At 36.0% G+C, this 134,961-nt stretch overlaps 1 protein-coding gene across 3 annotated transcripts; it reads left to right on the forward strand.

Moving 5' to 3' along the window:
* The first annotated feature begins 3,619 nt into the window (after positions 1-3,619).
* ABCA5 (ATP binding cassette subfamily A member 5) lies at positions 3,620-105,032 on the forward strand. Of its 3 annotated transcripts, XM_064369564.1 has the most exons (39): positions 3,620-3,694; positions 15,696-15,812; positions 16,828-17,032; positions 20,564-20,725; positions 21,757-21,845; positions 23,161-23,390; positions 25,289-25,430; positions 27,743-27,931; positions 29,401-29,548; positions 33,413-33,581; positions 36,452-36,510; positions 45,040-45,150; positions 46,371-46,546; positions 47,101-47,220; positions 48,729-48,867; positions 50,575-50,665; positions 50,852-50,991; positions 52,749-52,868; positions 56,766-56,967; positions 60,093-60,262; positions 62,859-62,986; positions 63,406-63,543; positions 68,452-68,565; positions 71,078-71,248; positions 76,046-76,159; positions 76,543-76,677; positions 77,374-77,448; positions 78,320-78,411; positions 87,142-87,268; positions 87,568-87,685; positions 87,783-87,874; positions 88,887-89,062; positions 89,494-89,569; positions 89,699-89,793; positions 91,378-91,497; positions 92,615-92,764; positions 93,366-93,445; positions 95,363-95,418; positions 102,221-105,032. In XM_064369564.1, the coding sequence occupies exons 2-39, from the start codon at positions 15,711-15,713 to the stop codon at positions 102,326-102,328; spliced, it is 4,929 nt and encodes a 1,642-aa protein (XP_064225634.1). In that variant the 5' UTR covers positions 3,620-3,694; positions 15,696-15,710; the 3' UTR covers positions 102,329-105,032. The 3 variants fall into 3 exon arrangements, with proteins under 3 accessions (XP_064225634.1, XP_064225633.1, XP_064225635.1); XM_064369563.1 differs by lacking the exon at positions 3,620-3,694 and having other exon boundaries at positions 15,645-15,812; positions 102,221-103,038; XM_064369565.1 differs by lacking the exons at positions 3,620-3,694; positions 16,828-17,032 and having other exon boundaries at positions 15,755-15,812; positions 102,221-103,038.
* Positions 105,033-134,961: the final 29,929 nt, after the last annotated feature.

Genomic DNA, 134,961 nt, shown 5'->3' on the forward strand with positions numbered 1-134,961 from the left:
AGCTAGGCAACTTGTTAAATCTCAATCTACAACTCCCATGTATTCCCATCTGATTTATTTGTCTAAGAAATTTATTAATGAGATGTGGGGATTGGAGTTGCCACCATGACAACCCATCAGTATGGCTTGTTTCTCCTTCCTAGATACAGAAACTCATAAAGGAACATCTTCCCTGAACTACTTACTTAGTTCTGCGACCTGATAACTATGGAAATTTAGATTGAGATTATATGGCTAAATTGTTTACAAGGCACAAATAGTCTGATAAATAGCCTGTTCAAACAGACAGTAAAATATGTCATGGTCCACACATCAATCTGTAGCAATCCTTTTATTAATAGGTCTTATTTAGTATTCCCTTTGCTAAATTATTCTCACAACTGCATTGCCATCTGCATTAGTCTGTTCTCACACAGCCATAAGGACATACCTATGACTAGGTGATTTATAAAGAAAATAGTCTGACTCACAGTTTGGTTAGGGAAGCCTCAGAAAACTTAGAATCATGGTGGAAAGCACCTCTTCACAGGGCGGCAGAAGAGAGAATGAGTGCCGAGTGAAGAGCGGAGCCCCTTATAAAACCATTTGATCTTGTGAGAACTCACTATCATGAGAAAAACATGGGGAAATCTGTCCCCGGGATTCAGCTGTCTCCAACTGGTCCCACCTTTGACATATGGGGATTATTACAATTCAAGATGAGATTTGGTTGGTGACACAGAGCCAAACAATATCATCATTATAATTTTGTCGTTCATCCTATAAGAGGAATTTGATATCTCCCCTTTTTATAAGTTGGTAGATTTTGTTGAGTGAGTGGTGCCATTTTGTGGGGGAAATGAAAATATATGCATATTCTTGCTTATTACATGTGTTTTCCTATTGGTAGCATTAATAATATTTACTGTATACTACGATGCATAGGACTTGGAAATTTAAATTGATGTAAGAAAAAGCTTTTGGCTGGGTGAAGTGGCTCACGCCTGTAATCCCAGTACTTTTGGAGGCCAAGGACGGAGAATCACTTGAGCTTAGGAGCTTGAGACCAGCCTGGGCAACATGGCAAAACCCTGTCTCTACAAGAAGATGCAAAAACTAGTCTGCGTGGTGGCATGCACCTATAGTCCCAGGTACTTTGGTGGCTGAGGTGGAAGGATCACTTGGGCCTGGGAAGTAGAGGTTGCAGTGAGCTGTGATCACACCACTGCACTCCAACCTGGGTGACAGAGCAAAAACTTTGTCTCAAAAAAAGAAAGAAAGAAAAAGACAAGACAAGAAAAAGCTCTTAACCTCAGATTCTTTGCAATTTAATTGAAGAGATGGTACATAAATAAAATAATGTGAACAAGATGGTAGTATGTGTGCAGTTGGGAGGAGAGTGAGATCATTTTGTCTCGGGTGATAAGATTTTTAGAGAATTGGGTTTTGGTCATGTCATTTTGAAGCAAGAGTTTTAAAAGCATAAGCAGACAGAATGAATGACAGAGAACATTACAAGGGTAAGTAATGCAAGAAACAAATGCTTAGAATAGTAGTAGAAATGAGTAGGCTTCTGAAGTTATGGCAGGTTAAGGCTACTAGTGAGAAGTGTTGGGGTAAAAGTATGGTTCAGTAACATTTTAATCAAGTTTATCTTTAACCTATATTTCTTTCTTTCTTTCTTTTTTTTAATTTAAATACGGAGTTTCACCATGTTGGTCAGGCTGGTCTTGAACTCCCGACCTCAGGTGACCTGGCCGCTTTGGCCTCCAAAGTGCTTGGATTACAGGCGTGAGCCACGATGCCCGGCCTGACCTATGTTTCTTAACTTGGCCCCAAATCCTAGGTCATTGAGAATTTGTAACTAAAACGTTCTAGATGTTTCAAAAAGAGAATATATCATTAATAGTTTTCATTACATGCTTTCTTTAGTTTTTTGGTGTAGCTTCTTGAACATTCTTACCTCCCTTTCTCCCACCCTCACTGCTAGATCTTTTAAGCCAAGGATCCCCAGTCCCCAGGCCACAGACTGCTACTGGGGTCTACAGCCTGATAGGAACCAGGCTGCACAGCAGGAGGTGAGCAGAGGGCAAGTGAGTGAAACTTTATCTGTATTTACAACTGCCCCCCATGGCTGGTATTATGGCCTGAGCTCCATCTCCTGTCAGATCAGCAATGGCATTAGATTGTCATAGGTGCAAGAACCCTATTGTGAACTGCACATGTGAGGGATCTAGGTTGTGCACTTCTTATGAAAATCTAATGCCTGATGATCTGTCACTATCTCCTATCACCCCCAGATGGGATTGTCTAGTTGCAAGAAAACAAGCTCAGAGCTCCCACTGAATCTACATTATGGTGAGTTGTATAATTATTTCATTACATATTACAATGTACTAATAATAGAAATAAAGTGCACAGTAAATATAATGTGCTTGAATCATCGCAAAACCATCCTCCCTCCCCTGGAAAAATTGTCTTCCATGAAACTGGTCCCTCCCTAGTGCTGAAAAGGTTGGGGTCCACTGTTTTAATCATCAAGGATTCTGACGGACCTCTTTGAATTTTCTATTTAATTCATATTCCATAAGATAAGTAAAACCTAATTCCTTGATTCTTTTTCCCCCTAAGAATTTAGAAAGCAGAGTGTATGTCGGGGAGATCTGGTTTAAAGTAAAAAAAAAAAAAAAAAAAAAAAAGTGATGTACACAGGATTGACAGAATTAAAAAAAAAAAAAAAGTCTGTGTGCAAAGGAATGTGATCATACAGAAATCTGGAGAAGAAAATATGTAATGTTAGTGTTAATACCTTTGGCCCCATTTAGGTCACTTTGAATGATGAAACTCGAAACACCCGATTATATTTTTAGCACAGTAAGTGCAGTATCCAGTCTCTCACAGATGATATGTCATGTGTCTTAGGCCGTTTGGAAAATTCAGGATCTGCCGCGTTCCCAGACTGAGATGAGGACACTCCGCGAACTACAAGCACCCTCAATGGGAGGACGTCCCAGGTCGGGGTGTGAGGGCGAATTCAGGGTTAGGGAGAGGAGGCAGGAGTTACGGAAAAGGGGCCACAGTATCCTAGCCGCTGCGGCGGGAGGGAGAGGGGCTGCGGAGGACTCAAAACGCGTTCAGAGAGGCCCATCCAAATGCCAGGAGACAGATGGCAAGGGTGCTTAACGGGGGACGTGACTGGGCGAGGCAGATGAGGAGAGAGGCCGTGGGCCAAGGTCACCCGCTAGGCGGCGCCAGGTTTACCACTGAGACCCGCGCCCGTGGATTTTGCCCGTACCTCAAGAAAGCGCATGGCGAGATCCTCGCAAATCCCAGGCGCGGAAGGCCCTGGGGAAGCGCCTCGAGGCCCGGCTCTAGTGGCTCAGGGACTACTGGCAGCCGCGCGCCACCTCTCGCCCCGCCCTCAGGCGCGCTCCTCTTCCCGGCGCGCTGCTTGCCTGCGTGCGTCGGGAGCGCGCCCGTGCGCGGAGCCGCGTTTTCCAGGAGCCCGGCCCTCAGGGGCGCTTGACTGGAGGCGAGGTGCGACTTCGGTGCCGCGAGCTTCACTCAGTGGCCGGCGCGCTGCCGGCTCTGCTTTAACCAGCGGCGCGCCGCTGCGCGCAGCCGCGTCCTCACACGGATCCCAGTTCCGTCACCCACACTGAGTCCACAGACTGAGCGCGTCCGGGCCTGACCGCGCTGCGGTTCGGGCCCTGAGGTGAGGAGGGCGTCGCGGGCAGCAGCGCTTGAGGCCACCCTGGGGCAGCCGTCCCTGAGGGAGTGAGGGGTCGAGGAGGGGCTGGCGAGCGAGGGGCGGCGGGGAGGGAAGGGGAGTCCGGCGTCTGAGGTGTGGGGTGAAACAGGCTCGGCAGCGGGCCGGAAGGGGAGTCCGGCGTCTGAGGTGTGGGGTGAAACAGGCTCGGCAGCGGGCCGAGGCGGCGAGCTGAGGGAAACAGACCTCGCTCAGCTCCCGGGAAGCGCGGGTTGCCAGCCTCGGGGGTGCGGTGGGAGCGCCGCTCAGGATGCGGGCGTGACGGGGTCGGGGTCCTGGGGCCGGGGGCGCTGCGAGGCTCCCCTGGGACCGGGTCCGGCCGTGGGACGTCGCGACACTGCCTTTGGCTGGACGCTGTCGTTCCACCCTCAGCAGCGTTAGGGAGAGAAGAAAAATATTGATGTAAATTTCCATCTGAACAGCTGGATGATGAGCCCTTGCTCTTCCTGTGGGCTTACGCGGGGATCTTTACCTTGTGTGTTAAAAGGGAGTTGAGAAGAAAATGTGCAGATCTCACGACACAGTTTGGGAGGGAAATTCCCTGATCCTAAAACGCAGATAGGAGCTCCAGGCACGGAAATATTTAAGTGGATCGAAGAGCTGGGCAGGCTCGAGACGGAAATAGCTGAAGGAGGGTTTCTCCTGGGCTCCTTAGGCTTCGACTTTACGTTTTGGAAATATGTCCGAAGATAATGAAGATAATAACCACGTTTACTTTCTACGAGGGCGTTCTGAAGGAATCTAAGAGGGGAAAAGTATTTGCTAGACTACAGCTTTGAGCCAAGCTCGGTGTTAGCTCTTTTAATTCTGACAGCAACCCTGTAGGGTTGGAGGGGTTATTCCAGTTGGGCAGATGTGGAGAATGGGCCTCAAAGAGGTTAAGTAACTTATTAAGGTCTCAACTAGTAAAAGGGTAGAGTTGGGATTCCAACCCAGTGATGCCAGACGCTAATTCTGGTGCTTTATCCACTAGATTTTGTGTTTGTCCGAAGAGCAATATTGTATGTGCTTTAGGGAAGACTCCATAGGAGGGAACATTATTAGGGTAGGTAGGGCTTTGGGTGTATTTGTGTTAATATCAAACTAAAGAGGCATTAATCTTTGAACATAGCTGTTTGAGTGTATTTCCTTTCAAACAGATTTAGTGTAGGGAAATCTTACATTCACTATAAGCAAATTTATTAGTACATTACATGTTTATCGTATGTCTTTTATTTGTGAAGAGACAGGGTTTTGGGATGGAGTGTGGTGGTGCGATCACAGCTCACTGCAGCCTTTAACGTCTCGGCTCAAGGAATCCTCCTAAGTAGCCGGGGCTGCATGCGGCATGTGCCACTGCGCCCAGCTAATTTTTTATTTGTTTTTCAGAGACGAGGTCTTGCTATATTGTCCAGGCTGATTTGTTGCATGCCTTTTACATTCCAGATACTATACTATATGACAAAAGTACCGATATGAATACAATTTATAATTTCTGTCCTCGAGTTTGGTTGAGAAGCTGATTGTTTAAAAGAATTTTATGATATTGTACTAAGTCGGTCTTTTCTAGTATGTGAATTAGTTGGATTAAAAATTGTTCTAAGGACAAGCTTTAGGAACCTATTATGTATAAGAAAATTTATTGGATGACTTGTCATCTGTGTACCATTGCATTGTTATTTTCTCCTTCAGCAGGAAACACTGCCATAAAATTTAGGTTAAATTATATTGACAACTAGGATTTTTCTCTTTCTTTATTCTTTCTTTCTTTTTTTCTTTTCTTTTCTTTTTTTTTGAGACAGGGTCTCGTTCTGTCACCCAGGCTGATGTACAGTAGCAGGATCTTGGCTCACTGCAGCCTCGACCTCCCAGGCTCAAGTGATCCTCTCACCTCAGCCTCCCAAGTAGCTGAGACCAGTAGTTGCATGCCCCTACACCTGGCTAATTTGCTGTTATTGTTGTTGTTTTTGGTAGAGACAGTGTCTAACTATGTTGCCCAGGTTGATCTCAAACTCTTGGGCTCAAGCCACCCTCCTGCTGGGATTACAGACGTGAACCACTGCACCTGACTGCATTTTGTTTTATTATTGCATCACTTTCAGTAAAATTTAAAGCAATAGAGAAGATGAGAGCATTTATAATTTATCTCTTTTTAAGTTAAAAGGCATATTTTATAGTGCTTTTATTTTATTGATTGAGAAGCAAATGATGTAGCTACGCAGGACTTTATTTCATGTGCCTGAGATGTTCCTAGTCTCTCATTCCAAAAAAATCTTTGTTGAAAAGTATAGCTAATACTAGATTGTATTTAAGTTTTTGTGGTTCACAGTTGGAGTGAAATCAGTCTTCTGTTTAGGCTGAAATGGCACATTGTTGAAATGAATAACATTACTTCATGGTGGATTTTGGAAATTTATTTTAATTGCTTCAGTTTTCTCAGTAAAGTAGGATTCAAGGTCATAATCTGAGGGTGATCCTACAGATGGAAACTTTGAAGATTTGTGGATTGGGAGAGTGATGGACTAGTGAAATATGTGATTACTAGGAAATTAAACAATTACTCGTAGGTGTGAAAAGTGCAATGGAGGAAAGATATGAGTGCACAAATTAGGGTGTCTAATTTTGCATACCAGAAACTTCATAATGCATTCCCAATGCCTGCCTTTACCATGTTATCTAGAACATACATCAGCACCCCCGCTCCAGTTTACTTTGCCTTATGCCTCTGCCATATGGCAGGTTTCCCTGTTCTTTACAAAAGTCAGGCCCTTTTGTTTGGGAGTTTAGCTTTCTTTTCTTTCTGCCTGGAAATTCCATTCTACTCCTTTCTAAGCTCTTTCCCCCTTATCACATTATATTAAATTTTATCTCTCTGCAAAGTTAGTGATAGTATCTAACTTTTTTTTGCCTCATAATGTTGGATGTGTAGATCCTTTAGTAAATGTTAAGTGAATATGCCACTTTTCTCATTTTCCCTCTTCTTCATTTTTAAACTTTTTTTGTAAAGTGCCAGATAGTAAATATTTTAGGTTTTGCACATGGTATGGTCTCAATAACTTTACTGTTACAGCACATAAGCAGTCATAGATAATACATAAATGAATGAGCATGGCTGTATTCCAATAACACTGTATTTATAGACACTGAAATTTGAATTTCATATAATTTTTGCACATCACAAGATATTATTCTTTCTTTTTTTCAACCATTTATAAATGTAGACACAGTGTTAGCTCATGGGCTGTGCCCAACATTCTGAGGGTTGGATTTAGACCCCCACCTCTTTCATCATAGTTTGCACTCCTTGATCTTTAACGACTCTCAGGAAGCCTTGATAGAGGAATCTGTGGTAAGATGATATTGGTTATAATATTTCCATTGGTGGCAGAGAAACAAAGGTATATAAGGCAGTGTTTTTTTCATCAAGGATCTCATGGTCAAGTTCAAGATGAAAACATAAATAAATAATGGTGACAGGGTATAGTTACTGCAGTTACAATTATATTTACTGGGTATAGAGGTAGAACAAAGGAGTGATAATCAGCTCCATGTCAATGTTAATAATGACATTTAGGCAATATGATTAAACATTGAGTTTATTTGAGCATAAAATTTGAGGATGGTCACATAGGAGGATACAGACTCCTAAAGGGTGGGGTAAATGCAACAAAATAGAGAGGTTGGAGGGTCCTTTACATAGGCAAGGTCTGGGGATGCTTAGGTCTGGGCTACATCATTTTTCATACAAGGTTAGTACATAGAGCAATTCAATTAGTTATAGGCAGTGTTTCCTTTTTGGGGAAGGATATAACATTTCACATTAAGGATGTAATGGTCAAAGGGTTTTTTATCACGGTCAAGGGGACTTTTATCCCTGGCACCATCTGGCCTGAGCTAGGAACAAGAAAATAAGGAAGGAATTTCATATGTAACAAAAGGTCAGTAATTAAGAGGTCAAACCAGTTTCCAGAGTCAACCTTCCTCAGGGCTAAACAACGTTTAGAAGCCCCAAGTAGACAGACTATCCATTTTCTGTTATATTTGCTTAGGTGGATCAGAAGTAACCTCTAACAGTCATTTGTTGGAAGTAAGGAATGTATTTTCAGCTAGCCTTTCTGGAAATCTTTCAAGGATGCTAAGAAGGTGACTGACCACGTTTCTTATCAGGATGGCTCTAAACATCAGGATGACTCAACTTATTTATTTTATAGGATATAATCTAAATTCTTTCTCACAGAAATAAACATGGATATCTTTTTTAATTAGGTCTATATATGTAAAAATAATTTAAAAATTGTAAGGTTATTTTACCTACTACATAATAAATGGATTGTTTATTCCACAGATACTTAGTTCCTCCTCTGCTGTGCAATGAGTTGTTTTACTAACTAAAAATATTTGAAAGAGATAATGGTATCATTAGATAAGTGATGGAGTTTTTGAGGGGGGCAGGGGAAAGGGAGAGGCCTTCTAAACAAAGCACTGCTTTTAACAAAGGCAATAAGTATACTACCTTAGATTTAAAAAAAAATACTTTATAACTTTCAAATTTCTTATTTTAATTAAAACAAACTCATGCATCCTAAATAATTTTTCTCTAACAATTATTTCTAAAGGTTATGTACATTTTTATTACTTTTAGTGATGTGAAATATGTTCCATAGGACTTGGAATGTAGTAACCAGTACTTTTAAGTGAATTTTAAGTGAATTAAGAAGGGAATTTTTGATATTGAAATTTAGATTATGCAATTTCTGGTCTTTAAGTCAATTAATACATTAGAAAAAGAAGATTGGCTTTAGTGGGCTTTCAATTTTCTTGCAATTTATTGGATTTAGTATAAATTATTTTATTTCAGAAATTATTTATTTAGGAAAGTTAAATTTGATTAAATCTTTAGAGATGTTAGGTGTTTAAAACTTACCTAATTATTATTTAAAGCCCTACAACAAACTTAGCATGTTTCTCAGGTATGCTGTGGAACAATGGAAAATAACTTTAAAAAAATTTTTTTGATCCCTTATTTATCTTTGTGCCATTTTTCTTTAGCAGCTAAGAATTGGCTTTGCTAAAGAGTTTTTAAAGTATTTTATTGGTAAGATTTTGAGTTGGAACCAAATAAACTCTGCTTTAGTCTTGTATTAACTCAGCTGCTGAGTGAACTCCCAGATATTGTCTGTAGGATTGTTCCTACTTAGAGCCAATTAAACTTAAACAGTTAAACTTGGGGTAGGGCAAACAACTTTTTACTACCTTTTTCTCTTATTCTTCCAAAAAACATCACATAAAGCTGTAAAATTTTGGAATTTTAGTATAGAAAGAGAAAATGTATAGTTCCATGCTAAATATGGGGTTTCTTGTGTCCCAAGAAAAGGGTTTGACCTGATAAGTCAAACCTTTCATAGATATCCCCTTTCTGGTCATTCTTCTCTTGTAACTTTGCAGCCTTGTTTTCTGATATACACTTCTGTCAGGAACACCACTTTCATGTCACCTCTGCTGTGTGGATTTACACCTTTCTTTCAGGAAACCTCATTCTTTCATTCACAAGAGTTGCTCCCATCTCAAGTTACTAACCCTTTATTTTTGGGTGTTCTTCAATATAGAAAAATACTGCCTTCTCATATTCTTTCCTCATCCCAGTTTTCCCACCTAACTCCCTGTTCAGATAGTCAGTATTGTCTTTTGGCATTCCAGATCCTGCAAAAGAGTGGAGGATGGGGTGAAGAAAGGGGCCTTTGTGATTACCATATCAGTAAGAGTTATAGCCACATCTTTTTTATACTATCTTGTTCCTCTGTCTTCTCGCCAAAGGACAGGTATTCTCAGAGACAATGTGGTCTCAACACCTGAAAAGGAAGCAAAATATTTTCCCCAGCACCTCATCATTTGCAAAGAAGTTTTACATAATGTTTACATTATTTTGCAGACCAGTCCTTGCTTATTTACTACCCATATCCCTTTTCAAAATGGGCCTGCTTAGACAATGTGGACTGGGGGGGTTGGATGATGCAGCAGGCAAAGAGGAGGGTGAATAGGTACATTGTTGGCTCAGTTTACAAAGACCTATCGCTTTGAAGTTTCTGTTTTAAATCAACATTAAAGTTTAAAGGTTTATGAAGAATTAATGTTAAGAATGTTTCCTTCTTTTCAAACAGCTAAACCATATATTTCATCCGATGAAGAAACCCACCAATCAAATGGGTTTAAGAGGTTTATTTTGTTTGTTTCAATAACTTGAATAGATAGAAGCTCAAGATTATTGAAATTTAACATTTTCATATGATTAGACTAAAGCTTTTGAATATAAGAAACCTCAGATTGTTGAGGTTAGTCATAATGCTGATTCATCAGGATAATTTGATGATAGACTTTATACTTTCATCATTTTTTTCTCTTTGTCCTTTTGGTATTCATTCTGTAGGATTTCTTTGACTTGCTCTTCAGTTTAGCTCACTAATTTGTCTTTAAATGAAGTTCACCTCATCTATTGGGATTTTTATTTCTATCAGTTTGTTATTTCATATCTAAGTTTTGCAATCACTTCTTTCATAATTACCTTGCTCTTATTCCAAGAATATGATATTCTCTATTACTCTATTTTTTTGGGGGGGGCTCATCATCGATCTCTCTATTACTCTTTTGAGGATATTAGTTATACTTTTAAACACCACCACATGATCAACATGTATAATTGTTGCCATGTACAAGGCACAGAGGCAGGATTCATGTTTAGTTGGTTTGGTCTCAGAGGTCATATTCTTAACTACTATACTGCTTTAGGCTTTATCAGTTCTTGTGTTTGTTAATTTTGGTGACTTTGTAATATTGGTTAAGTTGCTTTTTATAAGAAATAGAACCTGATTCTGGTTAGCTTAAGTGAAAATGAAAATATATAGGGAAGATAATAGGGCATTTCATATACTCCAAAGAAGAAAAATCAAGTTTTGAGCACAGTAGGTGTAGTACATTAGAAGAAAGCTTCAGTAAGAATGTATAAACTTTCTTTCTTAAATGTTGCCATTCATGTAATTCAGTTTCCTTGACTTCCAGTCTCTGGGTCTCTTAGTTAATTTTGCCAGGAGAAATTTTACTGATACAGATTAAGAGTAGTAGTGTTGGTGGTGGTGGTGGTGGTGATGGTTTGTGTGTGTTGGAATGGTGTTTGGGGAGTTGGTTTAGTTTTGCTTTAAAAAATTCTGGTAAGAGGTGGAGTGGGTGGGGAGGTTCTTTAGACAAGGCCCTTAGAGACTCAACCTTGAGTTCAGGAAGCAGTTCTCAAAAAAGGATAAATTCTGTGAATCCATCTACCCTATGAGTCTGTTATATAAATATGAAGAGTTAAGCATCGAACATTCAAATTGGATTAATAATTTAGTAGCATTCATGAAATCAATATGTTTTGGCAGATAACGAGAATATTTATGCTGCATTAGGTTAGTATTTCTATGTTTATTTTGTAGCAAATAATTGTTGAATGAGTAGAGTTTCCTTTTTCCTTCCTCTCTTCCCCTTCCCCCCTCCCTCCCTCCCTCCCTTCCTTCCTTCCTTCCTCCTGATGATTATCAATTCTTTACTAAATGTGATATAACCTAGTTGAGACTGTTAGAATTTATTTATGTATATATTTATCTATTGACTATTACAGAAGTTTATTTAACAAAGAGTCTAATATGAAAATGTACATGAGCTAAGTTTTACATCATAGTAAAACAGGCCCTTTGGAGAGGGGGACATGGGTTTTTCTGCTGAACAGCCATTATTTATGCTTGTTCCAAGGCTTCTAACATGATGATACTGTTACTCCCATTACCACCATTCCAGTATTATTCTGTTGCCCACTAGTTGCCATCTCTACACATTATCACAAAATTCATAAAAGCAACGGACATGTCTGCCACCATTTAATTTTCAATGATAACTTCTTGCCCATAAATTTTTTCAACTCAGGAGGGTGAGCTTTGCTCATGGCATCTACTCCACAGGTTCACAGATGCCTTGGAATGGAATGCTGGAAGAATTTATGTTAATATATCTTCTATTCTTGACTGCTTTTGTTTTGCTATTTTTAATTTACTCCTTTAATATTTTTACAGTATGTCTAATTGTTTAATTACTTTTTTTACTATGTAATACATAAATAAAAACCATGAAGAAAATAAAAGTTGTCTTTAATTCACATTGCTAATTTAAAAAATTCTATCTAGTCTTCCTTCTGTGCATATAAAGAGGATGCTCATTTAAGCCAAACTTTACATATGTTTACTTTTTTGGAAAAGACAAAATTGCCTCTCAGAAATTGTGGGCTGGGTGCATTGGCTTATGCCTGTAATCCAGGCACTTTGAGAGGCCACGGTGGGTGGATCACCTGAGGTCAGGAGTTTGAGACCAGCCTGACCAATATGGTGAAACACCATCTCTACTAAAAATACAAAATTTGGCTGAGCATGGTGGCAGGTGCCTGTAATCCCAGTTACTCAGGAGGCTGAAGTAGGAGAATTGCTTGAACCCAGTAGGCAGAGGTTGCAAGGAGCTGAGACCGGGCCATTGCACTCCAGCCTAAGCAAAAGAGCAAGACTCCATTTCAAAAAAAAAAAAGAAAGAAAAAATTGTGAGTGTTCTTTATCTAGGTGTAGACAGTCTGCCAGTTTGGAACAGATGGTTCTTGTTTTGGAGGAGAGTTATATCAGTGGTCCCACTTGGTAGGTTTATTTAAAACAAGGCACACCAATTTCTCTGGAAGAAGGTTAACAGGATTTTTTATTGTTATTTTCCCCAAGCTACCTTCTCAATACTTCTTAGTATGCAGAGATCCTAGGTTACTGGGTTGAGCATATTTGAATAGGGGCAGTGGACATTGCAGTTGAGACTCTGACCACTTCTATTTTGAGTTCAGCTGGAATGAAACCTCTCTGAAGAATTGAGATAGCTCCAAAAGAGGTCCAAAGGCAGAAAGGATTTCAAGGATCTTCAAAGGGTAAATGTAGCCTGGAAGAGGCATACTGGTCCTGTGATGGGTACAATAATTTAGATCATTCAGTTTTATTTTTAAAAGTAGTTTATTAAGGTAAAATTTATTTCCATCACTCCAAAGTAAAACTCCTTACCTTGTAAACAGTTTCTCTCCATTCTTTACTTTCCCTAGCCTCTGATAATCACCAGTCGGCATTCTGTCTCTACATTTATCTTTTCTGGAAGTTTCATATAAATGGAATCATATAATATTTGACCTTTTTAATCTGACTTTCACTTGGCATAATGTTTTGGAGGTTCATTCAAATTGTAGCATATAGCAGTACTTCATTTCTTTCTTTTTGAGATGGAGTCTTGCCCTGATGCTAAGGCTGGAGTGCAGTGGTGTGATCTCGGCTCACTGCAACCTTTGCCTTCTGGCTTTAAGCAATTCTGCCTCAGCCTCCTGGTAGTTGAGATTACAGGAATGTGCCACCACACCCAGCTAATTTTTTTTTGTTTTTTTGTTTTTTTTTTTTCAGTAGAGATGGGGTTTTGCCATATTGGCCAGGCTGGTCTCAAACTCCTGACCTCAAGTGATCCGCCTGCCTCAGCCTCCCAAAGTGCTAGTATTACAGGCATGAACCACTGCACTTGGCCACTTCATTACTTTTTATGGCTGAATAATATTTGTATATATATGCCACAATTTGTTCATTCATCTGTTGATAAGTATTTGGGCTGTTTCTTTCTGCTATTCTTAATAGTGCTACTGTGAACATGTGTGAACATGTACTCAATTGAGTCCTTATGTTCATTTCTTTTGGCTGTATACCTAGGAGTGGAATTGTGAGGTCATATGGTAATTCTATGTTTAACTTTTTGAGGAACTGCCAAACTGTTTTTCTAAGCATCTGAACCTTGTGCTTTCCTACCAGCAATGTGAATATAGTGCAGTTTCTCCACAGTTTCTTATGAGAAGTCTGCCCTCATTCAAATCATTATTATTATTATTCTCCGTAGGTAATACATCATTGTTCTCTGACTGCTTTCAACATTTTTTAATGTCTTAATTTTCAGCGGATTAATTATAATGTGTATGGGCATGGATTTTCTTTGTTTTTGGGGCTTCACTAACCTTGAAACTTTTGTGTTTATATCTCTTGCTAAATTGAAAATTTGCAGCCACTAAGTGTTTAATTTTTTTCCCATTTTTTTAGCATTAGCACTCTTTCTCCTCTCCTTTTATGAGTCTGATAATATGAAAGTTTTCTTTTTTTTTTTGAGACAGGGTCTCACTTTGTCACTCAGGCTGGAGTGCTGTATTGCAATCTTGGCTCATTGCAAGCTCCTCCTCCTGGGTTCAAACAATTCTCCTGCCTCCCCAGTAGCTGAGATTCCAGGTGCCTACCACCATACCCAGCTAATTTTTGTATTTTTAGTAGAGATGGGGTTTGACCGTGTTGGCCAGGCTGGTCCTGAACTCCTGACCTCAGGTGATCTGCCCATCTTGGCCTCCCAACATGTTGGGATTATAGGCAAGAGCCAGTATGCCCGGCCTGTCTCACAGTTTTCTGAAGCACTGTTAATCTTTTAAAAATCTTTTTTCTCTCTGTTGTTAGATTGGATAATGTTTACTGAGAATCTTCAGGTTTACTGATTCTTTTTCTGTTGTATGCATTCTGCTTTTGAGCTACTCCATGAGTTTTATTCATTTATTATTGTGTTTTCTGTTTTAAAGTTTCCATTTGTATTTATTTCTTACTGTGTTTTTCTGTTCTAAAATTCCATTTGGTTCTGCTTTATGTCTTGTTTCTTTGCTAAAATTTTCTATTTTTCAATGCTTTCAAAATACTTTTGATTGTTCACTGAATCCTTTTTAAAATAGCTGCTTTAGAAGTTTTATCAGATAATTTCAAAGTCTGCGTTATTTCAGCAGTGGTATCTTTTGATTTTATTTTCATAGTAGAGTTGCTATTTTTTACATGTTTCATTTACCAAGTAATTTTGGATTGTATGAGACTTCGAGTTTTGTTTTAATACTTACGGAAAATACTGATATTTTCTTTTAGCAGAATGTCAACCAGATTAGGTTCAGGTCATAAGTTTCTACCCACTTTCTTTGAACTGTAGTTGTCATTCTAGTTTATTTTTCAAAAGCTTTTGCAGTACCTTTTTGGTTTGTCTTGTGTGTGCTTCACAGTGAATTGTCTGGATTTGGACAGTGGTCTTTCTGTTAGTTGAGTTTTTCAAGTCTTTGTCACACTAATGGGATTGGATTTATGTATGTCCAGGTTGAGAGTTATTTCAGGAATTACAAACAACTTTTTAGGGTGCTTTCCTGAGCTCTCTTTTCTATTTGTTCCCACTTCTACTTTTTGTTTCCCTGTGGCTTCTCTTTCCATTCTCCAGCCAGAGAACTAATGTTTATTTTCTCCATTGGGTTGCATACTTGTGCAACTGCAGCCACCATATCCAGGGCCCAATGGTAGGAGGTAGAGAAGAAAAGCAAAAGGGATTACTGTCTTACAACCATAGCTCCATGGAATGGAGAGAAAGGTTTTCCTACCTCAAGAGTTTTGGCTGCAATAGGCTTTCATTACTCTAGTCTGGTCCTGTTACCATGGGATTGCTTGCATGTGGGGATAAAGGAGGATTCAGAAAAGAAAAAAAGATTTGCTATTTCTACATTCTCCTTGAGCATTAAGGAGCTCAGGTTTCTTCTGGAGCTGCCTCTGTGGGTAGTTTGTGAGATACCAAAGGAGAAAAAGTACCACTGCTGATATGGTGATATTTCAAATTCTGGTCTCCCCTATTTCACATGCTACTGTTTACTTTTCAGAGTCCATAAATTTCTGCCCCATGCATTCTGTCCAGTTTCTTAGGAGAGACAGCTTGGAGTATGCTTAATCCATCTTACCTGGGACTGAAACATTTGCTTGTTTTTGTTATTAAAAATTACATGCAGTTTACTGTGTGGCTCCAGATTTATTTGTTTGTTTTTCCTCCTTAATAGGTTTATTCAGAAAACATGTCCACTGCAATTGGGGAGGTGGGAGTTTGGAGACAGACCAGAACACTCCTGCTGAAGAATTACTTAATTAAATGCCGAACTAAAAAGAGTAGTGTTCAGGTAAGTTAAGTAACTCTTTCCTATGCTTTGTTGCAGTTCATTTTGCTTGATATGTTCTATCTTGAAGTAGTGATTTATTTTGCTAAATATTTTTTTTATAACTTTATTTCCTTTTCTTGTAAAGTAGAAGCTTGCCATGTTAGCCACAAAAAAAAACTGAATTACCTAATGCTTTCTAAATGCTAAAAATTCTAATAATTATTTCCACATTTAGTTAATTTTAATATCAGTGCTTAATTTTGAACTTTTAGGGATGTGTTTCCTAAGTTTCATGAACTAACATTCCAAAATAATTTTGATTCCAGAGTTTTATTCCCCACAACCTCGTATTTTATGGTGTCTAGATTGAGGTGTCCATGAGTATTAACATTATGACGCTGATTTGTACCCACAACATATGTATGTTACTTTTAATAAAGGTAAAAGAAAGGAAGAACTTTGGCTAACCAGCCAGTAATAATTTCAAAGGATGAAAATATATTTTTCATCTTCTCCTGAAACCAGTAAAACAATTAAACAGCAAGGTGATATAATAGCTGATTTCCACTAAAGCTGACTATAGAATTTGAGTATGGTTTTGATACTATACATTTAGTTATAATTAAATTATGATTTCTAATTCAGAATCGATTAAAGACATTTTTATGGTGAATCCATATAGGGAGGTTTGGTAAATTGCTTTAGATAAAATTGTATGAGTGAGTTTAATATATTTTATGTTAATAATCTAAGACATTTAAATATTATCTTTTATGTCATCTTAATTATGTGACTTGAATTTTAAAATATTTCAGTAAAACTAAATTCAAAGGAAAAAATCATTTAATATGCCTGTTGGGTTTGATGAGGTGTTCAACACAATAATTCTTTTGGGATAGAATTGCTTTTACTTTTTATTCATAAGAAAGGACAACCAAATTTCTTGTTTTTTCTTAGTATTATATTTGCAAAGAAATCTTGATGATTTTTGCTGCTTTTGTTATACTTTGTAATTACTTTGTTTCTTTTATTGTAGGAAATTCTTTTTCCACTATTTTTTTTATTTTGGTTAATTTTAATTAGCATGATGCATCCAAATAAGAAATATGAAGAAGTGCCTGATATAGAACTTAATCCTATGGACAAATTTATTCTTTCTAATCTAATTCTTGGGTATACTCCAGTGACTAACATTACAAGCAGCATCATGCAGAAAGTGTCTACTGATCACCTTCCTGATGGTATTGTGAGCTTATATATATTCTATTTATAATACTAAGCCTGTTCAATATTTATCAGCTTGCTTTACTGAATAAGTAGTAGTCTTAACACTTAGAGATGTGTTCCTCCACCGAAGTATAGTTTTATAAAAATGCTAAAATTGTTTAATTCTGTTGCCTTTTCTTGTGAAACATTAATTTATATTCTTGGTGATAAGAAACATTTTATGTACTTTTATATGTAATTCTTATATATTTATAAAATAGTTTAAGTATTCTTGTATAAGATACAAGATTTGATGAGTTATTTCATTTTGATTCTGACTCTCATATAATTATGAAGCTAGAAATGTTTAGCTGAATGTGGTAGGACGTACCTGTAGTTCCAGCTACTCAGAAGGTTGAGGAGGGGGGATCCCTTGAGCCCAGGAGTTTGGGTCTGCAATGAACTATGATCGTGCCACTTCATTCCAGCACTCCTTACTCTGAGCAACGGAATTAAATAATTTTAGCATTTTTATAAATAAAAAATTAAAACAAATTTAAAAAGAAGCTAGAAATATGTGATAAAGACTGTAGTCACCTTTTCAGCTTATTATGCTTGTTTGTGGAAGTATATGGTGTAAACTGAAGAAGTATCTGACTTTGGAGACTACAACTATGACTATAGCTAAGTCTCTAACTCTGTTTTATTTATATATATATATATATATATATATTAAATTTTTTTCCTCAATGTGTACTTCTCACAAAGAAGTGAACTAGAAAACAGTGTAAGCAGTGAGGTGCCAGTGAACTGAAAGTGGCTGTGAGAGAACCTAAATCAAAACCTGGAGAAAAGTGACAGAAATTCTTATACTATTAATGATTAAACAATGAAGTGCTGAATTATAGAAAATAACAGATTAGCATGTTATTTTTTGCCATTTGGGATAGTTGTAATTAACTTATATTTCATCACATTATTGGATTATACATCATTGAATGGGAAGTGTTAATTATACAGTCAGAACCCAAGTAACTTTTATTCCATTGGTTTCTTTCTCTGCTTATTTCGATTTAATATTTTGATTAAACACACTTCTTATTATTATATGTTAGTGTATCATATTAGGCACAAGTAGCATAGATTACCATGAGAATTTAGTGTACAAACTCAAAAAGCTGATTAAAAATGTTGAAATGAAATTCATTGGTAATTCTGAGTAGGAGGAAAGAGTATAAACCAAAGAAATGTGTGGCTAGACGTGGTGACACACACCTGTAATCCCAGCACTTTGGGAGGCCGAGGTGGGTGGATCACCTGAGGTCAGGAGCGCGAGACCAAACTGGCCAACATGGTGAAACCCCGTCTCTACTAAAAATACAAAAAAAATAGTCAGGCATGGTGGCGGATGCCTGTAATCCCAGCTGCTTGGAAGGTTGAGACAGGAGAATTGCTTGAACCCAGGATGCGGTGGTTGCAGTGAGCTGAGATTGTGCCACTGCACTCAAGCCTAGGCAACAGAGTGGGACTCTGTCTCAAGAAAAAAAGAAGAAATATAAGTCAGTGTGTATTAACTTAGATGCCAAAATAGTGGGAATATACACATACACATGTTTTAGACTTCTGTATTTTTAACAACAGAACTATGTGAAAATGGGTTATGCATACATACATAACATGACAGGTAGGATGTTGAACTAACATGCTCTTTATTCATGTAAATCCTGGAGTTCCCTGTTCCTCTTAAAGGGCCTGGAAAATCTTACTAATTAACATTTAAGTAATATTTTATAATCTCAAAGTATTTTTTTTTCTTCTTCTTTTTTTTTGAGATGGGATCTTACTGTCAAGCTGGTGTGCAGTGCTGTGATCTCAGCTCACTGCAGCCTCTGCCTCCTGGGCTCAAGTGATACTCCTGCTTCAGCCTCCTGAGTAGCAGGGGGACACCACCATGCCTGGCTAATTTTTGTGTTTTTGTAGAGACAGAGTTTCACCATGCTACCCAGGCTGATCTTGAATTCCCAGAGTCAAGCAATCTACCTGCCTCTACTTTCCAAAGTGCTGGCATTATAGGTGTGAGCCACCACACCCAGGCTACAAAGCATTTTGATGTTTGTTACTTCACTTGTTCTTCACAACAACCCAGTGTCATCAGCTAGGCATTGTAGATGAGGACACTAAAGTTTGAGGAGTTTCAATCACCTGTCTGTGCTCACACAGTTCATAAATGATGAAGTTAAGTACTAATTCTATATTCTTTCCATTTCATCACATTTGAAGCTTCTGTAGTGAAGATTAGTTGCTTGTAAACAAAACTACAAGAAAGTATTTAAAAATTAGTCTTATCTGATGAGAAAGAGTGATTACAGTATTTTTTCCACATATATCCTAAGAAAGGAATGAGCAATATTGGATTTGAATGACAATTTTTATTTAAGGAGGAGTTGTGTCATAGTTAATAAAATGCCTACTTGGTTTCTGAGGATTATGGAATTTTCTTTATAACAAATATTTGAAAATAAAAAATGCATATATTTACTAAAAAGTTACTTTTGTGCAGGCTCAGTGGCTCATACCTGTAACCAGCTAGTCAGGAGGCTGAGGTGGGAGTAACACTTGAAGCCAGGAGTTCAAGATCAGCTTGGGAAACATAGTGACACCTCATCTCTACAAAAATTGAAAACAAAAAATCAGCCAGACATGGTGATGAGTGCCTGTAGACCCAGCTCTACTCCAGAGGCTGAGGTGAGAGGGTCTCTTGACACCTGAAGTTTGAGTGCAAGATCCCATATACTGCAGCCTGGGCAACAGAACAAGACTCTGTCTCTAAAAAAATACAAGATGAAACAGTTATTTTTTTAGTTTTACTTCGAGATAGATAAATGCATTACTAACAATTTTTATAATTTTATTGCTGCCTGAAGTTAGTTTAGTATAATTCATTGAAGTTTTAGGAAGCAGCAATTTCTTGATGAAATATGAGTTCTGCATGTTTTTTTTTACTATATTTCATCATGTTTATAACATAAGTATAATACTGACACATTTCTGTAATCAAATGACAGCTGAGTAGGGTCTGCAATATTGTACCATTTTATTGTTTATTATTATTTTGTTGGAAAGTTGTCTTTTTTTTTTTTTTTTTTTTTGAGACATAGTCTCACTCTGTTGCCTAAGCTGGAGTGCAGTTGCTCAATTATGGCTCACTGCAGCCTCACCTTTCAGGCTCAAGTGATCCTCCCACCTCAGCCTCCCAAGTAGCTGAGACTACAGGCACACATCACCACACCTGGCTAATTTTTTATTTTTTATAGAGATGAAACCTCATGATGTTGCCCAGGTTGGACTTGAACTTCTGACTCAAGCAATCCTCCTGTCTTGGTCTCCCAAAGTGTTGGGATTATAGGTGTGAGCCACTATGCCTGGCCTGTCTTCATTTTTAAAGAGGCAAATATAGAAAAAGTGCTTATAAAATACTCCATTTATTAAAAGTAATTGTAAACTTGATCTACTATATTATAGTATTTTAATTTGTGAGCTAACTATATTGTTATGATATCTTACAGTCATAATTACTGAAGAATATTCAAATGAAAAAGAAATGTTAACATCCAGTCTTTCTAAGCCCAGCAACTTTGTAGGTGTGGTTTTCAAAGACTCCATGTCCTATGAACTTCGTTTTTTTCCTGATATGATTCCCATATCTTCTATTTATATGGATTCAAGAGGTAAATAGCTGTACATAATCATCGAAGATCAATTAAATGCATATCTTTGCTGCTTGTAGTTCAGAGTCAAAATTTGATATAGTTCAATATTGGCATTTTCAACTATTCTTCCTTGTTCCAATAGGAAAACTAAGAAGTATAGCATAAAAATATTTATAAATACCTATCTACTTCTACACATAAAATATTTTTATATAATATCCATTTTGATTTAATACATGTATATATATTAAATACAGTAGCATAAAGCAAAATTGCATTTTGGGTTATGTGACTTTCTGTCTCTATTTTTTTTCATGTAATTGCTTTTACTTATGGTGTAGTACACATCTTTAAAATCTTAAGGTCTTTTACTTGTGAACTTTATTAGTTTTATATTTGAAACATGGAAAACAACCTTTGGTTGTTTAAACCTATGAAGAAATATTATCAACCACAAACATTTATTCAACAATATTAAAATCACTATGCTAAATACTGAATTTGTGACTTTATTTCAAAAAGTTGCATTGTAAACTTGATCTATATTATGGTATTTTAATTTGTGAGCTAACTTTATTGTTATGATATCTTTATAGTCATAATTACTGAAGAATATACAAATGAAAAAGAAATGTTAACATCCAGTCTTTCTAAGCTCAGCAACTTTGTAGGTGTGATTTTCAAAGACTACATGTCCTATGAACTTACTTTTCCTTGCTTCTGGAAGTGCTTTGGAGCTAAGTCATGTAGAATGACCTACTTTAAAACAAAAAAGTAACTTATTTTAAATAACTACAATTAATTTTTCTTTACATTTTTATTCATTTACTTTTCAGTATTCTAACACATGTAACTTTTATTTCAAAATTTCAAGTGAATGATCAGAAATCTTATAGATATTGTCTACCTTTGCAAGTCAGTAGCTTATTTCTTTGGTCCTATAGAGATTGATTGATTTTATTACTTTGGTAACCCTCCATGTGATATCTTTAAAGCAATGCACTTGCATGTTCTACAGAATCTTAGATCTCATATTTTTCTCCCCATAGGTGGCTGTTCAAAATCATGTGAGGCTACTCAGTACTGGTCCTCAGGTTTTACAGTTTTACAAGCATCCATAGATGCTGCCATTATACAGGTAAATATGATAAAGGAAGAAATACAAAAATGAAGCCATTTTAAAATAAATATTTCCTAATTCTTTACAATAGTATTTGGTTTGCCTACTGTAAAATGTACTAAATATGTAACTTACTACAACTCCTTTAAGAAAAAAGATTAAAAAGTCGTATTATCTCATCTAGTACTTTTTGTTGTGTTTCATATTTTAGCAGAAAAACTAGCCATGAAATTTATTTTTAAAATTTTACTTTTGTGTCTGGGCTAGATAGCAGTAGATGAAGTTACCTTAGTTAGAATTCAGACTATTCAAATTAACCATATTTCATTCTTTCATGTTCTGAATAGATCTGTGGCTTTTTTTTTTCTCTATTTGCTCTTTCTAATTGGATTCACTATGCTACAGAATTTACTATGCTACAAAATATTGTAATTTCAATGTATATCAACCATCTTCTCTACTAAACTGTATGTTTAAAGTATATATGAATAATGATAGAACTAGAATGAAAACCTGAACAAGAATCCTGTCTCTGTTGTTACACTGCAATGTAGTAAAATGACTATAATAATAATACTTGACAGCATTATTGTAAGAACCAAATGAGATGATTTATGTAGAATTGTCTTGTAAACTTTTGCAATATAGTATAAACGTATTAGGGACATGTATTATTGCATAAATTCAATAATACAGAAGTTTAAGGTAAAGATAGTGAAATATGAGGTCTATTACACTGATGATATTATATCACCTATTGGTGTTTTGGCCAAAGTTTTTAGCCATGCACAGCCCAGACCACACTGGATGAATATGCAGGAAAGATTCCAATTTAGGCATTAATTGGAATGTTAGAAGTATTATGTGGCATAAATAGTTTTATTATTTGGTCTATATGTACTACACATATAGACTTTAAAGCAATAAAAGGGCATAGTATTTAAAAGAACATTTTTTAAACAGTCATAGGATTGATGCCACTAAAAATTATTCCTAAATTTCTAAATTTTGAAGATGTGTATTTTTACTAAGATACATATAATTGTCTGCTTAAGATGATAATTGTGCAATTTTATTTGATTTGATAAATTAATCAAAATTTATACACTTACCGACTTTAAACTTTATGGTGTACCTTTAGAATAAATTGAAAACAATATTCTACTCTGAATTATGATACTGGGGTCACTCACTTTATTTCATGTATGTAGCTTTTTGAGGATTATATTTGTACTAGGTTATTGACTAAATTTAAGGATGTAGCTGTCCCATTTTATTAAGCACTACTATCATAATGAAATTAATTTAATGTGTTTACATTTTTAAATTATAGTTGAAGACCAATGTTTCTCTTTGGAAGGAGCTGGAGTCAACTAAAGCTGTTATTATGGGAGAAACTGCTGCTGTAGAAATAGATACCTTTCCCCGAGGAGTAATTTTAATATACCTAGTTATAGCATTTTCACCTTTTGGATACTTTTTGGCAATTCATATCGTAGCAGAAAAAGAAAAAAAAATAAAAGAATTTTTAAAGATAATGGGACTTCATGATACTGCCTTTTGGTATGTTATTAAAAATTTGTTACCTAACATAATTAAAAATTGTATTAAATATACATATTTTCAGAATTGTAATTTTGCTATTTACCTAACTTGAAGTGCTTATCATGTTTTCTTACAATAGTTGCCTTAGTCTTGGAATTTGAGATTAGTCAACAAACTTCAATAACTAATTGGCTTCTTTTAACATAAGGGATGAAGAATATGGAAAGTTTGTGTTGACAACACTTGTAAATTTCATTTCACTTTTTTTTTGAATCATGGGCACACTCCATGTATATTTCAGAATATTTCAATATACTCCATATACATTTCTGTGTATTTCAGAATTTGGAAGATGTGAAATCTTGGAACATTAGAAATTAATTGCCTGTTACAGTTCTTCCATAATATAGCTTATATATGATGTTAAAAATTTAGTTACAGTGATTAAAATCTGAATATGCGGTATATGGACTTTTTTTCTCTTGAAAGTTTTTGTTATTTGGGTGAACTAAGATGAATATGCAAATAATTTTAGAGAAAGATATGAGAAAAATGTGTTTTCACAAGTGACCTTTAATGTATCAGCATTTTTATACAGTGATAATTTTATAAAGGCATGCATTTTTATAAATAATTCTAAGTGTAGTTTCCTTACTCTTTCCACTGTGTAAAGAAGTTCGTTCTGGGGGAAAGGTTAATACTGTGCATGTGAGCTGTTATTGTAGTCTGTTTTACAAAATTTTATCCCAATTAGCCCAATGTAACAATTAATTATAACACTTTACATAATGGGGTTATTGTATATAACATATTTCCTTTGCTTGTTTTTCTTTCATTTGTTATTTTAGAAAGTATGGGTTTTGGGATTTTTTTTTTGAGACATGGTCTTCCTCTGTCACCTAGGCTGGAGTATGGTGGCATGATCATGGGTCACTCACTGTGGCCTCAAACTCCCTGGCTCAAGAGATTCTCCCACCTCAGCCTCTCAAGTAGCTGGGACTACAGGGGCATGCTGCCATACCCAACTAATTTTTAAATTTTTTGTACAGGCTGATCTCAAAGTGTTCGCCTCAAGTGAACCTCTCATCTCGGCCTCCCAAAGTGCTGGGATTATAGGCATGAGCCACTGTGCCTGGCCAAAGGATTGGCTTTTAAGATTTATTGGGTTATTAAAGTATTTTATGGAGAACCGGTAGCTGGAAGAATTTAGGCAAATTGTTCTCTCAGTCTCTCAGTTTTGCCTCTGTAAAATGATACATTCTGTTTTGGATCATTTTGCTACCTTTTTAGTCTTAACTCAGTGATTTTATGACATCATACATTAAATCCTGAGCTAACTTGAAAAAAATATGTAAAATAAAAATACTGCAGCAATTCCATTGAGCTCTGATTTGTAAAGAAGTCTTGAGTAAAAATAGTGAATTTGTTACTGATCTTGTTGATTTCACATTGTGTAATTGTAGTAATTATGTCATTGATTAGTGAGGTAAGGTAGTCTTTATTGTTTATAGTTGCAAAAGCCATCAGAGGTTTAATTGTAGCACATGCCATGAAGAAAATTGTTATCTTGACTCAATAAACTTTTGTATTTTAAGAAAATCAGAGACATTATGTGCTATTGAACTTTTGAGAGTATTAGATTTAAATTAATTATGAATTACTATTCATTTTGAAAGCTGTTTTGACTCTGGAAGATAGTATTTTTATCACATTATACTTTTACCTATCACTTAACCAATACTATATTTTTAATTACTTATAAGACTGTTAATTTTCAATACATAAGCATACACAGAAATGAACAGTGGCTTAATTTTGAGAATACAATGGCTAAAATCTAAATTTTGTTTAAAATGATTTTTTAACTGTCTAAGCTTATGCATTTGACCATAAATATATCTGTATTCTCATTTTAGGCTTTCCTGGGTTCTTCTGTATACAAGTTTAATTTTTCTTATGTCCCTTCTTATGGCAGTCATTGCAACAGCTTCTTTGTTATTTCCTCAAAGTAGCAGCATTGTGATATTTCTGCTTTTTTTCCTTTATGGATTATCATCTGTAAGTATTTTAACTTGGGATGGAAATAAAGAACTGTCAAAATGTTTGATAATATAGCAAGGTCTTTTTTTTCAGTTTGCTTATAGTTAATTTGCCATGAAAGACAGATTTTACTATGTTATTGATAAGTGACTTAATAAATAAATGATATAGCATCACTGTATCCCTGTATTTTTAGGAAAGTTACAAAATAGTTTTAGGTTTAGATTTAGCTTATTTTCATATGATGTACTTAACATACAACTCCTCTGTTATTGTCTTTATATATTGATGTATATAATTAAGACTGTTGAGTATAGACTGTTTTTGTCTTCATGAAATCCTTACTTTTTCAAGTTAATTTATACTCCAGGATGATGATGATTTTTCTTTTTTTAGATGGAGTCTTGCTCTGTCACCAGGCTGTGTCACAGTGGCACAATCTCGGCTCACTGCAACCTCCGCCTCCCGGGTTCAAGGGATTCTTCCGCCTCAGCCTCCTGAGTAGCTGGGACTACAGGAACGCACCACCATGCCTGGCTACTTTTTGTATTTTTAGTAGAGATGGAGTTTCACTATGTTGGCCAGGATGGTCTGGATCTCTTGACCTCGTGATCTGCCCGCCTCGACCTCCCAAAGTGCTGGGATTACAGAAGTGAGCCACCTCCCCTGGACCAGGATGATGATTTTTAAAGTTATGTCTTTGCAAATGTAACTCTTTGGCAGTGTTGATATCCATTTGGCATATTGGCTGAATGATGGGTTTTAACCACCAGCCTTTGTTTTAAGTGGTTCCATCTTCCATTATGATTGGTTTATGTGCCTGTCATGTACCAGTTGTTAAATATTTTGGCTATTATCGCTGCTCTTTAAAATAATAAATTATAGCCAGGCACGGTGGCTCACGCCTGTAATCCCAGCATTTTGGGAGGCCGAGGCGGGTGAATCACAAGGTCAAGAGATCAAGACCATCCTGGCCAACATGGTGAAACCCCGTCTCTACTGAAAATACAAAAATTAGCTGGGCGTTTGGCACGCATCTGTAGTCCCAGCTACTCGGGAGGCTGAGTCGGAAGAATCGCTTAAACCCGGGAGGCGGAGGTTGCAGTGAGCTGAGACTGTGCCACTGTCCTTCAGCCTGGCAACAGAGCAAGACTCCATCTCAAATAATAATAATAATAATAATAATAATAAATTACAAATAACTAACATACTTTCATATGTAATTTCCTGTTTGTTTGTTTTTAATTTTTAATTTTATTTTGAGATAGGGTCTTGCTCTGTGGCCCAGGCTGGAGTGCAGTGGCACACGCATAGCTCCCTGCAGCCTTGACCTCCCAGGTTCAAGCAATCCTTCAACCTCAGCCTCCTGAGTAGCTGGGACTACTATTAAAATATATATATATATATATATATATATATATATATTTATATATATATATATATTTTTTTTTTTTTTGTAGAGTCAAGGCCTTCCTATGTGTCCAAGTTTGGTCTCCTGGGCTCAAGTGGTCCACTTGCCTCTGCCTCCCAAAGTGCCGGGATTACACGAGTGAGCCACTGCACCAGACCTCCTGGTTTTTGTTTTTGTTTTTGTTTTTGTTTTCTTTTTAAACTGGCTTTTTATGTTATGAATATATTAAGTTTAAAAGATGGGTCTTGTACTTAAAATTTTTGTTGATTTATTTTTGTTCGCATATTTTGTGCATCTTACTGCAGAAACACATGGCCATTTATGGTTTCTGTAATGTAGAGGTGGTCATGTTTACCTGTGGTAACTATGATACAGATAAAAATGCAGTCTTTAATGTTTGTTAGTTTAGGGCTAGGTGCGGTGGCTCACACCTGTAATCCCAGCACTTTGGGAGGCCGAGGCAGGAGGATTGCTTGAGGCAAGGAATTTGAGACCAGCCTGGGCAACATGGTAAAACCCTGTCTCTACAAAAAAATTCTAAAATTAGCTGGACGTGGTGGCCCACTCCTGTAATCCCAACTACTCAGGAGGCTGAGATGGGAGGATCACTTGAACCCATGAGGTAGAAGTTGCAGTGAGCCAAGATTGCACCACTGGACTTCAGCTAGGGTGGCAGAGCAAGACCCTGTCTCAAAAACAAAAACAAAAATCACAAAAGCATTTTTTAGTTTAAATTTTTTAAATGTTTATCACTATTTGTATGAAAATAAAATATCTTCCCATAGTATTTAGAAATTATAGTTGTATTTTAATGAATGTATTTTTCATGAAAATAACTTCTTTCACAAGCAAACTTTAATTTTGTTTTCATACCAGTGTATATGAACATTGCACTAACCTTAATATTTATATTTTATAGGTATTTTTTGCTTTAATGCTGACACCTCTTTTTAAAAAATCAAAACATGTGGGAATAGTTGAATTTTTTGTCACTGTGGCTTTTGGATTTATTGGCCTTATGATAATCCTCATAGAAAGTTTTCCCAAATCGTTAGTGTGGCTTTTCAGTCCTTTCTGTCACTGTACTTTTGTGATTGGTATTGCACAGGTAGGTAATATATTAATCTTGCATTCACTAAATATTTTCTTTCTGTTTTATGTTGCTCTTTATACTACCATGAATGCTACCTTTGATTTACAAAAAAAAAATTATTTTAAAATTTTAGCATGAGAAAGAAATGATTTCTGGAGTATATTTTATATCTAGTTTTTTTAATATTTTCTCCAATTTTTTTAGTTAAATGTTCTGTTTATAAATTTTTCCCTTTTTACTTCAATGTATCTCAGTAATTTATTTCACTGCAGAAACTCAGTTTAATAGTAGTTTGTTTAAATGTCAAGTAATTCTTATTGCCCTATAGACTGGTTATACTGCTACCATTTATGCATTTATCTCAGAATAATGTATGGGAGAAAATTGTGTGGGAAGCAGAACAAATTTATTGTGAGTGTAGTGGTGAAAGAAGTAGGCCTGGTGGATTTTGTTGGCCCAGGCTTCATGGAATTGTCATTTATCTAAATAACATTCAGACTTATAAATATTATTTTTATTAGTCCTTACATGGGTAGTCAGGTTCTAAATGAAAGAAATCTTATAAGAAACTGCTTTTCTGTAAGTAAGCAGCCATTAAAAAAAAGAAAAGAAAGAAACTGCTTTATAGTGGAACGTAAATTTGGCTAATGTACAAAGAAAAAATGTAATTACTAAATATAAGAAATTACTCATGTTGGTTGGATAGAAATTCTGATTCATGAGATACAATTAAATATTGAGTTAATCATTTCACTTATTTATGACCTAAGAGTGATTGTTATAAATTTTGAGAGTTCACTGAGTCCCCCTTCTCTAGGAATATAGAATTATAGATTCATAGGTTTTTATTGTGAGTGGGATGGCCTTTCAGTGTCATTGAATTCATCTTCTTCATTTTATAGATGAGGGAACTGAAGTCTAGAATAGTATAATTAAAGTATATTCACTTAATGGCAGGGCTAGGACCTAAATGAGGCTTCAACCTCCCATACACTTCTTTTTCCATGCTATCACAAATATCTACTATGAATATTTTAATAATTGTGTCAATTAATCAAAATACCTGCTTACTTTTTACTATTAGATGCTAACCATAATTTTATTCTCCAGTACTTACTTTGTTTGGCTTCCATATGGATCATAACCCTTTTTTTAGCCTTTGTAATTATTAATATTGCAGTTTATTTTTATTTCATTTGTTAGTAATTACATTAGAATTAAATGTCCCTAGAGTGAATATATCCTAGTTAAAGAAGCACAGCATTAAAAACGATGGAAAGGAATTGTTTTGATAAACATATTTTTGTAAAGTCTTTTTTGTTTTCCTTATAAATTTATATTATTAATTTGGTAAACTGTTTAATCTGTTAAAAGGTCCAGTTTGGTTACTGTCACTGTAGATATACTGAATAACTATAAGTAGTGTTAGCTTTTGCTTGTTTTTGTCATTTTTATGTAATAAAATTAGTGTTTCTATTTTTCAGGTCATGTATTTAGAAGATTTTAATGAAGGCGCTTTATTTTCAAATTTGACTGCAGGCCCATATCCTCTAATTATTACAATTATGATGCTCACACTTAACAGTATATTCTATGTCCTCTTGGCTGTCTATCTCGATCAGGTCATTCCAGGTATGCAGGTGGTTATTGAATTTTACTTTAAAGATTTTTTGGCTTTTTTGCTCACATAGGGTCAGCTTAATTTTAAGTTTTTTTTTTCCTAGCCAGGGTACCCTAAGTCATATTCATTGTTAATGCTTTTAATTTGATTTTAAATAAATATATTTTGTACCTTAGGCTGTAGCCACTTGTGAACATAAAGAGATTGTGTAAAAAGAGAGCAGTTTGTTTTGAAAACCTTAAGTCTCTAGTGGATCTTAACTTGGTCCTTCTTTATATCAGTCTTTTTAAATTAAGTATTTTATTTTACCCTCTAAGGTCCAAAACTGAAGTGATCTCGTAACTCCTACATTTTCTTTATCTTCTGTCCACATCTATAGCCAATATAGCAAACTCCTATAGATTCAATAGTAGTATTAAGTATCTAGCACTTTTTCTTTTCCCCTTATATTCTTCATTACCTGTGTCTGTATTCTACACCTGGACTGTCATATATGGTAACTACTAGCCATGTGTGGCTTTTAAAATTTAAATTAATTAAAATTAAATCAATTAACAATTTATTTTTTTCAGTAGCACAAGCCACATTCCAAGTGCTCAGTAGCCATATATGGCTGTTAGTTACTAAATTGTATGGTGCGATCTAGATGTTCTATGGAACATTTTCACCATCATGAAAGTTGTGCTGTGTAATACTAGTCTAGTTTAGGGGTTCCCAACTTCCAGAACAAGGACCTCACTAGTTGCCTGTTAGGAACTGGGCTGCACAGCAGGAAATGAGTGGTGAGCAAGCAAGAGAAGCTTCATTTGTATTCACAGCTGCACCTCATCACTCACATTACCATCTGAGCTCTGCCTCCTGTCAGATCAGCAGTGGCAGCATCAGATTCTCATAGGAGTGTGAACTCTATTGTGAACTGCCCATGTGAGGGATCTAGGTTGTATGCTTCTTTTTTTTTTTTTTTTCAAGACGGGGTTTCACCATGTTGGTCAGGCTGGTCTTGAACTCCCGACCTCAGGTGATCCGCCCGCCTTGGCCTCCAAAGTGCTTGGATTACAGGCGTGAGCCACCACGCCCAGCCATTTGTATGCTTCTTATGAGAATCTAATGCCTGATGATCTGTCACTGTCTCCCATCACCCCCACTTGAGACCATCTGGTTGCAGAAAAACAAGCTCAGGACTCCTACTGCTTCTATATTATAGTGAGTTGTATAATTATTTCATTATATATTACAGTGTAATAATAATAGAAATAAAGTGCACAATAAATGTAATACATTTGAATCATCCTGAAACTATCCTTGCCCTTTGTCTGTGGAAAAGTTGTCTACCATAAAACTGGTACCTGGGGCCACAAAGGCTAGGGACCACTATTCTATTCTAGACCATTGCAGTACCTCTCATCTAGTTATATACCTCAAGTCTGTCAGAACACTTCACCTCTTTTTTTGAGGTTTTTATTATTATTATTACTGTTTTTTATTTCAATAGGGTTTTGGGAAATAGGTGGTGTTTGGTAACATGAATAAGTTCTTTATTGCACTCATCACCTGAGCGATGTACACTGTACCCATTGTGTAGTCTTTTATCCCTCACCCCCCTCCCACCTTTTCCCTGAATCCCCATCATCTATTGTATAGTTCTTATGTCTTTTCATCCTCATAGCTTAGCTCCCACTTATGAGTGATAACATATGATTTAAGGTTTTCTATTCCTGAGTTACTTCACTTAGAATAATGGTCTCCGTTTCCATCCAGGTTGCTGCAAATGGCATTATTTTGTTCCTTTTTATGGATAAGTAGTATACTATGGTGTGTGTGTGTGTGTGTGTGTGTGTGTATATGTGTGTGTGTGTATCACATTTTATTTATCCAGTCGTTGGCTGATGGACATTTAGGCTGGTTTCATATTTTTGCAATTGTGAATTGTGCTGTTATAAACCTGCATGGGCAAGTATCTTTTTCACAGAATGACTTCTTTTATTCTGGGTAGATGCCTAGGAGTGGGATTGCTGGATCAAACTCTAGACTTACTTTTAGTTCTTTAAGGAATTTCCACACTGTTTTTTATGGTGGTTTTACTAGTTTACATTCCTATCAACAGTGTAAAAATGTTTCCTTTCACCACGTACACACCAACATCTATCACTTTTTGATGTTTTGATTATGGCCATTCTTGCAGGAGTAAGGTGATACTGCATTGCGGTTTTGATATGCATTTCCCTGATCATTAGTGATGTTGAGCATTTTTTCATGTTTTTTGGCCATTTGTATATGTTCTTCTGAGAGTTGTCTATGTTTTTGATGGGATTGTTTGTTTTGTTCTTGCTGATGTTTGAGTTACTCATAGAGTCTAGATATTAGTCCTTTGTCAATGTATATATTGCGAAGACTTTCTCCGACTCTGTGGGTTGTCTGTTAACTGATTGTTTCTTTTGCTATGGAGGTTTTTAGTTTAATTAAGTCCCATCTACTTATCTTTGTTTTTGTTGCATTTGCTTTTTGGTTCTTGGTCATGAAGTCTTTGCCTAAGCCAACATCTAGAAGGGTTTTTCTTACGTTATCTTCTCGAATTTTTATGGTTTCAGGTCTTAGATTTAAATCTTCGATCTGTCTTGAGTTGATTTTTGTATAGGGTGAGAGATGAGAATCCAGTTTCATTCTTCTATATGTGGAATGCCAGTTATCCCAGCATTTGTTGAATAGGGTGTCCTTTCCCTACTTTATGTTTTTGTTTGCTTGCTGTTGGAGCAGTAACAGTTGCCTGGGAATGCCACATACTGATAAAATAAATCGAAATCCCCTGTACTTGGCATCAGATTCCTTTGAAATATGGCCAATCTAGAAGAGTAGACATTTGAAAAAAATAGGGAGTGTAAGTATTTTGAGGGGAAAAAGGGAGAAAATGGAACATGTTCTGTGGACAGTTATCACTGTATGCTATTCCTTCCTTTCCTCCCTCCCTTCTTCCCTCCCTCCCTCCCTTCCTTCCTTCCCTCCCTTCTCTTTTCTTTTCTTTTCTTTTCTTCTTTTTTTCTTTTCTGTCAGGGTCTTGCTGTGTTTTCCAGGCTGGAGTGTAGTGGCACAATCATGACTCATTGCAGCCTTAGTCTCCTGGGCTCATGTAATCCCCTTGCCTCAGCCTCTCAAGTAGCTGGGACTACAGGCATGCACCACCACATCTGACTAATTTGTTGTATTTTTTGTAGAGACAAGGTTTTGCCATATTGCCTAGGCAGGTCTCAAACTCCTGGGCTCAAGCAATCTGCCAGTCTCTGCCTTCCAAAGTGTTGGGATTATAGGTGAGAGCCACCATGCCTGGCCTTACTGTATACAATTTCCAAGTCTTATATTTCTATCCTGCTGCTTTTTTGCTCCACTGATTCTATAGTCTTTTCCATGAAGCATATCCATTCTTTTAGATACTACTTGTTTTCAAAGACCATTTAAGATGGTGCCCATTCAAGTCTTCAGTGCATTCAGCCTGTGTTGTGTTCTTTGCTATTTGCTATCTACTTGTACTCGTAAAGGTATTAGTTCCTTTAGCACAGAAAATGTGTTTTATTCACCTTTACATCCCCCTATATTCTCCAAAACTCTGAAACTATTTATGGACTAGAATTATTTATCAGTAAAACTTTGATTCATACAATATTGATGTAATACTTTACACCTAAACTTTATTTCCTTATTACTTTTAAATGACAAATGAAAATTGTATATATTTATTGTGTACAACATGATGTTTGGAAATATATATATATATGTTGCAGAATGGTACCTAAACTTTAGATGAAGGTTGTCATATGTTTCACATGCTGACTTTATGATTTAAAAACTAATGATAACTCAGTTTTTTAATGTTTATTTTTCAGGGGAATTTGGCTTACGGAGATCATCGTTATATTTTCTGAAGCCATCATATTGGTCAAAGAGTAAAAGAAATTATAAAGAGTTATCAGAGGGCAATGTTAATGGGAATATTACTTTTAGTGAAATTATTGAGCCTGTTTCTTCGGAATTTGTAGGAAAAGAAGCCATAAGGTATGATTCAATCTTTGGCAATTTAGGTATAAGAACTGCTGATGGAAACTGCCGCACTTAAATCCTATTCTTTAAATATGTATGTAAATTCAGTATCTTAGATTTGGTATGTATGCCATGATTTTAAAACATTAATAGGGGTGACTTCTCTTTTTCTTATTTTGTTTGTAACCATTTAGAATAAAGTTGGTGCTAGTTTTGAAATTTTATCTTTCTTTCTTTCTTTTTCTTTCTTTCTTTTCTTTTCTTTCTTTCTTTTCTTTCTTTCTTCTTTTTTGATAGAATCTTGCTCTGTCACCCAGTCTGGAGCACAGTGGCACGATCTCGGCTCACTGTAACCTCTGCCTCCCAGATTCAAACAATTCTTATGCCTCAGCCTCCCAAGTAGCTGGGTCTTACAAGCATGTGCCACCACGCCTGGCTAATTTTTATATTTTTAGTAGAGATGGGGTTTCACCATGTTGGCCAGACTGGTCTCGAATTCCTGGCCTCAAGTGATCCACCTGCCTCGGCCTCCCAAAGTGCTGGCATTACAGGTATGAGCCACCACACCTGTCCCTGAAATTTTATCTTTGAATGGAAAATTTTAAAAGTAATAAAACCTGATGTTTACGCAATTAATGTTTATAGATTTTCCCATTATGTAGACTGAAACATGATAAATATTAAATCTATAATTTTATTCATGCTACCTTGTCTTATATCGTATATTAAAGGGTCCTCTGTTAATTTTATAGACTTTTAGGGTTTTGTGACATAATTAGAATATTTATAGACTTTTAGGGTTTTGTGACATAATTAGAATATTATGTTAATTTTTTTTTTTTTTTTTTTTGAGATGTAGTTTCACTCTTGTTGCCCAGGCTGGAGTGCAATGGTGCAATCTCGGCTCACTGCAACCTCCACCTTCTGAGTTCAAGTTATTCTCCTGCCTGAGCCTCCCAGGTAGCTGGGATTACAGGCATGCACCACCACGCTCTGCTAATTTTGTATTTTTAGTAGAGACGGGGTTTAACCATGTTGGCCAGACTGGTCTTGATCTCCTGACCTCAGGTGATCGGCTCGCCTCAGCCCCTCAAAGTGCTGAGATTACAGGCGTGAGCCACCACGGCTAGCCTACTCTAATTTTTAAGAACCAAAGAAATTCATTACTGTTCCTTGCTAGGTCAGTCAGTACCACATTTAGAAATAAAATAAGGAGAAAGAAAATGAAATAAAAAAGGGAAGCATAATATTTTTAAAATTTAAGAAAAATGTAAAAATTCCAGAGAGAGTCCAAATACTTAAGATGTAATTTGTTGGCCAGTGGTCTCTTTTATCAAGGGTGAATTTTAACTGATTAACAAATCATTTCCTTAAAAAAAAAAAAAAAAAAGTTAGAATAAGAAAATCACTTCACATTTATTAATGGTTTGACATGTGTGCTGACATGAAATAGCATCTATTTTTATATCCCCCTTCCCTGATGTATAACAAGTGTTTGATAATCAGAAATGAAAAGAAATCCATAAATTGGCTTAAATCAAATGCTTCACTTAGTTTTAGAAGCTGAGTTGGCATGAAAAATGAATCAATGACACTTACAATGGAAAGGAATACTGTGCTTTTCTCTGGCAGCTTCTTTAAAATAATTTTATAATTGATCTCTGAAAAACACAAGTTTGAACTGCACCAGTTCACTTACACATGGATTTTTTTCAATAAACATATTGGAAAATTTTTTGAAGATTTGCAACAATTTGAAAAAACTCGCAGATGAACTGTTAGCCTACAAATATTAAATAATAATAATAATAAGTTAGGTATGTCATGAATGCATAAAATATTTATAGATATTAGTCTATTTTAACATTTACAATCATAAAATATGCACAGATCTATTCTAGTAAGTTATACTTTGTCAAAACATAATGCACGCGATTCTGACAGACCATACGTTATGCCAATGCACGGTTGAGAGAAATGTAAACAAATGTGAAGATGCAGTATTAAATCGTAACTGCATAAATTAACTACAGTATTACTGTACACTGTAATAATTTTGTAGCACTTTCTTTTCCTGTCATGGTGAGCTTAAGTGTTCCAAGTATATATTTCAAATGGCTTGAGATGACTCAAATTATTTCCTTGTGAGCAATTAATCTCTCCAGTAAATTGCATATCATGATAAAAAGTAATGTCTCAGGGTTCTTGCTTGTTTTTTATCATGTTTAGTGCAATACTTCAAGCCTTGAATAGCATCATGGGATACATAGGAATTGCCACAGTGATGCTGGAAGTGCTCTCGAAGCAGAGAAAGGTCATAACATTATAAGAAAAAACTGAACTGCTTGATATGTATCATAGATTGAGGTTTGAGAATACAGATGCCTGCCATTTTGAATAGACTATGTATCTTGTTTGTCTTATAAATAGATGATGTAAACTGATGGCATCAATAAATATAGTATTGTACTGTAAACATATATATTTTCCTTATAATGTTCGTAACATTTTCTTTCCTCTAGTGTACTTTATAAGAATATAGTATTTAACATTTAAAACCTGCAAAATATATGCTAACCGACTGTTTATGTTATCTTCAAGGCTTCCTATCAACAGTAGGCTGGGAGTAGATTAGTTTTCGGGGAGTAAAAAGTTGTATGTGGATGTTCAACTGTGTAGCAGGGGGAGTTGGCACTCCTAATCTGTGTTTTCAAGCATCAATTATATAGTTATTATCAGCTTTCTTTGGTTCATTGTTTTAGTAGGAAAGTACTTTATTATTATTTTATTCTTATAATATATGATAACTTTGATAAAAATATTATACATGTAAACACACATATAAATTGCTTTAAATACTTAAAATATAAAACTCTATTTTTCAGAATTAGTGGTATTCAGAAGACATACAGAAAGAAAGGTGAAAATGTGGAGGCTTTGAGAAGTAAGTAGCTTTCCTAGTATTCAGGCCATAGTATTAAAGTACAAATAGAAAAATAATTTGCATAGCTTGTGGGAAATTTAAACTCCTCTACCAAATTTTCTGTCTTGCTCCTTTTTTTTTTTTTTTTTTTCCCCTGAGTTGGAGTCTGGTTCTTCTTGCCCACACTGGAGTGAAGTGGCACGATAGCTCACTGTAACCTTCGCCTCCTGGGTTCAAGCGATTCTCCCACCCCAGTCTCCCGAGTAGCTGGGAATACAGGCACCCACTATCATGCCCGGCTAATTTTTATATTTTTGTAGAGTCAGGGTTTCACTGCGTTGGCCAGGCTGGTCTCAAACTCCTGACCTCTGGTGATCTGCCCACCTCGGCCTCTTAAAGTGCTGGGATTACAGGTGTGAGCCACCAAACCTGGCCTCCATCTTGCTTTTTGAGATAACTTCCATTTATATGATTAAAATTCAAAATAAAACTAACAACATGAAATTTGTAAAAGTAAAAAATAGTATCTATTAAGATGAAAAATAATTATTTGAATAAGCCTATGTCATTATTTCATTTTATTATTTTGCATGTATATACAATACATGTTAGTTACTTTTTTAAAAATTCATTTGGCCTATCATAGGGTTTTTCAGCCTCAGCACTACTGACATTTTTGTCCTGATAATTCTTTGCTGTAGAGAACTGTTCTTTATTGTAGAATGTTTAGCATTGTGTCAATGTGTTAGTCCCCAGAACCAAGAGATTACACACACACACACACACACACACACACACACACACACTCCAGTAGGAGTACAGGGTGATGGGGGATTAGGGGAAGTTTTTTTTTTTAATTGCATTTTAGGTTTTGGGGTACATGTGAAAAACATGCAAGGTTATTGCATAGGTGCATACGTGGCAGTGTGATTTGCTGCCTTCCTCCCCTTCACCTATATCTGGCATTTCTCCCCATGCTGTCCCTCCCCAACTCCCCACCCCCCCGCTGTCCCCCCCATTCCCCCAACAGACCCCAGTATATAGTGCTCCCCTCCCTGTGTCCATGTGTTCTCATTGTTCAACACCCTCCTGTGAGTGAGAACATGCGGTGTTTGATTTTGTATCCTTGTGTCAGTTTGCTGAGAATGATGGTTTCCAGGTTAATCCATGTCCCTACAAAGGACGCAAACTCATCGTTTTTGATGGCTGCGTAATATTCCATGGTGTATATGTGCCACATTTTTCCTGTCCAGTCTATCGTCGATGGGCATTTGGGTTGGTTCCAGGTCTTTGCTATTGTAAACTGTGCTGCAATGAACATTCGTGTGCATGTGTCCTTATAGTAGAACGATTTATAATCCTTTGGATATATGCTCAGTAATGGGATTGCTGGGTCAAATGGAATTTCTATTTCTAGGTCCTTGAGGAATCACCACACTGTCTTCCACAATGGTTGAACTAGTTTACACTCCCACCAACAGTGTAAAAGTGTTCCTATTTCTCCACATCCTCTCCAGCATCTGTTGTCTCCAGATTTTTTAATGATCGCCATTCTAACTGGCGTGAGATGGTATCTCAATGTAGTTTTGATTTGCATTTCTCTAATGACCAGTGATGATGAGCACTTTTTCATATGCTTGTTGGCCTCATGTATGTCTTCTTTTGTAAAGTATCTGTTCATATCCTTTGCTTATTTTTGAATGGGCTTGTTTGTTTTTTTCTTGTAAATCTGTTTTAGCTTGTTGTAAATTCTGGATATCAGCCCTTTGTCAGACGGGTAGGCTGCAAAAATTTTTTCCCATTCTGTTGGTTGCCGATTCACTCTATTGACTGTTTCTTTCACCGTGCAGAAGCTGTGGAGTTTGATTAGGTCCCATTTGTCTATTTTGGCTTTTGTTGCCAATGCTTTTGGTGTTTTGGTCATGAAGCCCTTGCCTATGCCTATGTCCTGAATGGTTTTGCCTAGGTTTCCTTCTAGTGTTTTTATGGTGTTAGGTCTTATGTTTCAGTCTTTAATCCATCTGGAGTCAATTTTAGTGTAACGTGTCAGGAAGGGGTCGAGTTTCTGCTTTCTGCGTATGGCTAGCCAGTTTTTCCAACATCACTTATTGAACAGGGAATCCTTTCCCCATTGCTTGTTTTTGTCAGGTTTGTCAAAGATCGGATGGTTGTAGATATGTTGTGTCGCCTCCGACGCCTCTGTTCTGTTCCATTGGTCTATATCTCTGTTTTGGTACCAGTACCATGCTGTTTCGATTACTGTAGCCTTGTAGTAGAGTTTGATGTCCGGTAGTGTGATGCCTCCCGCTTTGTTCTTTTTGCTTAGAATTGACTTGGCTATGCGGGCTCTCTTTTGGTTCCATATGAAGTTTAAGGTGGCTTTTTTCAGTTCTGTGAAGAAGGTCATTGGTAGCTTGATGGGGATGGCGTTGAATCTGTAAATTACGTTGGGCAGTATGGCCATTTTCACGATATTAATTCTTCCTAACCATGAACATGGAATGTTTCTCCATCTGTTTGTGTCCTCTTTTATTTCGTTGAGCAGTGGTTTGTAGTTCTCCTTGAAGAGGTCCTTTACGTTCCTTGTTAGTTGTATTCCTAGGTATTTTATTCTCTTTGTAGCAATTGTGAATGGCAGTTCGTTCTTAATTTGGTTCTCTTTAAGTCTGTTATTGGTGTACAGGAATACTTGTGATTTTTGCACATTGATTTTGTATCCTGAGACTTTGCTGAAGTTGCTTATCAGTTTCAGGAGATTTTGGGCTGAGATGATGGGTCTTCTAGATATACAATCATGTCGTCTGCAAATAGAGACAATTTGACTTCCTCCTTTCCTAATTGAATACCCTTTATTTCTTTTTCTTGCCTGATTACTCTGGCCAGAACTTCCAGTACTATATTGAATAGGAGTGGTGAGAGAGGGCATCCTTGTCTAGTGCCAGATTTCAAAGGGAATGCTTCCAGTTTTTGCCCATTCAGTATGATATTGGCTGTCGGTTTGTCATAAATAGCTTTTATTATTTTGAGATATGTCCCGTCTATACCTAGTTTATTGAGAGTTTTTAGCATAAAGGGCTGCTGAATTTTGTTGAAGGCCTTCTCTGCATCAATTAAGATAATCATGTGGTTTTTGTGTTTGGTTCTGTATATGTGGTGAATTACATTTATAGACTTGTGTATATTGAACCAGCCTTGCATCCCCGGGATGAATCCTACTTGATCATGGTGGATAAGCTTTTTGATGTGCTGTTGCAATCGGCTTGCCAGTATTTTATTGAAGAATTTTGCATCTATGTTCATCATGGATATTGGCCTGTAGTTTTCTTTTCTTGTTGAGTCTCTGCCGGGTTTTGGTATTAGGATGATGTTTGTCTCATAAAATGATTTGGGTAGGATTCCCTCTTTTTGGATTATTTGGAATAGTTTCAGTAGGAATGGTACCAGTTCCTCTTTGTATGTCTGGTAGAATTCAGCTGTGAACCCATCTGGACCTGGGCTTTTTTTGGTGGTAGGCTCTTAATTGCTGCCTCGACTTCAGACCTTTTTATTGGTCTCTTCAGGGTTTCGACTTCTTCCTGGTTTAGGCTCAGGAGGAGGCAACTGTCCAGGAATTTATCCATTTCTTTCAGGTTTTCTAGTTTATGTGCATAGAGTTGTTTGTAATAATCTCTGATGATGGTTTGAATTTCTGTGGCATCTGTGGTGACATCCCCTTTATCATTTTTTATTGCATCTATTTGGTTATTGTCTCTTTTCTTTTTTATTAGTCTGGCTAGTGGTCTGTCTATTTTGTTGATCTTTTCAAAAAACCAGCTCCTGGATTTATTGATTTTTTGAAGGCTTTTTCGTGTCTCTATCTCCTTCAATTCTGCTTTGATCTTAGTTATTTCTTGTCTTCTGCTAGGTTTTGAGTTTTTTTGATCTTGCTTCTCTAGCTCTTTCAATTTTGATGATAGGGTGTCAATTTTAGATCTCTCCTTTCTTCTCATGTGTGCACTTATTGCTATATATTTTCCTCTAGAGACTGCTTTAAATGTATCCCAGAGATTCTGGTATTTGGTGTCTTCATTCTCGTTGGTTTCGAAGAACATCTTTATTTCTGCCTTTATTTCATTGTTTATCCAGTCAACATTCAGGAGAAAGTTGTTCATTTTCCATGAGTTTGTGCGGTTCTGGGTTGGCTTCTGAATTCTGAGTTCTAACTTGATTGCACTGTGGTCTGAGAGACTGTTTGTTATGGTTTCTATTCTTTTGCATTTGCTGAGGAGTGATTTACTTCCAATTATGTGGTCAATTTTAGAGTAGATGTGATGTGGTGCTGAGAAGAATGTATATTCTGTGGATTTGGGGTGGAGAGTTCTGTATATGTCTATTAGGCTTGCTTGTTCCAGGTCTGAGTTCAAATCCTGGATATCCTTGTTAATTTTCTGTCTCGTTGATCTGTCTAATATTGACAATGGTGTGTTGAAGTCTCCCACTATTATTGTGTGGGAGTCTAGGTCTCTTTGTAAGTCTTTAAGAACTTGCCTTATGTATCTGGGTGCTCCTGTATTAGATGCATATATATTTAGGATCATTAGCTCTTCTTGTTGCATTGATCCTTTTACCATTATGTAATGTCCTTATTTGTCTCCTTTGATCTTTGTTGCTTTAAAGTCTATTTTATCAGAGATGAGAATTGCAACTCCTGCTTTTTTTTTGCTCTCCATTTGCTTGGTAAATCTTCCTCCATCCCTTTATTTTGAGCCTTTGTGTATCCTTGCATGTGAGGTGGGTTTCCTGGATACAGCACACTGATGGGTTTTGGCTTTTTATCCAATTTGCCAGTCTGTGTCTTTTGATTGGGGCATTTAGTCCATTTACATTTAGGGTTAATATTGTTAAGTGTGAATTCGATCCTGTCATTTTGGTGCTAGCTGGCTGTTTTTCCCATTGGTTGCTGCAGATTCTTCATTGTGTTGATGCTCTTTACCATTTCGTGTGTTTTTGGAGTGGTTGGTGCTGATTGTTCTTTTCTATGTGTAGTGCCTCCTTCAGGAGCTCTTGTAAAGCTGGTCTGGTGGTGATGAAATCTCTGAGTACTTGCTTGTTCTCAAATAATTTTATTTTTCCTTCACTCATGAAGCTTAGTTTGGCTGGATACGAAATTCTGGGTTGAAAGTTCTTTTCTTTAAGGATGTTGAATGTCGGCCCCCACTCTCTTCTGGCCTGTAGGGTTTCTGCTGAGAGATCTGCTGTGAGTCTGTTGGCCTTCCCTTTGTGGGTAACCCGACCTTTGTCTCTGGCTGCCCTTAGCATTTTCTCCTTCATTTCAACCCTGGTGAATCTGACGATTATGTGCCTTGAGGTTGCTCTTCTAGAGGAATATCTTTGTGGTGTTCTCCGTATTTCCTGGACTTGAATATTGGCCTGCCTTGCTAGGTTGGGGAAGTTTTCTTGCATAATATCCTGAAGAGTATTTTCCAGCTTGGATTCATTCTCTTCATCACATTTGGGTACACCTATCAAACGTAGATTAGGTCTTTTCACATGGTCCCATATTTCTTGTTGACTTTGTTCATTCCTTTTTACCCTGTTTTCTCTAATCTTGCCTCCTCATTTTATTTCAGTGAGTTGATCTTTGACCTCTGATATCCTTTCTTCTGCTTGGTCAATTCGGCTGTTGAAACTTGGGCATGCTTCGCGAAGTTCTCGTGTTGTGTTTTTCAGCTCCATCAATTCACTTATATTCCTCTCTCAGTTGTCCATTCTCGTTAGCATTTCGTCAAATCTTTTTTCAGTGTTCTTAGTTTCTTTGCATTGGGTTAGAACATGTTCTTTTAGCTCATGGAAGTATCTTATTACCCGTTTTCTGAAGGCTGATTCTGTCATTTCATCACACTCATTCTCCATCCAGTCTTGTTCCCTTGCTGGTGAGGAGTTGTGATCCCTTGTAGGAGGAGAGGTGTTCTGGTTTCGGGTGTTTTCATCCTTTTTACACTGGTTTCTTCCCATCTTTGTGGATTTATCCACCTGTCGGCTTTGTAGTTGTTGACTTTCTGATTGGGTCTCTGAGTGGACGTTCTGTTTGTTGTTGATGAAGTTATTTCTGTTTCTTAGTTTTCCTTTTAACTGTCTGGCCTCTCTGCTGTAGGACTGCTGAGGTCCACTCCAGGCCCTGCTTGCCTGGGGATAACTTGCAGCAGCTGCCGAACAGTAGAGATTGCTACCAGTTTCTTCTTCTGCTTTTTCCCAGAAGGATACCTGCCAAATGTCAGTCTGAGCTCTCCTTTATGAGGTGACTCTTTGGATATACGGGGATCGGGAGCTGCTTGAGGAAACAGTCCTTTATATTAGCTCAGGTGCTGAGCTGTGAGCCCCGTTGTTCATTCAGAGCTGCTGGGCTAGTAAATTTAAGTCTGCAGCAGCAGAACTCATAAACCCCCTTTTTTTTTTTCCCCAGGTGTTCTGTCCCAGGGAGTTAGGGCTTTATGAGTTTCCACTGTACTGCTGCCTTTTTTTTTCTTCAGGGCTGCCCTGCCAACAAGGAAGCAGTCTAGTCACTCTCAGCCTGCAGAGGCTTCGCTGAGCTGCTGTGGGCTCCGCCCAGCTGCTGTGTGAACTTCCCTGCAGTCCTGTTTTTATGGGTGTAGTTAGAGCTGCTTCCGCAATGTTGGCCCGCCTCTGTAATCATGGACTTTCTCTGTAATGGCGGGTTGCCACAGCAATGGCAGGCTGCCTCAGTAATGGCGGACACCCCTCCCCCACAGAGCTGGACTGTCCCGGGTTCAGCTGTGCTTGCTGTGAAACTCTCAACCCAGAGTGTTTCCAATTGCTGTTTTTTTGTTTTTGTTTTTGTTTTTGTTTTTGTTTTTGTGGGGGTGGGACTGGCCAGGCCTGATCTCCTGGCTCCCTGCCTCAGAGCCTTTTATTTTTTCATTGAACAGTCGGCCCTCTCCCAGGTGTCCTGGTTGCCTGTTGAATAGGTGCCGGGATCTGTGTGATTTCCCGTGCGGCGACCCACTGTGCCGCTGAAATCGCAGCTCTGAGATTCGTGGCGCTTTTTTTGCCTAGGAATCTCCTGTCCTGGCTCCCTGTTTCAGCTCCCCTTGCTGGCTAAATTGGAACACAGTCCCGTTTACTCTGCACCGGGAGCGGCTGCACCAGGGCGCAGGCAAAACAGCCGCGCCGGCCAAAACAGCCGCACTGGCAACCCGTGGGGCTCCTCTGCCTGTGAATCTCCTGGTCTGTGGGCAATAAAAATCCGTCTGGAAATGCAGTGTCCACTCACCCTCTGCACTTTCGCTCGGAGCTGCAATCCTGAGCTGGATCTAACCGGCCATCTTGGAACTCCTTATGAAGTCTTATCTTTAAAATCTTTTAGATCAACAAAGAAAATAGTGGAACTAAACAGTGAGTTTTGCAAGATGATAGGATACATGATAAATAATGGAAAAATCAATTGTATTTCTGTATGTTACCAACACATAATTGGAGATTAAAATTAAAAATAGCATTTAGCATTAAAAATATCCTTACAGGTAAATAAGACAAAAGATGTAAAAGACATATCCTGAAAAGTACAAAACATTGCTGAGACAAATTAAAGAAGACTGAAATAAATAGAGAGAAATACCACGTGAATGGGGCAGAACACTTAACGTTTGGTTATTGAGTTCCCTTTCATCTTGTAACTTAGATTACTGGCCTTAGGATCTGAGACTTTTTCCTTCTTGTTTTATATTTTAGCCTTCTTAGCCAGTTTTTGTTGTTATTTGTTTGTTTGTTTTTGAGACAGGGTCTTGCTCTGTCCCCCAGGCTGGATTATAGTGGCACAATCTTGGCTCATCACTGCCCTGACTTCCCAGGATCAGGTGATTCTCCCACCTCAGCCTCCCGAGTAGCTGGGACTGCAGGTGCCACCACGTCTAGCTAATTTTTGTATTTTTTTAGAGTCAGGGTTTCACCATGTTGCCCAGGCTAGTCTCGAACTCCTGGGCTCAAGTGATCCTCCTGCCTCAGCCTCCCAAAGTGTTGGGATTACAGGCATGAGCCACTGTGCCTGGCCAGCCTAATTTTTTTACTAAGTCATTTCTGCTTCATCATTTCAGATCCCTGTCTCCTGTCTTCCTTTAGTCCTTTACGTGTCCATTCAGTGATATTGCTTCTTTATATCTAACCTTTCAAGCCATTTCTATAGTATTAATTGCTTGGTTTTTTTTTTTTGCCAGTTTATTTAAATGCCTATAAATATCCTTGGGAACAAATTTTTGTTTGTTTTAATTCCCTTGGCAATGCACAAAAATTGGGATGTAGAAAACTCCCAAGTATTTTGTATACTCCTAAATCTTACTGTATGAATAAATAAAGCTTATTTTTATTTACTTTCCTTACTGTTTATGTCATTGACTGTAACAAAGAAACTATTTTACCTGCTATCAAATATGCTGGTAACTTTAAATATGTATTTATAAATATATCACCTTGAAGATTGTGCAAATATTATGAATTATCATGCATAGCTGAACAGACATAAAAATCACATTTGAGTCTTCTTTTTTCCTGAACTAGATTTGTCGTTTGACATATATGAGGGACAGATTACTGCCTTACTTGGCCACAGTGGAACAGGAAAGAGTACACTGATGAATATTCTTTGTGGACTATGCCCACCTTCTGATGGTGAGAGTTTTCTGTCTTAAAGGAAGAAAAGAAACTTCCTTGTGTGTGTGTGTGTGTGTGTGTGTGTGTGTGTGTATTTAAATGTGTTGAATAATTTTTGTCAATGATTGGGACCAACTTCTGTATCTGTAAAGGTGTTTTCTTTTTTTCTTGACTACACACATGTGGTTGTTTTTAGTAGAAGATAAAAATTATTCTGTCGTGTTTAATAAAGTAAAAAGGATCTAATTTTGTACATATTTCTGTATATATACACACATACAACATAACATTTGTATGTTGTGTATGTATGTGTGTTTATTCATCATTTTCAAGGAAGGATAAATGAGTAACTAATTGGAAATTAAATCAGAACTATAGACTGGGGTTGAGAAAATAAATACAGATATCTAAATATACAGCAGTAGTTCAAAAGGAAATAATCATAAATGTTCTTACTATCTTCTAAAATAGAATTTTAAAGGCATACCTCAAAAGTATAATTTTGATATGTGATTGTTCTGTAGGCAAGAATTCAATATAGTAGCTCCATATTTTGACAGTAATTAGAGTGGCAGTACAATAAATATTTTACTTTACTAAGGGGCTGAATTATATTGAATCTGCATTTCAACTCTTTAAATATTGTTTAACTTTTAAAATTAGTTTGGTTTTGTTATTTGTCTTTAGTTGTATCACTTTTTGATGGTAGCCATAATATCTTACATTTATATAAGAATTTATGATTTTTCTCATGATTCTTCATAATGTATGATTGTTTTGATTTAAAATACTTTAGTGGGATATATTAGTATTCACTTTATAGAAAAGGAAAGCTGGAATTAAAAGTGATTAAATAATTTGGTCATGACCACACAGCTAGCTAGGATAAAATTTATAGTTCTTTAATCCCTCCACTGTTGCATAATGTCTGCAAAATTATTACTGGAATACAAGTGTAAATAATATATCAATAGATATATATGTTTAGTATCAAGCTTTTAGTTTCTTGATTTTCCCACTATGTTATATGACCTATAAGTGATGGAAAATGAGATAGAAATATAAGTGGATGCAGATCATCAATAAAATGGAAAAGAGGGTATATTGTGTCTTGTAAATTTATATTAATTTTTTAGCTTATATGTCTGTTATAACCAAATAACTAAGTTATCAGGATACTTCAAAACATATACATTTAAAATAATTAATGTACATTTAAATATATATTTTGCTTTTAGGGTTTGCATCTATATATGGATATAGAGTCTCAGAAATAGATGAAATGTTTGAAGCAAGAAAAATGATTGGCATTTGTCCACAGTTAGATATACACTTTGATGTTTTGACAGTAGAAGAAAATTTATCAATTTTGGCTTCAATCAAAGGGATACCAGCCAACAATATAATACAAGAAGTATGCTATTCATATAGAAATCTTTGCTTTTATTTTCTGTAATTAATAACCTTTTGTAATGACTTGTGCAATAAAAATATGCTTGAAAATCTAAATATAACACTTGTCTTGAGCCAATAAACAGAAAGCTATTACAAAGAATTAGACAGAATTTGGAGCAAATGTTTTAGCAAACATAAAAGTTTGTTTCATCTGGAGGATGTTTGTCTGCCATACTCCTCCCTTCTCTTCCTCTCATCTCCTCTACCCCCTCCTACTTCCACACGTACACTAAGAGCCATCACAGTGATCCCTTCTACCCAAGAAGATACAAAAGTAAAACCTTTCCCTCAAGAATCTTGTTACCTGTTGTTTTCATAATTATATATGAATATATGTCAAAGGAAGTTTCATGCTAAAGGAACATTTTTAAAGTTGATATTAAAATTATTTAAAAAACGTATGTTACTTAAATATTTAACACATTAAAACTTAAAATGTTTAAAAAGTAATATTGATAATTACATAAATGATATGATTTAAAAAATAACATTGGTCATGCTTTACTTTTACAGGTGCAGAAGGTTTTACTAGATTTAGACATGCAGACTATCAAAGATAACCAAGCCAAAAAATTAAGTGGTGGTCAAAAGAGAAAGCTGTCATTAGGAATTGCTGTTCTTGGGAACCCAAAGGTAAATAAATATTAGTTTTACAAATGAGATTATTTTAAATTATGTCAAATTAAAAAGCAAATTGTAGAAAGATATAATACATTATGTAAAGGTTAAGTATATACATAAAAGACTATATGCTATTATGGATATAATCACAGTAATGAGATTTTAAAGCTGAAGTCAGAAAGATGTATAACTTTTTAAAAAAAAATTTTAGTAGTTTTTGAAGTACTGGAGCGTTTTCGTTACATGGATGAACTATATAGTGGTGAATTCTGAGATTTTAGTGTACCCATCTTCTGAGTAGTTTACATTGTACTCAATATGTAGATTTTTTTTTTTAATTCCTTACCCTCCTTCCACCCTTCTCTTTCTGAGTTACGACGTCTTCGTGATAACTGGTTACTTTTAGGAAGGAGAATGGAAGAATAGACCTTAGTTATGACTGCAGTGCTTTTTTTCTTTCTTTCTTTCTTCTTCTTTTTTTTTTAATTTGTAGAGATGAGATCTTGCTATATTGCCTAGGCTTGTCTTTAACTCCTGGCCTCAAGCAATCCACCTGCCTTTGCCTTCCAAAGTGTTGAGATTACAGGCATGAGCCACTGCGCCTGGCCTCCATGTTTTATTTCTTTAAAAAATTATCTGAAGAAAATGTGGCCAAAAAATAACGTTGCTGAATTGGAATGGTAGCTTTAATAGTATTACTCCCTTGTTCTCTGTAGTTAAAAAAAATAATTGTTATAGTTAATAACAAAGGTTAAGAAATGTAACAAAATCAAAGGAATAATTCACTTTGTCACTGTCTTCTGCTTTGATTTTGTATGTATTTGTTTTATGCTGTTCTCTGTCATAGAAACAGAGAAACGACTGATGTACTACTTTACGCAAGGCATTAAAACTAACAGGTGCATGCAGCTAGGATGACCATCCCAGGTTTAGTGATGTCCTAGGAAAACTCAAAGGACTCAGCACATAGTCATACGCATTGCTATGATTTAATACAGCAGCTAGGATGATCTCCTATTGATTCCCACCATCTTGCCACATTCCCCCTTGCTGTTGCACCTGGGGAATGATTCTGGATCCTGGCTTTATATTACTTAGTCTTCCTCTCAACCCCCATCACCATGTTTTTTTTTTTTTAATTAAAAATAATCTTGAAACAAATTGTTTCCCTTGAACTAATATAAAACCGTATATTCTTCTCCAAAAAAGCAAGTGTTACATCTATAAATGTAATTGTTAAGGATAATAGCAATATACTTAATGTTGTTGTTTAGATTATTTATCTATCATTATGCTTTTGTCTTATATATTACAGACAATCTTTTGGAATTAAACCAGGGAAAATATTCACATGACAAATTTATAATTTAAAAAATTTATGTGAGCGCAACTATGAATGAAAAAAGAAATCTGATCTATTATATTTCTGATTGAAAATAATAACTTGAAATGGAGCAGTTTTTTAGTATCCACATGCATTTTTAATATTTAGTTTTTCTGAGGATTCTCTTTTTGTACAGATACTGCTGCTAGATGAACCAACAGCTGGAATGGACCCCTGTTCTCGACATACTGTTTGGAATCTTTTAAAATACAGAAAAGCGAATCGGGTGACAGTTTTCAGTACTCATTTCATGGATGAAGCTGATATTCTTGCAGGTGAGATTTTTGCTTTATTTTTGAAGGCTGAGATCATGGGCCAAAAGGAAGATAGACATAGAGATGCTAATTCCTGAGGTATAAATAGAGAAGCTTTTACCTAGAGGTGTATTTCCTTCACAAAAAAAGTTTTAAAATTTTTAAAATAATATATTTTTGTGTTGAACATCTCCAAGACCATTCCAGGTTTAGTGATGTCCTCGGAGAACGCATAGGACTCAGCACATAGTCATACTCGTGGCTATGATTTATTACAGCAAAAGAATGCAAAGCAAAATTAGCAAAGGGAAAAGCTATATAAGGCAAAGTCTGGAGGAAACCAGATGGAAGCTTCCAAGAGTTTTCTCCCAGTAGAGCAGACAGATATGCTTTAATTTCTTCAGCATTGAATTGTAACAACATGTGTGAAATATCTACTTGGGAAAGTTAGTATATACTCAGTGTTCGAGATTCTTACTGGGTGCTGGTCACGTAAGCATCTTCTGCCTAGCACATACCAAAGTTTCAGATTTCTGGAAGTAAAGAAGGTATTCAGCATGAACCACATTGTTTGCACAGTTTAGGCAGTGAGCCACCCTTATTTGTTTTGAGAATAGTAGGAACCCTCCCAAATCCAAGTTCTCACCTAACAGCCAAGGGCCAACCTTGTAAGCAGGTCTAAGGATAGAAGCCTCTGAACTGCTGTGTTAACTCTTTTCTGCACAATTTTATATACATACATATAAAGAATCAAAGTTAAAGTCAACACATCACTTTTAATAGCTATGACAAGATGCGGAAGTTTGAAATTCTAGAGCAACTTCTGTCTGCTTATAATTATAAGCTAATAAAATTGGGCAAGTCATGTCTTTAGTAGTATCTTTGTTTTTTTTTTTTTTTTTTTTTTTTTTGAGACGGAGTTTCGCTCTTGTTACCCAGGCTGGAGTGCAATGGCGCAATCTCGGCTCACCGCAACCTCCGCCTCCTGGGTTCAGGCAATTCTCCTGCCTCAGCCTCCTGAGTAGCTGGGATTACAGGCACGCGCCACCGTGCCCAGCTAATTTTTTGTATTTTAGTAGAGACGGGGTTTCACCATGTTGACCAGGATGGTCTTGATCTCTCGACCTCATGCTCCAAAGTGCTGGGATTACAGGCTTGAGCCACCGAGCCCGGCCGTATCTTTGTTTTTAAAAATCCAACAAACTAATATTTGTTCTTATTCTGTGGATTTTTGGAGTTATTTCTACATTTGGTTATAAAGGAAATTGTGGAAGTGCTTGTATTGGTAATGCTTTTAGGAAAAATCAGATATTTGGAATAATATATGGAAAGTGGACTCTAGAGTCAGACTGCTTGAGTATACTTCCTGGCTTTGTTACTTAATAGCCACATGAAACATATATAAGGAATCTATTTTCTTTTTGCCCTAGTATTCATATCTGAAAAATAGTTGATGATAATTTTTTACGTTTAAAAACGTAAAAATAATTGTGTTTACTTTGTTGTCAAGAAAAAAAGAAATTGCTTGTAGGCCTCCTGAGAATAAGGCATATATGTATGTTTGTGTACATTCTCAGGTTCTTTTCTAGTTTCATCCTCATAAGATTGTTGTGATGATTAATGATATCATAACATGGATGGCTTTAATATGAGAAACCATAAAATATAAATGCCAATTATTAATGCTGTTGATAACTTAGAAATTGAAATGTAAATATTTATCTGCAGATAGGAAAGCTGTGATATCCCAAGGAATGCTGAAATGTGTTGGTTCTTCAATTTTCCTCAAAAGTAAATGGGGGATTGGCTACCGCCTGAGGTATCATTGAGTTTTATTGACATTATTCTATATTATACTCTTCATACACTGTTATTATTTTGGAGTCTTGCCGTTGTATGCTTTGACCATCTTTGATGGCACTAAATTTAATTTAAAGCCTTTATAATTTACTTTTGGCTGTTTATTGTGTAGTAGTCATTAATTATGATTTTTGGTATTCTCTAGCATGTACATAGACAAATTTTGTGCCACAGAATCTCTTTCTTCACTGGTTAAACAACATATACCTGGAGCTACTTTATTACAACAGAATGACCAACAACTTGTGTATAGCTTGCCTTTCAAGGACATGGACAAATTTTCAGGTATTACTTACTTTGTCTGTTGGTGTTTGAATTGGGATCTTACACTGGGAATAGGTTTTATTGATACCCTTTTTGTTTCTGTCTCCGTGTAGTATTGCCATACTCCCAGGTGGCCAGAGTTAATATTCTGTTTCTGCTTTATTTTGTTTTTGAAAACAAGAAAAAATACAGTGAATTTTTTTTGTTGTTACAAACACCATGTAAGAAACAGTAACTAATATATTAAATACTTATGAACATGTTAAAAAACGTAAAAATAATTGTGTGTGCTTTGTTATCAAGAAAAGAAAATTGCTTGTAGGCCTTCTGAGAGTAAGGCATATATGTATGTTTGTATACATTCTCAGGTTCTCTTCTAGTTTCGTGATTTCATAATGAATTACATGACAAATCCTTGAATTCTTTTAATTGAGGCTTATTTTTTAACTTTTTAATGAGGAACTCAAATTCAGTCTCCTTCCTCTGTTTAGGAATTGCATGATAGCCAAAAGGATGTTATTGATGTAAGTATATTGTGCAGAATTTTCATAGCGTTTATCTCATAATCACAAAAGTTTTTTTTTTAAAGAAATCACAAATTAAGTAGACTGAAGTACACTTGCCAACTTAATGTGCTCTGCCTATCATTCTATCTACTTATACCTACCTACCTCCTATTCTTTAGTAACATTTATATAGTGCTTATTTTCTACCAAATGCTGATCTGTGCCTTTTGCAATTATTAGTTTATTTCATTATCGCAATATTTCAATAAATACATGAGATAAATACTATTATTGCTTTGATTTTGCAAATGAAGAAACTAAGGCACTTGCCCAAGGTAACACAGGTAGAAAGTGGTGAAGCTGAGTTTTGAACCCAGGCAAATCGATTCCAGAACTCCTGTTTTTCACCACCATATTTTGTTTCTTGTCTTTTATATTTCTTTGATAAATTGTTATGGTATTTCACTGGATTTCACAGTGTCTTCTGGGATCTCCTGCAGGATGGACCCTAAGACCTCTTAAAGGAATTCACAGTGTCAAACTTTTTCTAATAATAACAAAATGTTATTTGTCTTATGGACTCTCAGCTTCTCATGATTAGACAGTGTTTTCAAGAGACTGTATAATATGTGCTATCACAACAGAGTGAATGCAGAAACAAATATGAGAACCCATCTGTCCTCTGTTAAGACAGGCATTAAAGAGATTTGCAGAAAAATAAAATAATATTCTCTTCTCATTATTTTTGTTTTAAAAAATGTAGTTTTTAAAAATAAAATTGTGCTAACCTATAATAGGTTTATTTTTATCTTTGAAAGAATGAATAAGTAAATGATTTCTGTATATTTTCTAGTATACATATTTATTTTAATGTTTAATATAGTAACATTCTCAGTTTTAATTTCAAATACTGTAAAATTTTTGTTAATTTATAATATGATAAATATCTAATAGGTATATTCTCATAAATAAAATTTCTTTGAGCTCCGTAATATTTATAAGAATGTTAAGCCTGTTATTTAGGCAGTATCACAGCTCACTACAGCCTCAAACTCCTGGGCTCAAGTGATCCTCCCTCCTCAGCCTCCTGAGTAGCTAAGACTACAGGCTTGCATCAGTATGCCTAGCTAATTTATTTTTATTTTTTGTAGAGATGGATCTTGGTATGTTGCATAGGCTGTCCATGACGTAACCTGTTTTTAAAGGATATTTTACAATAATTTATGATAATATGCTTAACGATGTACTGTTCTTACATTTTTTTTCTTTCAGGTTTGTTTTCTGCCCTAGACAGTCATTCAAATTTGGGTATCATTTCTTACGGTGTTTCCATGACGACTTTGGAAGATGTATTTTTAAAGCTAGAAGTTGAAGCAGAAATTGACCAAGCAGGTAAAAACAGAACTAACAAAACATTTTAGACAATGAACCAGACAGATGGTGAATAAGACAAAAATTATATAAATGCGAACTTTATATTATTTTGGGGAAGAAAGGGTAGAAATAAATAACTAAATATGTAATGAGATACTGATAGTGATAGGAGTTATGCAGGAAATAATGGGGTGGTCTTAGAAGGCAGTGAACTTAGATTATATCATCAGGAAGGACTTTGTTGAGATGATACTTGACCTGAGGCCTGGATAACAAAAAAATCAACTGGGTTAAGATTTTAGGGCAGAAATTTTAGATAAAGAGAACTGCAACTACAAAGTTATTAACTGAGGAATGAGTTGGATGTCTTTGAGGGATACAAAAGGGCCACTGTGGCTGGCGCTATGGTGGAGATATTACACAACCAAGTCAGAAGGATACTCAGAGGACTAGATCATGTTTTGCCTTTGAACACCTGGAAAACAATTTCATTTGTTTTCTGATTGTAGTGTGAAGCTGTCAGACAGTTTTAAAGCAAATAGGTAACATGATCTGATTTGAATTATTTAAAAATACATTCTGGTTGTTGAATGATGAGAGGATTGTAAAGGAAGTGTGGAAGTAGGAAGACCAGTTAGGAAACTGTTATAATTAATATTACCTTGAACTAAGGTGGTAGTGAAAATAGGGAGGCCAGGTGCAGTGACTCATGCCTGTAATCCCAGCACTTTGGGAGGCCAAGGCAGGGAGATCGCTTGAGCCTAGGAGTTCCAGACCAGCCTTGGCAACATGACAAAACCTTATCTTTACAAAAAACACAAAAAATTAGCCAGGTGTGGTGATGTGTGCCTGTAGTCCCAGCTACTCTAGAGACTGAGATGGGAGAATTACCTGAGCCCAGGAGGTCAATGGTGCAGTGAGCCATGGTTACACCACTACACTCTAGCCTGAGCATCAGAAAGAGACCATGTTTCAAAGAAAGAGAGAGAGGAAGGAGGGAGAGAGGGAGGGAGGGAGAGAGAGAAAGAATATGGAAAGAACAGATTTGGGCTATATTGGTGGTAGTGGTGATGAGTTGCTGATAGATTGAGTGTTAGGGTTTCAGGACAGGGTAGAATGAAGAATAATTCCTAAGCCCTTGGCTTGAGAAGTAGGAATGAGATTGCCATTTCCTGAAAATAGGGGAAGAATAGGTTTGTGGAAAGAAGCAATGCAGGCATGAATTTATTTTTCTTTTTTCTTTTTTTTGAGATGAAGTCTTGCTCTGTCACCCAGGCTAGAGTGCAGTGTGCAAGCTCTTCTCACTGCAACCTCTGCCTCCCAGGTTCAAGCGATTCTTCCTGCCTCAGGCTCCCGAGTAGCTGGGATTACAGGTGCCCGCCACCACGCCTGGCTAATTTTTTAATTTTTTAGTAGAGATAGGTTTCGCCATGTTGGTCAGGTTGGTCTTGAACTCCTGACTTTAGGTGATCTGCCTGCTTCAGCCTCCCAAAGTGTTAGGATTACAGGTGTCCGCCACCACGCCTGGCCCAGGCACGAATTTTGATTTTATTGTTTGAGATCCTTCTGGAGCTAAATGAACATGTTAGGGCCAAAGATACAGATTTGGAAGTTACTCATAGATAGTTGGTGCTATGGAGTTGGATGAAATCTCTTAGTTGGATAGGGAGCATAGATAAGAATTGAGGGTCAAGCCCTCTGGGTAAGCAGTGGAGGAGGAGCCAAAAAGGGCTGACCATGAATGAGCAATTATTACTCTACTTTTTCATGAAAGTGTGGAAATGCAAAATCCTAGAAAAATGATGTTTTAGGAAGGAGGAAGTGGTGAGTTATTTGTCAATTGCTGTGAAGAATAAGGTGAGGACCAAAAAGGTAGTTTGGTAACGTAGAAGACAGTGAGGGATTTGGTAGAGTGTAAGAGTGGTGATCTTGACAGATCAATTTCATGAGGCATTAGGAGCAAAGTTGATCTGTGTAGTTTATGGTGAGAACGTGAGTTGAGGAAGCTTTCTTATGATCAAAGGTTAGCAAAATGTTTGTGGTGGTAGGTGAGGATAGCAAAGGAAACCAGAATGTTAGTTCACAGTTGTTAAAAGAGTTGAGATGCTGCAAATACACGTTTTGCATGAATGCTGAGTGGCTGATGATTAAAATCATTGTGAGACCAAAATCAAGAATCAAGCTGAATATATCATCATGAAGTAAGTTTGCATTATATTATGCTAAACTAAATCTGGAACTTAAAAAAAAATTAATAGAATTTAATTATTCATAGTTTGGTAGTCAAATTTTAAAAGATTGGCCTTATCGTGTGGGAACACTAATTTGTTAACATTGCTAACTGTAAAGTTGCTCCTGTAGTCCTACGTTTATGATACCAGATGCTCACCTTCAACTGCATTGAGGAGAAGCCATGTATTTTTGAGTTCTTAATTTTTCTTTTGTTATAATGTCTGGATCAAAGAAGATTTATCTGAAAATTAATGTATGTGATTTTGTAGTTTCTCCTTCTTTTGAAATTTTTAAATGATGGAAGTTGGCATTCTACTTTTAGTTCACCCTCACAAATTGTGGAAGAATCCAAAATAAAACTTTTTTATTGAAAGTGTTATGGCCTTAATGGAATTCAATAACTAAAAAAGAAGTAGGTCTCCCAAATTTATTTTAATACCATCAGTATTAGTATACTGAACACAACTACATAAAAATTAATATTATATAGTCTTATTTCTTTTTATGTTATTATCTAAATTAAAAATATATGTATTAGCCCAAAAGTTATAATGTTCTTCCTAAAGTCATCTAACTAGTACATTCTCTTTAATATTTTCATTAACTGTCAGTGTCTTTCTGCATCTAAAGTTCTGAATGTCTGTTTTTGAGTTTAAAATAAACCTCAATTGTGTAGTATTTTATTCTTGCCATTATATAAATGTATGTTTATGGTTTAATTAATAGAATTTTATAAAGTACATAAATACATTTTTCCAAATGCATTTGGAATGTTTAACTGTGGTTGAAATGAATATTAAATATTAAAATGAAATCTGAATGACTTACCTTATTCACATTACTGAATTTGTTATACATCTTAAGTATTGGGCTAATAATATGATCACACTGTCATTGATCATGTACAACCTCAGTAATGCCAGGAAATTATACTGAAGTAGGCGTTTGGCTCTTAATACTTCCAAAGATTAAAGATGAAGCTGAAGAGCAGAATTTGGCTGAAAACTGAACCTGAGGCTAAGTTTTAATTGAAAAATAATGTAAAGCCAGGAGAGGACTTTGAAACATGGAGATAAGAGAGAAGTCTAGTGTATGTCAGGACATGATGTTAGGTTATAGTCAGAGAGGAAAAAGTTCACATAAAAAGTTGGATATTGTACAGATACAGAGATATTAAGATCTTAAATATGGACATGCATCCAGTTTGTTTTTGAACTAGTGGAATTAAACCATGTGTCTCTTTTGCATTTGTCCTCTTTTACTCAATATTATGTTTGTGAGGTTCAACCATGCTGTTATGGGTACAGTAGTTTGTTTACTTCCATTAGTTTACACTATTCTGTTATATTCCTGTGTCATAATTATTCATTCATTTACCTGTCCAGAGACATTTGGGTTCTTTCCAGGATGGGTATTCCAGATAGGGCTGTACTAAGAATATTTTTGTACATATGTTTTGGAGAAACCTATATTCATATCTCTGTTAGGTTCATACGTATTGGGAATCTCTTGAGTCATAAGATATGCGTGTGTTCAGCTTTAATAGATACTGCCAGAATATACGAAAGTTCTATTTGTTCCACATAACTGTCAGACCTATGCTTCTTTAAATTTTCCTGCTTCAGAAAGATTTTTTTTTTTTAAATGAATATACTGAAATGTTTGTTTTGTTTTGGGAAATAGATTATAGTGTATTTACTCAGCAGCCACTGGAGGAAGAAATGGATTCAAAATCTTTTGATGAAATGGAACAGAGCTTACTTATTCTTTCTGAAACCAAGGCTTCTCTAGTGAGCACCATGAGCCTTTGGAAACAACAGATGTATACAATAGCAAAGTTTCATTTCTTTACGTTGAAACGTGAAAGTAAATCAGTGAGATCAGTGTAAGTATAATTATCACTTATACCTGGTGAATTGTTTTTTAAGGATGCGACTTGGATTTACCATCTTAATTTTTAAAATGTTAACATATGTAAATAATTTATGTAGTTTTAAAAGATTACCACTATAATTTCACAGTGTTAGAGAAAAAAAATTACAATCATTTCATCAAATACCCTGTCTTACACTTTACAAACTAGCATTTATTGTCTCATCTATAAAGTAAGGAAATAACAAATATTCCCTAATTGTATAATTTTTGAATTACTGTCATTGTATCTTTTTCTTTCTTTCACCTGGGAGCACAGATTCAAGTTTCCCTGAATATATTAATACACTCCCTATTGTATCTTAAATTTTATTTTGCATTTCTATTTTTTCACTATTTTTTGCATCTACTAGTTTTTATAACTACTTTTTGTAAATAGCAGGAAAAATGAGTTTTATCTCTATTTATCATATGAAGTAACTGAAAAATAAAGAAGGTTATGTAGCTAGTAGATCTAGGATCAAAATTACATCTTTAACATCTTCTCAAGTTAGCTTTAGCCTTTCTCAGTTAGGTTATCCTAGGGTACTAGGCACTAAATTATTTGGAAATAACATTAACCACTTTCATATACCACACACCTATCTTGTTAGGTCCAAAATGGTAGTAGTAATAAGGCTTAATAAGAATAAGAATATTGTTATATATTTGACATATGCTAAATTTATATGCTCTTCTTTGACCAAATTCAGTTCAAACAAATGTCACATATCTGATTTATTCTTGTGTCGATGTTACTGAAAGAAAAATGTTTATTTCAATCAGCATATTTCAGTTTATTTAATTGAATACTACTCTCATAAAATACTCTCTGAAAAATAGTTAAAATACCTTATTCAGCTTTGACTGCCATAACAAAATACTGTTTACTTGGTGGTTTAAACAGAATAAATTTATTTTCTCACAATTCCAATGGCTGAAGGAATGAGATGAGAGTGCCAGCATGGTAAGGGCTTTCTTCCTGGCTTGCACCATCTCACTGTGCACTCACATGACCTCTTTGTGTACACTGGCATGCATTCTCTGGTGTCTCTTTTTATAAATGTACTAATTCCGTCATGAGGACCCCACCCTCATGACCCCATCCTAAGGCAGATTACTTTTCAGAAGTCCCATTTCCAAACATCATCATATGGGAGTTAGGACTTCAACATATAAATGTGAGGAGGCACAAACATTCAATCCATAACAAAATGTGTTCTATGGTCAAATACATTTAGGAAATATTCCTCTTCTATTCCCTATATTAAAGAGTTATTCATTAGCACAGAAAAACACATGAGATGTTCTGTGGTAAAGAAATTCCTTCAACTTTGTTTAACCTCATGTTTCCAAGTATTATGTAATCATGAATATCTTTTAAATCACTTCTTAACTTATTATGGAGTTGGATCAATGCCATATGCTTGTGAAATATTATCTTAGATATACCTACAACAATTTAAGAAATATTTTTTTTTAATTATGGGGTACGTGAAAATTATAAATTAGTAAAGCATGATGATCTAAGCTCTCCAACCACTTGTTAGGACACTTATTGCATGTAATATAGAGATATTTTAGCAGATAAGTAGCTGCCCTCCAGATACAAGGGCATTGTAGTATACCTTGCTTTGCCTCCTGAGAGGAGCAATGGCAATGAATATGATAAAATTGTGATTAGGATGAAATTTCAAAGATACCAGTCATTCAAAGATTAATTATATTTTTATTTGCTTCTCTATATCTAAAATATTTTTGTTGTTACATGTAAAGTAAATGGGAATGGGCACAGTGGCTCACGCCTGTAATCTCAGCATTTTGGAAGGCTACGGCAGGTGGATCACTTGAGGCCAGGAATTTGAGACCAGCCTGGCCAACATGACGAAACCCTGTCTCTACTAAAAATACAAAAATTATCTGGTTGCAGTGGCACATGCCTGTAGTCCCACCTACTTGGTAGGCTGAGGCATGACAATTGCTTGAACCTGAGAGGCAGAGATTGCAGTGAGCTGAGATCACACCACTACACTCCAGACTGGGTAACAGAGCAAGACGCTGTCTCAAAAAAATAAAAAATAAATGGTTAAGATAGAGACAGGACAGGAAGTAATTCCTTCAGGAGTAGAGACAAATATTTGAGACATAATGTCTTGTGCTTTAACAGTTATAACTACATGTTTACATAGTCTATGAAAATTTAAGGGTGTCACTGATCTAAAATATACTTTTATAACTTTTGATTTTGTCATACAGTATTGGCTTTCTCTCCAATATTGTCATAAGATCATTTTGGGGAATAGAATTTCTTACTTTTTTTTCAGTTTTTTCTTTCTTTTTTTCAATGATTATCTTTTAACTATCTAGAGTTTAAATCTATACCAACATAGGCTGAGTGAGGTGGCTCACACCTGTAATCCCAGCACTTTGGGAGGTTGAGGTGGGCAAGATCCCTGTTTGAGCGCAGGAGTTCAAGACCAGCCTCGGCAACATGGTGAAACCCTATCTCTACAAAAAAATATCAAAAAATAGTTGTGTGTGGTGATGTGTGCCTGTAGTCCCAGCTATTCAGGAGGCTGAGGTGAGAAGATCTCTTGAGCTGGGGAGGCAGAGGTTACAGTGAGCTGAGATCACGTCGCTACATTCCAGCCTGGATGACAGAGCCAGACCCTGTTTCAAAAAAAAAAAAAAAAATTCTCACTGATAAGCGGGTGTTGAACAATGAGAATACATGGGCACAGGGAGGGGAGCATCACACAGTGGGGTCTGTTGGGGGGGACTAAGGGAGGGACAGTGGTGGGTAGGGAGGTTAGGGAGGGATAACATGGGGTGAAATGCCAGATATAGGTGACAGGGGAATGGAGGCAGCAAACCATATTGACATGTATGTACCTATACAACAATCCTGCATGATCTGCACATGTACCCCAGAACCTAAAGTACAATAATATATACATATAATATAAAATATAATTATAAAAATATATTTTATATATATATGAAAATCCATCTCAGTGTGAAGGGAGAGTTTTAATTGATTTTTATATTAATGTACCTTTGTACACTGAGCTGTGTTTTGTTTTGTTTTTTCCTTTTCAGGTTGCTTCTGCTTCTAATTTTTTTCGCAGTTCAGATTTTTATGTTTTTGGTGCATCACTCTTTTAAAAATGCTGTGGTTCCCATAAAACTTGTTCCAGACTTATATTTCCTAAAACCTGGAGACAAACCTCATAAATACAAAACAAGTCTGCTTCTTCAAAATTCTACTGGTGAGAGTGTGTGAAGGTCTGTGAATGAGTGTTGGGCATGGAGCATGGGGTTGGGGGTGGATAAAGGTCTGGATTTTATAAATATATTTAAGGTACAGGCATGATCTGTTTGCGTGAAATCTAAATTTAGTGCAATACATATCTTTGATGCTGAAGAATATTTTACAATAAATTTTGGTTTACAAATAAATGATTGTTTTGGTTGGGCACAATGGCTCACACCTATAATTCCAGCATTTTGGGAGGCTGAGGCAGGTGGATTGGATTACCTGAGGTCAGGAGTTCAAGACTAGCCTGTGCAAGAAACCCCGTCTCTACTAGAAATACAAAAATTAGCCATGCATGGTGGCATGCACCTGTAGTCCCAGCTACTTGGGAGGCTGAGGCAGGAGAATTGCTTGAACCTGGGAGATGGAGGTTGCAGTGAGACAAGATTGTGCCACTGCATTCCAGCCTGGTCAAAAGAGGGAGATTCCACCTCAAAAATAAATAAATATATAAATAAACAGTTTTTAAAAATACTCTAATTTATACTGTGTGTAATAGTAAATTTTCCTTTTTTTAGTAATTATGTTATTCTTACCAGCATGTTTTGTCTCAAAGCTCATGATGAGCAAAATATACTTCAAAAGTTGAAAAACCCTCTTTACAAAGAGTTAATAGTATATAATATTTATAAAGATATGTGTCTACATAGAAGTGTTTAAATAATTCTTCAAGAACAGTCTGAAGAATTAGTTAAAATGAAGAAAATAAGACAAATATAAATATCTCTAATTGAATACATTAGATTTGTAATGGATATTTTTGGCTTTGCTATCTTACTACATAATTGTCAAATATGAAAAAAATTTAGATATATAGACTTGAGCAAAGCTCAAAACAAAAAACCGACATAGTGTTCTGACTTTCAAAATATTAAAACCTAATACAAAACTTATTCATATGTGATCAGTTGTTCCTATAATATCTCCTGTGACAAACTCTTTGGGGTTTAACCTTTCTATCACTTCACCTACATTCTAGTATTATTCCTTTTTGATTCCCTGATTCAAAAAGGATTTTGCCCAGTATTAAAATAACAAGCATGACTAGGAATGATTATAAATTACTATTTAAATCATCACTGTTAAAATCTGGTGCTTGTTATATTATATAACCTTCATTCTTTTTGGTAAAGATGCATTTATTAATGGAAAATTACTCGAATAGAAAATATTAAGTTTTGCAGTTTTTTTCTTTCATTAGGAATTCTCATTTTCTTTTTTAAATACATTTTATGTTGCTAAAATATACTGCATGAAACCTTAAATTGTGACATTTTTTATGTATGTCTAGGGAACTATACATGTATCTCAAATCTTCCTTTCTTTTTTTTTTTTTTTTAAAGACCTTGGCTTCAAAGCAAAAAGATTTGATTTGAAGAGTTCATTCTCATTGATTTGTAAAAATTCTAGTATTTTCAGTTCATCTCTTTCATTATTTTTTATTATTCTTAGAGTTGCTTACTTATGCATGCCATGTTTTCCTAAGCCTTATGTCTGTTCCAAAATAAAACCACTTTTTTTTAAACCACTGTGTATTGTGTGTATATATATTGGATGCTATCTTACCCACCTTGCAGAGCTTTTTGTATCTCTCGTGCTATGGTTCTTTCACTTATAATGTATCTCTCTTCTCAGGGTACCTAGCTGTTCTTGCAAGTTAGAGATAAGAGATCAGTTAAGGTACTAGGTTGAGAGTAAAGTAGTGTAACTATTCTCTATGACACTCAGATTTGGTGCTGTGTCTGATTCACCTTGCCATACTATTTAGTTACTAGTTATATTTTGCTTCATTTGATTTAAATTTCTCTCAAAGTCACATTTGTCCTTCCCTGAATCCAGTTTTTGTTATGATAGAAGAGAAACTGCATCTATTCAGTAGACATGTTGGTATACATTTAAATCACAGACAGGATTTAAAATCTTATCCTTGGCTCCAGGTACTTTAGAGAATGTAGATAGAGACCTGATTATGTATTTGAATATTTTAAGGTAATTAAGGCAATTGACATGTCTGCCCAGAGCATACAAAATTCCTCTAGGGAGTGATGTTACCACACTTTAGCCTATATCTTTCTGAGCTTAGCAAGTTATCTTGTTACCTAAAGTTGTTAGATTTTTATTCTTATTTAAGCAAATTTCATGTATTATAGGTTAAATTTTCAGTGTTAATAATAGTTGCAGCGTAGCAGCAGCGGCAGCTAAAATTTGTGCACAGTTACTATGTGTCAGGTTCTAAACCCTGTGTATATATTCAGTCATGTAATTCTCATGATCACTCTATAAGGCAAATATGCTTATTTTACAAAAGAGGAAACTTAAGGTCCAGAGCATCTAGGTAACTTGCTTGAAGGACAGATAGTTTAAATGGTACTTTTAAAACTATTTAAAAAGTTTTAAAACCAGGCTGACTAGCTTCAGAGCCAATGTACTTACTTGCATATTCACTAATGAAAATAAAATATTTCTCTAAAAATAGAATGATCTTCCCAATGTTACTACAAACCTTGTTTAAACTCATTCTTTATTATTTGCTTATTTTCTAACACCAGACTCAGATATCAGTGATCTTATTAGTTTTTTCACAAGCCAGAACATAATGGTGACGATGTTTAATGACAGTGACTATGTGTCTGTGGCTCCTCATAGTGCGGCTTTAAATGTAATGCGTTCAGAAAAGGTAAGATAAATGCAGTGAATGAATATCCATTTGGGAGTTATACAAGATTAAAACATTTCTTCTAAAATTAATTATTTGCTGATTTACCTTTATGAGTTAGAAATTAGATCTTACTTTTGGAAGTAACTAGTTGTCTTTATTTATGATATATTTCATTCCCTCACAAATGACCAATAAATAAAGTTATAGGAATTTAGTTTTTTAAAAATTTGATATGCTTGTTTAAAATATTTAAATATCTGTACATTCCAAACCAGATTGTCTTTATCTGTCATTGGGTATTATTTCTGTGAGTTGTTGAAGCAGTTTTTCAGCATGAGCATTAGCTTTGTAGGTGAGAAAATCTTGGTACATAGCAATAATATATCCAGTTATATTTATATGCAGTATATAATAAGTGTCTTTTTTTTTAATTGTAGGACTATGTTTTTGCAGCTGTTTTCAACAGTACTATGGTTTATTCTTTACCTATATTAGTGAATATCATTAGTAACTACTATCTTTATCATTTAAATGTGACTGAAACCATCCAGATCTGGAGTACCCCATTCTTTCAAGTAAGCCAATGTATATACAAATAAATTTTCATATGCATATCATATATATAATAATAAACATTAAAAATCAAGCAAAATAAAAAATATGTAGAAATTTATCTTGTGAGATCTCTTAGTCTTCTTAAAACTCAAGTGAGAAATGGTTTATATTAAGGTTTATGATTTCCCAGTATAAGTATGTTTAAGGGTAAAGGACATTCTGTTTGGTATTAATATTTTTATAAGGCATAAGTGTGTTCAGTATTGATCATAGAATAAAATATACAATAATTTTTTAATGAATTTTTTTTATCTGAAATTCAGATAAGGTATTAAAAAAACTTGAGGAGTCACCCAGACAACCATTTTTTCTCTAGATAGAACTGTTGGATTGTACATATCAGAATCAAGACTACAGAAAAGTATTCAATATTTTTTTCTTAATCCTTTGGATTTTCATATGCTAAAAAATAAATGGACAAGTATCTGTAACAATATTTTCTATTTTCTGTTGTCATACTTTTAAAAACAACTTCGTTGAAATAGAATGCCCAATCTACCTGACCTTTATTTAAAGTATGCACTTCAGTGTTTTTTACTGTGCTCATAGAGTTGTGTAGTCATCACTAGAGTCAGTTTTAGATATATACCATCGCCCCCCTGGAACTCTTATACCCATTAGTAGTCACTCATTTCCTCCCATACCTACCCCCAACCCTAGGCAACCAATAATGTGTACTTTCTGTATCTATGGATTTCCTTATTTTAGACATTTTATATAAATGGAATCATACAATGTGTACTCTGTTTTGTCTGCTTTCTTGTTCTTAGCATACTGCTTTGAAGATTCATCCATGTTGTAACATGTATCGGTACTTCATTTATTTTTACTACCAAATGATATTTCATTGTGTGGAACATATGGAATGTTTATGTGAAATACTGCATTCTATTTATTCATTCATCAGTTGATGGCATTTACGTCGTTTCCACCTTTTGGCCATTATGAGTAATGCTATGAGTATTTGAGTACAAGATTTTGTATGAGCGTATGTTTTTTTTCTTGGATGTATAGCTAGCAGTGGAATTGCTAGATCATCTAGTAACTCTATGTTTAACATTTTGAAGAACTGCCAAACTGCTTTCCAAAATGGTTGCATCATTTTCCATTTCTAGCAGCAGTGTGTGTGGAGAGGTATCTCATTTTCATTTTGATTTGCATTTCCTTAGTGGCTGATGATGCTGAGAACCTTTTTAGGTGCTTATATCTTTGAGAAATGTCTATTCAAGTCCTTTTTCCATTTAGAAATTTTATTATTTGTCTTTTCCTGATTAGATTTATAGGAGTTTTTTATATTTTCTAGATGCACCTCCTTTATCAGACACAAGATTTGCAGATGTTTTTTTCCCAACCTGGGGTGCCTCTTCACTTTCTTGATAGTGTCCTTTGAAGTACAAGATTTTAACTTTGAAGAAACTTAATTCATCTATGTTTTTTTCTTTTATTGCATCTGCTTTTGGTGTCATTAACTAAGAAATCTTTGTCTAACCCAAGGTGAAAAAGACTTACTGCTGTATTTTTGTCTCAGAGTTATAGTTTTAGCACTTATATTTAGGACTATGATCCATTTGCAGTTAATTTTTGTGTTTTATATAAGGAGGGATTCTAACTTTCTTGTTTTGCACATGGATATCCAGTTGTCCAAACATGTCTTACACTCTAAAAATGTTTTTGTGTGTATGTAGTCATAATTCTTTTCTTCAAACTAAAACACTGATTAAACATATCAATTCCTATGAAATTTGTTTACCCAAACTTATATTTTTCCTTTTCATGTTTCTTCTATCATGTTGAGTCTTTGACTCATTCTGCCAAGCCCATTATAAATTACTGTTTTTTGTTTTTTTTTTCCAGAGTGTTTCTTTATTTTTGAGATGGAGTCTTGCTTTGTCACCCAGACTGGAGTGTGGTGGCACGATCTCGGCTCACTGCAATCTCCACCTCCTGGGCTCAAGCAGTTCTCCTGCTTAGCCTTCCAGGTAGCTGGGACTACAAGCGCATGCCGCCATGCCCAACTGATTTTTTTTTTTTTTCTTTTGTATTTTTAATAGAGATGAGGTTTCACCATGTTTACCAGGCTGGTCTCAAACTCCTGACGTTAGGTGATCCTCCTACCTTGGCCTCCCAAAGTTCTGTGATAACAACTGTGAGCCACCACACCTGGCCAGAGTATTTAAAATAATACTTTTTTTCCTCCCTTTATCTTTATGTTTTAAAAATCCATGTTATTATATTATATTGTTATAATATTATACCATTATATTGTTCACTATAATTCTCATTTTCTTAATCGGCTGTTTTTAAATGTACTTTGCTACTATATGTTCAAAGACGATGCATCATATCATTTTCAATAATCCTCGACCACTTCTCTTAATATTAATTAATTGATTAATTAATTCAGACACACTTGCTGTACTTATTGAGTGCTTATGGTAGCTAGGCACCTTGCTAATGTTTGGGTTGTATCAGTGAAAAAGGGACTGAGAAGCTTACTGAATAGTGGAGAAAACAGACAAATAAGCAAGTGAGGATAATATAGTGTGAAAAGTGCTGTACTGTCATAAGGATAATATTTGAGATAAGAAAAACTAACGTGTTTTTTCTACTCTCACACTCCACTCAACACAGCACTTCTGACACTAGACGTGTGAGGGTCTTTCCCCACATGCCAAGCAATTCTCCCGCAGACACCAGCTGTGTGTCCTATAGTTTAATTCAATTCTGACACTGTCTACTTGGTGATAGTGTCAGATCCCACAGGTTAAGGGCTCAGTCAGATTCCAATCCTAATCCTCAGTTTGCGATCTGTGTTTCTTACTAACCTGGTATAAATTGGGAGCTCTCGTGATGTCCTCCTCAGGTTTGATTAGTTGACTAGAATGGCTCACAGAACTCACAGAACAATTTACTTATGTTTATTGGTTTATTAATAAAGATTATAATAAAGGGTGCAGATGAGCAATGAGGTGAAGTGATACACATGGCAAGGTCTGGAAGGGTCCTAAGCCCAGGAGCTTCTATTCCCATGGAGTTGAGTTGCTCCACCTTCCTGGTATGCAGATGAAGTTGAGTTGTAGGAGAGGAAAGAAAGTTCAATAAATCAGATTAGAGATTCTTTTTAAATAAATAGTTCATGTAAGAAGGGCTGATGGGTGTCTGAGTTAATGCAGCAACAGTAGCATTCATGATAGAAGGATATTAAAAAATAAGTGGCATAACTTGATCACTGTTGCATTTGTGAGATGAAGAAGAGGAAAGACTATAAAATTTTTGCTTTTAGACAATGTGATACATGGTATTATCATTGACCAATTTTAAGAATATAGGCAGAAGAGAGATTTTTGTTTTGTCATACTGGAATTGAAGTACTCATCAGTTTGAATCTACTGAATTGGTTGTCTTTGTGGCATTTTCCTGATAGACATTTAATAAATATTTTGTGTATATGAATCTGGAGAGATTTCTGGACAGTAAACAAGTACTTATAAGTCACCAGTGCATATTGATACTGATATCATCAAAGTTGTAGATCATTTCTCATGATGTTTTTATTATGAAATAGTTTAAACCTGCAGAGAATGAACCACCTACTATCCAAATATTTCAAATGTTAACATTGCATAATATTTGTTTTTCATAAAACTTAAAAGATACATGTGGAAACTCATATTACCCCTCTCCAGTCTTGTTTCCTTCTGTCCTCTGTAGAAGTAAACACAATTCACAATTTATAATTCCCATACATGTTTTTATGACGTTACTACATATGTCTGTATCCTTAACTATTACACAAGATTTTGCAACTTACAATTTTCATCAGACACTGACATATAATCATACTATATATTGAAAGAAATAAATGGGAGTTTTTAGAGCTAACTATTCATAGATATAGTCCCATTAATATTTCAAATTTCTTTCTTCCTTCATTAGATTCTATCTGATTGGATACAGTTGTATCCAATCATTGCCACTTCTTGCACTACTTAGTTTACATATTTATGGGTTCTTTCTGGGCCTTCCACTGTCATATTACCAGAATTTGGGACAAATTCTGCAATGCCATATGACCTGAACTATGGAATTGACTTTATTGCTAAATAGAAAAACTCAGAAGGTCAGGTTCAACAAGACAGTGATGTACTCTGTCTCCTAGGCACTGTGGGTTCTATTCCAGTGCAGAGTACCTTCTCTGTCCCATGGGTACATACTCTTATAGAACAATGGGAGGAAACTGACCTTGGTGAGAGTGGGCAATAATATAGTATCCATGGACCTGGGTAATCTGCATTTGAAGTGCTAGCTGTTTATTGATTGTCTAGGTAAGTTAGCTGACTGCACCTGGATCCCTGGGGAAGCTAGGGACATTGGGGCCTGTGGGAGTTAAATTCTCTTCTGCTTGGGAGAAGAAGTTCTGATTCCCATAGGGAACTGAGCTTGGATATAGCTTTTCCCAATGAAGAAAACAAGAGTCCCAAGACGATAAAGAGCAACAAATACCATTCTTAAATAATTATTATCATTGCATAGGACCACTATAGTGGACATACTAATTGCTTTTCAAATGCATCATTCATTTTTATTAAATTGTGAAGCTTAATTTATATGCCAGATTATTCTGTGTTGTAGATACAAAAATGAAAGTAAAATGATTTGCTCAGGATCAGATAGTTATTAATAAGTGGCAGGGCTGGTAATATTGTCTACCGCCACCTGTTAATACATCTGCCACTCATTCTTTCATATAGACTATGCCTGGGTTAGGTATTCTAATATGTTCTTTCTGAGGTTTTGATTTTTTTAAGTATGTATTAAGATGTAAAATGGTTCTCAGTTCCATTTGTTATTCTGTGGTTGTCTTTCAGGAAATTACCGACATAGTTTTTAAAATAGAGCTATATTTTCAAGCAGCTTTGCTTGGAATCATTGTTACTGCAATGCCACCTTACTTTGCCATGGAAAATGCAGAGAATCATAAGGTAATAACTCAATTAAAATATATATAATTTGCTACCAAGAAATGTCATATAAAAATAACCTATTTGCATAATTGCAAGCCTTAGTGTAATTATTATTTTAGAAATAAGTAAATGGAGTATTAATACATTTATTATAATTTCTTATTGTAGTAACAGTAATAACTAATATTTATTACTTGAGACTTGCTGTATGCTTTAAAAATTATATTCTCTAATTCTCACAACATTGTTAGGAAAGTTTTTTGTTATCAATTGCTTATAGATCAGTATATCAAAGATGGGATTGTTCATATGACTTGCTCAGGTTGACTCAACTTGTTTAAATTGTGGATTTGGGAACTGACTATGGTCTTCATGTTCTTAACTGGCACATTAATGTGCCTGTGCCCTTTATGCTTTAACAGAGGTATTAAGTAGCGAAGGCACTTAATTCTCATTAACTGAAAAAAAAAAAAAAAAGGTGAAAGTGGTTGTCATCATTAGGGCCTTGGAGAAATTGCTAAGTATACAGAAGTTCTTTGATATTCTTTTACTTTCTTTTTACGCCTTTCCCTTTTGTTTTCCTTCAGGCATATAGCGATCTTGTACAGTCTTTGGCTGTTCAAAGCCTTCTACTCTTTCACACTGCTGAGATTATATCTTACTTCTCTAATAAAAATTCTTATCTTCTTCATGTATGATCTTCATTCAGTAAAAACAAATTTGTCTAGAATGATTTACAGACTATGATGAATAATGAACTCATTATTTTAATGAATTCTAAAGAAATAAATATTTTGTTATTAATTTGTTTAGTATAAAAGTAACACATCTCTATTTTTAAAACAATATTCCATTTTTGTTATAAATATACTCATTGTAGTAATTTAGAAATTATAGAAAAGTGGAAGGAATATAGAAATCTGTAACCTACTGCATATTAATAAAATTTACTGGACATTTGTATTTTTCTTTTTTGTTTCAACTGAAATATTTTTAATTAAACTTTTGAGATAGTTGTATATTCATTTTGTTAGAAATGACAGAGACATCCTGTATGCTCTTTACATTTTATCCCAAATATCGCTGGGATAACATCTTGTAAAATTATAGTACAATATAACAGGATATTGAGATTGATACAGTCCATTTCTGTCACCAGAAAGATTCCCATTTTTTGCCCTTTCTTAACCTCTCTGACCTGTGGCAACCACTAATCTGCTCTCTATTTCTGTAATTTTGATAGTTCAAAAATGTAAAATGGTGTCACAGTAAGCTTTCTTTGAGGATTGGCTTTTTTCAACTAGCATTTTTTTGTTTGAAATTTATCCAATTTAGATGTATCAATAGTCCATTCCTTTTTATTGCTGAGTATTATTCCATGGTATGGATACATCACACTTTCTGTAACCATTTGCCTGTTGAAGAACATTTGGATTATTTTCTGTTTTTGGCTACTGTGAATAAAGTAGCTGTGGACATTTGTATACAGGTTTTGTGCAAATGTAAATTTTCATTTCTCTGGGATAAATGCCCAAGAGTGCAATTGCTGAATCATACGTGTTTAGTTTTATAAGAAATTGCCAAATTATTTTGGGTATTCCATTTTATCTTATCCCTACCAGCAATGTATGAATGATGAAAGTTTGAATTATTCAAAAATATTTGCATTTGCCTTGGCTTATGTTTTTATCCTTGTATTAGAATTTACATATGTCTCATGTTCTCATAATTCATTGAACATAAAACTTGCCAATTTTGTTCGCTTCTCCTCTTCTTAACTAATTTTTTTTTATATCATGCTTTATCTCACTCTATGGAGAGCTCTTTCATATAATACGTTTAGTTATTAGGAGTAAATACTTTTATAGATGACAAAAATCAACTACTTAAGATTGTTAGGTATTTAGGTTTGTGAAATATTTTAGAAATTTCAAATTAAATGAGAACATGAGATACGAAAACTATGATCATTTAAGTTTACCATTAACAAACTTGTGATGTAAATAACACCTTAGATTTTTGTACTATACCAGTGTACATAAAAGGCTTTCAAAGTTTCAAAAGCTTTCACTTAAGCTGAAAGCCGTATGTAAATCCAAAGGTTATTTTGGCAATTTATTAGTGTTTTAATGAAAGGTTTATTTTTAAAAATCAGAATTCTTTTCCCGTGTAAACATATTTTCTGTCTATTTCCAAAGTATTTCAAAAGCAGTAATGTTTTGGCTATTTATTATTTGTATAGCTATAACCCCAACCCCATGACACCTTTTGCCTTATTTTAATTTCTGTTTCTTAGCAGCACTACTGTATTCTGATTCTTAAAAATTTTGTTGAAATTGTTACATCTCAGAAATAATGAATAAAACTAAAGGCTAAATGGAATTTATATTTAGTGTGAGGGGAACTTTTATTACCTATAACCCTGAAATGTGACCTTTTTGGTTTCATTGATGTAAAATTAAGAGATCTACAATAATTTATTTATTCGTGTGTTTATAAAATGTCTAAAATTATAATAATTTTTTTTTAGATTAAAGCTTATACTCAACTTAAACTTTCTGGTCTTTTGCCATCTGCATATTGGATTGGACAAGCTGTTGTTGATATCCCCTTATTTTTTATCATTCTTACTTTGATGCTAGGAAGCTTATTGGCATTTCATTATGGATTATATTTTTATACTGTAAAGTTCCTTGCTGTGGTAAGTTAACACTAGTTGTACTCATGCTATTTATAGATAGAATGTTATTTAAAAAACTATAAATGTGGCAATTGACTTGTTGAATAATTTGGTTATTAATTTTTTTAAAGGACTTTTCCTTTATTATGAAAATGTCAAGACTGACTTACATGAAGAGATTTTTTTGCTTGAGTAGGTAATGATGATGATGATGATGATGATGATGATTTTAGTTTTTGAGATGGAGTTTTGCTCTGTTGTCCAGACTGGAGTGCAGTGGCACAATCTTGGCTTACTGTAACATCCATCTCCTGGGTTCAAGCAACTCTCTTGCCTCAGCCTCTCGAGTAGCTGGGACTACAGGATACACCATCATGCCCCGCTAATTTTTGTCTTTTTAGTGGAGACGGGGTTTTACCATGTTGGCCAGGCTGGTCTTGAACTCCTGACCTCAAGCGATCCACCTGCCTCGGCCTCCCAAAGTGCTGGGATTAGAGGCATGAGCCACCATGCCCAACCTTGAGTAGATTATTGATAATACTTTAGTGTTTAGTGTTTAGAATGGCTGTTTTTCCTGAATTCCTTTTTTTAATTATTATTATTATACTTTAAGTTCTGGGATACATGTGCAGAACATGCAGGTTTGTTACATAGGTATATATGTGCCATGGTGGTCTGCTGCACCCATCAACCCATCATCTACATTAGGTATTTCAACTAATGGTATCCCTCCCCTTAACCCCCAACCCCTGACAGGCCCCGGTTGTGATGTTCCCCTCCCTGTGTCTGTGTGTCTTATTGTTGAACTCCCACTTATGAGTGAGAACATGCAGTGTTGGGTTTTCTGTTCCTGTGTTAGTTTGCTGAGAATGATGGTTTCTAGCTTCATCCATGTCCCTGCAAAAGACATGACATGAATTCATTTTTTTTATGAGTACATAGAATTCCATGGTGTATATGTGCCACATTTTTTTAATCCAGTCTATCGTTGATGGGCATTTAGGTTAGTTCCAAATCTTTGCTATTGTGAATAGTGCTGCAATAAACACACATGTGCATGTGTCTTTATAGTAGAATGATTTATAATCCTTTGGGTATATACCCAGTAATGGGATTGCTGGGTCAAATGGTGCTTCTGGTTGTAAATCTTTGAGGAATCACCACACTGTCTTGCACAATGGTTGAACTAGTTTACACTCCCACCAAGTGTAAAATGTTTCCATTTCTCCACATCTTCTCCAGCATCTGTTGTTTCCTGACTTTTTAATGATCACCATCCTAACTGGCATGAGATGGTATCTCATTATGGTTTTGATTTGCATTTCTTTAATGACCAGTGATGATGAGCTACATATATGTTTGTTGGCTACATAGTGTTTTCTTTTGAGAAGTGTCTGTTCATACTGTTTGCCCACTTTTTGATGGGATTGTTTGTTTTCTTCTTGTAAATTTGTTTAAGTTCCTTGTAGTTTCTAGATATTAGCCCTTTGTCAGATGGATAGATTGCAAAATTTTTCCCCCATTTTGTAGGTTGCCTGTTCACGGTGATGATGGTGTCTTTTGCTGTGCAGAAGCTCTTTAGTTTAATTAGGTCACATTTGTCGATTTTGGCTTTTGTTGCCATTGCTTTTGGTGTGTTAGTCATGAAGTCCTTGCCCGTGCCTATGTCCTGAATGGTATTGCCTAGGTTTTCTTCTAGGGTTTTTATGGTTTTAGGTCTTATGTTTAAGTCTTTAATCTATGTTGAGTTAATTTTTGTAAAAGGTGTAATGAAGAGGTCCAGTTTTATTTTCTGCATATGACTAGCCAGTTTTCCCAATACCATTTATTAAATAAGGAACTCTTTCCCCATCGCTTGTTTATGTCAGATTTGTCAAAGATCAGATGGTTGTAGATGTGTGGCGTTATTTCTGAGGCCTCTGTTCTGTTCCATTTGTCTGTATATCTGTTTTGGTACCAGTAGCATGCTGTTTTGGTTACTGTAGCCTTGTAGTATAGTTTGAAGTTAGGTAGCATGATGCCTCCAGCTTTGTTGTTTTTGCTTAGGATTGTCTTGGTTATACAGGCTCTTTTTTCATTCTGTATGAAATTAGTTTTGTCTAATTTTGTGAAGAAAGTCAATGGTAGCTTGATGCATCTATAATACTTTTGGCAGCATGGCCATTTTCACAATATTGATTCTTCCTATCCATGAGTATGGAATGTTTTTCCATTTGCTTGTGTCTTTATTTCCTTAAGCAGTGGTTTGTAGTTCTCCTTGAAGAGATCTTTCACATCCTTTGTAAGTTGTATACCTAGGTATTTTATTCTCTTTGTAGCAATTGGGAATGGAAGTTCACTTAGGATTTGGCTCTCTGTTTATCTATTATTGGTGTATAGGAATGCTTGTGATTTTTGCATATTGATTTTGTATCATGAGCCTTTGCTGAAGCTGCTTATCAGCTTAAGGAGATTTTGGGCTGAGACAATGGGGCTTTCTAAATATACAGTCATGTCATCTGCAAACAGACAATTTGACTTCTCTTCCTATTTGAATACCCTTTATTTCTTTATATATATATTATTTAAATTATGCAATAATTTATACATATATATTATTGCACTTTAGGTTCTGGGGTACATGTGAAGAACATGCAGGATTGTTGCATACATGGCAATGTGGTTTGCTGCCTCCATCCCCATCACCTATATCTGGCATTTCTCCCCATGTTATCCCTCCCCAACTCCCTACCCCCCACAGCCCCTCCCCTAGTCCCCCACAACCGACCCCAGTGTGTGATGCTCCCTTCCATGTGTTCATGTGTTCTCATTGTTCAACACCCACCTATGAGTGAGAACATGCAGTGTTTGATTTTCTGTTCTTGTGTCAGTTTGCTGAGAATGATGGTTTCCCAGGAAAAATATTTTTTAAAGACAGAGTCTCACTCTGTCACCCAGGCTGGAGTGCAGTACCTCCAATTCCCAGGTTCTAGCAGTTCTCCTGCCTCAGCCTCATCTTCAGAAATAAAGCCACACATCTATAGGCATCTGATATTCAACAAAGTTGACAAAAATAAGCAATGAGAAAGGATGCTGTGTTCAATAAATGGTGCTGGGATAGCTGACAAGCCATATGCAGAAGAATGAAATTGGACTTCCACCTTTCACCGTATATAAAAATTAACTCAAGATGGATTAAAGATTTAAGGGAAAGACATCAAACTATAAGAATTCTACAAGAAAACCTAGGAAATACCATTCTGGACATTGGGAAAGAATTTACAACTAAATAAGTCCTCAAAAGCAATTGCAATGTAAATAAAAATTGACAAGTGGCATCTAATTAAACTAAAGAGCTTCTGCACAGCAAAAGAAACTCTCAACGGAGTAAATGGACGACATACTGAATGGGAGAAAATACAAACTATACGTCCAACAAAGGCCTAGTATCCAGAATCTATAAGACACTTAAACAATTTAGCAATAAAAAACCAAAGAACTTCATTAAAAAAATGGGCAAAATATATAAACAGACACGTCTCAAAAGAAAATATGCAGGTGGGCAACAAATGTATGAAAAAATGCTCTACATCACTAATCAACAGAGAACTGCAAATTAAAACCACAGTGAGATAGCATCTCACATCAGTTAGAATGACTATTATTAAAGAGTCAAAAACCAACAAATGCTGGCAAGGCTGCAGGGAAAATGAAGTGCTTATATACTCTTGGTAGGAATGTAAACTTCAGCAACCATGGAAGGCAGTTTGGAGAGTTCTCAAAAATACTAAAACAGAACTACCTTACAACTCAGAAACTCCATTACTGGGTATATATCCAAAAGAAAATAAATCGTTCTACCAAAAGGACACATGAGCTGGTATGTTTATTGCAGCACTATTCACAATAGCAAAGACATGGAATCAACCTAGGAGCTCATAACAGGTGAATAAAGAAAGTGTGGTACATATACACCACAGAATACTGTACAGCAATAAAAAAGAATGAAACCATGTCTGTTGCAGCAGCACAGATGCAGTTGTAGGCTATTATCCTAAGTGAATTAATAAAGGAACAGAAAACCAACTATTACATGGTCCCATTTATAAGTGGAAGCTAAATTGGGTAAACATGGACTTAAAGATGGCAACAATAGACACTGGGGACTATTAGATGGGGGCAGGAGGAAGGGTAGCAAGGGTTGAAAAACTAACCATTGGGTACTATGCCCAGTACTTAGGTGACAGAATCAATTATACCCCAAACCTTAGCATCATGCAGTATACCCATGTAACAAACCTGCACATTTATCCCCTGAATCTAAAGTAAAACTGGAAAATATTTAAAATAAAATAAAATACAGCTTAAAGTATCAAAGAAGAGACTGATTTGCATCCATGTTAACATGTAAATGACTGACATTAGGCCCTGTCATTGAATACTTTATTAGGAAAAAGGGAAAACAGAGTTAGGTGAGGTTGATGCTAAAATTAACTTACCAATTTTGTCAGAGATCATAATGACCTTATATATTAGTTTCTGCCATATAAAATAATAATGTTTTTCTTAAACTTTAAAAAATAAAGTGCTGTATATTAAAATAGTAGCTAATATTTGATTGAGAGAGATGAAGTTGTAGCTAGCTATACTTGTTTTTTATAATAAAATAATGAGATGATATTTTACTTGGTATAAAACACTACAAATAGTGTTCAGTTTAAATAATTTATTCAGGATTGTATTAAAAATAATTATCTTAATGTTTTAATATGACTAGTATTTCATGTTGTGTATTGGAAGCTATTCATATTTTTATAGAAACATATTTCTGATTTACAGGTTTTTTGCCTTATTGGTTATGTTCCATCAGTTATTCTGTTCACTTATATTGCTTCTTTCACCTTTAAGAAAATTTTACATACCAAAGAATTTTGGTCATTTATCTATTCTGTGGTAAGTCACATTTTACATTATTTCAACTTTCCATAGCAGTTTAATTAAAAGTCACGAATACTTTCCTGATTATACTAAAAAATGTTACATGTCTTTTGTAAGCACAGAATTTAGTTAGATAATTGGCAGCATCTTTTTATATGTACATTTGTCTTCTGAATCCTCCTTTCCACATAGGGACAATATGGAAGACTTTTAGCAAATAGGGTAGCATGGATACCAGCTACAAACAAGTTGCTACTTGCTGGCTAAATAACATCTCTAGTTCCATGTTTTACTAGAGGATTGAAAACATAGTTTAATGCTTAGACACCAATTTGTAAGTCAGTTTGTATGAAACTTCTAAACACTTTGTCACTTGTTTTTTCATTTTTTTTCTTTAGACAGCGTTGGCTTGTATTGCAGTCACTGAAATAACTTTCTTTATGGGATACACAATTGCAACTATTCTTCATTATGCTTTTTGTATCATCATTCCAATCTATCCACTTCTAGGTTGCCTAATTTCTTTCATAAAGGTAATTCTACTAAGTATTTTAATATGTTAAAAAACATAAATAAGTACTATCTGAGGATGTTAGTTCTTACTCAGAAAATAGTAAAATGCATCAGGTTAATGGCTACTAATTGATTTAGATATTATTAATCCAGCATAAATTATTGTGAGATCGTGTCAAACTGTAAATTCTCAAAAGGAAAGGACTATGTTCATTATAGGTTTTCTGATGCTCAAAATGATATATATAATTAGAATTGTGATGTGGTTTCAGTCATTGCTTTTAGGAGTTTATCAGTGATTAAATAATGTATTTTACTATGAAGGGATGAGAAAGAATAAATTTTAAGAGATTTTCTCCAAGAAAAAATACAGACAAAAACCAGATTTATTTTATTAAGGCTGGATAATTGAAAAAAAATTTCCATGTGATTAGAAAAAATATTATGAATTATTGATTTAGGTTTGCTAATTAATTTTACTTACTAATCCTGCTACCCCTGCTTCCCTTTTTAGGTCTCAGTTTAATGTGTTTAATTTACACTAATGTTCAGAAATATTTTGGGACAAAGAAGATTTTAAGTAAAAAATATAACTTACTAATATGAATAGCTAACTTAATAGAAAATACACTTGCTAAACAAAATATATTTTTTTATTTTAATCCAAATATTTCTACATATTGCAGCATATACATTTTTAAAACTTTTTGTCTTAGATTTCTTGGAAGAATATACGAAAAAATGAGGACACCTATAATTCATGGAATAGGCTTTCAGTGGCTGTTATATCGGTAAGAAATAAAACTGTTTTTGTAAGTTAGCATGTTACCTTAAGAATAGTTTGGTCCTATGGTTTTAACTATGTATAATTTTTTATCCTGTTTTATAAAATAGAAGGTGCATAAAAAATAAAGTGTGTTAGTTAACACTAGCTAATCTGTATTTAATAGGGAGTATCTTTCATTTACTGAATGTGACCACTTTAATATACTTAGCCTTTTACATGTTATTAATTCTATTTAGCTACAGTTCTGTCTTCTTAGAATCAAAAACAAAGTTTTTGTGTTTGATTATATTTTATGAAGCTGACAATAAATGAATGATACAGAGGTAGAAAATATGTGAAGGCTTTACTAAAAATAATTCTGTTTTAGTTTGTATAAAATTTATTTTTAATTATCTTTATCATGTCAAGTATAAAAAAGTTGTGACTGGCCGGGCGCGGTGGCTCAAGCCTGTAATCCCAGCACTTTGGGAGGCCGAGGCGGGTGGATCACGAGGTCAAGAGATCGAGACCATCCTGGTCGACATGGTGAAACCCCGTCTCTACTAATACAAAAAAAAATTAGCTGGGCACGGTGGCGCGTGCCTGTAATCCCAGCTACTCAGGAGGCTGAGGCAGGAGAATTGCCTGAACCCGGGAGGCGGAGGTTGCGGTGAGCCGAGATCGCGCCATTGCACTCCAGCCTGGGTATCAAGAGCGAAACTCCGTCTCAAAAAAAAAAAAAAAAAAAAAAAAAAAAAAAGTTGTGACTTCTTTTTTTTTTTTTTTTTTTTGGTAATGGCAAGGAACTTGATGTATGTAGTCTTAGTTCTATTGGCAAAGGAAAAGAATAAACAACAAACCTTTTAGTCATGAGCTGCAACATGTTCTTCTTTTAGCCTTACTTGCAGTGTGTACTGTGGATTTTCCTCTTACAGTACTATGAGAAAAAATATGGAGGCAGATCAATAAGAAAAGATCCCTTTTTCAGGTCAGTTAATTTTTAATTTTTAAAAAATATTTAATGTTTTTAGTATATTTACGGAATTGTGTAACTATCACCATAACATAATTTTGAAACATTTCCAGCGCTCCAGAAAGAAACTTTGTACTCATTAATAGTCACTTTCTTATTCCTACTCCCATAACCCCCAGTCTTAGGTAACCACTAATCTACTTTCTGTTTCTGTCAGATTTGCCTATTCTGAACATTTTATGTAACTGGACAATGGAAATATGCTTTGGAAAATCTTGAGTCTAAAGACCAATGATTCTCTTAAATATCTTATATTTTATAGCTATTTGCTTTTTACCATAGTTGGTTGGTATGTTATTTTAATGTTGGAAAATCATCAGATTTGCCAGAAAACATCTTTTAAAAATTGCTAGGATTTGGGCAATATAATTAGTATCTAACATATGGTTTTACACTTATTATAATGTTTGGAATGGTCATCATGTAGTCATGTGTAGCAGTACTTCGTTACTTTTTTTTTTTTTTGCTGAATAATGCTACATTGTATGTGTATATTGTACTTTTTATATATCTTTATCAATGGGTTGCTTTTACTTTTTGGCTATTATGAACAATGTTGCCATGAATATTTGTATACAAGTGTTTGTATGGACATATATTTTCATTTATTTTGGTTGGCTACCTAAAAATGGGATTGCTGAGTCATTTGAGGAATTACCAGACTGTTTCTAAAGTGGTAGTGCTATTTTGCACTCTCCCAGGAACGTATTAGCTCCACATCCCTGGCAATGCTTGTGTTTTTTTTTTTGATACAGAGTTTCACTCTTGTTGCCCAGGCTGGAGTGCAATGGCACAATCTCAGCTCACCACAACCTCCGCCTACCGGGCTCAAGTGATCTCCTGCCCCAGCCTCCCAAGTAGCTGGGATTACAGGCATGTGCTACCATGCCTGGCTAATTTTGTATTTTTAATAGAGATGGGGTTTCTCCATGTTGGTCGGGCTGGTCTCAAACTCCCAACCTCAGGTGATCCACCCACCTCGGCCTCCCAAAGTGCTCGTATTACAGGCGTGAACCACTGCACCCAGCCTTTGTTTGTCTTTTTAACATATTCTTCCAAATATATTAGCTAATCTCTATTTTTACTTTTTCTTCTATCCAGCCTTGCTTACATGATTAATCACTTTATTATCATCTCAGCATCCTCAACTTTTGTCTATTTGACCTGTCTTCAAAAAATTATAATTGTTGGTGAATTGAATTATATGCTGGAAAAAATAACATAAAAGTGCCATTTGATAGTACTACATATTTATTGCTTGTAAATTTATTCCATATACAAAAGCTTTTTTTTTTTTTTTAATTATTTTAGATTCAGGGGTAAATGTGCATGTTTGTTAGATGGGTATATTGCATACTGATGGGGATTGGGCTTCTAGTGTAACATTACCCAAAAAGTGAACCTTGTACCTATTAGGTAATTTTTCATCCCTCAGCTCTGAACCCTTTTGGAGTCCCCAATCCTTATGTTTATGTTCATGTGTATCTACTGTTTAGCTTCCACTTATAAGTGAGAACATGTGGTATTTGATTGTCTGTTTCCAGATTAGTTCACTTAGGATAATGGCCTTCAGCTCCATCCATGTTGCTGTAAAGAACATAATTTCCTTCTTTTTATGGCTGTGTAGTATTCCATGGTGTGTATATACCATATTTTCTTTTCTTTTCTTTCTTTTTGTATTTTATTGCATTTTAGGTTTTGGGGTACATGGGAAGAACATGCAGGATTGTTACATAGGTACATACATGGCAATGTGCTTTGTTGCCTTCCTCCCCATCACCTATATCTGGCATTTCTCCCCATATTATCCCTCCCTAACTCCCCACCCCCCACTGTCCCTCTCCTAGTTGCCCCCAACACAGACCTCAGTGTGTGATGCTCCCCTCCCTGTGTTCATGTGTTCTCATTGTTCAACACCCACCTGTGAGTGAGAACATGCAGTGTTTGATTTTCTGTTCTTGTGGCAGTTTGCTGAGAATGATGGTTTCCAGGTTCATCCATGTCCCTACAAAGGACACGAACTCATCGTTTTTTATGGCTACATAGTATTCCATGGTGTATATGTGCTACATTTTCCCTGTCCAGTCATCATTGATGGGCATTTGGGTTGGTTACAGGTCTTTGCTATTGTAAACAGTGCTGCAATAAACATTTGTGTGCATGTGTCCTTATAGTAGAACGATTTATAATCCTTTGGATATATACCCAGTAATGGGATTGCTGGGTCAAATGGAATTTCTATTTCTAGGTCCTTGAGGAATCGCCACACTGTTTTCCACAATGGTTGAACTAATTTACACTCTCACTACCAGTGTAAAAGTGTATCTATTTCTCCACATCCTCTCCAGCGTCTGTTGTCTCCGGATTTTTTAATAATCACCATTCTAACTGGCGTGAGATGGTATCTCAATGTAATTTTGATTTGCGTTTCTCTAATGACAAATCAGTGATGAAGAGCATTTTTTCATATGTTTGTTGGCCTCATATATGTCTTCTTTTGAAAAGTGTCTGTTCATATCCTTTGCCCACTTTTGAATGGGTTCGTTTGTTTTTTTCTTGTGAATCTGTTTTAGTTCTTTGTAGATTCTGGATATTAGCCCTTTGTCAGATGGGTGGATTGCAAAAGTTTTTTCCATTCTGTTGGTTGCCGGTTCACTCAAATGATTGTTTCTTTTGCTGTAAAGAAGCTCTAGAGTTTAATTAGATCCCATTTGTCTATTTTGGCTTTTGTTGCCAATGCTTTTGGTGTTTTAGTCACGAAGTCCTTGCCTATGCCTTTGTCCTGAATGGTATTGCCTAGGATTTCTTCTAGGGTTTTTATGGTGTTAGGTCTTATGTTTAAGTCTTTGATCTATCTGGAGTTAATTTTTGTGTAAGGTGTCAGGAAGGGGTCCAGTTTCTGCTTTCTGCACATGGCTAGCCAGTTTTCCCAACACCATTTATTAAATAGGGAATCCTTTCCCCATTGCTTGTTTGTGTCCAGTTTGTCAAAGATCAGATGGTTGTAGATGTGTGGCGTTGCCTCGAAGGCCTCTGTTCTGTTCCATTGGTCTATATGTCTGTTTTGGTACCAGTGCCATGCTGTTTTGATTACTGTAGCCTTGCAGTATAATTTGAAGTCAGGTAGAGTGATGCCTCCAGTTTTGTTCTTTTTGCTTAGAATTGACTTGACTATGTGGGCTCTCTTTTGGTTCCATATGAAGTTTAAGTCGGTTTTATCCAGATCTGTGAAGAAGGTCGTTGGTAGCTTGATGGGATAGTGTTGAATCTATAAATTACTTTGGGCAGTTTGGCCATTTTCACATATTGATTCTTCCTAACCATGAGCATAGAATGTTTCTCCATCTGTTTGTGTCCTCTCTTATTTCATTGAGCAATTCTCTTATTATATAAATAAGAGCAATTCTCTCTCTTATTATATAAATAAGAGCAATTCTCTCTCTTATTTTGTTTGTAGTTCTCCTTGAAGAGGTCCTTTATGTTCCTTCTTGTTAGTTGTATTCCTAGGTATTTTATTCTCTTTGTAGCAATTGTGAATGGCAGTTCGTTCTTGATTTGGCTCTCTTTAAGTCTGATATTGGTGTATAGGAATGCTTGTGATTTTTGCACATTGATTTTGTATCCTGAGACTTTGCTGAAGTTGCTTATCAGTTTCAGGAGATTTTGGACTGAGATGATGGGGTCTTCTAAATATACAATCATGTCGTCTGCAAATAGAGATAATTTGACTTCCTCCTTTCCTAATTGAATACCCTTTTTTTTCCCTTGCCTGATTGCTCTGGCTAGAACTTCCAATACTATATTGAATAGGAGTGGTGAGAGAGGGCATCCTTGTCTAGTGCCAGATTTCAAAGGGAATGCTTCCAGTTTTTGCCCATTCAGTATGATATTGGCTGTTGGTTTGTCATAAATAGCTTTTATTATTTTGAGATACATTCCGTCAATACCTAGTTTATTGATAGTTTTTAGCATAAAGGGCTGTTGAATTTTGTCAAAGGCCTTCTCTGCATCTATTGAGATAATCATGTGGTTTTTGTCTTTGGTTCTGTTTATGTGGTGAATTATGTTTATAGACTTATGTGTGTTGAACCAGCCTTGCATCCCCAGGATGAAGCCTACTTGACTGTGACGGATAAGCTTTTTGATGTGCTGTTGCATCGGTTTGCCATTATTTTATTGAAGATGTTTCCATCTATGTTCCTCATGGATATTGGCCTGAAGTTTTCTTTTCTTGTTGAATCTCTGCCGGGTTTTGGCATCAGGATGATGTTTGTCTCATAAAATGATTTGGGAAGGATTCCCTCTTTTGGATTATTTGGAATAGTCTCAGAAGGAGTGGTACCAGCTCCTTTTGTATGTCTGGTAGAATTTGGCTGTGAACCCATCTGGACCTGGGCTGTTTTTGGTTGGTAGGCTATTAATTGCTGCCTCAAGTTCAGCCCGTGTTATTGGTCTATTCAGGGTTTTGACTTCTTCCTGGTTTAAGCTTGGGAGGATGAAAGTGTCCAGGAATTTATCCATTTCTTCCAGGTTTGCTGTTTTATGTGCATAGAGTTGTTTGTAGTAATCTCTGATGGTGGTTTGTATTTCTGTGGAATCTGTGGTAATATCCCGTTTATTGTTTTTTTATTGCATCTATTTAATTATTCTCTCTTTTCTTTTTTTATTAATCTGGCTAGTGGTCTATTTTGTTGATGTTTTCAAGAAACCAGCTCCTGGATTTATTGATTTTTTAAAGGTTTTTTTTTGTATCTCTATCTCCTTCAGTTCTGCTCTGATCTTAGTTATTTCTTGTCTTCTGCTAGGTTTTGAGTTTTTTTCATCTTGCTCTTCTAGCTCTTTAAATTTTGACCATATGGTGCCAACTTTAGATCTTTCCTTGCTTCTCATGTGGGCATTTATTGCTATATATTTTCCTCTAGACACTGCTTTAAATATGTCCCAGAGATTCTGGTGTGTTGTGTCTTCATTCTCGTTGGTTTTGAAGAACATCTTTATTTCTGCCTTCATTTCATTGTTTATCCAGTCAACGTTCAAGAGCCAGCTGTTCAGTTTCCATGAAGTTGTGCGGTTCTGAGTTAGTTTCTGAGTTCTGAATTCTTACTTGATTGCACTGTGGTCTGAGAGACTGTTATGATTTCTGTTCTTTTGCATTTGCTGAGGAGTGATTTACTTCCAATTATGTGGTCAATTTTAGAGTAGATGTGTGGTGCTGAGAAGAATGTATGTTCTGTGGATTTGGGGTGGAGAGTTCTGTAAATGTCTATTAGGTCTGCTTGGTCCAGGTCTGAGTTCAAGTCCTGGATATCCTTGTTAATTTTCTTTCTCATTGATTTTGTCTAATATTGACAGTGGAGTATTAAAGTCTCCCACTATTATTGTGTGGGAGTCTAAGTCTCTTTGTAGGTCATTAAGAACTTGCTTTATGTATCTGGGTGCTCCTGTATTGGGTGCGTATATATTTAGGATCGTTAGCTCTTCTTGTTGCATTGATCCTTTTACATTATGTAATGTCCTTCTTTGTCTCTTTTGATCTTTGTTGGTTTAGAGTTCATTTTATCAGAGACTAGGACTGCAACTCCTGCTTTTTTTTTTTTTGCTGTCCATTTGCTTGATAAATCTTCCTCCATCCTTTATTTTGAGCCTATGTATATCCTTGCATGTGAAATGGGTTTCCTGGATACAGCACACGGATGGGTTTTGACTCTTTATCCAAATTTGCCAGTCTGTGTCTTTTGATTGGGGCATTTAGCCCATTTACATTTAAGGTTAATATTGTTATGTGTGAATTTGTCCTGCCGTTTTGATGCTAGCTGGCTATTTTGCCCATTAGTTGATGCAGTTTCTTCATTGTGTCGATGCTGTTTACCATTTGGTATGTTTTTGGAGTGGCTGGTATTGGTTGCTCCTTTCTATGTTTAGTGCTTCTTTCAGGAGCTCTTGTAAAGCAGACCTGGTGGTGATGAGATCTCTCAGCAATTGCTTGTTTGTAAAGGATTTTATTTCTCCTTCACTTATGAAATTTAATTTGGCTGGATATGAAATTCTAGGTTGAAAGTTCTTTTCTTTAAGGATGTTGACTATTCATCCCCACTCTCTTCTGGCTTGTAGAGTTTCTGCTGAGAGATCCGCTGTGAGTCTGATGGACTTCCCTTTTTGGGTAACCCGACCTTTCTCTATGGCTGCCCTTAGCCTTTTTTCCTTCATTTCAACCCTGGTGAATCTGGCAATTATGTGCCTTGGGGTTGCACTTCCTGAGGAATATCTTTATGGTGTTCTCTGTATTTCCTGGACTTGAATATTGGCCTGCCTTGCTAGGTTGGGGAAGTTCTCCTGGATCGTATCCTGAAGAGTTTTTTCCAGCTTGGATTCATTCTCTCCATCATATTCAGGTACACCTATCAAACTTAGATTAGGTCTTTTCACATTATCCCATATTTCTTGGAGGCTTTGTTCATTTCTTTTTATTCTTTTTTCTCTAATCTTGTCTTCTCATTTTATTTTATTGAGCTGATCTTCAATCTCTGATAAGCTTTCTCCTGCTTGGTTAATTTGGCAATTGAAACTTGTGTATGCTTTACGAAGTTCTCATGTTGTGTTTTTCAGCTCCATCAATTTATTTATGTTCCTCTATAATCTGTTTATTCTCATTAGCGTTTCGTCAAACCGTTTTTCAAGTTTCTTAGTTTCTTTGCATTGGGTTAGAACATGTTCTTTTAGCTCAGAGAAGTTTCTTATTACCCACCTTCTGAAGCCTGTTTCTGTCAATGCATCAGACTCATTCTCCATCCAGTTTTGTTCCCTTGCTGGTGAGGAGTTGTGATCCCTTGGAGGAGGAGAGGCGTTCTGGTTTTGGGTGTTTTCATCCTTTTTACACTCATTTCTTCCCATCTTTGTGGATTTATCTCCCTGTGGTCTTTGTAGTTGGTGACTTTCAGATGGGGTCTCTGAGTGGACATCCTGTTTTTTGATGATGAAGTTATTTATTTCTGTTGCTTAGTTTTCCTTCTAACAGTCAGGCCACTCTGCTGTAGGAATGCTGGAGGTCCACTCCAGACCCTGGTGGCCTGGGGATTACCTGCAGTGGCCTCTGCGATTTTGCTGGGAACTGCAATCCAGAGCTGTTCCTATTCGGTCATCTTGGATCCCGTTCACTAACCATATTTTCTTTATCCAGTCAACTGTTGATGAACACTCAAGTTAGTTCTATGACTTTACTATTGTGTATAGTACCATGTTGAGCATATGAGTGCAAGTGTCTTCTCTTTCTTTTCATTAGTTATCCAAAGCTTTCTTTTTATTCTTCAAATTCCTCAAATCACCTTATTTTACTTCCTGCTTCTCAGTAAGTAATTTTATCATTTATCTCAGAAAACAGAAACAATTATAAGTTATAAATTTCTACAAACTTACTCACATCTTCCATCATTTTTGCCTTTTCCAGGTTCTAGAGGAAGTAGCAGCCCATCCTGTTATCCAAGTTTTCATTTATTCTATATACTTAGAATATTGCTCAATTTTCTTTTTCTTTTTCCTTTCTGGATCTCAATAGTGTATTTTTTCTTTTTTTCTTTTCTTTCTGAATCACAATAGTGTATTTTCTTGTGGGGTTGGGGAGGGTCACCTTTATTCCATATAGGAAAGAACCAATAGATCTCATTTGAACATGAATTCATCTCTAGCTCCTATTCTCTATCTCTCTTTTCTTTCATAGCCAAAAACCTGCTATCTCCAGTTACTCATCTTCCATCCACTCCTATAACTCCCTCCAATCTGGTTTTCCCTTACCTTTCTATTGATACTATTTTCAATAAGATAACTAATGATTTTGTCCTTTTATTGTCTAGTAGGCTCAACTTATTTAATCTGCAGCCTTTAATATGACTGACATTGTTCTCCTTACACATTTTTCTTTTCTTTTTTTTTGTGAGACGGAATCTTAATCTGTTACCCAGACTGGAGTGCAGTGGCATGATCTGGCTCACTGCAGTCTCCATCTCCCAGGTTCAAATGATTCTCCTGCCTCAGCCTCCCAAGTACCTGGGATTACAGGCATGTGCCACCACACCTGGCTAATTTTTGTATTTTAGTTTTTAGTAGAACAGGGTTTCTCTGTGGTTGCTAGGCTGATCTTGAACTCCTGACTTCAAGTGATCTGCACACCTCGGCCTCTTAAAGTGCTGAGATTACGGGCGTGAGCCACCACACCAGGCCACATTTTTCTTATTCTTTTGTTTTCTATTATATCTTCTTCTGTTTGTCTCTGTACTTCAAAATTTCCTTTGCAAGCACTTCATCCTCTGTCTGTCCCTAAAAATGGTGTTACTCTGGGTTCTGGCATCAGCCCTCTACATCTACTCTTTCTGGGCAATTTCATTTATACTCAGGTTTTACATTTTTTGAGGGCAAAGTTCATGTTTTTTCATCTTTCTTTCTGTGTAATAATACCTGACACCTACTAGTCATAAATAATATTGTTGAATAAATGAATGAATTTAGGTAATACCATCCAAATGCTATCATCAGTCATTGAAAAATATTGCTCGTAATTCCACCTTTCAGAGATAATCCTAGATCTTATGTTGGTGTATTTTTTCAGTCTTTTCTCTACCTAGTGTCTGAATTTCTTACTATTTTAATTATTTGAAAACCTACTGTCTTTCTATATTTATTATATGTATGTAGAAACCTTTCAAAGAAGTCCAAAAATAGGAAGTTTCCAGAACCACCAAACAATGAGGATGAAGATGAAGATGTCAAAGCTGAAAGACTAAAGGTCAAAGAGCTGATGAATTGCCAGTGTTGTGAAGAGGTAATTTATTCTTTATGCTGTCATATTAAATATGAAATGATCAGTTCCCAGTATATAGAAATTAATCTGAAAATAATTTTTTGCATATGAAGCAATCTGAAAAAAATCTTTCTTGGAAAAAATTACTTGTCTACTTAACTTTGAATAAACCAGGATTTCAGTCGTAAATGGATATTTATTTGTACAGTATCTCCTTATTAGCCAATATAATTTTTATAATATGGACATGAGGTATGTGCAGCCTGTCATTTCATGATAGGTTTTGTAACTTTGTTTTTAAATACAATTTTTCTTATTAGAAACCATCCATTATGGTCAGCAATTTGCATAAAGAATATGATGACAAGAAAGATTTTCTTCTTTCAAGAAAAGTAAAGAAAGTGGCAACTAAATACATCTCTTTCTGTGTGAAAAAAGGCTGGTATTTAATTTTTTCTTACATAACTTTTCTAGAAGAGTAATTTCCACTTTTGGTTTGATTTTATTATGATTTTTTTTCTTTCAATTTCTTTAGGAGAGATCTTAGGACTGTTGGGTCCAAATGGTGCTGGCAAAAGTACAATTATTAATATTCTGGTTGGTGATATTGAACCAACTTCAGGAAAGGTATGATATGTAAGAGTATGGGATATGTTGAATGTGGTTTAAATTTTTAATTAATATGAACAAGACAAATTAGGATTTGATATTCAATTTTATTGTATATTTTTAGCATTTTTTGTATAGCTTGATCAAATTATGATCTTTTTTGTTATCTGTAAAAATAATGTGCTTGGTGAAATTTTCATACACACATGTAGACACACACATATAAATATTTCTGCTTCTGTAATGCTTACATGCATGAGTTATTTGTCTACCAACTTAATGGAAGACAATTTTATTAGCTTCAAGAGATTTGGGAGCTTGTTTTGACCTGCCATCAGCTAGTCTTTGATTATAAGCATGTCACTCACCACTTTGTGGATACTTCATAAAACTACCCTGATCCCATTTCCTGCTTCTCTCCCCTTGCTTACTTTATGCTAGTCACACTGGAAAATGACAGGCATACTCTTTTCTTCAGGTTTTTGTCCAAGATGTTTTCTTTGTTTAGCTATACCTTATGCCTTAGAAATGCATACATTAAATTCACTTACCTCTTTGGTTCAAATATCACCTTCCAATGAAGCCCCCTGATTATTAGAATTATAGCTTTCTTTTTCATCCAACTCTGCATTACCCTTTCTGACCATGTCTCCGAACTCTGACTTAGCTGTGTATGTCCTTCCATCATCAAAAAGGAGTAAAACATCTGACTGGATGCCGTGACTGATGCCTGTAATCCCAGCACTTAGGGAGGTTGAGGCAGGAGGATTGCTTGAGACTAGCCTGGGCAATATAGTGAGACCCTGTCTCTACTAAAATTCAAAAAAGAAAAAATAATAGCCAGGCATGGTGGCACATGTTTGTAGACTCTGTTGCTTAATAGTAATAGTAATAGTAATAATAATAAAGGAGTACAACTCTGACTTGATATTACTCTGGCTATAGAAAGGGATTTTGATTCATGTACTTGCCACTCCCTTCACAATGTAAATTAAGCAAAGATAGTAAAAATTGGTTTGCGTTTCTATAGGTATTTTTGGGAGATTATTCTTCAGAGACAAGTGAAGAAGATGATTCAATAAAGTGTATGGGTTACTGTCCTCAGATAAACCCTTTGTGGCCAGATACTACACTGCAGGAACATTTTGAAATTTATGGAGCTATAAAAGGAATGAGTGCAAGTGACATGAAAGAAGTCATAAGTCGGTAAAATGATTGTCTTTAAATTCCTTTTGTTACTTAGGGGAAATATTTACATTTCATATTTTTTGAATTTCATAACAAGCATTTCTGTGGACAGTAATTTTTATAGAAAATGGTCATTACTTTTTCACATATTCTTTATGGTATATGAAAATACATTGATAGCTATAAATTATGATAACTATAAAAAAGGTAATTTTTCTGGTTACATAATGAATGTATCTGTGTCATGAAACTTATTTAAGTCAAAGTGAACTATTTTATCAAGATATTAATTTATTTAAAGTGACGTAATTGGAGAATTTTGCCCTTACCTACTTATAATAGCTTCAACTGAGTAATTATTCTAGAGAAAACAGCATCAGAGATCTCAAACAATTGATATTTATGTTTATATGTCATGGTATACTCATTTTGTATTGTTCATTTTGCAGAATAACAAATGCACTTGACTTAAAAGAACATCTTCAGAAAACTGTAAAGAAACTACCTGCAGGAATCAAACGAAAGGTACTTTCGTTAAACACCAAATAATGTCTGTATTTTTTTTATTGATAGTTTAGTACCTGATATCGTCTTGATAGATTCCTTATAATGAACCTTTGTTAATTCCCCACCCGTCTTTTTCTTTCCATGTAGTTGTGTTTTGCTCTAAGTATGCTAGGGAATCCTCAGATTACTTTGCTAGATGAACCATCTACAGGTATGGATCCTAAAGCCAAACAGCACATGTGGTAAGTATGATACTTGTGACAAAGTACATCATACTTTAGAATAAAATAAGTTTCTTTTGTTACAATAGTTTTATGTTATTTATATGTACGTCTTGATTTTAAATTCTATTCAAAGGATATAATAGTAATTAACAATTAAATAGATTTAGAGATTTCGTTAAGCTTTTAAAACTTTGCCATATTTTTCATGAAGTGTTCATAATATTTTACATATTCCAGAACAGAAATAAGCATATGGGTAATTATTAAGATAAAGAGTTCTAGTGTTCTGTATAGTTTTTAAGGCTCTTTCTAGTCATTTAGCATATAAATGATCTTTCCCATAATCATGGTGTCTTGAATTTATGTTGGGACTCTTTCTAGTACAGTCATGCATTGCCTAATGACAGAGATACATTCTGAGAAAGGTGATTTTGTCATTGTGCAAACGTAATGGAGTGTACTTATATAAACCTCTGGGTGGTTATAGCCTACTACCTACCTAGACTATATGGTATAGCATATTGCTTCTAGGCTATAAATCTATAGAGCATGTCACTGCACTGAATATTGTAGTGAGTTGTAACACGATGGTATTTGTGTATCTAGACATTTCTAAACATAGAAAAGATATAGTAAAAATACAGTATTGTAATATTATGGGATCGTGGTTGGAAATGTTTTTCATCATTGACTGATATGTCATTATGCAGTGCATGTAAAGTACTAATTAGTTGAACAACTCTTTTTTTTTTTTTTGAGATGGAGTCTTGTTCTGTTACCCAAACTGGAGTGCAGTGGTGCGATCTTGGCTCATGGCAACCTCTGCCTCTCAGGCTCAAGTAATCTACTGCCTCAGTCTTCCAAGTAGCTGGGACTACAGGCAAGAGCCACCATGCTCAGCTGATTTTTTGTTTTTGTTTTGTTTTGTTATGTTTTGAGATGGAGTCTCGCCATGTCACCCAGGCTAGAATGCAATGGCGTGATCTTGGCTTACTGCAACCTCCGCCTCCCGGGTTCAAGTGATTCTCCTGCCTCAGCCTCCCGAATGGCTGGAATTACAGGCACATGCCACCACTCCTGGCTAAGTTTTTGTATCTTTAGTAGAGATGGGGTTTCGCCATGTTGGCCAGGCTGGTCTCAAACTCCTGACCTCAGGTGATCCACCCCCCTCAGCCTCCCAAAGTGCTGGAATTACAGGTGTGAGCCACTACACAGAGCCTTGAACAACTCTTTAAGCCTCTACTTCCATGTCTATAAAGTATAAAGTTTGGTTTGTATGCATGTTAAGGTTTTCTTATGATTCAAAGCCTGTTTTGGTTACAACATGAAAAGGCATCAATTTTAAAGTTTATTTGTTGTCATACTTTTAGCCCATATTAACATTTGAAATTATAGAATTTTTTTCCATTCGACAAGCTTTCAAAATGAAGGGAAAATAAATTAGAATATAAAAGCCATAGTTGGGTAGGATGTAATCACAGCAATTGATACTTGGAAGTTTTAATTTACTTAATTCACCAACCAGTTGGATTTTTAAAAGCCTATTTTTTTTAACAAACAGATGTGTTCCTCTCTTTATTTTATTTTATTTTTGTTTTATAGGCGAGCAATTCGAACTGCATTTAAAAACAAAAAGCGGGCTGCTATTCTGACCACTCATTATATGGAGGAGGCAGAGGCTGTCTGTGATCGAGTAGCTATCGTGGTATCTGGCCAGTTAAGGTCAATGTCTTAAATAGCATGCCATTTAGGGGAAGAGGGTGGGGGCTGGATTTTGAATGTCATCATTTCAAAAACATGGTAATATTTAGTAATTTAAATGTTAAATATTTTAGTTTTTGAGTTAGCTTTTTATAGATTGACTTGGAAGTATGTTGAGTTTTTAAAAAATATGACTGTTTACTTTGAATTTGAATTTATTTACTATTTCAATAACTTGTAATATTTTTAGGCATAGTACTTGTTATTTTAAGAAATTGTTATATGTTGGATTAATTATAGAACACAAATATGAAATAAATATATGAGTTTTTACTTACATAAATAATTGAGTGAAGAAATAAATGTGAGAAAAGAGGTGGATCTTCCTTACAAAACAACTCTAAATCATATATGTAGATAATACCCGCTTCAAGGGAGGAGGTTGAATCTCCTATCCCCCAAGTTTGGACTAGAGTTAGCTGGTTTCTTGTAAAAAATAAACTAAAGAAGGAGGAAAACAGTAACTTCACAGTTAAGAAAGCTGGAAAATACTACCTTAACTAAATAATGTTGTACAGATACCATGTATTCACTGATGAGATATGATGGGAAAGGTACCACAGCTGTGTGATATTCTTTCCAAAACCCATAACTCAAGTCTAATCATGAGAAAAATATCAGACTAATTCAAATTGAGGGACCTTCTACCAGACACCTGACCGGTATTCTCAAAACTGTCAAAATCATGAAAAAGAAAGAAAGAATAAGAAACTGTCACCGCAGTTAGAGACTAAGGTGACATGACAGCTAAGAACACTATCGTATCCTGGACAGATCCTGGAATAAGCAAAGGACAATAGTGGAAAATTGGTGAAATCTAAATAAAGTATGGAGTTCAGTGACAAGAAATGTACCAGTGTTGGTGTCTCAGTTTTGACAAATTGACCTTGGTAACGTAAGATGACAAGATCAGAGAAACTGAAACTGGACGAAGAGTGTATGGGGATGCTGTATTTTCTTTGCAGTTTTTCTCTAAATGTAAAGATATGTTTTTAAAAAATGTAGTGATATATGTGAGAAATTATTCTTTGAAACTGTCGTTTTATATCTGAGCTTTCTTTTAAAAAAATTACTTCAGATGTATTGGAACAGTACAACATCTAAAGAGTAAATATGGAAAAGGCTACTTTTTGGAAATTAAATTGAAGGACTGGGTAGAAAACCTAGAAGTAGACCACCTTCAAAGAGAAATTCAGTATATTTTCCCAAATGCAAGCCGTCAGGAAAGGTAAAATTTTTTAAAACATGATTATATTTCTTTATAAAGCCAAGATTATAAAAAGTTATTATATTAAGGATTAAGTGAAAAATCTTTTTATTGATAGGCCGTATATGTATTTCTCTGTGTGTGTGTGAATATGTAGATGTATATTTCATATATGTATGTATCTGTAGATAGATTACATATATATAGATTATAGAGAGATTATATATATATTATATATACACAGAAGTATATATATATTATATATATATACACACACACACACAGAAGTATATATATATTATATATATATATATATACAGAAATATATATTTCTGTATTATCACCAATACTGGACTAATGAAGTCTGATGGCTTGTGTTTTATATCTGCCTTAGTATTAGATTTTTGAATATTCAGTAGTATTTAATTTTTTTAACACTCTTAGTAGCATTGAGTTATTTTGTTTTGCATGAAAATGTTATTTTAAACAATTTTTATCCAAGTAAATATCAAAATTAATTATTGAATTTAATTTTGAACTTTAAACATGTTAAACTTTGTTGAGCTTTAGAACACAATAGTAGTAATTTTTTATTTTTTCCATATTTTATCTTTGTTTTCAGTTTTTCTTCTATTTTGGCTTATAAAATTCCTAAGGAAGATGTTCAGTCCCTTTCACAATCTTTTTTTAAGCTGGAAGAAGGTAAGTAGTATTTGAAAAACATTTATGTTATAGCTCTCAAATTATGAAAGCGTTTTATTTAAAACGTTTAAAACTAGGGACTTAGTTTATTTTAGAAACTATGGCAGATAAGAAGATAACCTTTTTTTCATTTGATGTAAGACACAGGTAAACACTAATGTGGTAGGGATTTTGTGGATATACTCTATTGTAATATAAACCTTTTACAATATTTAGAGAGCATTGACACAGTTTTTCATATTTTATCTATGAGAAAGGCCAGCTTAATTATCGAGTCTTTGCAGTTAGTCCAGCGGCAGGAGCTCTGAGTTTCTTGAATCCTTACTTCATACTCGTCCATAGAAGCAGCAACACTATTAAGACTCCAGTGACGAAAAGAAGTCTGAGTGTAGGAGAGTGGGTGTTCCCCAAAGTTTTAAAGAAGCTTATAGAATCTTGGCATTTTAAAAATAAGTGACACATAGGATATATATATGCTGGTGACAGTTGAGGGAGATCACCTCCTGGAAGAATCAGATTTTCATATGCAGATTATTTTATGGCATTTATAAACTATGAAACAACCTATGTTTATGTATAAGGTTCATTAATAATTTTCAAAATAACTACAAAATTTTTATGATTGTTCTTTATGTGATTATTGAATACAAAAAGATTTCCTGATACTATATATATTCTTGTCACAGCTATGGATTAATGGATTTTCTTTTGCCAAGAACACTAATTAATTATTTTTATGTCCATAATATATGTATTCACATAGTCAGGTAAAGTTCTGCTTTCCTGGTGATTTCTTTCTTTTTGTTTTTGAGACTGAGTCTTCCTCTTGTCGCCTAGGCTGGCGTACAATGGCACCATCTTGACCCACTGCAACCTCCACCTCCTGGGTTCAAGTGATTCTCCTGCCTCAGCCTCCTGAGTAGCTCGGATTACAGGCAGCTGTCACCACACCTGGCTAATTTTTGTATTTTTAGTAGAATGGGGTTTCACCATGTTGACCAGGCTGATCTCAAACTCCTGACCTCGTGATTCACCTGCCTTGGCCTCCCAAAGTGCTGGGATTATAGGTGTGAGCTACTGCGCCCGGCCTCCTGGTGATTTCTTTATGACCAAAGAGAACACCTGAACTACTTACGGAGAATTAAATTAAAGGAATGAATAGAACAACAGAAGTTTGATATTACTTTATATTGCAAAGGAATCTGAAATAAATATAGAAAAGTTTATGGGCTGGGCATGATGATTCACACCTATAATCTCAGTACTTTGGGAGGCTAAGGAGGGAGGATCCTGTAAGCCCAGGGTTCAAGATCAGCCTGAGCAACTTAGTGAGACCCTGTTTATACAAAATAATTTTTAAAATTAGCCGGGTATGGTGGCATGTGCCTTTAGTCCCAGCTACTCAAGAGGCTTAGGTGGGAGGATTGTTTGAGCCTGGGAGGTCAAGGCTGCAGTGAGCCATGATTGTGCCACTGTATACAAGCCTGGGCAACAAAGAAAGACCTTGTGTTAAAAAAAAAAAAAAAGAAAGAAAGAAAGAAAAGAAAAGTTTATAGAAATAGGACCAATATCCAGAATCTAGTTCGAGAAGCAAGAATAGGCTACAGTGGAGTTGGAGAATGGGAGATAAGAGAGCAGGGATCAAAAGAAGGCAGGAAAAGAATCACCAGGAAAAAGATAATAGAGAAAAAGTACAATAAGACAAGTAACATTAAACACAGTACTTAGGGCTATAGAGGAATTATAGGTATGGGGAAGAGAAAGGAAGTAAGAGAGAAAAATAACATGTTTTGGCAGCTTCAAATTTAAGTGAGTTGATTACAGAGATTTTTTAAAAACAGATTGTTAGCCACTTTATTAGTCATTGCCATTTTTTCAAATATTGATAAGTAATATACTATTTTTATATTTTAATAGCTAAACATGCATTTGCCATTGAAGAATATAGCTTTTCTCAAGCAACATTGGAACAGGTACCATAAAGTTAAATTTTTTTTTTATTGTACTTTAGATTCTGGGGTACATGTGCAGATCATGCAGGATTGTTGCATAGGTACCTACATGGCAATGCGGTTTGCTGCCTCCATCCCCCCATCACCTATATCTGCCATTTCTCCCCATGTTATCCCTCCCCAACCTCCCCATCCCCCTGCTGTGCCTCCCCTGCCCCCCCAACAGACCCCAGTGTGTTATGGTCCCCTCCCTGTGTCCATGTGTTCTTGTTGTTCAACACCCGCCTATGAGCGAGAACATGCAGTGTTTGATTTTCTGTTCTTGTGTCAGTTTGCTGAGAATGATAGTTTCCAGATTCATCCATGTCCCTACAAAGGAAACAAACTCATCGTTTTTTATGGCTGCATAGTATTCCATGGTGTATATGTGCCACATTTTCCTTTTTCAGTCTATCATCGATGGGCATTTGGGTTGGTTACAGGTCTTTGCTATTGTAAACAGTGCCACAGTGAACATACATATGCATGTGTCTTTATAATAGAATGCTTTATAATCCTTTGGATATATACCCAGTAATGGGATTGCTGGGTCAAATGAAATTTCTATTTCTAGGTCCTTGAGGAATTGCCACTCTGTTTTCCACAGTGGTTGAACTAATTTACACTCCCACCAACAGTGTAAAAGTGTTCCTGTTTCTCCACATCCTCTCCAGCATCTGTTGCCTCCAGATTTTTTAATGATCACCATTCTAACTGGTGTGAGATGGTATCTCAATGTGGTTTTGATTTGCATTTCTCTAATAACCAGTGATGATGAGCATTTTTTCATATATTTGTTGACCACATGTATGTCTTCTTTTGAAAACTGTCTGTTCACATCCTTTGCCCACTTTTGAATGGGTTTGTTTTTTTCTTTAAATCTCTTTTAGTTCTTTGTAGATTCTGGATATCAGCCCTTTGTCAGATGGGTAGATTGCAAGAATTTTTTCCCATTCTGTTGGTTGCCACTTTACTGTAATGATTGTTTCTTTTGCTGTAAAGAAGCTCTGGAGATTAATTAGATCCCATTTGTCTATTTTGGCTTTTGTTGCCAGTGCTTTTGGTGTTTTAGTCACGAAGTCCTTTCCTATGCCTTTGTCCTGAATGGTTTTGCCTAGGTTTTCTTGTAGGGTTTCTATAGTGTTAGGTCTTATGTTTAAATCTTTAATCCATCTGGAGTTAATTTTAGTGTAAGGTGTCAGGAAGGGGTCCAGTTTCTGCTTTCTACACATGGCTTGCCAGTTTTCCCAACACCATTTATTAAATAGGGAATCCTTTCCCCATTGCTTGTTTGTGTCCAGTTTGTCAAAGATCAGATGGTTATAGATGTGTGGTGTTACCTCCAAGGCCTCTGTTCTGTTCTATTGGTCTATATCTCTGTTTTGGTCTATATATGCTGTTTTGATTACTGTAGCCTTGTAGTATAGTTTGAAGTCAGATAGTGTGATGGCTCTGGCTTTGTTTTTTTGCTTAGGATTGTCTTGGCTATGTGGGCTCTTTTTTGGTTCCATATGAAGTTTAAGGTGGTATTTTCCAGTTCTGTGAAGAAGGTCGTTGGTAGCTTGATGGGGATAGCATTGAATCTATAAATTACTTTGGGCTGTATGACCATTTTCATGATATTGATTCTTCCTAACCATGAGCATGGGATGTTTCTCCGTGTGTTTGAGTCCTCTCTTATTTCTTGAGCAGTGGTTTGTAGTTCTCCTTGAAGAGGTCCTTTATATCCTTTGTTAATTGTATTCCTAGGTATTTTATTCTCTTTGTAGCAATTGTGAATGGGAGTTCACTCATGATTTGGCTCTCTGTTAGTCTGTTATTGGAGTATAGGAATGCTTGTGATTTCTGCACATAGATTTTGTATTCTGAGACTTTGCTGAAGTTGCTTATCAGTTTAAGGAGATTTTGGGCTGAGATGATAGGGTCTTCTAAATGTACAATCATGTCATCTGCAAATAGAGACCATTTGACTTCCTCCTTTCCTAATTGAATACCCTTTATTTTTTTTTTTTCTTGCCTAATTGCTCTGGCTAGAACTTCCAATACGTATTGAATAGGAATGGTGAGAGAGGGCATCCTTGTCTAGTGCCAGATTTCAAAGGGACTGCTTCCAGTTTTTGCCCATTCAGGATGATATTGGCTGCAGGTTTGTTATAAATAGCTTTTATTATTTTGAGATATGTTCCTTCGATACCTAGTTTATTGAGAATTTTTTGCATAAAGGGCTTTTGAATTTTGTCAAAGGCCTTCTTTGCATCTGTTGAGATAATCATGTGGTTTTTGTCTTTGGTTCTGTTTATGTGGTGGATTACGTTTATAGGCTTGCATATGTTGAACCAGCCTTGCATCCCCGGGATGAATCCTACTTGATCATGGTGGATAAGCTTATTGATGTGCTGTTGCGATCGGTTTGCCAGTATTTTATTGAAGATTTTTGTGTCAATGTTCATCATGGCTATTGGCCTGAAGTTTTCTTTTTTTGTTGAGTCTATGCCAGGTTTTGGTATCAGGATGATGTTGGTCTCATAAAATGATTTGGGAAGGCTTCCCTCGTTTTGTATTGTTTGGAATAGTTTCAGAAGGAATGGTACCAACTCCTCTTTGTACGTCAGGTAAAATTTGGCTGTGAACCCATCTGGACCTGGACTTTTTTTGGTTGGTAGGCTATTAATTGCTGCCTCAACTTCAGCCCTTGTTATTGGTCTTTTCAAAGTTTCATCTTCTTCCTGGTTTAGGCTAGGGAGGGTGCAAGTGTCTAGGAATTTATCCATTTCTTCCAGGTTTACTGGTTTATGTGCATAGAGTTGTTCGTAATAATCTCTGATGATAGTTTATATTTCTGTGAAATTGGTGGTGATTTCCCCTTTATCATTTTTTATTGCATCTCTTTCATTCTTCTCCCTTTTCTTTTTTATTAATCTGGCTAGCAGTCTGTCTATTTTGTTGATCTTTTCAAAAAACCAGCTCCTGGATTTATTGATTTTTTGAAGGGGTTTTTTTTTGTGTCTCTATCTCCTTCAATTCTACTCTGATCTTAGTTATTTCTTGTCTTCTGCTAGCTTTTGAGTTTTTTTCATCTTGCTTCTCTAGCTCTTTCAATTTTGAAGATAGGGTGTCGATTATAGATCTTCCCTTGCATCTCATGTGGGGGCATTTATTGCTTTAAATTTTCCTCTAGACATTGCTTTAAATGTGTCCCAGAGATTCTGGTACATTGTGTCTTAGTTCTCGTTGGTTTGAAAGAACATCTTTATTTCTACCTTCATTTCATTGTTTATCCAGTCTCTGTTCAGGAGCCAGTTGTTCAGTTTCCATGAAGTTGTGTGGTTCTGACTTAGTTTCTTAATCCCGAGTTCTAATTTGATTGCCCTGTGGTCTCAAAGACGGTGTGTTATGATTTCTGTTCTTTTGCATTTGCTGAGGAGTGATTTACTCCCAATTATGTGGTCAGTTTTGGAGTAGGTGCAATGTGGTGCTGAGAAGAATGTATATTCTGTGCATTTGGGTGGAGATTACTATAGATGTCTATTAGGTCTGCTTGGTCCAGATCTGAATTCAAGTCCTGGATATCCTTGTTGATTTTCTTTCTCATTGATCTGTCTAATATTGACAGTGGAATGTTAAAGTCTCCCACTATTGTTGTGTGGGAGTCTAAGTCTCTTTGTAGGTCGTTAAGAACTTGCTTTATGTATCTGGGTGCTCCTGTATTGGGTGCATATATATTTAGGATCGTTAGCTCTTCTTGTTGCATTGATCCTTTTACCATTATGTAATGCCCTTCTTTGTCTCTTTTGATCTTTGTTGGTTTAAAGTCTGTTTTATCGGAGACTAGGATTGCAACTCCTGCTTTTTTTTTTTTTTTTTTTTTAGCTCTCCATTGGCTTGATAAATCTTCCTCCATCCCTTTATTTTGAGCCTACGTGTGTCCTTGCATGTGAGATGGGTTTCCTGGATACAGCACACTGATAGGTCTTGACTCTTTATCCAATTTGCCAGTCTGTGTCTTTTGATTGGGGCATTTGGCCCATTTACATCTAGGGTTAATATTGTTATGTGTGAATTTGATCCTGCCATTTTGATGCTAGCTGGATGTTTTGCCGGTTAGTTGACACATTTTCTTCAGTGTGTCAATGGCCTTTACCATTTGGTATGTTTTTGGAGTGGCTGGTACTGGTTGTTCCTTTCTATGTTTAGTGCCTCTGATTTCAGGAACTCTTGTAAGGCAAACCTGGTGGTGATGAAATCTCTCAGCAATTGCTTGTCTATAAAGGATTTTATTTCTCCTTCACTTATGAAGCTTAGTTTGGCTGGATATGAAATTCTAGGTTGAAAATTCTTTTCTTTAAGGATGTTGAATATTGGCCCTCACTCTTTTCTGGCATGTAGGGTTTCTGCTGAGAGATCCGCTGTGAGTCTGATGGGCTTCCCTTTGTGGGTAACCCGATCTTTCTTTCTGGCTGCCCATAGCATTTTTTCCTTCATTTCAACCCTGGTGAATCTGACGATTATGTGCCTTGGGGTTTCTAGGTTGAGGAAGTTTTCCTGGATAACATCCTGAAGAGTGTTTTCCAGCTTGGATTCATTCTCTCCATCACATTCAGGTATACCTATCAAACTTAGATTAGGTCTTTTCACATAATCCCATATTTCTTGGAAGCTTTGTTCATTTCTTTTCACTCTTTTTTCTCTAATCTTATCTTCTCATTTTATTTCATTGAGTTGATCTTCAGTCTCTGATATCCTTTCTTCTGCTTGGTCGATTTGGCTATTGAAACTTGTGTATGCTTCACGAAGTTCTCGTGCTGTGTTTTTCAGCTTCATCAAGTCATTTATATTCTTCTCTAAGCTGTTTATTCTAGTTAGCATTTCATCTAACCTTTTTTCAAGGTTCTTAGTGTCTTTGCATTGGGTTAGCATGTCTTCTTTTAGCTCTGAGAAGTTTGTTATTACCCACCTTCTGAAGCCTGTTTCTGTCAATTCATCAGATTCATTCTCCATCCAGCTTTGTTCCCTAGCTAGTGAAGAGTTGCGTTCCCTTGAAGGAGGAGAAGAGTTCTGGTTTTTGGTGTTTTCATCCTTTTTGTGCTGGTTTCTTCCCTTCTTTGTGGCTTTATCTACCTGTGGTCTTTGTAGTTGGTGACTTTCAGATGAGGTCTCTGAGTGGACATCTTTTTTGTTGATGTTGAAGCTATTTTTTTCTGTTTCTTAGTTTTCCTTCTAACAGTTAGGCCCCTCTGCTGCAGGATTGCTGGAGGTCCACTTCAGACCCTGCTTGCCTGGGGATCCCCCGTGAGGGCTGCAGAACAGTAAAGGTTGCTGCCAGTTTCTTCTTCTGTTATCTTTGTCCCAGAAGGGTATCTGCCAGATATTGGCCTGAGTGCTCCTTTATGAGGTGTCTCTTTGGGTATATGGGGGTCAGGGAGCTGCTTGAGGAGACAGTCTGTCCCTTATAGGAGCTCAAGTGCCGTGCTGGGAGCTCTGCTGTTCCGTGCAGAGCTGCTGGGCAGGTACGTTTAAGTCTGCTGCAGTGGAACTCATAACCGCCTCTTTTCCCAGGTGCTCTGTCCTAAGATGGTCGGGCTTTGTTTATAAGTTCCTGATGTGCTGCTGCCTTTTTTTCATAGATGCTCTGCCCCGCACTGAGATAGTTTAGTCACAGTCTGCCAGCAGAGGCATTGCTGAGGTGCCACGGGCTCTGCCCAGCTGCTGTGTGAACTTCCTTGAGGCAGTTAGAACTACCTCATTATTGGTGGACTGCCTCAGTAGTGGCAGACGCCCTTTCCCCCACCGAGCTGAACCGTCACGGGTCCAGCTCCACTTGCTGCAAAACTCTCAATCCAGAGTGTTTCAGATTGCTAATTTTGTGGGGGGTGGTACCTGCCGAGCCAGATCACCTGGTTCCCTGTCTCAGCCCCCTCCCTTTCAGTTGAATGGGCGGCTCTTTCTCCCAGGCATTCCAGGTGCCAGTTGAAATGGCCACCCAGATTTGTGTGAGTTTCTTTGCACTAACCTGCGGCACCGGCTGAAGCAGCTGTGCTGGAAACTCATGGCACTTTTCGGCCCGGGAATCTCCTGATTTGTGGGTAGTGAAAACTTGTTTGGAAATGCAGTGATCACTCACTCTCTGCATTGTTCTTTCTGGGAACTGCACTCCAGGGCTGTTTCTATTCAGCCATCTTGGATCCTCCCCACTAAATTTAAAATTTTAAAAATTATTTTATAGAAGAAAGTATCTGATATCAATTGTTTTGGTTTGTATTAGAGAGGGAGAGATATTGTAAACCAGTGACAAAATGTTACAGAATATTCTTAAACTTTGTATAATTTTAATCAACCTTAGGTTCTTCACTTACTAATTTTTTAAATTTTATTTTTAAATTTGATCTTATTTTAAATTGACAAATCACACTGTCTGTAGCGTAGAGTATGATGTATTGAGACATGTACAATATGGAATGATTAAATCAAGCTTTCATTTGCTTATGTTGAATATCTCAGATTTTTTCATTTTGTAAAGAATATGAGTCATGATGATAGTATTTCATATTAGTGTATTTGAAATTACATTGTTTAAGTAGTTATGAATTATTAATCTTCTAGAGTAATATTTATCTTTGCATGTAATTTTTGGAAATAATTTACTCTGTTTGGTTAATGTTAAGAAATCTCTTGATACTTATTAATATAACTAGATATAGCCTTTGTACCATTTTTGATTTAGTTACAAATTATTTGAGATACTTGAGATACAGAATATTGTATTCATTTATTTCTTTTCACCTAGGTTTTTGTAGAACTCACTAAAGAACAAGAGGAGGAAGATAATAGTTGTGGAACTTTAAACAGCACACTTTGGTGGGAACGAACACAAGAAGACAGAGTAGTATTTTGAATTTGTATTGTTCAGTCTGCTTACTGGACTTACTTCTTCTTCACTTAATTTTAACTTTGGTTTAAAAAGTTTACTACTGGAATGATAACTGGAGGACCATGAAAGCTCTTGAAATTTTTCTAAGCTCCTTAATTGAAATGCTGTGGTTGTGTGTTTTGCTTTTCTTTAAATAAAATTTATGTAATAGTTAAGTGAACCTGCATGTTTGTATTGAAATATATTGAACTATAAGTTTGTATGTCATTTTTTTCACCTTTCAAAAACAGTGCATTTGAATTTATGATTTAACAGAACAGTGATAGAATAATTTTATTTTGAAGTTATCTATAAGTTTATGTCATCTTCTTAAATAAGTATGTAATGTTCCAATCTAAATAAAAAACCAATTCATAACTAGTACATAGAAAAGATACGTAAAGCAATGTGAAAGTTTCTTCCTTCTGCTTTTCAATTTCTAAAAAAAAGCACTTTGAATGGAAGTTGTCATCCGTAAAAGCTGAAGTGTAAGCACTAGGAAATGTCAATATAGAGGCTTGAGGAAAGTGATATCCGCTAGGTGGCAGTCATTGATCATAATAAGTGAAACGAGCCCTTGTTCTATTAGATAATTTTAGACATACGTAATTAAGTATTTGAAATTACATTTCTTTTATTTAAAGTAAAAATTCAAAAGTGTTTTAGTTATAATTAAAGGAAGACTGTGTATAGAATCTTATGTAATAGTCTGATTCTTTGACTCTGGCTAGAATGACAGATATATATAGAGGTGGAAGAATTAAGCCATACCTTTTCCTCCACCACTCTTGGAACATATAAATTTTTTGTCATCTTCCTTGTATAATTGAGTTGAGTAGTCACAATCATGTTATTTTGTTCATTCAGTTACTTTGCTTTTAATGTATGTGAATACATGCTCTTGTAAAACAATTTTAAAAGACTCAATTTTTTTAGTTTTTATATACTCAGAATATATTTTGGTTATTAAATTAAATTATGTTCCCTTTTTCACAGTAATAAAATCTGACTCAGGAGAAATATAACTTAATTCTTAGGAAAGCAAGGGTAAGTGAGCTAGAAAGCAAAGGAGAAAAAACATCAAATATGTTATTTATTTACAGTGTACAGTTCATGTTTCTGAACATATGAATTTTAAAATATCTCAAATTACTGATCTCAAAACTTTTTTCTATATCGATATAGATAAATACATACATATACATATTAGACAAAAGCAACAACGCTAACTTTGTTTCTCACCCATGGTCAAATTTGAAAAGGAGAGTAAAAGCTGAGTTTACTGAATGACTCTGTTTACTGACTATTAAGGCAAGAAAAAAACATGATGAGCGTACTTTGCAGTTTACTTTTGTGGGCTTTTAAATTTTTTTTCCAGTTTGTTCTCAGTAAAGACTGGGTTTTCTTTAAAATAATTTTTTCTTCTAAATTGGCACAAATTACCTTAGGTTTGTTCTTAGTAAAGATTGTGAGTTGTCTTTGAAATAATTTTTTCTTTTAAATTGGCACAAATTATCTTAAGTCAACATTTTGGTTTTAATCATTAAAACATTTTTAGAGTAATGTAATTCAACAAATATTTTAGTGATCATGTTTACAGAAATGAATTATTTAGAGAGAAGGATGACTATCAGTTTTGGCCCTGTAAGAACTTACAGATCTATAAGAGAAATACTTATATAACTTACATAAAAAATATATATTACTTATATAACTTACATAACTAGCTATTATTTTTATATAACTAGCTGTATATATGACAAATGCTTTGCTAGTAGTATTAACAATGTTTTATAGGAGCACAATTAATTCTACTTAGGATAAGTGGTATTATTATTGTTTATATTGTTGTTCCATTGGTCACTAAAAATTTCATTCTAATTGTGCTCTGAGTTTGTTAAAATACCATACTGTATTTTTGTGTAACGTGTAAATGGGCATTAATTTTTAAGAAATAGAAATGTTTATCCTTAATGTATTTTTAATTTGCTAACATTGATTTTTTTATTTTCTTTCCTGAAATAGCATGTTACCTAAAATGAAAGAATTTATTCTCAGATGAATAATTTTTATATCAGCTATTCTTATAAGGTAAAAGTTTAATTATCTTTTATTTATAATGTGTTATATGTAAGCAATTCTCAATGCTGCTCTTTAAGAAAAATAAATATGATTATATTAATAATAAGCTTTAAGAACTGAAAATTTAAGACAAGTCATTTTGTATACTAAAGTGATTTCTTTATTTAATGCTGATAATTGAATAATGAGTAGCTCATGTTAAAAATGATGCAGAAACCTGGCACTAAAATTGTTAGTATTTTTTTTTTAAGTATCTTGCGGAAGGAACATTGACAATTACTTTATGTTTTAATTTACATTCAGATTTTAAACACAAACTAGGTACATTTATAGATCTTTTTGTCTTGAATGTATTTTGTTTGTAAATATAAAGCAATCACTTTAACTTATATATTATTAAATATAACAGGTTAAATTATTCTCAAATATTTAATACTACTTACATATTTATCAATTTCCTTAGAATTTTTGAACAAGTTGATCATACACACACTTAGGCAGTATTTTAAATGTAATGAACAGATTCTTCTGAAGTGCCTAAGCAATTCTTTCAAATCAAATTTACCTTTTTAAATTAAGAAAATAAAGTTCTCAAGAATTTCAGTCATCATTTTGTGTTGCTTTCGTTTTTGTGATAGGGTCTCACTCTGCTGCCCAGGCTGGAGTGCAGTGGCACAATCCTGGCTCAGCACAGTCCCAACCTCTCAGGCTCAGGTGATCCTCCCACCTCAACCTCCTGAGTAGCTAGGACTATAGGCGTGTGCCACTGCACTCAGCTAATTTTTGTATTTTTTTGTAGAGGTGGGATTTTGCCACGTTCCCCAGGCTGGTCTCAAATTCCTGGGTTCAAGGGATCCCCCCACCTTGGCCTCCCAAAATGTTGGAAATACAGGTGTGAACCACCTTACCTGGCCTTCAAACATCTTAAAAATAGGCAACATACACAAAACTTCCTGGTTATAAGGCTTGCAACCACACTTGCATAAATATAGTAATGTGTTGCATAACAACATTTTAGTCAAGAATGGACCACATAGTAAGATTATAAAATAAAATACTGTATTTTTATTGTGCCTTTTCTATGTTAGATACACAAATAATTACTATTGTGTGTTAGAGTTGCTTACAGTGTTAAGTATAGCAGCATACTGTCCATGTTTGTAGCCTAGGACCAACAGCCTATATCATATAGCCTAGCTGTGTAGTAGGTTATACCTGAAGTAGGTTTTTTTTTACCATGTGTACATATATACCTTTGCAGAGTTACACATTTGTCAATAAAACATCTATCTCTCACTATCAAAATGTATCCCTTTGCTAACTTGAGACCAAGAGATGGATGCTAATTAGGTTCCTCAGTTAATGATTGGTACTAATCAAGGACTATCTATAAACTAAACTAAATAATGATATAAGCATAGACCCTGGATCTGCCTTCTAAGATTAAGCTGGCAGCTGTTGAGGTGGAGCTTCTTTTATGTTAAAACTTTGATTTTTGAGCTTTAAGTTGTGAGTTAACTCAATTTAAGTTTCAGGTTTTTGCAACCCAGTATTTTCCCCTAAAACAAGATGTCATCTAGGTTTTATTATTACGTTTCATCCAAATTCATGATAATAGGACTTTCCAAGTTTCTATGTTGTGACTATAGTATAGCCTGCTTAATTAATGAAAATGAATTTCTCAGACCGGGCTCAGTGGCCCACATTTGTAATCCTAGCACTTTAGAAGGCTGAGGTCGGTGGATCATTGATGTCAGGAGTTCGAGACCAGTCTGGCCAACATGGTGACACCTTGTCTCTACTAAGAATACAAAATTAGCTGGGCATGGTGGCACTTGCCTGTAATCCAAGTTAGTTGGGAGGCTGAGGCAGAAGGATTGCTTGAACCCAGGACGCAGAGGTTGCAGTGAGCCAAGATTGTGCCACTGCTGCACTCCAGACTGGGTGACAGAGTAAGACTCTGTCCCAAGGAAAAAAAAAAAAAAAAAAAGGAAGAAACAAAATGAATTCCTTACCTGGGTTGCAATTTTACTTTCTTTTCTGTTTTGTAATTCTTATGTGTCTCATTAACTGTAATAATATGGTCATTTTACTGGCAGAATAATACCATTATTGTTTTGGTTCACCTTATCTAATTTTCACTTGTCAATATATCTTTGTCATATAGTTGTAGGAAATGAGTGCTAGTTGAGATATATATGTGTTGGCTAGTAATTTTTTTGGCCAAATTATACTGTTGATATTGTTATGTGATTATTATGTAGTTGATATTTGTTTTCAGTTGACTGCATTTAAATACCCACACATCAGTGTACATGAAATCAAATTTATAATAGAATAAGATTAAAATTATATGTCAAGCTTTACAAATTAGTAAGAAATCTCAACTTCTAGTGTTATCATATCTGCTAATTTTAAAAGATCTTATCTCTATCTTTTAATTCTTTAGCAAGTATACAACCTTGAATTTACCTTCACAAAATTAAGATACTAGATAGTTTTTGAGAGCCATCTATGATAGTGCCTCAAGTCTTTTTTTTTTTATTTCAAAGAAATTTTTAATAGGCTGAGGCTAATATATTCAAGAGTATAAATACATTTCCTTTGGATTACCTAAAATCAAACTTTTAAAGTGTCATATTTCGGTTGACTAAAAATATAGCCAGATAGTGCCTAAAGCCTTTAAGGTTCAAAGAAAGACTGCTTTTCATTATTATTCAGTATTCACAAATATTTATTGTATGTCCACTAAGAATCAAGCACTTTTCTAAGCACTAGGGATATACATTATTGAAACAATAGACAAAAATATCTGTCCTCACTGAGCTTTTATTATAGTAAGACAAATTACCTACTTTAAAAAATATATAATGTATTAGATGATGGGGAGGGAGATAAGGACTCTTGGAGTGGGTGCTGCAGATGAAAGCACACTGATCTCATGTAGGTGAGACTACACTGAGAAGGTGAGTTGGTAAGTGCAAAAGCCCTGAGGCAAGATGTGAATGACATATTTGAGAGAGAAACAGGACCAGTGAAGCTTTAGCTAACTGAACAAGGGGGACACTAGTAGAAGATGGGATCAGAGAGACTCCAGACCCTAACCTTAACCCTAACCCTAGTGTATTAGCAAACCTAATACAAGCCCCATTCCAGGATCTGCTCCTAACTTCCTTCCTAATGGCCCTTATGAACATTTTATGGACCTTCAGTGAGATGAGAAGTCATTCGAGGGTTTTAGGCAGAGGTATAACAGCATTAGGCATATTTGAAAGGAACAGTTTAGCTGCTGTGTTGAAAATAAATCAGATATGAGGGGGCAGAGTACAAAAGACCTCTTAGGAGGCCATTGCAGCATTTGATTAGGCAAGAGATGATGAGTTGAATCAGGAAGGGGATAAGAAATGGTCTAATTCTGAATATTGTCAAGGTAGAGATTATAGTACATGGTGTATGGGAGAAAGAGAGTCAGTGACACCAGGGTTTTGTTTTGTCTTGTTTTTTGTTTTTGAGATGGAGTCTCAGCTCTGTCGCCCAGGCTGGAGTGCAGTGGCATGGTCTTGGCTCACTGCAACCTTCGCCTCCCTGGTTCAAGCGATTCTATTGCCACAGCCTCCCAAGTAGCTGGGGCTACTGGCGCCTGCCACCATGCCCGGCTAATTTTTGTATTTTTAGTAGAGATGGGGTTTTACCATGTTGGCCAGGCTTGTCTTGAACTCCTGACCTTGTGATCCACCCACCCTGGCCTCCCAAAGTGCTAGGATTACAGGTGTGAGCCACCATACCCGGTCTGGATTTTTGTTTTGTCTGAGCTTCTGGAAGAGTAGAATTATCAGCAATTATTTTGTCTCTGAACCTATCTTCTACTAGTATCATCAAGTGAATGAAGAAGACCATGGAAATTCAAGTTTGAGGATTTGAGGGAAAGATCAATTTTGGACTTGTTAAGTTTGAGATGATCCTTAGACATCCAAGTGGAGATGTCCATTAAGCAAAAGAAATAATATTGGGAGCAGTGTTAGTTTTGGAGCCCACTTACAAGCTGAGAGGCAAGGGGTATTGAGTGGTAGAGCAAGAAGTGCAGCAAGGTCCTAGCAGTAGTGAAACATAGATAATGTTAACTAAGGCACACTACCAGAAGGCAGGGGTCTTACCCAGTATAAAGAAATTCTGAGAACAGATCTGAGACCCAATGGCCCAAATATTAGCTACTGAAGATCTGAAAAGAAGGAAATTGTAAAGTGAAATCAAGTTTGTGATTTATTTCTTGGGAAAGCACTGCTGGGAAACAGGAAGACAACTTTGGAAGAGAACCCATCCCTTGGAGGCTTGATGATGTAGAGAATCAGGCAGCTGAAGAGTTCTACAGAAACAAGTTAGTATCACAGTCAGAAGACAGACCACCAAAATCTCCCTACATGGTACTGTTTACTAAAGAAATTGCATTTCACTGTACTAACAGAAGAGTGCTTTAGTTTGAAAACTAGGTTAGCCACTCCAAACCCTCCACTTCCTCTATTACAGGTCCGTAGAATATCCCATTGTTCCAGGTTCCCATGCATGCTAAAAAGAACTGTCTGTATTCCCCTTCAGAAATAAAAAACTTGTTTCTCCAGCCTCTGAGAGTGCTACCATAAAATAGCTTGCAGTTTTCAACTCCCTAGGGCAGCCTTAGCAAACTAATACAGGTCCCATTCCAGGATTTGCTTCTGACTTCCTTTCTAGTGGCCAATAACGAGAGTTAAGACATGAAATAACTTGGTCAAAGTTGTGCTGGTGTTGCTGAAGAAGAAATGTACTGTACCACACAAGAGCTGCAGGAGCTAGCCACATCTACCCATAAAAGCTAGAAGAATATACATGGGACTGGATTCTAAGGGTACATGATCAAATGGTGCAGAACATAAAGTTGGATAAGAGTTTATTCAGAGTACTCTTCTGGCCTGAAGGATTTTTAATATCCTGGCAAGAATCCCAAGAGATGGTTCTTAGCAAGAACACACTGCTAAGATAGTTCTTAGAAGCATGGAAAAAGCAATGGCCAACCCAATGGCATGTATAAATATTTAAAAGCCATGGTACATGATGCAAAAAAGGGTTAAAACACCCAGAAAATCAGGCATCCTGTGTGGATGTATTATATGAGTTTGGAAAACACAGTAGTTGACTAAATTCAGAACAAGAAATGTACTGTTGAAGGGCACACCAACATCACTATACACTTAGTGGTAGCTGTTCTATGAGCTGATGGCAAGTGATACTATTATAACACTGGGCTCACAGAGAGCAATGGAGATGATAAAATCCTGAATAATAGAGGCCAGGTGGCATCACTTAACAATTAGACACCCTAGAAACCATGTGGACACAATTACTGTAATGAATATTGAGAAATGCAGAACTCTCAACACATAACAACTCTGTCAAAAGCCCTCCACTGAGAGACTTGACCAAATTTTAGCATTTCCTCTAGCAGCATAAGGTGTCCCTTGGGTGAGCGCAGGTCCCTACCCCCAATAAAAAGCCTGTCTGAGAACGCTCAGTGCTACCAGAAAAATCTACTTTTTTTTGTAGCTAACACATGATAATAGGCCCTGATCTTCTTTCTTAGAGCATTTATTTATTAAAAGGAGTTTACAGTTATAAATATATATCTCTTGCAGCTCACAAGTTTCTTTCTCGAATGACCTGGGTACCATTCTTTTTAAGAATAGTTATCAAGCAGGATAAAGCCTCTGTTTTCCAGTCTCTGTGAGGATAGAATCCTAACTGATAATTGCCAGCTAAGAAACACGGCTGGCCTAATCACATTAACACTGACCAACCCTTTGTACTTTTTTACTTCTCTGACTCTGCTGAGCCCCTACAACCCCCTACTCCCACTCTCCTTTTGAAACACCCAAATCACCTCTGTACAAATCAGAAGGTAACCCAGCTCTTTCCCTTACTGTTAGCAGTTACCAAATAAAATTTGTTTTCACTTGTTTAGTATTGGGCCGTGTTTATCTTTGACAACAGGGCTGTGGGGGATGGGGACAGTGATCCACAGTTAGGGAGATACGTAATAGAACATTGCATCTCTAGAGGCCAAATGAATAGATCATCAATTGAGTACTCAGTCTTTACAATTAAATCAATGATGGGTTATTGGGAGGATGAAGGCTCAACAAGAGGTCATGATTCTTCTCTAGTTTCTGAATCTGAGCCAATTTTTGTACCCAGAACTCACTGAAAGAGAAGTTGGGTCCCTAGGAGGAGAGATCCTACAATATCATGGCAAGGGACATATGGTACTGATTTCCTCAGACTTCCTCCAAAGGAATTTATAGCCTTTAACTCAGATAATTACATACTGGAGAAAGGGGGATGCCCAATCATTTCAAGGTCTGTTTACCACAGGGTCAAAGTTGACACAGGACCAAAGACCCAAAGCATCATCATGGCCTCTCTGACAGAGTGGGGGGCATTTGAGGTCTAGGTAATAACTAAAATCCTAGTCTAGATCTAGTTCATACAGAATCCACTAGTCTGTAGACCTATCTGTCATGTCTCTAGTCCCTGAATTCATAATTGGAATAGATATACATGTTGTTTTCTTGACCTATGGGGTAAGAACTATCATAGTGTGTATACTAGTTTTCTAGGGCTGCTAGTACCACAACTGAGTGGCTCAAAACAACAGGAATTTATTCTCTTACAGTTCTAGAGGCCAAAAGTCCAAAATCAAGATGTCAGCAGGGTTGGTTCATTTCTGGATACTCAGAGGGAGAATCAGAACCATGCCTCTTTTCTAGCTTCTGGTAGTTGCTGGAAATTCTTGATGTTCCTTAGCTTGCAGATGCTTATCTCCAGTCTTATCACATGGCTGTTTTCCCTGTGAATGTCTTGTGTCTTCTTCAAAGGTTGCCAGTCATTTTGAATTTAGAGCCCACCCTACTCCAATATTACCTCATCTTTTTACATCTGCAAAGATCCTTTTTCTAAATACCATCACATTCTGAGCCTACAGGAAGGACATGAATTTTGGGGAAACTACAGTGGGAAAACTGTCCTGGCCCCATCAAGATAGGAAATAAAAACATTTCATTTTGGGAAAGGGGATGGGAAAGGAATGGAAGAAATTAGCGCCACTCTTAAAGACCTAAAGGTGCAAGTGGGAGGGAAATGGTCTTTATAATATTTCTGTGTTAATATACTAATCTTGCTCCTACAAAAATCCAATTCTAGAGGAGGATATTAATCTAGAGCAAATTCAGCCAACTAGTGGCTTCAGTTGAGTAGCTTAACCAGATGTGCTATCTTTGTCAGAGCTGATTAAGAAGAGCTTCTGTCGGCCACATGCAGTGGCTCACGCCTGTAATCCCAGCACTTTGGGAGGCTGAGGCAGGCAGATCACAAGGTCATGAGATCAAGACCATCCTGGCCAACATGGTAAAACCTCATCTCTACTAAAATTAGAAAAATTAGCTGGATGTGGTGGCGCATACCTGTAGTCCCAGCTAACCTTGGCACTATTGACATTTTGGGCTGGATACTTTTTTTGTTGTTAGAGTCTGTCCTGTGCGTTGTAGGGTATTTGTAACATTCCTAGCCTCTTCCCAGTAGATGCCAGTAGCACCCTCTCCCAAGTGACAACCAAAATGTCTCCACACTTTGCCAAATATCTCCTGAGGGAGGGTTGGGGTCGCAGTAGTGGGAGGAAGACAAAATTACTCCCATTTGAAAATACTGATTTAATGCATTGATTTGGGTTGAAAATTGATTCAATTCATTTGTCCAAAGGTGTCAGTGGAAAAGCTAGTTTTAAAATTTTTCTGTGGTTTTTCCATACACAAATAATGTTTCATACTCTGTGCTCAGAGGAGGTGGGTTCTTGATTCTGGTTCACTCAGATTAAGGTAGTAGAGAGAAAATTTCAGTTCGAATCTTGTATTAAATGCATTCTATCAGAGTTTTATAGACTTATTTGCATACTTATTCTCAAGGTCTGTACATATTTGAATGCATGTCTTCTTTCAGTGCTGTTTTGAGTTAATCTTAGGTTATCTTTGAATATCTTGTGAACTATCTTCTTAGATGTGAAGTTATTTATTTGCTATTCTTAAGTCATTTCTCAGTGAGGTTCCCAATTTGGGACTACTCACTTTGGGCAGGGGGATCACTGTTTACAAGCCTGCATTATGAATATTAGATAAGTGCCCTGGATAAAAATAAACTCTTCATAAAGACAATGTGGCAGGTCCACAAGTTTGAATAGCTTTGCTTACATTTTGAAGGTCAAAGAAAGAATCTTTTCAAAAGATTCCTACTGATACTATTTGACTTATGGCCATTACAATCATTATATATGAAGTTATTGTAAGATGCAAACCCAGGATCTTATCTTGGTCCTCATGGTCATTCTCATGCAGCTGAGGATACAAAACCTATACAGCAGACAACTGAGAAAAAAGTTGAGAAATGAATTGTATAGAAAGCCACTGGAAGTTTTTCTTTGCCTAGTTAAAGCTCAAAAGAATTTAAAATGTACAATTTAAATTCAGAGCTGTAACTGTGCTGGGGGACAATGAATTTCACACTGAAATGTGACAGTGCCAAGATTATTTAAAAGTATTGTATCTTTAACTCTAAAATTAAGTGTCTTTTTTTTTTTTTTTAATCTCAGTAACCATGAAAGATACTGTTTCTTATCCTGATAGGTGGAAGCAGCACAATGCAAGATGTAGGTGGATGCCTAGTATGTCTAGTAGAAATGGGGCAGAAAAAGAGTGAAACTCTGACCACCAGATGGCAGCAGAGGCTTGTGCCAAAAGGATACCTTTCTGGTCCCAGAAAGGGGTGGGGTAAGGCCGCTTGAGCAGTGGTGGGGCCAGCAAAGCAGTCTAAGAAGCCAGAACTGAATGAACTAAGAAACCAGAGCTTAACTCTTCTGAGCCAGAGTTGACCAAGTGCTAGTTCATTGGAGAAATGGTGAGTCAGTAACAGAGTTCAAGAGATTAGAAAAAAGAGTAAGAGGGGTGAGCCAGAAGATAACCCTAGCCATTCACCAAACTTGAAGGCAGAATAGCTAGAGGTTAGAAAGGATAGGAATGGTCCTTAGAAAGGACAGGGCAAGAACTTGAAGTTAGGTTGTAATCACCAGTTATAAATCCCTCCTTTGGTCTCTATGAGGAGCCACAAAATAGGAAACTTTTCAGGCACTCTCTAAATGGCACAGAATCTTGTTATCTCTAATACTAAAAGTAAATTTTATTGATAACTGGGATAACTTGGAGGGAGATGGGCAGAGATGATTAAAAGAAACCTCCAGAAAAGGTGTTTTTTGAGTATTATCTTTTTAAATAAAGGTATAACCATAGTCTCTAATCTAATTTTTTACTTCTCTCATTTCTTTTCCTTCAAAAGGTAAAACCAGTGATATTCACATCCTTCAGAAAAATTAATATTTTTTTCCTTAAAATTATTATTATTTAAGAATTTCATTGATCATTCCCACTGGGAAAAAGCATCAAGGTGAGCAAAAAACTAGTGGCATTTTAATTGAAATATTTAAGAAGTAAAACAATTTCAACTGTAAGAAGAGACTTGATATATAAGAACTAAGCATTAAAAATGTCAATTAACATTAAGTGAAGGTTTAGTCTGTGAAAGGCATTGTTTCATTGCTCTATGTACATTTTGTAGACTATTGGTTCATTGACTTGCAGCATCAAAATTATCTGGGAGAATGATGCCAGCAAGATGACAGCAATGATGCCAACAAGAAAGTAAACCACTCATACCTCCCCGTCCCCCATAACAGCAATAATTCTGCACCACCACAGACCAAAGTCTCTCTGCAGGAGCCTCAGGATTCAGGTATGAGGTTGTGAAACCCCAGTGCATCCCAAGACCTAGAGGGCTGTTTTAAGAGTGCAGACTAGCACCTTAGTGGCTGATCTGATTTTGCTTGTGGGTTCAAACCTGGAAATGGCTCCATTCTCCTAGGAGCTTGGCTAAAAACCCATTTGGTCTTGAGCCTAAAACCAAAACCATCTGCCAAGGAGTACAGAAAGAATCATGCACACTAGTGCTTCAACAGAGAGCCTTCTCTGCCTGCTAACAATGAATCTGAAACTTGCCCTGTGACTTGACTCCAGCTCTTCTCTGCTGAAGTCCCAGCTCAGAACTGCTTACACAGTTCTGAGTGAGACTCACCCATATCTTTCATCTTGGAAGTCTGAACTTCCATATTGTGCTCCCCAGCCTCTGTCCCATAATAGATCCTGAGAGAAGCCAGCCTCAGTTCTGATCCTTCTGCAGTCAGGGAACTAGCCCATCTGTGCAGAGACCTGCTGGGAGATGCACACATCTAAGTTAATAAGACAGGCTTGCCAGCTGCCATTCTATAGCAGATTCAAGGACCCCTCAGTCTTAGCCCTGGCCTTTCCTGCTGCAATCAAGGAGCTACCTCACCTGTGCAGGGACTGCTAGGAGATAGACATCCATCTCAGCTACCAGAACAGTCTTCTGAGGCTTAGGTTTCTGGCCAGATTTTTCATACAGCCTGAGTACTCTCCTTGGGTCTTCCCCAGGTCTATCTGGAGTAGAATGTTGCATAAATCTCAGAGCTCTGACAAGACTCACCGCAAACCTGAGCTTAGCATGCCCTTTAATGCTCTGATGCTGAAATAGCTGTACTGGTCTTGGGCTCAGGGAAGACAATAGTCAGTCTCCTTAGAGTCTGGAAGATCTGCTGAAGAAGAATGGGCATAAAGCCTGATTTAGGTGTCTAGAATAAATGCCTAATCTTTCAAAGTGCAGACATTGTCAGACATCCACAAACATCAAAAACATTTAGGGAAATATGACCTTACCAAGTGGACAAAATAAGGCATGAGGGACTGGCCTAAAGTGATAGAAACTGTGATCTTTCAGACAAAAATGGTAAAATAACTGTTTTAAGGAAGATCAATGAACTTCAAAAATATACAGAAAAACAATTCATAAATTTATCAGAGAAATTAAATGAAGATTGAAATAATAATTAAAAAACACAGACATGCTGGGGTGGAAAAATATAGGGAACACAATGAAAAGTGAAATAGAGACCATGAAAAGCAGAACTGATCAAATAGAAGAAAAAAATTAATGAACTCAAAGACAGGCTATTTGGAAATCATCAGAGGAGGAAAAAAAAGGAATGGAAAAAACAGTGAAGAAGGCTTGTGGAATTGATGAGACAACATTGAAAGAGAAAATATTCCAGTTGTTGGAGTTAAAGAGAGAATTGAGAAAGACAAAGCATTGTAAAGTTTATTCAAAGAAATAATAACAGAACTTTCCAAACCTGGGGAAAGATATAAATATACAGGAACTGGGAGATCAAAGCTCATCAATCAGATCCAACCCAAATAAGAATACCCCACGACATAATCAAACTTTGGAAGGTTAAAGACAAATAGAGATCTCTGAAAATAGAGAAAGAAAAGAAGCAAGTAGCATATAAGGGAACTCCAATACACCTGACAACAGACTTTTCAGCAGAAACCTTAAGGCCAGGATGGAATGGAACATGATGTATTCAGAGTACTGAAGAAAAATAAAACTGCCAATCATGAATACTGTATCCAGCAAAGCTGTCCTTCAGAAATGAAGAAGAGGTAAAGACTTCACTAGACACACAAAAGCTGAGGGGAATTCATTACTGTTAGCCCTGTCCTATAAGAAATACTGAAGGGAGTTCTAATCTAAAGAAAAGAATGCAAACATGATTGTTATTCTAATACTATAATTGTGGAACATAAACCACTTATGTCTTTAGTATGAAGAATAAAAGAAAACTATTAAAAATAATAACTGAAATTAAGAGAGTATAAAATGTAAAATATAAAAATGTTAACTGACATCAAAAACTCAAAATGTGGGAGGAGAATGAAATTATGTGTACAGTTTTTTGTTATTTCCTCTCTTCTTTGTTATCAAAGTTAAGAAATTATTTTAAAATGACTTGTTATCAGCTATCAGATTTTTTTCACCCTTATGGTAACCACAAAGCAAAAATCTATAATAGTTATATTAAAAATGAAAAACAAGGAATCAAAACACTACTAGTGAAAATCATTTACACACAAAGGAAGATTGTAAGAGAAGAAAGGAGCTATAAAACAACTAGAAAACAGGTATCAAAATGGCAGTAGTAATCCCTTATCTATCAATAATTAACTTGAATGTAAATGAAATAAATTCTTCAATCAAAAGACATAAAGTGGCTGCTTGAATAAAAAACAAGTCCTTGCTATCTTTGGCCTACAAAAGACTCACTACACTTGTAAAGACACATATATTGAAAGTGAAGAGGTAGCAAAAGATACTCCATGCATATGGAAACAAAGAGTAGAAATAGCTATACTTATATTTGATAAAATAACCAAAACTCTAAAATGAGATAAAGCCATTATGTAATGATAAAAAGGCCAATACAGCAACAGGGTACAATAATTATAAATACATATGCACTCAATGTAAGAGTACTAAAATATATAAAACAAATATAAATAGATCTAAAAGGACAAATACACTGCAATAAATAATTGTAAGGAACTGGAATGGACAGATCTTCCAGACAGAAAATCAACTAAGAAACATTGTAATTAAACCACACATTAGACCAGATGGACATAGCAGACATTTACAAAACATTCTGTCCAATAGCTGCAGAATACATGTTCTTCTGAATAAACATAGAATATTCTCCAGGAAAGGTCATGTTAGGCCACGTAACAAGTCTTAACAAGTTTAAAAGAATCAAAATTATATTAAGTATCTTTTTTGATCACAATAGAATAAAACTAGAAATCAATAACCAGAGGAACTTTGGAAATGGCACAAATACATGGACATTAAACGACATCCTCATGAACCACTAATGGGTCAATGGAGCAATTAAAAATGAATTTTTTTAAAAAATTCTTGAGTCAAATGTAAAGGGGGAACATGATATACTTGAACCAATGGGATACAGCAAAAACAGTTTTAAGAGGGACATTTATAGCAGTAATCGCCTACATCAAAAAACTAGAAAGATCTCAAATAACCTAACATGGCAACTCAAGAAACTGAAATAACAGGAGCAAATTCAATTCAAAATTAGTAGAATGAAAGAGACAAATATACAGGAGAAGGCCATTTGAAGACACAGGCACAGAGAAGAGAGAATACCATGTAATGACAACACAAATATTAGAGTTACATAGATGCAAATCTCAGAATGACAAGGGTTGCTGGCAATCACCAGAAGCTGGGAGAGAGAGCATGGATTTTCAGATATGACAATGATTTTTTGATTTCTAGACTCTGACTCTTTGAGAGAATCCATTTCTAAGGTATCCAGTTTGTAGTACTTTGTTATGGCAGCTCTAGAAAACTAATACAATGGAAATTTGGGCAGTGAATGTGAGAAGATGAGATACTTTATAAGATACTTAATAAGGTAGCTTAAGCAAGCTGGCAGTGACAATATTTTCTCGTATGTAATTGCCAGGCATATCTAAAGAAAAATAGAAAGAGAGAAAAGATTATAGCAGTTCCTGCCATGATCTGCTAAAGGAGAGAAGAGATTGTAATAGAAGCTAGCAATAAAATTAAAAGAGATAACCAAGAAAGCCAGATTTATAGAATAGCTAATAGAATTTGATTGAAGTATTGTGCAGTGGTGTTGAGTTTAGAAAAGATTGGCCCAATTTCCTGTGGGAATTGGAATGAAGTAGAAACACATGAAGGAAAACTTCTGCCAAATTGTCTCTCATTGTTCACTAATATGGCACATTTGCCTGCTGAAAGCCATTATGCTTTTAGGGGTCAAGGACTCAAGTAAGGAAAAATTTGATGAGGAGGGGCAGGTTGATGTTATGTAATGTGGATGTGCATAAGCCTAAGTTTGGAGTATTTCAATATTCTGACTGTAGGAGAACTGTATAATTATAAATGTACAAAAGCTTAGAATGGAAAGGGTCCAAATCCTATTATAAATGTGTAACAGAGATCTGAATATGAACTCTTCAGGGAGCACAGACAATGAGTGACAGGTCTGCAATGCAGGTTTCAGACTCTTAACTGTACTGTATTGGAGATTAAAATCCCTAAAAATATTGTCTTAGTGTGTTTTTTATTGCTACAACAGAACACCACAGATTTAGTTGTACCTAGCAGAATGGGTAATTTATAAAGAAAATAAACTTATTTCTCACAGTTCTGGAAGATGAGCAGTCCAAGAACATGGCACTGGCATCTGGTGAGGGTCATTCCATGGTGGAAAGGTGAAAGATGGAAGCATGTGCATGAGACAGAGGGAGAGGGAATTGGGCCTAACTCATCCTTCTACCAAGAGCCGGTTCCCAAGGTAATAGTATTAATCCATTCGTGAGGGTGGAGCCCTCATGAGCTAATCACCACTTCTAAAGGCTCTGCTTCTCAATACTGTTTCATTGGTAATTAAATTTTAACATGAATTTTAAAGCAGACATTCAAATCACAGCAATTATGAAATAAAAAAATTTTAAAAATTTGATGATTAAGAAGAGTATATGTCAGTATTATAGTATGATTTTAGTTGTTTTCTCCACCCATTTAAATGAATATTACATTAATAATGTCTGGGATTGGAACCAGGTTAAGTTTCATGTTTTCCATTTCATGAACTTTTACTTCTAGTAATGATTTTGGCTGAACAGAAAGAGAAATGTCAGTAACAAAGAAAAGCAATTAAAGTGTGCTTCCTTTGTTGTTACTGACATTTACAATTAAAGGAACCATCTATTTCCATATTCCTAATGAAAATGGTAATCATTTGAAGAGTCTCTGAGTCCTTTACCCTTTCTGTCGCTGTCATTTTCATGAATGATTATTAGCTTCTGTATGCATAACAAGAAATGTATTATTATAGTTAAAATCGCATAATAAGATTTTTCAGGGTTAATAAAGAGGGGTTATTTGCCATCATGAGAATATTCCATTTAGTTGTAGCTGAAAAAAAAAAAAACATAAAAGTTATGCCCATCTAGTCTATACCACTAAACTTTGAAAATGGGTATTAGATGTCATTGTCTTGATTAGCATCATTTTCATAGTTGGTAGTTAAAAGAGTAAGGGATCTTGGAGTCTAAACACTATTCTGGACTCATCTGTTGGCTTCACGCTTATTTAAACATTTGCAAATAACTTCACCTGTTAGCCTCACCTTTCGAATTTGTTTAATGGATGTAAATAGAATACCAACTTTGTAGGTTTGCTTTGGTATCAAATGGGAGAATTCATTTAAACCCTTAGAATACTTTCTAGTACATAGGAATTAGTGAATACAAGGAACCATTTAACTGAAATGCGGTTAACTTTCAGGTGAAGCTTTCTCATTGGAATGATTCAGATTTCTGAGATGAGCAATCCTCATTTTCTCTCTCTCTGTTCAATTTTCTCTTTAATTTGCTCCTTTTTTAGCTTGGCTGTCACATTTGTAATTATTATTTGTAATTATTAAAAGCCATGTAATTGTAAATATGTAGTTATCCAGGACTGTGGGTTTTTCTTTTTGAATCTGATCTCTTTTTTGTGTGTACGCCAAAAAGATAGAGCAATAAACAAATACCACATGACATGCTCAGCCAAAAATTCATTACGCTCTCTGAATGTTGGCATGTTCTACACACAGACCATGACTTTTCAGAAGTCAAACTAAATAAAAACAGTTTAAAAAGAGGCAACCATTTGTAGAGGAGTCCTTGAAGGATTCTTCATTGTTTTCTTGGACAAAAAGAGACCAGTGGCTCCAAGTGCTTCTAAACACTTCTCTCTTACTTTCTTAACTGTAAGTTAAAATTTGTTTTACATTTTCACTTTGCATGAGGTCATTAAGATATAAAATATATAGCCAATGCCAAACATATTGATTGAAAGTATTACAATTATATTTATCAGATGTTCTAAATTATTTTGTTTTATGTTACAGTGCTAGTGAGTTATTTCATTAAAGAAACATATAACATTTTAGTGTGATAAAATGAAAAATGACTAGATTCAGAGGTATGTATAAATATTATCAGACAATAAATTCTCCCTCTGACACTGCTCTGAATATCCTTTTGAGAATTTGTAAGGTTTTACTTCTTTAGAATGTGTAAGCATTAGGGCAAGTTCCTTTATCCTGTGTTCTTTTGTTCTTTTAAAATGTTTTTTTGTGGTTTACTTAATGGAGCTATTTAAGTAGACCACTGTATCCTTAAGTGAAGATTGGTGTTTTAATGTTTCTACTTTCTTAAGTTAGAAGTTAGAGATTATATTGAGTTTTGCTGGCTTTGCCTTTTATTTTATGAAAAAAAGAAAGTATAGCAAGTTCTCTGAACATTGTAATTTGTATATAACATCAACATTTATTCAAATGGACTTCAGTAATCATAGCTGTGATACCAAATGATCATCTCTGGAATTTCAAACTGAAAACAAAGAATAAGGATTATTACAAATCAATTACTCTAGTCATATTAGCTAATGTTTTTGGTTTTAATCTGTGTGTATCTTACACATTTACTTCAGAAATGGAAATTTAAAAAAGAGAAATTAGCTTTTTGGGATTCTAAGAATGACTATAATGTTTTCGACTTTGCTTTATCCAGTGGTTAACAAGATATCAAATAAATGTTCCCAAATGTGCAATTCAAAATAAGACTGCTTGTGGTCAAATCGCTGACTGATAAGGAACTGCAAAGTGGTTTCTTCCTGTTAAACTTTTATTTCTTAACAAGTAAAGAGGAAGTGTTTTTTGGATTCTAAACATTGCTAAGATCTTACTGAGGGATTTACTTTTAGTGGTTGTAATGTTAAGATTTCACAGAAAAAAAAAGTGACTTATGAGACAAAAGGAGAAAGGACTCATATACCATCACCTTTATCTCCCTCATAGCCATAAAAGTCTGGAGAGAAATACCAGCTGAGAGGACATTTTACAATTATTAATACTTTGTATTCTTTTTAAAAATCCTGATTGAATATATTACTACAATGTCATATAAGGCATTTAGTTGGTGCATCTTAAAATTATGCTTTTAAAACATGCAAAGTCTTTTTGTAACTGAACTTTCTTTTTTTCTTTTCTTCCCCTAGTTATTGCACTACAATATTTACTTTACCCTGTCAGTGAACACGACAAAATGATTAAAAAAGAAATATGTGTGTCAACAAATTCAGACTCTTCTGTACAAGAATTTTCTTAGAAAATGGAGAACAAAAAGAGTTTATTGATATGATTCACAATATATATAGTTTTTCATAGCTAATAAATGAAAATCCATTATGTAGTATTATGCCATTTTTATTACTTGTTTATAAATTCTGATTTTTAATTATTATACTATCTAGTTGATTTGAGATTCTAAATACTGCAGAATGGTATATTTTGCAAAATAGGATAATATTTATGTCAAAGGCGAAATTAACTAAAGAGCTCATCTGACAGTTCCTAAAACATAATCTTTTGCAGAATAGAACCAGCCATTTTCCACATAATTAATGCATTCAAATCTCAGAGTCATTCTGATTTATCCTTATCCAACTTCATTGTTGGGGGCAGGGACAGCCAGGGGAAAGATAAGCTAGGCAAAATAAAATAGACTTTTAAATGGTTCAACCCTGATACTATTTGGGGACATTTCAATTAAGAGCATGTTATTTGGCAAGGCTGGTAAAATATCTATGAGTAAAAATTTGCAAACTTTTTTAGAATCTCTTCAAAGCTGTGCCCTTTGTAAACATAAAGTGGTTTCATGGAAGAAGATCACAGCTTGTCAATACTTTTGCATTCTGTTGAGTTTCTTGTATGCTTATATGAATATTAAGACATTGTTACTATGAGATATAACTGGAGCTGCCTTAACCATGTAGAGATTGCAGTCTTTTCAGAAATAGCCAATACTATTTCAGTGGGAGCTAACAGGATTCATATCATGCTTTTAAATCTCTGCAATAGCTTTCGAAGCAGTTCAATCAAATATTTTGGTTTGTATATTGAAGAAGAATATATCTATATTTATCAGTCACTAGAATTTTTAAAAAATGTATATCAATCCAGAAATGTGGAAATATTGGAACAATGAACACCTATACATCCACAATCCATTTTTGACAGCTGTTAATATCTTGCCATCTTTGTTTCATCTCTGTCTCCTCTTCTTCCCCCAAATATATGTAATGGCTAAATATCTTAGCTAGTATCTCAAAATATTAAGAACCCAGTTTCCTACATCACCACTATTCCATTACACAAAATTAAAAATAATTCCATATCATGTAGTTCCATGGCCAAATTCAATTTTCTAAATTTCCCTGAAAATATCCTTTAAGGTTGATTAATGTCTTTAAGGTTGATTTGTTCAGGAACCAAATAGACAGAATTAGTTATCCTGTTGAATATTCCATGTTCTCTTTTTATCTGATTGCCTCTTCATGCTGTCATTTAAGTCATCCCTCTGTCATCTACATTTTTTGTAAGCAGTGAGTTGGATCTAAAAGCAGGATCAAATTCTGGTTAAATATTTTTGGCAAGAATGTCTTCTATGTGATGCCATATACTTATAGTGCTTAAAATATAAATATAAAATCAATGGCAGTCCCACTGTTAGGGATGCTAAATCACTGGGTTAAGATTGATGGCAATTATTGATATTTTCTCAAAGTTGTATATTTTTGAAAGAGTGTTTTCTTTCTTTAAAGGATAGTTATTAATTGCGACAGAAAAAAATTACAGACTGAAATGAAGCCATGCTCATTGGCAATACATTCTGCCTTAAATATGTGTTTGGATGTTTCTCACTGGTCTGGACCACATTATAACCTGGCTCATTTTTCTTTTGTGTGCTGGAGGAATGGACAATAGCATTGCTTCTAGGGCTATATTTGTGCATCTTTTCGGAACCGTTCAGAGCTATCCATTTTCCTGAACAATCTCCTAAAGTCCTGAGAAGTGTGGATCAATTTAATGACTCTGGCCTACTGGTGGCATATACACCAGTTAGTAACATAGCATGAAGGATAATGAATAAGATGGCCTTGGCTTCTTTTATGAAACGTGTGTTGTCCAATAACCAATGTTTCTGTATTATGTGACTTAATTTCAAATTCTCTTTGCAGGTTGAATTTACTTACTTGGCCTATGAGTCAGTGATTCTCAACTGAGGCAAATATTCTCATTATATGTGCAGTACAGGGGTTAGCATAAGGCTAAGGGCAGGTGGGTAAGAGACAAAATAGATTTACTTTTTAAATTTTTGTTAGGACACACATACCCTGTGCCCTTTCTACTAGAACATATTGTTTCAGTAGGAAAAAAAGAACAGATTGGGCCCATTTTAGATGATACAAATTTCACTTTTCCCAAACTTAACAAACTTTCTATTTGGGTTGGCATTCTATAGTTTAAAGAATTTCAAACAATTTTAAGAATTCACTTATTTTCAATTTAGATTGAAATAAATATAATTCCTAGTACATAGGAACTATATTTGCTATATAGTTCTAGGAACTATATATACTATATATATATATATATATATATATATGTATGTATGTATGTATATACACACTATATATACTATATATAGTTCCTAGTATATAGGAACTATAAATCAAAGATGTTTGAAATTCAAACTCAAGCTTAACATTGGCATTGAAAAAGCATTACTGTTTGGTGTATAAAAATAGTTAAAATGTATAGCTCAGGGCATGTAATATCTATTTAAAGTCAAACCAGGTACTGGCTACTGAAAGTCAACAAATTCAGGGCCCTTGATCATAGAGTAGTGAGGTGTTTTTTGTTTGTTTTTCCCCTAGGGCTTCCTCTGTTTATCTGGACTCAGAAAATAGAGATATCTTATGTAGGCTGCTGCATTAACTTGATATATGCATCTTATAAAGAAATGCAAACACCCGAGAATCATACTTATTGTGTGAGACCTTTGCCTACCATCCATTATATCTCTGCTGACATTAGGAGTAACTATTGACTGTTAGCTGTGGTCTCTAGCCTGCTCCATAGAGGGCTTTGATCCTGCACAGGCAGGTATCAGGATAAAATTTTCTTTTCTTCAGTAATCTTAGCCTACCATCAAATTTCTCTTGTTGTTAGCCCCCATTCTGTCAGGGTTCTAAACACTGGCCATTTCTTTCATCCTTTTGTACATTTTACCCAAGCTGTTAACATCTCAGTTCTAATCGCTGCTTTTTCTTGTCTTTCTGAAACTTTTATTTGGTTTTTTGGTGTCTGGATTGCCATGCCAAGGGACACCTCCAAGCTCTGAATTTTGTAATTATTTTATGCAAGTTACTAATATTCTGTGCCTAACCTATCCAAGCTTTGGAATGGGCATTGTTAACCCTGGCTGCTTTACTCTGTTTTCTAATTCTTCATTGTAGTTTCTGGGGTGTTGACTTTGGTCGGCCTCCCTTACTTGCATTGTTTACATGTGCTGCCTGACCACAGTGTTGATTCTGCCCTAATCTGTCTCTACCTACTTCCTTTGTATAGTCATTTACCTCATCTCTTCTTAACTCATGAAGTATTTACTGAAGCCTCAGGGACTATTCTTCCTGTATGCACAGTGTAAGCTATTGGCCACTTTCTGTCTTAGTCTCATGGACCATTGGAATCTGTCCCTTTCTTATATAAGGTATCTCATTCCAGCTACCATACTGGCCTGTTCCAACTACAGCTCCTCTCTCACCATCTTATTCTACATTTATCTAACTCCTGCTTTTTAGCATAAATATTCATGGGTTGGCCTTGACAGTATTTTTTATACCTCTAGAGAAAATCAGTGATGTTAGCATTGTCCTCATAAAAGTTTCACAGCCTGACTCTATATTTGGAAGGCTGAGGAGTTTTTTTTGTTTTTTTATTTATTTATTATTATTATTATTTTTTTTTTTTATTGCATTTTAGGTTTTGGGGTACATGTGAAAAACATGCAAGGTTGTTGCACAGGTGCATACGTGGCAGTATGATTTGCTGCCTCCCTCCCCTTCACCTATATCTGGCATTTCTCCCCATGCTATCCCTCCCCAACTCCCCACCCCCCCGCTGTCCCCCTCCCCCCCAACAGACCCCTGTGTATAGTGCTCCCCTCCCTGTGTCCATGTGTTCTCCTTGTTCAACACCCACCTATGAGTGAGAACATGTGGTGTTTGATTTTGTGTTCTTGTGTCAGTTTGCTGAGAATGATGTTTTCCAGGTTCATCCATGTCCCTACAAAGGATGTGAACTCCTCGTTTTTAATGGCTGCATAATATTCCATGGTGTATATGTGCCACATTTTTCCTGTCCAGTCTATCATTGATGGGCATTTGGGCTGGTTCCAGGTCTTTGCTATTGTAAACTGTGCTGCAGTGAACATTCGTGTGCATGTGTCCTTATAGTAGAACGATTTATAATCCTTTGGATATATGCCCAGTAATGGGATTGCTGGGTCAAATGGAATTTCTATTTCTAGGTCCTTGAGGAATTGCCACACTGTTTTCCACAGTGGTTGAACTAATTTACACTCCCACCAACAATGTAAAAGTGTTCCTATTTCTCCACATCCTCTCCAGCATCTGTTTTCTCCAGATTTTTTAATGATCGCCATTCTAACTGGCGTGAGATGGTATCTCAATGTAGTTTTGATTTGCATTTCTCTAATGACCAGTGATGATGAGCATTTTTTCATATGTTTGTTGGCCTCATGTATGTCTTCTTTTGTAAAGTATCTGTTCATATCCTTTGCCCATTTCTGAATGGGCTTGTTTTTTTCTTGTAAATCTGTTTTAGCTTGTTGTAAATTCTGGATATCAGCCCTTTGTCAGACGGGTAGGCTGCAAAATTTTTTTCCCATTCTGTTGGTTGCTGATTCACTCTATTGACTGTTTCTTTCACCGTGCAGAAGCTGTGGAGTTTGATTAGGTCCCATTTGTCTATTTTGGCTTTTGTTGCCAATGCTTTTGGTGTTTTGGTCATAAACTCCTTGCCTATGCCTATGTACTGAATGGTTTTGCCTAGGTTTCCTTCTAGTGTTTTTATGGTGTTACGTCTTATGTTTAAGTCTTTAATCCATCTGGAGTCAATTTTAGTGTAAGGTGTCAGGAAGGGGTCGAGCTTCTGCTTTCTGCATATGGTTAGCCAGTTTTCCCAACACCACTTATTGAACAGGGAATCCTTTCCCCATTGCTTGTTTTTATCAGGTTTGTCAAAGATCGGGTGGTTGTAGATATGTTGTGTCACCTCCGACGCCTCTGTTCTGTTCCATTGGTCTATATCTCTGTTTTGGTACCAGTACCATGCTGTTTTGATTACTGTAGCCTTGTAGTAGAGTTTGATGTCCGGTAGTGTGATGCCTCCCACTTTGTTCTTTTTGCTTAGAATTGACTTGGCTATGCGGGCTCTCTTTTGGTTCCATATGAAGTTTAAGGTGGTTTTTTCCAGTTCTGTGAGGAAGGTCATTGGTAGCTTGATGGGGATAGCGTTGAATCTGTAAATTACTTTGGGCAGTATGACCATTTTCACGATATTAATTCTTTCTAACCATGAACATGGAATGTTTCTCCATCTGTTTGTGTCCTCTCTTATTTCGTTGAGCAGTGATTTGTAGTTCTCCTTGAAGAGGTCCTTTACGTTCCTTGTTAGTTGTATTCCTAGGTATTTTATTCTCTTTGTAGTGATTGTGAATGGCAGTTCGTTCTTGATTTGGCTCTCTTTAAGTCTGTTCTTGGTGTATAGGAATGCTTGTGATTTTTGCACATTGATTTTGTATCCTGAGACTTTGCTGAAGTTGCTTATCAGTTTCAGGAGATTTTGGGCTGAGGTGATAGGGTCTTCTAGATATACAATCATGTAGTCTGTAAATAGAGACAATTTGACTTCCTCCTTTCCTAATTGAATACCCTTTATTTCTTTTTCTTGCCTGATTACTCTGGCCAGAACTTCCAGTACTATATGGAATAGGAGTGGTGAGAGAGGGCATCCTTGTCTAGTGCCAGATTTCAAAGGGAATGCTTCCAGTTTTTGCCCATTCAGTGTGATATTGGCTGTCGGTTTGTCATAAATAGCTTTTATTATTTTGAGATACGTTCCGTCGATACCTAGTTTATTGAGAGTTTTTAGCATAAAGGGCTGTTGAATTTTGTTGAAGGCCTTCTCTCCATCAATTGAGATAATCATGTGGTTTTTGTCTTTGGTTCTGTTTATGTGGTGAATTACATTTATAGACTTGTGTATATTGAACCAGCCTTGCATCCCTGGGATGAATCCTACTTGATCATGGTGGATAAGCTTTTTGATGTGCTGTTGTAATCAGCTTGCCAGTATTTTATTGAAGAATTTTGCATCTATGTTCATCATGGATATTGGCCTGTAGTTTTCTTTTCTTGTTGAGTCTCTGCCGGGTTTTGGTATTAGGATGATGTTGGTCTCATAAAATGATTTGGGAAGGATTCCCTCTTTTTGGATTATTTGGAATAGTTTCAGTAGGAATGGTACCAGTTCCTCTTTGTATGTCTGGTAGAATTTGGCTGTGAACCCATCTGGACCTGGGCTTTTTTTGGGTGGTAGGCTCTTAATTGCTGCCTCGACTTCAGACCTTGTTATTGGTCTATTCAGGGTTTCGACTTCTTCCTGGTTTAGGCTTGGGAGGAGGCTACTGTCCAGGAATTTATCCATTTCTTCCAGGTTTTCTAATTTATGTGCATAGAGTTGTTTGTAATAATCTCTGATGATGGTTTGAATTTCTGTGGCATCTGTGGTGATATCCCCTTTATCATTTTTTATTGCATCTATTTGGTTATTCTCTCTTTTCTTTTTTATTAGTCTGGCTAGTGGTCTGTCTATTTTGTTGATCTTTTCAAGAAACCAGCTCCTGGATTTATTGATTTTTTGAAGGCTTTTTCGTGTCTCTATCTCCTTCAATTCTGCTTTGATCTTAGTTATTTCTTGTCTTCTGCTAGGTTTTGAGTTTTTTTGATCTTGCTCCTCTAGCTCTTTCAATTTTGATGATAGGGTGTCAATTTTAGATCTCTCCTTTCTTCTCATGTGGGCACTTATTGCTATATATTTTCCTCTAGAGACTGCTTTAAATGTGTCCCAGAGATTCTGGCATGTGGTGTCTTCGTTCTCGTTGGTTTCGAAGAACATCTTTATTTCTGCCTTCATTTCAGTGTTTATCCAGTCAACATTCAGGAGAAAGTTGTTCAATTTCCATGAGGCTGTGTGGTTCTGGGTTGGCTTCTGAATTCTGAGTTCTAACTTGATTGCACTGTGGTCTGAGAGACTGTTTGTTATGGTTTCTATTCTTTTGCATTTGCTGAGGAGTGATTTACTTCCAATTATGTGGTCAATTTTAGAGTAGGTGTGTTGTGGTGCTGAGAAGAATGTATATTCTGTGGATTTGGGCTGGAGAGTTCTGTAAATGTCTATTAGGTTTGCTTGTTCCAGGTCTGAGTTCAAGTCCTGAATATCCTTATTAATTTTCTGTCTCGTTGATCTGTCTAATATTGACAATGGTATGTTGAAGTCTCCCACTATTAATGTGTGGGAGTCTAAGTCTCTTTGCAAGTCTTTAAGAACTTGCCTTATGTATCTGGGTGCTCCTGTATTAGGTGCATATATATTTAGGATCGTTAGCTCTTCTTGTTGCATTGATCCTTTTACCATTATGTAATGTCCTTATTTGTCTCTTTTGATCTTTGTTGCTTTAAAGTCTATTTTATCAGAGATGAGATTTGCAACTCCTGCTTTTTTTTTGCTCTCCATTTGCTTGGTAAATCTTCCTCCATCCCTTTATTTTGAGCCTTTGTGTATCCTTGCATGTGAGGTGGGTTTCCTGGATACAGCACACTGATGGGTTTTGGCTTTTTATCCAATTTGCCAGTCTGTGTCTTTTGATTGGGGCATTTAGTCCATTTACATTTAGGGTTAATATTGTTATGTGTGAATTTGATCCTGTCATTTTGATGCTAGCTGACTGTTTTGCCCATTGGTTGATGCAGATTCTTCATTGTGTTTCTGCTCTTTACCATTTCGTGCGTTTTTGGAGTGGCTGGTGCTGGTTTTTTTTCCTATGTTTAGTGTCTCCTCAGGAGCTCTTGTAAAGCTGGTCTGGTGGTGATGAAATCTGTGAGTACTTGCTTGTTCACAAAGGATTTTATTTTTCCTTCACTTATGATGCTTAGTTTGGCTGGATATGAAATTCTGGGTTGAAAGTTCTTTTCTTTAAGGATGTTGAATATCAGCCCCCACTTTCTTCTGGCCTGTAGGGTTTCTGCTGAGAGATTTGCTGTGAGTCTGATGGGTTTCCCTTTGTGGGTAACCCGACCGTTCTCTCTGGCTGCCCTTAGTATTTTCTCCTTCATTTCAACCCTGGTGAATCTGATGATTATGTGCCTTAGGGTTGCTCTTCTAGAGGAATATCTTTGTGGTGTTCTCTGTATTTCCTGGACTTGAATATTGGCCTGCCTTGCTAGGTTGGGGAAGTTTTCCTGGATAATATCCTGAAGAGTGTTTTCCAGCTTGGATGCATTCTCTTCGTCACATTCAGGTTCACCTATCAAACGTAGATTAGGTCTTTTCACGTAGTCCCATATTTCTTGTTGACTCTGTTCATTCCTTTTTACCTTGTTTTCTCTAATCTTCCCTTCTCGTTTTATTTCATTGAGTTGATCTTCGACTTCTGATATCCTTTCTTCTGCTTGGTCAATTCGGCTGTTGAAACTTGTGCATGCTTCGTGAAGTTCTCGTGTTGTGTTTTTCAGCTCCATCAATTCACTCATATTCCTCTCTAAGTTGTCCATTCTCCTTAGCATTTCATCAAGTCTTTTTTCAAGGTTCTTAGTTTCTTTGCATTGGGTTAGAACATGTTCTTTTAGCTCACAGAAGTTTCTTATTATCCATTTTCTGAAAGCTGATTCTGTCATTTTATCACACTCATTCTCCGTCCAGTCTTGTTCCCGTGCTGGTGAGGAGTTATGCTCCCTTGTAGGAGGAGAGGTGTTCTGGTTTTGGGTGTTTTCATCCTTTTTGCGCTGGTTTCTTCCCATCTTTGTGGATTTATCTGCCTATTGACTTTGTAGTTGCTGTCTTTCTGATTTTGGTAATTTTAAGTTTGCAGCAGCTGAACTCATAAACCCCCTTTTCTTCCCCCCAGGTGTTCTGGCCCAAGGAGTTAGGGCTTTATGCTTTTCAGCTGTGTTGCTACCATTTTCCCTGCCCACAAGGTGGCAGTCTAGTCACACTCAGCCTGCAGAGGTTTCGCTGAGCTGCTGTGGGCTCCGCCCAGCTTCCATGTGAGCTTCCCTGCAGTCCTGTTTATATGGGTGTAGTTAGAACTGCTTCCGCTATGCTGGCCCGCCCCTGTAGTGACGGAGTCTCTGTAGTGGTGGGTTGTCTTGGTTACAGCAAATTGCCCTGGGAACTGCAGGGTGTTTCCCGATGGAGGACGCCCCTCCCCCACAGTGCTGGACCTTTCCGAGTTCAGCCATGTTTCCAGTGGGGCCCTCTTTGCCCGGGAATCTCTTGGCTTGCCTCCTTGCCTCAGCTCCCCTTGCTGGCCCAGAGGGGACACAGTCTCGTTCACTTTGCTCAAGGAGCCACTGCTCCCTGCCCCCGGTGCAGGCCGAGCGGCTGCTCCGGTCCAACCAGCAGTGCTGGGAACCCATGGAGCTTCTCCGCCTGTGAATCTCCTGGTCTGTGGGCAGTTAAAATCCGCTGCCCTGTGTGCCGCTGCGTCAGCCGAAGCAGCGGCTCTGAGATTCGTGGCGCTCCCTTGCCCGGGGGTCTCCTGGCTTGACTCCCTGCTTCAGCTCCCCTTGCTGGCTCAGAGGGAACTCTGTCTCTCTCACTCTGCATAAGAAGCCACTGCCCCCGGCCCCAGGGCGTAGGCTGAGCGGCCACGCTGCTCAAACCAGCGGCGCTGGCGACCCGTGGGGCTTCTCCTGTGAATCTCCTGGTCTGTGGGCAGTAAAAATCCGTCTGGAAATGCGGCGTCCACTCACCCTCTGCGCCTTCTCTCGGAGCTGCAATCCCGACTTCCTCCTAAGCGGCCATCTTGGATTATCCAACCAGATGAGGAGTTTTGAAAGATGTCTATATTTGGAAGGATGAGGAGTTTTGAGAGGTGTGACTACAGGATAAAATAAACAGCTTTTTCATCTTAATGTAGACTTCACCCTGAGTGAGATTTAAAATTAATAAACATTTAGAACATAATACATAAACGTGTAAAAAAAAGGAGGCACTAATTGGACTTCTGTGGTTTTCAAAGCTTCTAATAGTAATAGATCTATTAAACACTTATTGGGGGATCACTTCTGCAGATTGTAAACTCATTCATCATCCACTGATTACTATGTACTTTATCTTAGAGAGTGTTCTTGACCTCAGAGAATCTGTAGGTAGACTATACTTTTGATTTTTGTATTCAGATTCTTTGTATGCAATTTACTTCTACTAGTATGCTATTTTCATGTGATAGATACCAGTTTATAATCTTGGCAGAAAAAAAGAAAACACCAAAATCTCATTATTTATATTGCTTACTTTAAATATTTTTCCTTTTAATTCTTAAATTATTTTAGTCACCAAAGTAATCTCTACTCTAAAAAATGTTGAATAGTAGAAACTTGTATGAAGCAAAATATGAGAGCTTTTCCTTTCATCTTTGGCATTACTTCCTCTCCTCTCCTCCTCATTCAAATGGTGTATGTCTTTTAAGGCAAATATGCACATGGCCATATATAGAATATGTTTCTATGCTTACATAGGCACACAAATTCGGTTTTTCTTTACCAAAATGAGATCACACTAAAAACAATATGCTGCAACTTTTTAAAAGACAATATATCATTTTTGTCTTTTCATGTATTTACATTGAACTTGAAACAATACACTTTCACTTAGCCTTTTACTAAGAGGCAACTATCTAGGAATAATATATAATATCACTCTAATTTTGTATAAAACAAGCAATTGCATTTTGTTTTTATGGCCTCTAGTAATAAGTTTACATGATTATATATTTATATTTTTCCTACGTGGTAGGAAGAACAGTCATTGGGACACCAGACGAAGAGAACATGGATATAATACTTCCAAAAAAGTACCATAAAACGGTGGGAGTTGTATTTAGTGATACTTTTTCCTATCAGCTGAAGTTTAATTGGGGATATAGAATCCCAATTTTAAAGGAACACTCTGAATACACAGGTAACTATACGAAAACTGATTATATTTTTTTGCTGCTTCATGGAATCCCCATTTCCCCCTGAACTTAATCATCAATTTTTACCTTAGAATGAGTCTCATTATTTTGGCAACTATTCATATTTTTTTTTTTTTTTTTTGAGACAGAGTCTCCCTCTGTCGCCCAGGCTGGAGTGCAGTGGCACCATCTTTGCTCACTGGAAACTCCACCTCCCAAGTTCAAGTGTTTCTCCTGCCTTAGCCTCCCGAGTAGCTGGGACTACAGGCATGCACCACCACACTAGGCTAATTGTTTTTTGTATTTTTAGTAGAGACAGGGTTTCACCATGTTGGTCAGGCTGGTATCGAACCCCTGACCTCAAATGATCTGCCTGCCTTGGCCTCTCAAACTGCTGGGATTACAAGCGTGAGCCACCGTGCCTGGCATCATATGTTCTTTTTTTCCTCCAATTTTGTAGAGTACTTTAAAAATCCTCTATATCATATAATAATAGGCTTTGAGCTGACATTTAGATATTTTTACTTTTGAGCCAAAGTTAAAGTTTTAATTCTAGCAATTGATTCCATTATGTAACTATGGACATGTTTTTCTTCTTCCTTAAAGAACACTGTTGGGCCATGATTGGTGAAAAATTTTGTTACTTGGCAATGTACTGGCTAAAAGGGTTTGTAGCTTTTCAAGCTGCAATTAATACTGCAATTACAGAAGTAAGTGCCTAACTTCAAAGCTATATTTTAAATCTGTATTTTTCTCTCTTTTCTAATATCTGCCTCATCCCCTGTCTTACCCATACAATCTTAGGAGATGATACTTTGCCTCTCATCCTCAGAGAAAATGAAAGCTGTCCAATGGGAATATCTTCCAACTTTTAACATAAATCCTGAAAAAACTACAGACCTACAACCTCCTACATCCATTCTTTTCCTTCTCCTTTTTTTTTTTTTTTTAAATTTTATTTTACTTTAGGTTCTGGGGCACATGTGCAGGTCATGCAGGGTTGTTGCATAGGTGCATATGATATCCGACATTTCTCCCCATGTTATCCCGCCACCCTTCCCACCCCCCATTGTTCCTCCCCTAGCCACCCCCCAACTGCCCCTAGTGTGTGATGCTCCTCTCCTTGAGTCCACATGTTCTCATTGTTCAACACCCGCCTATGAGTGAGAACATGCGGTGTTTGATTTTCCGTTCTTGTGTCAGTTTGCTGAGAATGATGGTTTCTAGATTCATCCAAGTCCCTACAAAGGACATGAACTCATCGTTTTTCATGGCTGTGTAGTATTCCATGGTGTATATGTACACATTTTCTTTGTCCAGTCTATCATTGATGGACGTTTGGGTTGGTTCCAGGTCTTTGCTATTGTAAACAGGGCTGCAATGAACATACATGTGCATGTGTCTTTGTAGTAGAACGACTTACAGTTCTTTGGGTATATAACCAGTAATGGGATTGCTGGGTCAAATGGAATTTCTATTTCTAGATCCTTGATTAATTGCCACACTGTCTTCCACAATGGTTAAACTAATTTACATTCCCACCAATTGTGTAAGAGTGTTCCTATTTCTCCACATCCTCTCCAGCATCTGTTGTCTCCAGATTTTTTAATGATTGCCATTCTAACTGGCGTGAGATGGTATCTTAATGTGGTTTTGATTTGCATTTTTCTAATAACCAGTGATGATGAGCATTTTTTCATATGTTTGTTGGCCTCATATATGTCTTCTTTTGAAAAGTGTCTGTTCATATCCTTCGCCTACTTTTGAATGGGGTTGTTTGTTTTTTCTTGTAAATCTGTTTTAGTTATTTGTAGATTCTGGATATTAGCCCTTTGTCAGATGGGTAGATTGCAAAAACTTTTTCCCATTCTGTTGGTTGCTGGTTTGCTCTAGTGATGGTTTCTTTTGCTGTACAGAAGCTCTGGAGTTTAATTAGATCCCATTTGTCTGTTTTGGCTTTTGTTGCCAGTGCTTTTGGTGTTTTAGTCATGAAGTCCTTGCCTATGCCTATGTTGTGAATGGTTTTGCCTAGGTTTTCTTCTAGGGTTTTTATGGTGTTAGGTCTTATGTTTAAGTCTTTAATCCATCTGGAATTAATCTTAGTGTAAGGTGTCAGGAAGGGGCCCAGTTTCTCTTTTCTGCACATGGCTAGCCAGTTATCCCAACACCATTTATTAAATAGGGAATCCTTTCCCCATAGCTTGTTTTTGTCAGGTTTGCCGAAGATCAGATGGTTATAGATGTGGAGATAAAATCTCTCAGCAATTGCTTGTTTGTAAAGGATTTTATTTCTCT

Source organism: Aotus nancymaae, unplaced genomic scaffold (genome assembly GCF_030222135.1).
Source record: "Aotus nancymaae isolate 86718 unplaced genomic scaffold, 86718_ANA_hifiasm-v0.15.2.pri h1tg000089l, whole genome shotgun sequence".
Taxonomy (NCBI): domain Eukaryota; kingdom Metazoa; phylum Chordata; class Mammalia; order Primates; family Aotidae; genus Aotus; species Aotus nancymaae.

What these genes read in the sequence shown, in the direction of transcription:
- ABCA5 (XM_064369564.1), top strand. Translation starts at nt 15,711, where the DNA reads ATGTCCACTGCAATTGGGGAGGTGGGAGTTTGGAGACAGACCAGAACA. An exon ending in GGACATGGACAAATTTTCAG is followed by an intron (nt 50,992 to 52,748) that starts GTATTACTTACT and finishes TTTTTCTTTCAG; the next exon opens with GTTTGTTTTCTGCCCTAGAC. An exon ending in ATGTAATGCGTTCAGAAAAG is followed by an intron (nt 62,987 to 63,405) that starts GTAAGATAAATG and finishes TTTTAATTGTAG; the next exon opens with GACTATGTTTTTGCAGCTGT.